General features: G+C 41.3%; 1 protein-coding gene and 1 long non-coding RNA gene across 3 annotated transcripts; both read right to left on the reverse strand.

Annotated features, from left to right (window-relative positions):
• Positions 1–2003: 2003 nt before the first annotated feature.
• Positions 2004–18899, reverse strand: LOC128079367 (uncharacterized). Its single transcript, XR_008206086.1, has 3 exons — positions 18760–18899; positions 4386–4474; positions 2004–2716 (listed from the first exon to the last, which is right to left on the reverse strand). It is a non-coding gene; the product is annotated as an uncharacterized LOC128079367 (long non-coding RNA).
• A 3370-nt stretch (positions 18900–22269) lies between these two features.
• On the reverse strand, positions 22270–73408 carry PPP1R14C (protein phosphatase 1 regulatory inhibitor subunit 14C). 2 transcript variants are annotated; one of them, XM_052680477.1, is made up of 4 exons: positions 73022–73403; positions 32733–32816; positions 31481–31513; positions 22270–23603 (listed from the first exon to the last, which is right to left on the reverse strand). In XM_052680477.1, exons 1-4 carry the CDS (start codon positions 73277–73279, stop codon positions 23529–23531), a joined length of 450 nt encoding a protein of 149 aa, XP_052536437.1. In that variant the 5' UTR covers positions 73280–73403; the 3' UTR covers positions 22270–23528. The 2 variants fall into 2 exon arrangements, with proteins under 2 accessions (XP_052536437.1, XP_052536447.1); XM_052680487.1 differs by lacking the exon at positions 31481–31513 and having other exon boundaries at positions 73022–73408.
• Positions 73409–115682: the final 42274 nt, after the last annotated feature.

Raw genomic sequence — 115682 nt, forward strand, 5'->3', positions numbered from 1 at the left:
TTTATTAGCAGCTCAGGCATCTTTTCCAAGGCTACCTTTGAGTCATTTGTATGGGGGAGTTTTTGTCTTCCTACTTGCCTGTTTACATTTGACCTGCCATGTAGGCAGGTCATGAGGGCCCCTCATTTGGACAATTTTTCCATTTTTTAATACCAAATCTCTTCTTGTGATATCCCTGACTTTTCTTCCATAAAGGAATTTTACTGGACTTACATTTTGTTTTCTTAAAAAGTTACCTAAGCTTGTAACACATCTTTTTTTTTCTAGAAGCCTCCAGTTTTCTCACTTTCTAGTTTACTGCTTTCAAGGTTGTTTTATTCTGTTGCTGCCTTTTTTTTACAAGATATTTCATTTATACTGAGTTGCCTTTCTTGAAATTTAATATCCATGTTCTGTTAATTTGTCTTGCTCTCACTAAAATTTGGATAGGTAGAGACAGATGTTACAGAGCTTACGGATGCCTCTTGAAGCAGGCACCACGCACACTTGGAACCAGTGACAGGTCAGTGTCTTACAGCTTGCTCTAGGAAACAGCCACATAACATGTCAAAATTTGTTACCTCTGCACCTTGCCCTAGCACTGTGTCAGTCCAGTCTATAGAGGGAGGTTGCAGGTACACACTTTACTGCCTGTCTTAAAACTGCAGTTCCTTTCATTTCATGGAACATTTCCTGGTCATGTCATGATCATTGGTCTTCAACCTGAGAAGGAGATCATCGGTATGATCCTATTACAAAACCTCATTATTTGGTATTCCATAGCAATCTTTTTTCCTTGGAGCATTTTTGTGCTGTTACATTCATGTTACCCTCCAAATACAGTGGCACTTCCCAGCCAATATAGCCTGTTTTATCATGCCTGCAAGATTGGTAGCATGGCAACACTATATCCCACTCCTTAACCTCCTCCCACTATGTCTTGGGATGGCTACTCCATTAGGTCAGCCCTTTGAGCCCTACCATTCTTTTGCCCCCTTCCTTTTTAGGCAAAAGGAACTGCTGTAAAACCACATGCATGCTTTGCCTGAACTCTGTTGCTCAGCACTGCTGGTCAAGGGAGACCACAACAAATCTAATTTTCCTTGTTTATTACAATTTAACTCGCCCTTTTTTTCCTTCCCAATCTTTTCAGAGGTATACAGCTTGGCTTCAAGCCATTGCACAGCCTTACAGGCTGCACAGCTCCATCTTGTTCCAGGAACTTCCTCATTTTCCAACATGTTTTAATACTGTCTCTCTGCTCCTTTGCTTCCTCTGTGCACTGGGGTTCTTTGCTTGCTTCCTAAGCCCTGTTTATGGCCCTGATAATATTTTAGACAGCACAGGACCCCAGTCTGCTGCCTCATAGAACATTCCTTTATTGGCATCAACAGTGACTACAACTGCTAGCTTCTTGTGGCGCACTGAACAGACCTCTCATGTGGTCCACTGCCTCTATGCATGACAGGCAGGTTACAATGCACTTCACACATCCACCTGTCCACTTGCCTGTTCCAGGGGGTTATCACTCACAGCACAGCTTGTGCAATTTTGCGGGGGACTCACCACTCTCCTTCTGGCCTTCTTTTCAACCTTCAGCTTAAGTTTCTCTTGGTTTTGAAACATTCTGGCACTCAAATGGCATTAGATGGCTGTTGTTTAGGCAACAGAATTGAGATCCTTAGAAATGTGAGGTTTGGCACTGAACAGTAGAGAAAGGATCCCAAGCTAGAAACACAGAGATGCTTTTGGCACAGCTAGCTACAAAATACAATAGATGCTACTTCCGCTGAGTAAAATAAGGATGAATAAAAGAGAGTTAAAAATCCTTTTTTGAAAGCAGAGTGATTTTTCTTGATCAATTTGATGCAAAGGCAGCTGCTAAAAAATATTTTACGGTAGCAAGAAAAATGGAAATGGCAACAAAAAAGCAGCCAAAGTCTCTGTGCCTGGTGCATTCTTTCAGGCTGCCACTAGTACACACCTCCTAGCAGGAATCAACTTTTGTTAGCCACACCAAAAAAGGTAGAAAAAAGTAAAAAAAAGAATCCTAGAATACTGATTTTGAAATCAGAATTTTAATTATTCCTTTCCAGCAGGTTTTATAACCTTGTCACATTATTGGTTACACACTACACACTTTGTTATAAGCCCCATTTAGCTATTAGTCTCTTTTGAATTTGTACATTGATTTAGTCATGAATGATAGGATCTCAGACAGAACATCTGTTGTGGTTTAATCCAGCAGCAGCTGACCATCACATAGTCATTCACTTACTCCCAATCCTTCCCAACCCCCCTAGGATGTGGGAAGAGAATCAGAAAAAAAAAATACAAACTAACAAAGCAGAGCTTGTGGACTGAGATAAAAAATATTTACTAAGACAGGAAAGGAAGATGAAAGGAGAATAATAACAATAAAGATATAATACATATACACACAAAACAAGTGGTGCACAAAACAATTGCTGACCAATGCTCAGCCAATCCCCAAGCAGCAGCTGCTTGCCCAACAAACTCCCCACCTTTTTTTTTTGTTTTTACATTTTTTCACATGAGGTCACATGATATGTAATATTCCTTTGGCCATTTTAGGTCAGTTGTCCTGGTTCTGTCCCCTCCTAGCTCTTTGTGACCCCTCAGTTCTCTTTACTGGCAGTTGAAGAAGTTGACACGTCTTTGGATCTGTGCAGTGCTGCTCAGCAACAACTAAAATGTCGCTGCATTATCGACATTGCTTTTCTCCCATATCCAAAATATAGCATTATATCAGGAACCATAAGGAAGAAAAAAAAAGTCACTGCTGAAACCAGGACAATATTATAGATAATTATTTCCAACCTTATAAAGGCAAATAAAAATGCCATTAAAGCCTTAATTTCTAGTACACAGTCACTAAGGTCTTCGTGAGGTAGTGTCTGTTCTTTTGGAGGCATTTAACATCTACACAAAAAAATTGAAAGGAGACAATCTTGCTGAAGAACACATAATCAAACTGCTTTGCTTCTTCATACAGCTACAGATTCTGCACGTTCTTTCCAAATACAATACAGATTTGAAAATGCATCAGTTTTCTATACAAAAATGCTCTTCCACACGGCCAAGGACATAGCATAGTGCCACAGCACATTGTACTGTACACTCACATACTGTGTCACTCATTCTCCATTAAACCTTTGTTTTTCTGTGTTTTATATTGGTTCTGTTTTTGCAGTCTGGCTCCAAGGCCAGTGAGAGCTGTGGAAAGGTCTTCCTGGGATTTCTCACAGAATTTCACAGACCATGCACTTTACATTTATGGCACTTTGGTAATTTATGCTTTTTGTGGGTGTGCCTTTACAAAGAAGCACGTACTTAGAATTTGTGAAATAGCTCCATTTTGGGATATGCAGAGCTACACATTACAAAATATAGGACAGCCAAAAGGAAAAGATGTTCTTCAAATGATGTAATCTGACAGGGCAATCCATACTTAATGCAGATTAATAAAAGTGGACTTAGTATGAACTTAATAAGTACTTCTGACTTGGGCATGACTGTGATCACAGGTTCTCTGGGGACAAAATATAAATTGCACAGCCAACTCTGGAAAGTTTGTGGAGCTAAGAAGCATTACACACTGGACATAATACTGACTCAGATTATATTCTCAGCTTTCCAGAAGGCATTTTATAATTAATACAGCAATGTGCAAGGGGACTAAGTCCTCTTTTGAACCGTTTTGCAGTGTCAGTCTTTAACTTCTGTGAAATTCTTCCTAATCAACAATTAAATAGGAACCTGGCTGAGGTTGAGGCCTGTATTATATAAGAAAAAAGTATCAGAGAAGAATTTGAACAGACAACCAAAGCCTCAGTAGGAGGCTACAGCACAAATTTGCCAACTCTAACAACATGTATTCAGGCACCAAACAGAATTAAGCTCTAATTAAAGAAGTCAAGGAAATACCATTTTTGCCCCAAGCCAGCACCCAGAGAAGTGGTTCAATGTTTTTTTCCATTAGTCTTTCATTTCACAGACATTTTTCTTTACCAAAGATGAAGAAATCTTAGGCGTTGCAGTGATACAAAAAGGTGCCACTGGATCAGCAGTGCCCATCTTTCTGCATCTGTGCTGAACTCAAACCACAGAGTAGATCTCTTGTTCATTGTCCTCAGTGCTGACAGAAGTTAACCCTCATGTCTTGGGAAAACTACACAGTGAGTTGTTAGCATTCTGCCCACACGAGTCCTTCCTGCCACTGTGCTGGGGCATTGTGCTCCTGGCACTGCATCTCACAAACCACCCTATAATGCTGCAGCACTGCGTTGGGTGCCAGCCACATATCTCCCCAAAACTATTTGATTTCATTGGTAGATGTAACAAGTATTTAATGTAAAACTTCAGAACAAAAATGTATATCTTACCCTTTTGAAGTAAAGATGCATGGGATAGCAGTAATGAAATGCAAAGGTGATGGGCTGAAACTCAGAGGGCTGAGTCTGTATCTTACTTTCTGTTAGACAAACAAAAAAAAAAACAACCCTATTTTAACACATAGGAACAATTCCTTATTTATAAATGCTGAATAGCCTTGGTTCCCATCCAAAACCTAAATAAATCCAAATTTCAACCTGATGAGAATTTTTTTTTTAATCAAAAACAGGAAGGAAAAAAAAAGAGTCACAAGCTTATTCTCAAAGTGATGTGAAATGTGGTAACCAGAAGCTGCACAATGTGAGATTAGAAAACCATACAAAATGGTGAAAGTGTGTATATCAAACTTGATTTTTCACAGCTCTACCAAGCATAAAAGTGCTACTTCAGTGAAAGATATTATTAGAATTTGTAATGCTCTTGCCATGGAAATAGCTATCATGTCACCACCAGGATTATGGCTGAGTGGACAAATAAGAAGAGCAGATGATACATGAAAGCAGTAGAGATGGGAGCATTTTTCAGAATTAGACAGCAATGACAAGGGAAATGAAAATGACATGTAAGGTCTAATTGGAATTCCTTTAGTTATTTGCAAAGGATATTAAAAAACCTTTTTTTCAAAAGCACTCTTATCAACATTTTCTTCAGGAATTAGAGTACAGCATAATTTGGTCAGAACATAAGCATATTAATTTTTCATTTCAGGAACAGGTGGCAGCAAGCTTGCATATACTGACGCCAGCCCATGAGCAGTTGGCCCAGTCACAGCTTATCAAAGCCAGGAGCAGAGGGCAAAGGTCTGGACACACAAGATCCACAGCTATAACCCTGTGGCATATACTTGCCAGCATGCTAGTGTTTACAATTAGAAGACCAGAGCACCAAGCTTCTGGAGCTGGCTCATGTTCACTCTCCCAGAAATGGTTTCCAGATTTATAGTCCCTGTAGTTCTGACACTATCAGGCAGAGAAAGTCAGACCCAGTGTTTTCAATTTTCCCCTGCTCTTATGGAGCATTGAACTGTAAATGTCAAGTGCTTCTTCAGGTGCAACAAGGAAGGATCAGCAAGTGCACTCAGCATGCAGTTTGGGTACAGCAAGAAAGTGCTCACCAGCAGAGGCTCCACAGTGGGGAGACAAGCATAATAGGTGATTCAGAGGGGGCAAAATCTGGCCTTTCCAATCTAGTAAGAAGTGTCACATACCATTCATGTTCTTAGCATCTTCTAATGGAGACAGGAAGTCTCAGAAGTTACTTCTGCTGGGGAAGACAGTTTCAAAGCAAAGAAGAAAAGCTGTTCAAGTCAATCCATCTGGATGCAATCAGAATCATCACTTCACCCAATGGATGAGCAACAATCATAACTCTCATGGACAGGATAGACTGTTAATTTTCCCTGATTCTTCAGAGTACTTGAAATCAGTCTTACCCAAATCATTTCTCAGAGGGGACAGGCCCAAATACTCAGATCACAGCATTTATTCTTCATTGATTCCTACATCACAGACAGGCAGTACAATTGCCCCTTTCTTTCTCCCACTGTTTTGCATGAATTGCCAAAATCACAGCCAACTGTGTAATATGAGTAAACATGAGGAAAAAGAAAAAAAAAATCTAACCTTGCAACATTCATGATTTCTTCACAACAAAGACTAAGACAGTGATCATTGCATTGGGATTTGCCAGGGCTGAGCCTGGAAAGAAAAATTGCGCAAGGGAGTTGATGAATGACAAATAGGCCCTGTGAAACCTGACTTAACTTTAAGTTCACTCTGCTTTCAGCAGGCAGTTGAATTAACTGACCTCCAAATACTCTTTCCAGTACAACTACTTTTAAGGATGTATCAGAACAACTGACTTATTACACTCAACCATTTCTAGTTGTCCCAACGAGCAGTATGCCCATCAGAATCTTAGTGAAGTCTCTTAGTGTCTTCTAAGAACACCCTGATCTGTATTCTCAATTCTTGTTGGACTGTTCTTACTACAACCATCAGGAATACTGAGAGTCTTTGGAATGAAATGAACTTGAGTAGGGGCTGCAGAGTTCCCCTTCACAGTGCTTACTGAAGGGCTCATGTTATTCCTTTGCACAGAGAAAAATTTATCTCTTTGGCAGAAGAACAGGACATACCAGAGAAAGAAAACCCTTCTTTACTAGCCCTCCCCATCCTTACTGCCAAACAAGGAAATGACACAAGGGCTATGAGCATTCATCATCCAGAGTACAAGGAAAAGCGTAGGAAAACAGATCCTAGTAAAGGCCAGAGGGGAAAGTGCTGTTTAACCAAGAGCAGTATTTGCAGTAAAAGCACCATATTTGCTGCCTACATAACACAGGAACAAGGGTTATTGATTCATCATTAAATGAGTTTTGGGCAGATACATGTTTTTAAGAAAATTAGGAACATTTAGACCTAAATATAACATTTCAAAATAGCAATTTAAAACATAATTTAGAATGTTTAGTATAATTCTTCAACCATTTCATCATTTTGATTGAGACAGCCATATACTCCACAGAGACAAGAAGTTCTAATAGGCCTACAGTCCTGCCCCTTGAATTGGGATCAGACACTGCTACCTGGCCCAGGAACTCCTCTCCAAGCAGTCACTGTAACCAAGTACCTAAGGAAAAGCAGAAATAAGACTAGCTTCTACAATTCTTCTCCGTAAGACAGTCCCACCTGTTCAATAGTACCAGCTGGGGTTTGTCCTGAATCAGAGTGCTACAAGGGGGGTTTTTTGGTGCCTTTTTTTTTTTTTTTTTTTTTTTTTTTTTTTTTTAAACACAAATGAGGAAGTCTTTCTCCATTGAGCTTCATTCTCTATTGAGCTTTCAGCACCCACAACATCCTGTGATAGACTTCAAGTCAGCTACCTGCAGTGCAGGGAACCTCACATTTCCTTTGGTCTGAAACTGGATTGATTACCATCATCTGATGTCTCAGTTTTTGTATTAGTTGAGTTCTGATCCTCTTTACTTTCCTCACGATTTTGTAAGCTTATGTCTTATCCACCTTTATACCCCTATTTTCTTCTCTGTTATCACCTTCTCACCCGTACAGAAGGCTTACCACACCTTGGATCATCCTTGCTATCCATTTTCTGAATCTTCTCCAGATCTACCACAACCTGTTAGAGGCAAAAGGATCAGAACTGTACAGAAAATTCAAGATGATAAATGTACACAAAAGCATTCAGTTCACTTCCTTCTCCAATACATTAATAACTCCTTGTTTTGGATATGCTTTTTTGACCATAACAGTACCAGACAGTACCTACTTTTTCAGGAACTCCTTACAACTCTAAATTAAGCTCCTGAAATACAGTGTCCAGCCCTCTCAGATCCCTCTTCTAATCTCTGGGTTATTATTTTATATGTGGATTTGGAGTTGTTCAGTTTCTCATGAGCATCACTTAACATCAACCACACTGCATTTCATTTGTCTCTTTTTTTGTCACTTATTTGCTCTGTCTCAGTCTTGTGAGGTCCTTCCTTCACGTATCCTCCTTACTAATTTGAAGGCTATCACCACATTTTGTCAGCTCAAAACTGACCACCTATTTCAGGTCAAGTATAGTTCTGCTGAACTGCACAGATCCCCAGGAACTCCCCTGGTGATCTTGCTGTACTGCGAGAACTCCACAATTTCTCCTACAGTGGTTCCTGACTTTAAACCATATAAGGATTTTCTTCCTCTGGGGTAGACACAGATGACATTCTGGGAGGTACCAAGTCTGTATCCCCTACCCTGTGCTAGGCTCCAAGTTTGGAGCTTGTTCTGCTGGGCTCAGCATCTCTCACACTGCATTCAGAGCCATATCTCTGAATTTCATTGAGTGCGTCACCAACATTGCTGCCCCACAAAGAAAACACACAAAGATACAGTGTGTGCCTGCACCCATTCCTTACATACCAGCTGCCTGCTAAATTTAAAGATGGGCTACAAATATACCAGTACAGTGTTAGCAAGATTCTCTCCTGGTGCCAGGGGCAAAGGAGAGACTGTTCTGAAAGGAGCAGCAGCACAGCCCCTTCCTGCTCAGACTTGCTTGCCCCACACTGAGCACAGCATGGAACAGGGGAGAAAATACTGGGGAAAAATACAAGTAAATCTCTTCTAGCAGTTGGTCTCATTTACTGTATGGTCTTTGTGATGCGCCCATGTCCACATCTTTTTTTCCCCCCACAAAAGAACTCTTCGTTTACTGAATGGAGGAACTGGGTTTCACTTAGCAGTTACTCACTATTTTGCTTTTCTTTATTGAGCACAATTTAATCTGTGCTCTGAAGGAAAAATTAGTCATTTCCTCCAATGTTTTCAAGGCTGTCACTCCTATCAGGTCTCTGGGCACATCAGAAACATTCAGATGTCAAAGGGGAAAAATGTGTGCAAACTTTGCCGGGGTTCAGATGTGCAGCTGTCTGCTACCACTCCAAAAAGAAGCACAACCAAGAGCTGAACCTGGTTTGTTTCTTTCATCACCTGCAGCACCAGGGAAGATGGGACATTTTGCCCGAGGCTTTCACATGTGCCTTCTGACTGGGGGAAACATTAGAAGAATCTTGGGTTTTCATTGTGTGCTATGGAGTAAAGGTTGCTTTGATGGATAGCGCTTTGGATGGATGAGCTCTGCTCATGATCCAGCACTTACACTCCTTCACCTCTCAAAGAGAAAATACAGAAGCACTAAAGCTTCTCAAATCAAAAAGTCACTTCAAAAAGCAATTTCAGAAAGTAACTGGACCTTTTTTCAGCACAGTCTCAGTAATACTTCCCACTGCAGGTCTGCAGATCCAAAGAGCTGCCAGCAGGAAAGGAGCTGCTCTCCTAGCACAGCAGGGTCCCCAGCAAAGCCAGCTCAGGACAGCCACGGCTTTGCCTGACTCAGTCTCAAAAATCTCCAGTGCTCTTCTGGCACTTATCCTGTGCTGCATCCCTCTCTGCTTCCTCGGGTCCCACCAAGCATCCCATGGTGCAGTCTGGGAGCACTACCCCTTGACACATGGGCCAGCACTAACAAGAAGGATCCAGATCCATCACATTTATGACTCTTCTAGTATTTGCGCACCTCAGCCTGTTCTGTGTCATCTGTGGCTAGATGGCCTCCCTCAATTCTGAGTTGATCTATATTTACTCTGAATTTCTTTCAGAAGCCAGCATACTTGCAGGATTCCTTCTTGCCGCCCTTAAAGTCTGCCTCAGGTCTTTGCTCCAGCTGGGCTTTCATCCTCCGGATTTTGTCCTTTAGCATGCAAGCAATACCATTAGGTCCTTCTATCACATGTCCCTGCTTCCATCTTCTGCAAGCTCCTAGTCTTGTCCCAGTCTTCTTGAAGTGCTGTTTGTCAGAGTCAGCCTGAGGCAGACACAGTTGATATGGAAAATTACAGCCCATCATAGTTTCTCAGCTATAAGTAACTGAAACCAGCATCTTACAATGAGCAGGGTCAGGAAATTCTAATCATTGGTAACTCTACCCTTCCCACCTATAATTATTTATTGTCACATATTGCAGCCATGCACTGTGCTCTGGCCAGACTTATGCAATCCTTTTAAGCAACCTTAACATGCATTTGTGTTACTCATATAAATATAGCATTGATGTATCCTAGTAAATACCCAAACTTTCTCTGAATAATGCATTACCTTCATTCTTCCTAATATGCAGCCTTAGCCATTTTTTACTTTATTTCCATGGTTTTAATCTTCTTCTCCCCCTAGTTAGAACTCATTTTATGCTTTCCAGCTCCTGCTGAGTTCTTTTATTTGGACTTTTATTACATCTAATATTACTTGTCTGTATTCTGTTCCACTTTTCCTCACCTGACCTTAAGCTGTTCCCTGTCTCCCAGGCTCATCCTTCTCCTTCTCTCCCTCATATACATGCTGCTTCCTTGCCTCTCCTTTTCACAGGTAGTCAGTTCTCATCCTCATTCCTCCTCTCAGAGGTCCCTCTTCTGGCTGGGCCCACCTCTTGCTGACACACATCTTGTTTCAGCAATGGGGATGTTTTCAGCTTTCTTTGCCATGGAGAGAGTAGGTTTGCTGTCTGCTCTCTTTGGCAACATCCACTCACACAGAAGGAACACTGTCACTCTGTCAGAGAGCTGGCTCCAACCCACAAGGACATGCCACAGTGAGATTTGCCCACAATGAATGCATATCTAGAAAGGAAGGAGGGGGGAAGTGCCCAGCTCCATGGTGGCTGGCAGAGATGGCAGCCCCCAGCCCACACCACTGTTGAACCAGCAGCACCAGGTAGGAGCCGGCCTGGAGCCCTGCACATTGCCCAGAGCAGCCAGATGGGCTCCTGTCATGGTGTGGATCACCGATTTGTTTTTAACTGTTTAAAAATTAAGTGCATCCTTACCCTTTTAGTTACTCATGTTTGTTTGCTTTGCTCTGCTAGTTAAGTACTAAATATTTTAAATGGGCTTGCAAGGTACTGCTTAACAGCAAGTGTGGTCACTGCTGTGCATTAATAATTTAAAAGCCCAGGAATAAAAATAAAACCTACAGCAATGTATTGTTTAACCTTGCTATCCTGCCTCTGCACAGGCACATGGAGGTGATAGGAGCTGACTCCTGAGGCAGTACATGAGGACAGCCCTCCTTCTCTCTCCCTCCTCCTGCCTCTCCAGACATCTATCAGACAAGCACCTGCAATACTGACAGTGGGCTGCTTTGCTCCCCCAACATTTTCACTCTGCACAGAGGGTGGCCTGCTCCTCACCACAATGGGAAGCAGGTGGTCATACCAACTCTGCAGCAGCCATGACTTATCAAGGGCCAGGCCATTCTTTCTCATTTAGACAAATTCTCACCAACGTTTCAGTTTTTACTGCAAGTAATGGCTACGCTTGCCTCTTCAGCAACTCTCCTTGCAGATGCATACTCACATTTGCTAGTGTGCACAACAAGGCCCTCACTCAGGCGATAGCAGTAGGAGAGAGCAAATGCCTGTGGGGGATGAGAGCAGGCTTGTAAAGGGGAGCTGAGTGCCTGACATCACATCACCTACCAGCCCACCCAGTGGGGCTGGCACATGGAAGCAGATGAGGAAGGTACCAAGCCATCAAACCATTTTGTGCACCCACAGCTGAGGGAGGGTGTTCCATGCCTTTGCAAGTACAACGTGGAATATCTGAGTCAGACAACAAAAACTTTGCCAAAATAAGTTTCCCATCCATAGGATTATTTGTTGTTATTATTTTAAGTACAAAAGCATGCTTGTACTTAGATACAAGGAAAGAAGGGGGAGGGGGAAGAAACAAGCAAAATACAAAAAAATTATTACAGACTCCTAAATGGAAACCCAGCATTGCCTCAGGTAACCTGGCCTGGGGAGGCACTGCTGGGTAACAATGATACAAACAATGCAGGCAGAATTTTAAAAATAGTAGCATGGCAATTATTAGCACACACATTTGCTATTCCCCTCCAGCTCTGTAACCCGAGAGAGGTCTGTTTCTGCCAAGCAAAATGTAAGGCATGTACTGTAGGTAGCATTAGCCTTGTAAGTACAGCCCTTCCCATACTGTTAAAAATAACTTTTCCTGCCTCTGCACACCAGACCTCAGGGCTGTTTTTTTTTTTCTCCATGTTAAAACATTGGCACTGTTTTGAGGCTGAGAATGTTGTGTGGCCCATTCACCATACATAAGACATTCACAACATAAAACAGCCAGGTGCCTCAACCCATTGATTCTGGCAGCACCCTCAGCACGAAGTCAGCCCTGTGTATAGCTAGGAGGGACTTGAGGCACAGAAGGTGCTCTGCAAAGCCACACCTGGACCTATGAGCTCAGCAGCAAGCTGAAAGCTCAGTGTGTGGAGCTGGTGGGATCCCTCTGCCAGCCGTGATTTCCTTCCTTCAGCCACTCCACTTACAGGAAGGCTTCAGCTGGCCTGTCTCCCAAGCTGGACCAAGCCTTGGCAAATCTGAATGGACATGCACCAAAGCACCCTAATGTATCCAGCTTTAAAAAAGAGCAATAAACAAGACTAGAACTAGAATAAGCACACAAGAAATCCTGCACATACTACTTCCTTCCCAGAGCAGATGCAGCACTTGCACTGTGCCTTTCAGGCTGCCCACTGGGCTGGAAACCTCACAGAAGAGCACGCGCTCAGGCATCTCCTTCCTCCTGGCTGGGTCAGGACACCCTGCAGTGCTCTGTACCTCCCGGCAAAGCCTAGAAACCCCTCACAGCACTCACACCTCACTTCTTTTTTTACACACGCATTACCACCCACTCACACAGAAAGGTCAACATCTACCAAGCCCTGGTGGCAGCTCTGCTGCAAAGCCTGCTATAAAAATCAGATGTCCCTTCAGAAAGCAGTGGTTTATGTAACCATGAAACTTGTTTTTTTTAATTATTATCATTTATTTACCTTTTGTGGCACTCGGCAGTCACAGCTACTGCCAAAACAGATTCCCACTGTTAATTCATGATGTTATTATCAACAGGCAGCAAGTGAGTTTGGGAGCCTTACCCTCACTGTGCCCTGGATGCAAAACATTGTGAAGACAGACTTACAGTATTTCTTTTAAAAATTAAATTAAATTGTCCATGCAGGAACACCAAGCAATCAAAGCCCTTCAAATGAGTAGTTATCACTGACCTTAATGACAGTGCAGCAGAACAAGTGGTACATGTATGAGGACATCCTTAGTTAGGCTGCACTGTTTAGACTGCAGCAGCTTGCATTTGCTCATATAGCTTTTCCCTGTGCTTCTTCTAATTCTCTGGACAGATAAAGATTATTTTCCCATTATTAATCATCAAATACCTTATTCTCATCTAAGCCTTTGAACTCTACCCAAACAACAGTGGTCCCTCAGCAGGGTTCAATTTGCTTCACCTGCCATAGCTATTCCTAACTAGCGATCTCATGCTATATAGTTCACATCGATTTTCATTTTTCAAAGGTATTTTAAGAAAATTATCAGACTATTTACGACATACATCAGTGAACAACTAAGAGGTAATGGAGGAGAGGAAGAGAGCAGAAGAGACACTAGCAAGGCACCTCAGCAGCCATCAGGTGCACACCTTGAGCAGTGAGAGCACCAACCCTCAGGATCAGGAGGAGTCAGCATGCCATCCATGCTGGGATGCATGAGGCTAAGGTGGATCCTGCTGCCAGAAGGCTGGTCCAGCCCAGTGGGAGGTGTTGGAAAGCCACTGAGCCAGCAGCAGGATCCCTCCAGCTCTGCTTTCTCTCTGCCAGGTGCTGCCAGCTTCCTGCAGTCTCCTTCTGGATATGTTTGACATGGCAGCTGCTGAAAGAACCAAAACTACTACTCTAGGAAAACAGAAAAAGGGATGAAGAATGCTGATATACTGTTAGATACTTCCAGAATTGTGTGCAGGAAACTGCTGTCCTGACAAGCCTTGCTGCCTGAGCCTGTGAAGGGTGCTGGGGGTTGAGCTCAAGGCTTCTCTTTTCCTCTCCAAAGAGAATCACCACAATCTGTTTAGACAACATGGCCTAATATTGGATGCAAGAGAGTGTGTGAGGGGTAATGCTCACAGTTCCCTCCAGGCAACAGCTTGTGCTGCACACAAAACCTTCATTCCTTCCACCATGATGACCTCCTCAGCAGGAGGTGCAGTGCTGGGCCTCATCCTGACATGGCTGCTGGTCAAGCACCAATGGCACAGCCCTCCAAGAAGCAGAACCTTGTCTGGGTTTGGGACCCTGGGACCCACTGGCATTGCTGCACGCAGTGCACGAGGTTCCATATTTTTCATCTGGGCCCTTGGAGCCCTTTCAGTGCTATTTGAGAGGGAATTCTAATCAGCAGGAAAACAAGGCATTGCTCATTTCAAACTGCTCTTGGGGCAGTCACGCACATGTTCTATAAGATAATCCATAATCGAAGCTCTGAACAGAAGGCAACCCCTGGTTGCCTATTTCATCCTTCTGCAGCACACAGGCCCAGTCAAACTATGAACAACTGTGATTATTTTTCCTTGTCTAAATGTGGCATTCCTTAAAGCAGAGAGAGAAGGATTTTGCATGACTAAAGGGAAAAGTATGCATGTATGGAAAAACACATGGCTAACTGAACTATGCACCCACCTGCCACTTGCAGAAAAAGGTTACCATGATGTGTTGTCATCTTAGTTTACTCCCTCAGCCTACAGATGTGTGGATCCATCTCCCAAATTCTTTCCTGTGGCTCTGAAATCAAGGCCAGGATGGACGGGGTCCCGGGCAACCTGATCTGAATGTGTATGTTTGGTGGCCCTGCTAGGCAGGGGGGTTGGAACTACATGATCCTTGAGGTCCCTTCCAACCCGGGTGATTCTGTGAAATCTCCTGCCAAGATTCTAACTGTCAGCTACCACTGATTTATGTGGTATGATTATTATGAGAGTTGTTTGCTTGCAATGACTCTTAACAACAGACAGGCCAGCATTTGACAGCTTTTTCCTGTCCCCAAAAGGCAAAATTTGGAAGTATAGTTGGTTGGGGCATTAGCTAGGCTCCACTGCAACACACTTTTGATCTAAACGCATTGTTCAAACTAGGTTGCTTCAATAATTTATATCTTAAAAACAAAACAAAAAACAAAAAAAACCAAGCTGCTTGTTTCCAGCATCCACCCAAGAATCATTTTGTCCAAAGTCCCAATGGAGTCCAGCAATGCACAGAAGTGAAATATGAATGCCATCAATCACTAATCAAACTTAAAGAACAGATACTATCTAGCGAATTAAACCAGTAGCTTGCATTTAACGGGGTATAGAGTAAACTACATCAACTCTAAACTCACCCAATGCCAGCATATTCCCATATTATCTAGCATGCCTCCCTCATGAGTTTTCATGCTCATGCAGACTTGGAGTCATACCAGTGCAGGGGAAACTTCCACGGGCTATGTGGAGTGCACAAAGAAGGGCACCTTTAACTATAGATGTGCTTTCTTGATTGCTCCCAACCTGAATGTTATTATCACAAGCACAACATCCTTACTAGGATTCCTGTTCCTGAAATTGCTGGAGACAGGGAAGTCTTGGTCCTCACTTAAAAGGAAGCTTCAGGCCCTCATCTGCAGACCAAAAGGTTTACAAGCAGCCCCTGAGGAAGCATGTCAAGAAACAATGACAAATCAACATACATTATAAAAGACTCAGTACCTCAGAGTGTCTCACTCACTTAACTCATGATTTTTTGAGCATTTGAGATGGGTAAGGTTCAAACAGGGAATAAACTTTCCAAGAAGTGGAAGTTGAGCATATTTCTGTGTTGTACCTGCTATGTGATCTAGGCTCCCAGTCCCAATGCCTAATTGACAGCTGCTCTCAATCTCTAATTAGCAAGAGTCAGTGGTCAGATAGAAAGTTTCTGGCCTCTTAACATTATTTTTTTCTAAAAGCCAGCCTCATACACGAGCCTAATCTTAGATTCTGAACCAACTCACTGTTTTTTCACATGTTTCCTGACTAAATAAATGAACCCATACTCCTATGGAAGATTTTGGTTTTGTAGAAAAGAAAAGATCTGAAACTCATAGCTGTGGCTGGGCATGATAGCCTAGCTTTCTTAAACAAAGAAAACAATGGAATAGCATAGGATTGACTGGCTTATTTGACCTCTCTTAAGTCCTTCTCTAGTTAACTTTACTGTTACGCAGAGGTGATAGAATTTTGAAACACTTTAATTACTGCTGCAAAAGTTACGAGAACAACAGAAAGCATTCTGAGGGAAAACATTTAGATCAGAACCAACTGTAGCCAAAAAATAAAAGCTATAAGAAATAAAGTATTAAAAGAAGGAAGCATCTAACAAGATCAAGCTGAAAAAGTCATACTAATTTCAGAAAGCACTCAGATTTTCAGATTAGAGAGGTAACCAGAGGGAAAATGATAAACAATTATCACTTCACTCAACCCTAGCAGTAAAACTCTTGCTTATATTTCATGAGCTGACATTTTTAAACACTTTGCCCTTGTAACAAGGATAGAAAATTTAGCTTTGGAGTGATTAAGTGGTGAGCTCAATGTGCAGCTACACAGACAAAAAAATAATCAATACAATATGCTAAGTGGTAGCACTTGACTAAGGCACATGGGAGAACAAGAAAGAGAGCAGGCATTTGAGGTAGACCATTAAAATCCCAAGGACATTATATAACATGCACTACTGAGGTACACTGTTGATATGGAAACAGAAACACTTTTGATAAAGAGGAGACTCTTAACGATAAGTTATAGTGTGCATAGCCTTTTTCCAACATATGACTATTTGGTGCTTGATTTAAGTCTAGCCCAGTACCAGAAAAAATTCTCCAAAGTAATACATTAAAGCCTTTCTGATGACTGAGAAAGCTGTATTAAAAGGACAGCTGGAGTGTAGGAGGCAAAAATTGTACAAGTCTAGACAAAAGAACATTAAACATCTTTATTTCCTCTCAAAATCCAGAATCTGGATCAAAATCGGGTCAGTTCATAATAGCATAAGTACAGCTAAATCTGTGTTCAAGAGACATGGTTTTTAGATTCACATATCAAAACACCTGAGTTGGCAACAAACTCTTGACCCTCACAGATGAAGGACTTATTTCTTTTTTCCTAATATCAAGGCTGAAAAGCTGTAGTATTTCTTACTGGTTGGGACAGCAGAGACTGCACGCACCACAACCACTGCAGGGTGGAAGAGGGTGATACAGCCTGCCAGTGCTCTGCCTGACACACGGCCTTATTAGCAGGCCAAGCATTGCATTCAGAGTTGAGCAGATTAGCTAGGATTTGATTACGGAAGTGTACTTCTATCTGCATTACACCCCAAGCATTTGCATTCAGCACTCTGCTGAGCCTGCTGCCTGGACCCAGCACAAGTTCAATGGAGTATGGTGGGAGGACATTTATCTTCTTTCAAAGTGTTAAGCTCAGGAGGAATGAACAGCTTTTCTCCAAAGGGTACAAAGACAGTCAACACTTGGCAAGTTTGTGCACCTGCCACTGGTTATTTCTTGTCTTTTGTGTTTCATGCTTTTTGGTTTCTATGTTCTGCTTCATCCTCAGGCTTCCAAACAGGACCATTTCTGTGGCCTCATCCAGCTGGTACTAGAGCATCTCCCAGATATTGGGGGAAGAAAACTCTACAAGCCTCAATAATCTTCTTTTTTTCCCCAGAATGTACAAGAAATCACTCAAACAGCTCCAAGACCGTTATTCTCTCCTTACTGTATGTGGCTGAGTTACATTTACACACTGAAAACTTAATTGGGAAAGTGACATAAAGAAATAAGGGAGAAAGTGAATATGTTTCATTAGCATGCGACTATAATTCAGAAGACACTTAAATTTACAGCAGCCTTTCAAGGCTTTCAGATTGATCGGCACAGGCAGCACAGCCTCCATGGCAAAAATAGCATCAGATCACACATTTCCCACTTTCACTGAATAGTAAAAGGTACTTAGGAGAAATAAGCTACTAAACTTGAAGGAATAGGGAATATTGATGCAGGTTATAAAGAAATGCATCATGACAGTACTGGAGGTGATGTGTGCTAACACTGATCTAGTAACTATTGTTTAGGTAGGCTTGGATTTAAGGCTACAGAAACAAGAGAAGACATGCAGTACATTGAAGATCATTAGTTGCAAGAACAAGGCAAGAAACTGCTTGAGGGCTCACTCTAGTACAGGATAGGTCCAACTCCACTTCTGGTTTAGTATGGCAGTCAAACCAGAAGACATGGGATCCTTTGCATTTCCATTGTTAAGGCAATACATCATCACACTCCACTCACAGAAGGTTTTTCCAGGTACTACCAAATAAAGTCTGTTACCTGCACTTCTAAAGTTACTTTCAGTCTTAAATACATATTTTAAAAGCTTAGTTTCTTTCATTTTAAAGAGAAATTTTCAGTTTCTGTTGGAAGACAGAAAAGCCTGTAAGAAGCATAAGTTAATACCTGAGCAAATTTTATCACTATACCAAAAAGATTAAGCAGAAAAAAAAATATCCCAACAACAGTAGGTAAGGTTATAACTAGCAACATCAAAACTTTATAAACACTCTGTATTTATACTGATAGCAGAGTTCACCAGTGACAAAAAGATTCTGCAAATCTAGGTGCTTTCTAAGCACATTTTCTTTGCTACAATTTGTCTCTACCTTTTGATTGCAGCATTAATTACACACCTGCACCTGTTACCATCAAGAAAAAGGAAAGAGAACACAATTCTGGAAAATATTTGAAGGAAACGTCTAGAGTTTTAAGGTCTTTGACCATTGTTACAATCATGGCAGAAGGGCAATACAGGAGCATAACAACAATGAAACTAGCACAGATTGAACAGTGTTACAAAGGAAAAGGAAAAACACTCACCCTTCTCCAAAGAAATAGGCTTGCAGGAAAGACTCCATAAAGGAGGGATCTCCAACTGGAGACCTTTCCCTAGTGGCAGTCAGCCCTTAAATGAGGTCTAAGAAAGGTGCAGCCAGGCTCCACCCCTTCAGGTCACACAGCTGAATTGCCTTCATCTGTGCTCCCAAGGCTGAGTCCTTTCCCCAAGTGCTCAATCAGTGGTTCAAGTCCTGACTCAACAGTTACTATACAACCATCTCAATTGAACTGAAGAAGAACTTATTTATAAAAGCATCCAATTTCAACTTGAGGATACCAACAAATGATGATACCATTTATCCATACAGTATCAGGCTCAGTGCTTTTCACTCTCTCTACCAAATCAGTCCATTTCTATCTACTCACAAATTTCCCTTCCTTAATCTTCCAAGCCTTCCTCTTCATTATGCTTTTCTCCAATAAATGATTATATATTCCTCATTTTCTCTCCAAATTGAAATACAAATGCTGCTCTAAAATTAATGCTTCCTATTTTATTATGTCAGCCCATGACGTCAGAGGTGGATGTTGGTGGTATGGCAGTAGAGGTTGAACCTTTCCACCAGTATTGCATTACATGTTGTTGCCATGCAACAGACAGCAGCAGAGAGACAGTCTGACAGAATGGTGTCTGACATGGAAGCACATATAAACAAAAAATGTGCTGCTGAATTCTTCAATGAGTGAAAAATTGCACCTAGTGATATTAATTGATGTTTACTGAATGTTTATAGAAACCAAACAGAGGAGGGTGGTGCATTTCAGCAGTGCAGACAGTGACTGTGGATCATCACCATTAGGGCAGATATTTACGAGTGTGGTATTTAGACTCTTGTTGGTAAAAATGCATAGCTACTGGCAGTTACTGCATTGAAAAAACAGTGTAGCTGAGAATTTGCTCTATCGTTGTCTATTGTGCTTTTTGTACCTGTTATAGTTTCTATGGAAATAAAAAGGATGCATTACTTTTGGAGTGATGCAAGACTCTTGTCAGTCTTCTTACTAGCGGAACATGTAACAGGACAAATTTCTTACTGATTTTTTGAGACTTCCAAGTACTTCAACTACTTTCTGGCTCCTCAAAATCTCAACATCCTTTATAAATGACAGAATCATTGCATGCATTTATTCAGTACCTGTTTAGCATCTGTGGAAGATGCTGGTGATGGCAAATCCTATGCAGAGTCAATTAATCCTTGTGTTATAGCACTTCACCAAGAGTTCAAGTACAACTCTTTGTTCAGAACTAGGCCTGTATACTCTTCCAGTTTCCATGCAACAGGTGCACTGTTCATACGGCCCCTCGTGCTTTTTTCCCCTGGAGCATATTTACATTAAGGCTTATATACATTAAGGCCTTAATACAGCAAATTCACTTCAGAGTTGCCAAGTAATTCAATTTCCACACATATTGCCAGAGAAAAGCGCAAAAGACTCTTCAAATGCTCACAGTGTCCAAGAGACCAAAGTGCACAAGAAGAACATATTTGAAAGAAAATATTTTGCTCCCACCTTTCTTGGTCATATTCTCCAAAAATAGAGAAAATTAAGATCCTCTCTATCCTCTGTGTTCCCCCAGATGATCCCTGCACAAACTTCAGGAGTAAAACCCACCACAGGAATAATTGCAGTAAAGGGTAAAAATCAAGACTGGAAGTAGAAGGCTCATCTTATTTCTTATGTCCTAAAGGAATCCTGTCACACCACGATGCATGCTGATTACAAGCACTTTCTCCTTCTAAGTCAACTAGAAGACATCATCACACTGTCAGCTCCTGCTGTAAAACATGCAAAGGCTAATTATGCCACAAGGCATACCCCAGGAACACACACTCTCACAGGCAACCTTGATTACTGGAGAGGCATTTCAATGCCAAAGCAAAAAAACTCAGCTTTGCTACATATTTATTTCAGGGCACATCAGTTCCTTTCATTATACCATTTAAAACCCCACAGAAGCACTCACTGCAGACTTGGCCCACATAAGGAAAGTGGCCCAGCCACAGCAGTGAAGAGTTTCGGCTAAGATTTAACTTCACATTGTTTCAGCAACAGTGTGCTATTGATATGCCCCTTGAATATTTCCCAAAGCCAAGAACACCCACACAGTATAAAGACATAAATCTCAAAGAAATCTTTGTGAATGGCTTGGTTCTTCCCCACAGCCACTGAAGCCAAGAGCATCTCTGCTCAGTAAAAAGCAATGAAAAGGAAACCCTGTAACTCTCTAGTAAAATCATGCCAGCTGCAAACTATAGTTTAGTTTTTGGTCACTGACACTTGTAAGATAGCAACACATGTAGAGCTGGAGGAGAGGAAGCCTCTCACAAAAGTAAATGTCCCATCCACATATGGCAGAAGACAGTGTGGGCTATCCCAGTGTTTGTTGTTTCCAAGTCTACCACTGATCTCCCCCAACTGCTTTCAAAAAAGTAGGCTGCTATTTTCCACAACTGCAATGCAAGAAAAAGACAACAAAAAATGTAAACAGGCAACACATACGGGCATTTTTAGCTGAGTAAGGTGAGGAAAAATTATTTACAGAGTGTCATTTTGCTACAGGATAAAAGAGATAACAGGCATAGTTGCCGTTACACAACAAGATATATTACACTAGAAGAAAAAAATGTACATATTTGAAATTGTAAGTGGAATCATACACTGTATCTCTGAATGTAGAAATGACCCTAATCTTTCTGTTCTGACTGGGGGTTGTTTCTAAATATCACCTGCAATATGTAGACAGCTGTAACTGCCTCAGATCCTCAACAAGGAGCACAGACCAAGGAGAGAATCTCCTTGTGATGAGAGGTCATCTACCATGGGCCTCTTTCTGAAGACTTCCCATTGATAACACTGACAGCAACTGCAAGAAACAGCAACATAAAAACAGCAGCAATCACAAACCACCCCTGCTGAAATTCCCAGAGCTCATTTCACATGTCATAAAAAAAAAAAATAATAAAAATTACAAGTCTCCATTAGAAACCAGTGTAGAATTGCAGCTTCACCAAGGTACAAGATTTAAACTTGACTTGCTGCAAGGCAAAACAACCAAGTCTTTTCTCAGGGCTGCTAAAATTCCTTAAGGCAAATTAAGAGAGGTATGGAAGAGAAGAAAGGTGGACAGCCCTGCTGCCAGACTTTCAATAGAGAACTGCGTGTCACCCACTGGTAAGCCCTGCTCACCTAACCTCTAGGGGAAGGCAAAAAGGAAGCAGCAGTACTTATCTGAAAACATTTCCAAGATTTCTCTTCGTTTTAATTCTTCAGGGCACAGGGAAAGCATGCCTCATCTGTAGACTTTCAAAAGGCTATTCACCAGGTCACAGAAATTTGGCTGGGTGATACTGAGCTGAGTCTTTTGTTGTACATTAAAAGCCAGTTGGGATCTACGCAGCTGGATTCCCATGTACTTACCACCTGCCAGGCTTCTCGTTCTGGTAAGAAAGTCCATTTACCAACCTATTCAGCAACAGTAAAGTGTACATGTAACAAGTCACAAGTTGTTCCATTTATTTGAGTAAATATCTGGTAAATAAAATCATCGGTAAACATTACAAAATTAAATACATTAAAAAAGCTTGCCAGTATACATAAAATTCACAAACATGTACTTCTTTTGAAAAATAAAATATGTTCAGAGCACCCTTGATATAAAATGCCTGACTAGTGTCACCTACCAGCATATGGTAGCTTATTGAACATTTCAGATAGGACATTTTCCAGGAGGGAGCAGGGATCTCTCTTCTGTTCTCGCTTTTACAAGAGATCCACATTATAAAGTCTCCCCAGGTTCTCAGAGCAGAGCCACAAACAAAGACTATAATAACCTTTGTCTACTTGAACAGGAGAGGAATCTTGATTAAGACCACATCACTAAATGCAAGACAGTGCTTTAAAGTCATTTTGGCAGCACTGCCTTTTCCTCCATTGTGAAGCAGCTTTTAAGTGGTGATGGACATTTCTCTAGATATGACTGCAGGCCCTTTTTCAGCATAGGTTTGCACAGTTCCAAGACACCGTGAGGTGGAAAGGAAATGATCTGGCAAAGCATCAAAGTTAAAATAACATTAAATCTACAAATTAAGCCCTTAGAATTCCCAATTCTCATATGCTGCAGTCTAAATAAGGAGATATGAAGAAATTTTTCACTGGGCTGCTTTAACGGTACTTAGAAAAATGGCAGCACTCATTTTAGTAATCTAAATCGGTATGTTGTGGTAGCATATTTGCAATAACCACCATTTAAATAATTTACTGTAACAAACTTTTCCTTCCATCCATGTGAAACAGTCAGTATTCACAATCCACTTTATAATTTATATACAGACAAGCACAAGAAATTTGACATCCATGAGTTAAATGTACAACCAACTTAAAAAACATTATCCAACTAGTCACAAGGAGAAGTCTCCTAGCTCTGTAAATGTACAAGATCTTCTGGTTTACCACGTAGGCTTGCTGCCTTTCATCACTAACTCTTGGATTCTTCACTTGCTTCTGTAATCCTCAAGCGAAAGTTGAGCAGCATCCAAAATGTTGATATTCTCGATTTAAAAAATAAAAATAAAAATAAAAATTGACACTTAAAAAAGAACCCTTAAAACACACAAAAGAAATTCCTTGAGTCAAAACTGAATGAAATCAAAAAAGTTGTGGAGAAAGACAGGTATTTTAATAAAGGTCTTGTATTCAAAGTCCCATTTCCCTTGCCATGTCTTTTACAGAGTGCTACTACTTCGAGTTATTTATATACTCTTCTTTTGAGGGGGACTGAGTTTTCTCATTCCTCTTATCCGAGTTAGCAGCTCTTTGATAAATTCCTAGGAAAAAAAGATTAGAAAATGAGTAATCTTTATGATCCCGTAATACCACGATTTTGAGTTTTAAAAAAATTCAAAGCAAACTGTACATTTTGCTTTAAGCTTTTACTGCTAAGCTGAAATTTCTTTAGCCTGATATCCGGGAATCTTATATGCATACTCTTGTCACATAGTGAAGGTGTGAATTAGTGATTTTTTCTCTGTGTGAGCGTGCTGCTTTAGTTGCTAGTCATCTCCCAGCCTTTTATTAGCCTTCTACCAACTGTTGAATGAGATAAAATCTATGATGGGATACCATGCAAACAGCCAAAGGAGAATGTCACAGTTTCAGCCTGCACAGAAATCAAACAAAAGAGGTGTTTGTTTCACCATTTTCCAGCCTGGCACAAGCATTTTGGCTGGCTGCTCATTCAGCTGGAAAAGAAAGCTAGTCTGGCTGAAAAATCAACTGTTTTCCTGTTGCCCTGTTAACTTCCAAACTGGTTCACCCTCTGACCAGACTCACCGCTCAGCTCTGCACCAACTAATGCCAGTCTGAGGCAGTGTAGGGGCAAGGGGCTAGAGGTAGCACCACTGGCTTATTCTGAGTGAAAGACTGGGGTAACACTGGGCAAAATGCTGGGCAAAACTTGTGATGGAGCTCAGTGATCAACATTATTGTGAAACAAAAGACGTTAATGGGCCAGATCTTTGTTTACACTGATAACTTCCTCAGCTTCAGTGGATTTCCTTTTTAAAAAAAAAAAATTGTGAAAGAGCAGAAGCTTAAAGAATTATACCATTATACACCAAAAGAATTTCAGATAATAACTGCAGGCCTGCTAAAAGCTATATCACCCCTTACTGTCACACTGGGAGAACAATGTTTATCTATGGTACTATGTATACACTCACAAAAGGGTTCTTATCTAGAAATCATTTAGCTATGAACATGGAATGTAATTATGGATTTAGTCAGTTGGGTTGATGTGAAAGGTCAAAAAAGCATGACTACCTAGCCAAGTGCTTGAGGCTAAACATGCCAGTGAGCAAGGTCACCACCTAAATGACAACACAGTACCTTTCCAAAAAGAGTCACACTGAAACACACATTATACAGGTGCTGAAGTGTGCATACAGAAAGTCTCCGTAAATGGGTATTTGAGAGGGGCAAGTGTTTTTTTTTTTTCCTGGCACACTTACTGCACTGCATATACTGTCTTATCATTACTTAAATACCCACACCAGCTGTGGTTTCAAGTATCAACAGCAAAAGCAAAGCAACAGCTATCTCAGTGTGGGTTATAAAAGCTCACCAGGAACATTATGTATCATAGTGTGGTACTCACAAACCAGCTAGATCAATACCCGCACATGAATACACTTGTGCAGATCAACAGCATACATCCCCTATGAATAGGCATATAGCTTGAAGGGATGATTGGAAAAGTGCATTGTTAAGATCCCAAATTCTCCCTCTCTATCGCTTAAAAGCTGTATTTTTTCAATATGTGCACAGGTCACTGCAACAGTATCCACTCAGATTTGTTAGAATACAACACTTAACCACTGAGAAATCAAAAAAGGAGGAAGACAGTTCTACCCTGAAAATCCACAGCATTTATTGCACTGTGCATTGATCCTGTGTTACTCTTTCATCATCCTGAAGGCCTGTAAACAACACAAAACTAACACAGCATGATGCTGTTTGAAAGAAGAAGTTCTTCATTCAGAGGGCAGCAAGGCACTGGCAAAGGCTGCCCAGAGAAGCCGTGGATGCCCCATCCCTGGATGAGTTCAAGGCCAGGTTGGATGGGATGGCATCTGCAGAGCTGACAGAGAAATCTACAGGCTGAACTCAGCTGTTTGGGAACTACCTCTTTCATTCCTTGGCCACTTCCTCCCTAGCTCAGAAAAATTGTTTCTCAGTACGTTACAGTGAAACTTCTGTATTGTTGCAGCACCCCAAGCTCTTCTTTTGCAAAGGAACATACTTGATTAAAGTTTTCCATCTTATAGGCACTAGAAACTCCTCAGTACCACCAACAGAGCATGAAAATAAACCAGGCTGAGTGGGAGTAACCTAATCAAATGGGAGGTAAATGAGGCCTTATTCTCTGGAAGGGGAAGGAAGCCATGTTCACTTGAAGAAGTACATACAATGATTACAAAAGCTTACCCCTCTGGAGTTATTCTTCTTGAACTAAGGGACAAAGCACAGAATAGTAAAACCCAACAAGAACATCTTGTACACAGCAAGCATTTCACACAGTGCTGCAGTGCAGTAGTGCAGTCCCACAGGTGTCAAGCCAAAGTACCAGTTCAGTATGTTTCTGATTTGCTCTAAGTATCATTTTGCATTGATACTTGCACTGAGCCTGCAGTTTTTGTACGTTTGTGTTCCGGTGTTTGTGCCTTTTTGCAGCACTACATTAGGGTAAGGCAGCACTGTAGAGCAGATGCACATTTTCCCTCTTGGAGACATAAAAGGCAGCTTTGCAGCATTTTAATAAGCCTTCACTTTACAGCTAACTGACTCAGCTTTATGACACACAGTAATACCCATTTATTTTCTTTAAACATCACTCAAAAATTGCAGTTTTATTCCTTATGGACATTTGAGTTGAAGCTTAATGGAAGGCTTAATATCCACATCTATCTCAACCTCATACACAAAAAATCATTTTACATGGAGCATTTTTGTGAAATCCCTTCTAAGAGTTGGGCTGACGTTTAGCATCGAGCATTTAAAAGCTAACCATGTAGCAAGATAAGGAAAAAGTAGTTCTGCAACACACGTTGAATTATCTACTTATTAATACTTCTTTAATTCTCATAGTTGAAAAACACTTAAAAATAACTCAGAGATTCAAGAACTTACAAATTATTCCTTTGAGGACTACAGCCAGAAGCACAGAGGGCATATCTGTACTTTTAATAGAACAAAAAATCCAGTACTAACAGTTTGGTCCTTCATTAACAGGGGAAAAAAAAGAAAAAAAAAAGAAAGAAAGAAAAAAAAAAAGAAAAAAAAAAAGAAAAAAAAGAAAAAAAAAGAAAAGAAAAAATGTATATAAATGTAGTTTAAATTCTTTCTACAGATTTTCTTCAAGGAGATCACCTGAATATACAGCTCTGTCACAAGCACAAAGAGTCTTGTAATTTATAATACAAAATTACTGTTTCCAGAAGACACATCTTTCTAATTCTGAAGTCAAATTCAAATGAGAGTTGGACAGAGATGAAATCTATAGTTCATTTGAACTCTTTAATTGTCAGCCCTAGGCAGTTGCCTTCTCCTTTCTCTAATGCTTTCCCTAGAATCAAAGGCATTTAGTTCAGCAAAAACATTCATCTAATGCAGAATAAAAAAAAAATAAAGAAGGCAAACAAAGGTGAAATGATAATTCAGCAAATGGGAGGAAATCACCTCTCTGCTTCGGAGGTGCGAATCACTGTTTTAATGAGGTCATTTGACAGGCAATGAATTCTGGGTTTCCTGTTCAAGTCATCCAATTAATTCTAGACACTAATTAGACTTTTTCTCTCCATTTTTCTCTCTCACAAACAGAACACATGTAATAGGACTAGGTCTTAAGCCAAAATGAAGGGTGTCTCATACTTCTGCTTCACCAGAGCATGAAATGAATCCTCAGTCAGCTTTACTCCACAGCTTTACTTCCCAGCAGCCAAGTCAAAAATCAAGATTTCCTCAATTGTTTGCCTGAGGCTATCTCCCAGAGAAAGAGCCTGATCAGTTGAATCAAAAAGTAAATCCAGCCTGGAGAGTGCTCTATGTAACTCTGTGAGGAAGAAACTCAAATATGCCATCTGAATGGGGGAGAAAAAAGAAGAGGGAACCCTATTTCCAAACCCCTTCCTTTCCCCACAGGCTCAAACCTTAAGGTGACTGCACATGAAGAAGGGAAATGAGGAGTCCCAGATGTTTCAGGAAAATGGGGCCAGAAGCTGTCTTCTGATAGCAAGAATCGGTGCAGCACCTCTGCAGCCTCTCTGCACAATCTGGAGGGACCAGTGAGGCCACAGCACTATCAATGCCCACAGAAGGACAGTACACAGCAGTTCAGCTTCTTGGTGAGCCCTGTAGAAGGCACTGACTAAATACCACAACACTTAGCTGCAGTTAAGATATACACTCTGGTTGTTCTCCAGTTCAGCAGCATGTAAATGAGCACAATTTATTCTTGTCATTTGCTCCTTCATCGTTCAATACTGTGATGAGTATTTGTAAGGTGTATTCATGAGTACTTGCAGAAATGACAACATGCAAGTTTAATTCTCTCCAACACTGTAGGGCAGACCTCAGCAGGCATATAAACCATTTAAGCTCACTGAATTCAAAGTGGTCAAACTAGATGACCTGTAAGGCCCCTTTCAACACAAACCATTCTATGATTCTAAACGGATCAATCAGAAATCACATTTTTTCGAAATACCTCTGTCTGCATTGTTTTAAATATGCATGTTTCTTAACATTTTTCCTTTACAAAATGATTTGCTATTAAGTAACATGGACATGTAATATAGTTATAGTGATTTAATTTATCACCCATCACCTGAACTACCATGACTGAGCTTCTAAGCTGTCTGAGGTACAAGGCAGTATACAGCACTGAGGCTTTAGGACACATCTTTAGTTACTATTGCTTAGAATGGTTATCTTCTGTATTGCTGCCTTGTGATTACATTAAAAACAATCAGAAACTAGTAACACAAGCACAAAGTAATTCGTAACACAGGAGGACCAAAAAACAAATGATCTTTCAAAAGTTGACAAATACCATTTCAAAAGAGTTGAGCTTTCAATTCATGTCTGTATACTAAATGTATACATTATCTAAAGACATACCTGAATTAGTTCTAGAAAACACACTGCTTGGACCACTCTTGAAGCTGCCATTGGCTCCAACTAAACTTGAGGAAATGCACAATTAAACAAATGCCCTTCTCTACCTTCTCAAATTTGTTAAAAGCTGCTGAAATAGTCCAGACATTTAAGTAACCCTAAATAGTCAATGGCGTAAATCAGTACCTGTATTGTCCAGAAAGTATGCACAGTAAATTTGGAAATCACGTTGAAAACTGTTACTAAACTGTTGAAAACTGTTACTGCTACGTCGAGCAAGGAGATTTCAGCACAAATAAAAAATGTGAGTATAAAGATGAGTCACATGCTGCAGTGACTAACACAAATAAAAATGTATACCTCAGAATGTAATAGTCACTAAATGCATCTCTTCACTGCTATTGTTTTTTGTGTGGTTTTGGTTGCTTTTTATTGGTTTGTTTTGCTTTTTAATGATTATTACATTTGAAGACACAGCCAAGCTGAAAAATTATGCCCAGATATTATTTTTACCGTTTAGCACATTTTATATAGCTGATTTCTAATAGTGAATGACACATCAGTCACAATGCATATCAATCTTGATGAGCACATCAAATTTTTGATTTAAGGATCACTAATATGAAATTAACAGTACCCCAAAAATCATAATAACTGCATGCGCTTTTCAAATTAATGTGTTTGCCTTGCTTGGGTGAATTAAACCACTACTTACAAGAAAGCTCACACATCGAGCATATTCTCATACAAATTAACACAACAGCAACAACTGCTACCTCCAGAAAGATCTTAAAATTTTAGTCCACATTCATAGTCTAGCTGTAGTTCTTTGCTATGGTTTAACTCCAGCGTGCAGATAAGTCTCCCACAAATACTTGCTTCAGAAGGTTTCAGAGCAGTTCCTCCTAAGTTAGTGTCAGATACTACCTTTAGCCAATTTATTGGTAGATTTAGAGGGTAGATTTACATTGGATATAAGGAAAAAAGCTTTTACAGTGAGAGTGTTGAAGCACTGAAGCAGGTTGCCCAGAGAGGTGGTGGATGGCCCATCCATGGAGACATTCAAGGCCTGTCTGGATGGGGCTCTGGGTAACATGATGAATCTGCAGGTGTCCCTGTTCACTGCAGGGGAGTTGGACTAGATGGCCTTCCAAATCTAAGGATTTTATGATTCTATTACAGAGGCTGAGAATGGAGATTCAAAATTCCTGCCCCTTTTCAAGTGACCTGGATAATTCCATTTCCTCTGATGAAAAATCAATCCAGAATATATGCATAAACTCCTCAGCCATCCTTTAACCTTTAGTTTCATAAAACTAAGCAAAATTGGTGTGAAGTATGATTCATTACTTTGTTTATTACAGGTGGGATAAAAGCTTCAAGTTATTGAGCTGTATTTTTTCTTGTGTTCTGAATAGTGAAGATATCATACTACATAATTTTTTACCCAGAAAGAGATTACACCTTTTTCAAACTGTACAACTATTGGTGCAAAAGCATCTGGTGCACTCAATGGGCTGTATTTGAGTGGTCAAGAGAAATTCTATCAGCTCATATTTTTTCTCCACAAGCTTCCTAGAAATCCTTTCAAAAATGAAATACCTCAGTATCTGGAAATGCAAAAGGATTGCAAATTTTCTAGAAAATGCATGGATTCTCATAAAGCAAATCTAATCCTACTTGCAGGCTTTTCTTCACTCACCAGTGACAGGTTAAAAATTACAAATTTAAAATGGCCTAAGTTAGCAGTCATGTGCTACTGGGCTCATAATGCTACAGAGAAGAAAAGCTGCTGTTGTGAAAACAGTCCTGAGAAACAACTCCCATTTTTGCAACTATCCTCACAGCAGATTGCATTATCTCAAGAGACTGACGAGGATGGGTATTTTGCCAGGTAAAGGAGCTGCCTCCATTCCACCAACGGAGGACTAGAGAGCCAAGTCAAAAACTGCAGTATTAATATTCCACATTCATCCCAGAGAGCTGAGGGCAGTTTAACAGTAATATACATGTTCATTATGTTTTTTCATGTGAAGTGCCACCTCAACTTAATTTACCTGCTCTGCACAAATTACTGTGGTTTTATAAACAAGCTTTCCAGTGGAAAACTCACTGGCACCTGTCATGTATCCTTATGAGAGCTCTGAAATTTGTCCTTGCACTAAGTGTCAAACTTCAGAGCTGGAACAGCACAGAACAAGTCATACACATTTCACCAGGTGAGTCTTTCTGGGTCAGCTCACTCTACTGTCAAAAAGTTATTTATTACCAGCAACTTCTGGACAACTTTTCCAATGTGCGACAGGAATAAATAAAATTGAAAAGTTTCCAAAGAAAGCATCCAGAGGACTGGAAGATGTATCTGTAATTGTAACAGTAGTTCTTCCTGACAGTATGACTGTCTGTAAGGCCCAGTAGTTTAAGTGGCTACAATTACAGATATTACAGGACTGTTTATCATGGTGAAAAGGAGCCATATACAGCTTTGTTTCCAAGTTGAAACCAAAACCAAGTTGAAAATTGAATACTTTATATTTTGCTAGTTCAGTTTGTCCCACCATCATCAGTCTACTCACAGAAGGAACTAGCCAAGATGCGTATCTGCATTACAGTTCCAGATTTACTACCAACATTAAAATTACATAACTTCACCTTGAAGAGCACACAGTCAATCTCTCAAGTTGAAATTCATGGAAATATAGTAGGATTGAGGTTTTTTTGAACATGTGTTGAAAATTGTGTCTAGTTCTCTTGTACCATGACAGTATATAAACATCAGTAAATTCAACCATGACATTACGTAAGACAACAACGGTACACTTCTGCTGGTAAGATCACAGTTCAGTCACAGTTCATTCCTACTACAGTCAAATGACAGGCTTCAGCATTTTCAGCAAATAAAGTCCCAAGCCCATCAACTTGCCATTAACATTCCTATGTTAACTTTAAAATAAGTGAAATAAATAGTTTCCTTAACTTGAGCATAGCCACATTGTCACAGATGAATAGTATTTAAGAAAAGTCTTTTTACCTCTGTTGGTTTGTAGCAATCTACAAGAGTTTCCTAGAAGCAAAACATGAAAACACCAATTTCAATAAAGAGAAACAATGAACATAAATAAGTATACAGTAGGAAATCTCACAAGGGAGTGGGGAAAAATGAATGGAGCAAGAACCAGGACCCACTCAATAAAGATGCTACCAAACACTCAGCGTTGTAACAAGTCAGCTTTACTCCTTCGGTGGGCCAAAATATTTTGGAGCTGGAGAAAAACGATGGCTGCTTTTTCCAAGCTGGAAATAACAAAATCCCTCCCTCAAAGACGAGCAAAGAGAGGAGAATCTAAGAATTCACTCTTCCAGTGACACACATGCGAAAGCGGCTTTACGTGAGAGCACCACACTATTTGCAAAGCAAAAATACAGACATTAGCAAGATCAGGCACTCCAGGGCAGGGCAGCTGCAAGCAGCTAGTTTAAGCAGAAAAGGCAAAGCTATTTATGAACCCTGAGTAAACAGCTTGGAGAGATGTGTTTCCGTGGCTGGGCAGCGGGCACTAACAAAGGCATGCTGACAGCCACTGCTACCAAAGAGGTGCACCTAAGCAACAAGTTAGTGATCTAGAAACAGGCTGAAGTGCAAACCACTGCTTAGGGACAAGTTTCTTTTCTTTAGCATGTCTGAAAAATTTACAAATGGAAAACCTTATACAGTTTTCACATCTTAATTCTTGTTCCTGATCATTATGCCATTCTGTTGCACTTTTAGAAAGGTTGCTCCATGAGAATTTGATGGGTTCAAATTTCTAGCTGGTATAATTAGGGAAACAAATCTTCCAGTATCCTAAGGACAAGGGAGAATTTCTAGTCTCTATATGCACACATGCACATTCCTGCTGCTGCAGTGAATCAGAGGAACTATCTGGTCATCACAAGTGACCAGATAGCCACACAGTTTCTATATTCTTTACTTTACATATTTATTTTTTAAAAAAAAAAAAAAAAAAGAGAGAGAAAAAATAGGGCTTTCTAATCTGTCTTAAAATATCTCCCTATATTTCTGGATTCTTTGAACTTCAGCTTTCTCCTGCTATCACCTACCTTCCAGAAATTTCTTATCCTAAGAGATTTTGATTACTTTTATACAGACCAGCAGATTATGCTAAACTTTGAAGTAGGAACCTCTTTGTTCTAATTCTATGCTTACAGTAGATTTGATCAGATACAAATCCAGATGCATTAATTTAACCACATTTGGATTTAAAATTAGAAAATAATATTACCTGTAATTTGAGAGCTCTCTCTTCTTCATTGGCTGCATCAAGAAGGTCATCAATGTCAATTTCTACATCTGGCATCTCTTCTTCCTGAAAAGGCAAAATTCCCACTTAGTTCATAGAGTTTAACTAACTAAAATCAGATCAAAGATAGCACACAGAACCCAATCTGCCTAGAGACAGACAAGAATAAAATCAGTAATGGATGGTAGCTTTATTCCTCACTGATGAGCCAGTGTAGGCTCAAATCCCAGCCACGTAAAAGTAATCCTTCCCTCATATCTGGCAGTTGTGTTACTGACCCGTGCCCAGCAGCACAAGTCATGCTATTGTCACAATACTGGCCAAGAGGATAAAAAAGGAAAAAGAGGTCAGGGAACGGAAAGCAGATAAAAGTTGTGGTAAGCTACCAACTGCTTTGAAAACATCCTTGACTGGACTGTTCATTTTTTCCCACTGTGGAAGATCCCTCCTACTCAAAGTTGGCCTAGAAGGATAAAGTGCACAACCCACCAGAAGAGCTCATATTTCTAGAGTCTGCACTGAAGCAAAAAGTCTAAGGCATGGAGTATCTAACAGATCTTTTAAGCCTTTATCTACACACTTCTCCTTTTGCACCACCAATACATCAGAAATGCTCCTCAAGTCTGAGTTCCTATCTCCACTTTTTGAAGGACTTCTGAGCTCTGGAAAGCCAATGAGAATTCACTGGCTACAGATATCACTGCTCATTATCTTTGCAGTTATGCAAAAAGCAAACATTCCCTTAGCCATTTTTTACATTTTTCAATGACAAGAGGCACTTCAAGCTGGTAAAGTTATGATCAAAGTAGCATAGCTTCAGCACCTTACTGCACATACAAAACACTTCGCTCTCAGCCTCTTGTTCATGCCAAGTCCCACCTCATCAACAACTCAGTGCTGCTAAAACACAGCTTTGATCAAGCCAGCACACCATCACTGCCAACCTGTCCTCTCCCACCCCTCCAAGATATTGGCTCAGCAGCACTGCATCATCTCAGCATCTCCTGGAGGAAGACAGGGACCTGGGAGCATCCAAACAGTTGGGTAGATTTGAGTAATGAGGAAGCAACAAGACTGCACCTATTTTCTTCAACTCTACAGACACCTTTACAATTCTTTAAAGGAACATTTTCACAAAGATGTGGTAGTTCCACTGATTTTCAAAATAACTTTACTAGCTGTGAAATAACAGATCCAGTAGCAATCAACACAGATAACACCAGAATTACACTTCTGCTGAACATGATTCCAAACGTTATCAAGGAAGACACCAACTAAGCTCAAGCTAATCTAATTAAAGTTAAATATCATCACCAAAGTGCCAAATAACCATATCAGAACTTTCAGCTAAAATGCCAGCTGCTCAAAGTTCATTAGGGTGGGAGGAGAAGGGATAGAAATGGATTATATAAGTTCCCTATTCCCCAGTTGGAAGGAAAGCATACAGGAACGTGACTGGGTAGATACTCAGGCTGCTAGATCTGATGAATAAGAACATATGAAGTGTGTCCTTTGTCCAATTATCAAGTTCACTCCTTTCCAGCATGCATTTTAGTCAGAAAGGAAGCGTGGGCATTTGTGGAGATGACTAGTTACTGTAAAATAACTCTAGCAATGAGGGAGTTTCTAACCTAATGCTATAAACTTGTTAGTGATTTAAATGATGGGGGTGTGGGGGGAGAGAAGAAGAAAGAAAGAAAGAAACAACCTGAATCTTCCATGGACTTCAAAGACATTCAGTAAAAGTATTCAGAAGTAGAAGGTGTAAAGACTAATTCACAACAATGCTCCACTTCAGCAGCTTACTACCAGCTCTACACCAATTCACATATCACACTAAGAACCAGAAATTCAACAAATAGAAAGTAAGCCTTCTGAACATTTTATCTAAGCAGCTTATTATAAAAACTGTTAAGATAGGGTATCTGGAGTTACCATTAATACTCTAAACACCAATCAAAATACACACCCATGGAGCTGCATAAATGCCAAGTGTGCATCTGTCACCACTCAGATGTGCTGTTTGACACATTGAATATTTTATCAGATAATGCATTTTTTACTCTTGCCTGTTGCATTCTTCCAAATGAAATGATGTAGAAAGACAACAATGAGAGGAAGTCCCTAAAAAGTATATAAAGCTTAACTGCGATCACACTCCACTGAAGATGAGAGCTCCTCAAAGACCAGTTTCATTTTGATTGGTATAAATCACATGGGAGAAATCCTTGTTTCTATCTCTCTTCACTCATACCTCTTTCAAATCAGCCTTCTACATCTTCAAGGTTCAAACTGCTCTGCAGGAGGCAAAGTGCAGGAATAGTTCACACCTTCTATAGATGTCCTATAGATAATGCCAAGCAGCCTCATTGATCTCACCTTTGGAATACTTGTAGCAGAAAAGATTGAATTCAGTCTGAGCCTCTTCTCTCTAGGCGTGTATTTTACAGCACCATCTTTAGTGACATCACCAGACGTTATTTCCCCATGGAAATGACAGCCATCCACTGCTGAGTTAGCCCTCACCCTCAGCATTTGTTGCTGTATCAGTTGGATATCAGTAATTCACAAAAACTTGTGTGTAAGAGCTAACACAGCTCTTAAGCTCCTTACATAGAGGAAAAATGCTTTAGGAATACTTCAGAAATGTGAAGATATAACTATGTGTGACATACTGGAATTGAATTAAATGACACTGTTTTAGATTACACACACCTTCACCACTTTACAGCAGATTTGAACTTTGATACCAAGTACAAATGCAGGAGAGAACTCTTGCTCCTATTTTTGGCAGAATTAACAAATGGGCACCATGAAAACATTTTTTCTCTCCTGAAACACTGTGTGTGCATGATCTCAGCTTTATGTCAAGCACGAAAAATCATACATAGCTCAGAAGCCGAGTACTCCACAACAGCTGTAATGACAGAGAAAAATAAGAAACAGTTGTGCTTTCTGTTTGCTTAATTTCACTGGTGAGATAAGTGTGACTGATCCTACTACATTTAAGCAGTTAAATCTAGATAGGTTGGGCCAGCCTAAAAAGGGTCTGCACACCTGAAGGGTTAGATATTAAGGTTCTTGTTAGCACCACGAGGCTGTGTAAGGAAACTCATGCATTCCCATCATCTGCTCCAGTGAGAGAGAAGCAAGGTATTGTAAACTGCAAATGATGGAAAAATGAAACCAGAAGAATAATGCTGGTAGGGGGCAGCTCCCAAAAAAGCTAAAATAAAAGAGGTGTGGGGACAGGGAGTGCAAACATTCACCATTTGAAACAGCTGGGGTAGAGACAGGATGGACAGGTGCTCTTTTTAAGCACCTTCTCCAGACCATTAACAATGTTGGCAGGACACAAACCAACTCCATTTGAATATTCAGAAGTCCAAAAATATAACTAAAGTTAAATTCTGCGCTATTTAATGCAACTTAATTTCAACCTTGTATTGAAAGAGAGGCTCGTGGTCACTTAAATTGCGTGAATTCTTTGCAGGCTACTGGGCAAAAGACCTTGGGGCACAGACATGCATTAATTAGTAAATAGCTGTGGCAGTTTAAGACATATAACCTCTCCAACTGTTTGCCATTCAGCCTCTGGCAGGGTTTCTTACTGCTCCAAACAGAGGATGGAACAAGAACAGGTGAACGCTCTAAAGTGAGGCCAGCAAAAATGTCTCACAGCTTCCCAAATCACCTTCTGCAGCAGTTTAAACTGTAAATTTTGCAGACACAGCTGAACAATTGCACTCCAGCCTACCCACCCTAAGAGCAGCACATTTGTCACAGCAAGAGCAGGTCTAAAAGCATTATCAGCACCGAACATTTAGCTAAGTCTTTCAAATGTAAGGGGCAATAGTAGCTATATAGTTAAACTTTTTACTGTAAACTCAACTCTAAAATCAGGCCACTATTCCACATCTTCATGGTCCATTCACTCCATGTTATCCTATCATTTGCATTGTTGGAAAACAACAGAACAGATTTGTTTGCTTTTTTACTTTGGTGTTTAAACTTGGGAGAGAAAGGAGAAAGTCAGTACAGCAAGAAAAGTTCATCCAGAGAGCTGGAGCCATCAATTGTACAGTGAATTTGGAATAGGCTCTCTAGAAAAGATGGTAGGAGGAAGATGAGGGAAACGCAGGCAGAGACCACATGTTTGAAAGTTTCAGAGCATATATAGCAGGGGATTTTTTTCAGAGACCTGGAAGATAGAGTGTTTTAAATAGTCAAAACCAAAGATAAAAACATGGTGAATTATTTTTCAGGTATCCATTTATTATGTGGAAAGTGATTTCTATTATTATTTTTTTTTAGGACATCTAATACAGTTAGCCCTAAGCTAGTTCATCTGCAGATGTGGATGGCATTGCACTAGTGCAAGGTGAGAGTTCACACAATAGGATAATAAATAAAAATGCTATAAATTACCAGGACTAGCAGTTATTGGTTGCAGGTGAAACAATGCTATCCCATAGTCACATGCATGGAATGCAAAGGAAAACCAAGTGTTTCAAAGTATTCAGTTGTCCTCAGGGACTTGTGAATTGGACAAAAATAGATAAAATCATGAAGAAAAAAATAGCCTAAGTCATCAAAAAAATGCAAATCTATAGTCAAAGAAAGCTATTTTGGACTTAGAGCTAATCCTAGTTAAATGAAGAATAATAATTAAAAAAAAAAAAAAACTAATAAAAAACAACCCAACAACATAAATGAAATGGTTTGCAACACAAAAAGGCTGCTAATGTTCACTGACTGGTGTCAAGAACAGAAGATTAGGAAGATGTTAACGACCACAAGAGGAGGGTTAGAAATATCAGGACACAAAATAGAAAGAAGCACCATAACAGTCACACAATCAAATTACTAAGGGATCACATGTTTTTTCAAATACCTAAAATACTGACTATGATGTTCTAACGTCAGGGAAAAATGTCTCTCTTATTCCTATCGGTCCAGGTGAAAAGGTGAATGCAACAGTTGCATATCTGATCACCACTGAACTCATTGCTCCCAACATGATACAATCCTGATCATGCAGTTATACGCTATTTCCTCCATCATCAGGCACTTATCTTGTTAGCAACCGGTCAGTTGAATGTGAACTCCCCAGCAGCAACACAGAATTCAAAGCCCCATATCCCTGAGCATGTATCATCCAGTCTTGGCTCCAAATAAGAGTTAGAAACGCTTGATTTTCACCAAGCTACTCTAATCAGAACAGCTGCCTCTTCCATAAACACAGGGTCTACCTTTATTCATCACCCTTGTGCACTAATCAAACATACTGCGAAGAGTAATGCCAGAAGTGTGCCCAGATGGCCAAGAAGGCCATTGGAATCCTGGCTTGTATCAGAAATGGTGCGGTGAGCAGGACTAGGGAAGTAATCCTGCCCCTGTACTTGGCCTTGGTGAGGCCTCACCTCAAGTACTGTGTTCAGTTTTGGGCACCTCAGTACAGAAAGGACATTGAAGTGCTGGAGCAGGTCCAAAGAAGGACAACAAGGCTTGTGAAGGGCTTGGAGAATATGCCCTACAAGGAGAGACCGCAAGAACTGTTTAGTCTGGGGGAAAGGAGGCTGAGGGGAGACCTTATTGCTCTCTTCCAGTATCTGAAAGGTGCTTACAGCGAGAGAGGAGTTGGTCTCTTCTTACTGCTGACAGGATGAAGGGAAATAGCCTCAAGTTGCACCAGGGCAAGTTTAGGCTGGATATCAGGAAAAACTTCTTAACAGAGAGGGTTATTAAGTACAGGAATAGGGTCCCCAGGGAGGTGGTTGAGTCACCATCCTTGGATATGTTTAAAAACTGTTTGGATGTGGTGCTCAGGGACACGATTTAGCAGAGGGTTGTTAGGGTAGTATGATTAGGTCATGGTTGTACTCGATGATCTTTAAGGTCTTTTCCAACCTGAGTGATTCTGTGATTCTATGATTAAAGGCAAAGTTACCAGACTTGCCTGCTCATTTACAGGTAAGGATCCTACAGTTTCTGAATAATCATAATTTATCTATGGCACTGTTCCTATCTTTTATCCAATATCTTGTGATGAGCCTGTCTTCAAGCATGGCCTTGTGGATCAAGTGAATGACCTAGAAGAAGAACACTGAGTGCCCACTTCACAATAATACATCTTAAGCAGGTTGGGCAGTATCTCACAGGAAATTCAAACATATCTTTATCTCCATAATATGATATCAATGGCTGGATGCAAGCTAGGGACACAATAGTTTATCTGTGTGGCCTGGATCTGACCTACCCTTGCTGCTAAAGCAAGCGGGAAGGGGCTATGCCCACAGCCTTACAGACCCACCACTAGAGGGAAGTAACACTTTACAAACACAGAAGGGCCCAGGAAGTTGCTGGTAGAGCATGGAAAAGTCTTCTGAGACCTACAGTCAGTTCTCAGGTTGGAGAACAGCAGCCTGCTTTTGCCCTCATTACCTATTTTCCTCTGCTTCTGCTCTTAAATATTTATATCTCATTTTTTATTCCCAGTTAGGTTCCTCCTCTCCTTTTTTGTCTTGGGGTACTTCCTGTGCACCTTCTTACTCCAGCTGAGGGTCGGAGAAAGGACCACTGGATTCAGAGAAAAGAGCAACTCCCTGCTCGCAGGCACTGAGACCAGGGCTTTCTGCCAACAAAAACTGCCAGGAGCCCAGCCCAGCTCCCTACATGGAAAGCTTGTCACATAAGACAATCTTTGCGGCATACTGCCAAAATTCAACAAGTTAAGGCACAGGATAAACATCTGTGAAAAAGAAGGAGAGATACTTGATTAAACTGAGAACACTTTTAGAAATCGGTTGCAGGAATCTCTGACACAAAGCAAGTCTAATCTTTTGCAAATTTCCAAGACATAGTAGAGCTTCAACTGAGCCGTTGAAAGTCCTCCCACACTGTGGAAAAACACTTTTTTTTTCTCCTCCTTATTTCAGTCTCAACATGAGCTAGCAAGGGCCAGCCATACCCTGGGGTGCAGCAGGCCCAGCACTACCATCAAACGAGGGGAAAGGCTGTCCAACTCTTGCTCCTTGCTGTGCAGCCTCACCTCCAGCACCGGGTGCGTGTTTGGGTGCCATCATGTAAAGTCATAAAACCATTAGAGGGCACCCAAAAGAGGGCTACAAAGATGGAGAAGGGTTTAGAGGTCCCTGGGTTTGTTCAGCCCAAAGCAGAGGAGCTGAGGGGAGCCCTGATAGCAGCTGCAGCTCCTCATGGGGAGCGGAGGGGCAGCACTGAGCTCTGCTCTCTGTGACCACAACAGGGCCCAAGGGAATGGCATGAAGCTGTATCAAGGGATGGGCAGCTGGGGGTTAGGGAAAGGTTCTGCACCAGAGGGCAGTGGGCACAGCCCCAAACTGCAGGAGTTCAAGGAACTTTTGGACACTGCTGTCAGACATAGGGTTTTGATTTTGAGTGCTGCTGTGGGGAGCCAGTGGTTGGACTCAATGATTCTTATGGATCTCTTCAAACTCAGTATATTCTATGATTTTGTTAACACCTTAAATAACAACTATTACCAAAAAATCTTTCCAAGATATTCCAGCTTAGGCAGGCACATACCATGAATCTCTTTAGCTCAGATTAGTTCAATTTGGGCAAGTCTGACATTTTAGAAGTGTGTTTTTCCAGTTGTTAAATCAAGGTAATGCCAAAAACAACATTCATAAGATTCTACAAGGAAGTGGAATACACACACTGCTATGAAGGAGAGAGGGAGCTTACCTAGAAGCCATTAGTGCCTGGCAATGAAGAGGATGTAACAGAAAGCTGCAGGGCAAGAATATGAGAAGGGTGCTAGATGGGAAGGATGGACAGACAGGCACAATGGCATTGTCTACACAGGCAGACACAGCTTGACCTAAGCATACTCTGCCTTGTGTGCACAAACTGCATGGTCTGCAAACTACAGCTGCATAAGAAGAGCTTTAGGACCATGAGAATAAATTGTGTTGGCAGAGTGTTTACTTTCAGGTATCATAGTATATTAATATGGAAATCAGACTTCTAGATCAAAGTTCACTCACATCCAGCTGGCTCAGAGAAAAAAGTCCTAGCTGAAGCCTGTCTGCATCTGCCGACTAATGCTACGTTGTTTAGTAGATAAGCCGGTAAATAGCCTGAAGCTTATTTTAGGAAGAGCACACCTTAACCCAAGGAACTCCCAGGTGACTGGGAGATTCACATCCAAAATCAAGGAAGAATAAGCACTCTCAGACTCTCACATCTAAAGTACACCATAACAGCATCACAGTTCCTTGTCAGAATGCAACTTAGATGCACATTGCTCCCAATCAGAGACACATGAGGAAAAGCATGGGATTACATATTAAAAAGGATACCACAATGCTCCTTGATTGGATGAGTGTGCCTGTCCTAACTCTTAGCCAGCCTTCACTGATAAAGAGTAGTTAGTAATTCTCCCTTCTCCTTCCTCTTCTCCCACATGAGCAAATGTACCCACGTAGTACATCCCTGTCAAAATACAGAGACAGATTTTCAGAAATAACCTTATCTAAATTAGGTCAGTAAATCTGGAAGGACAATACTTAGTGGGTAGTTGATATGAGTGACAAGATCCCTTTGCATTTTCCAACATGCTAGGCTGATACTTTTTTTTTTTTATAAGGCATACCTTCAATATACCGACATGTCCATACATACTGTTTTAAGCAACTGACCAACAAGTGATTCATGAAAATGTGAGTCCTGTGAGTTGAAGTTTCAAAGAACAGAACTCACTCTTGACCACTCAGCAAGAAAGAAAACAATTAAGACTAAAGCTCCTTCTGTAGCTTTAGAGCAACAATTCATTCATTACTCCCAATTACAAAGCTTTCACGGCACTGTCATCTGCAAATTAATCGAGGAGATGCATAGGATTGCAAAAATATTGACAGTCACAGTAACCTGTTGGACTAGTGCACTCCTCTACATGAACAAACTAGAGGACAAATGTTAATGGAACTAGAATGAAGATAAGAACAGGGATGAGAAGAGGCTTTTATTCACATTTCATGTCAGCAATTTGAAAGTGCTCTGGTGATAGATGCAGTTTTCTCTTATATGCCTGGTCTCACTTAACAAAAACACAAAAACCTGACAGAGGTGAAGGATGCTGTAAGAATTACTTCTTAATGGCCAAGACTCTTACTAGTTTTGAATATTATATTCAGGATTACTGATTCTTTTCCAAAAAATATGAAATGGTGTAAAGTTAGCTGAGAGCTGAAGAGGAGTACAGACACGGAGCTGAAGAAACACATCGAAGACTAAGTAGCTTGGACTCCTCCATATCCACCACCAAGTACTGTTATGCAGGTATACATAAACAAGTATATTGGTTTGAGCAATATGTCCCTCAAAGGCAAGAAAAACTTAAGATGGGATTTAACCAGCCTTGTCAATGACAAATTTAGAGATGTACTTGAGAAGAAAAATTGCTGACTTTGGAAAGTGTTTTCAGGCTATCACAACTAGATGATGGTCAAGACTGCCAGCCTTGGGGACATTATGTTTACCACTGGGGGGAAAGCAGTCTTTCTGCATCTAGAATTTCTGGATGTAAAAGGATGCAGTCATGCAACAGACTGAGTTACATTATCTGACAGCAGAATGCATCAAGTATTTTTCTGCAAGCTGCTTGGAAAGGATAAACTATGAAGGACATTGGTTTTAGGGTTCGGTTTTCAGAGCTGGGAGGTAAATAAAGATATAATCCTGGGGGATACATCCTATATATTAGTGTTACTTATTAATAGCCAAGAATAGCTCGAACTTCTTTACTTATAAATAGTTATAAAGAAAAAACAAGGTGCAAATCACATTTACTCAAGCAGTAGGGAGATCTTAATGCCCACATATATGCTAAGAATTAGGTACAGCTGTAGCTTCAGAATTTAAATATAAATGAAAGTTACAATAACAAGGCAATGGCTATACAGAATTTAGAAAACATTTAAAATTGTAGTTGTGAATCTCATTAAAGCAATTAACAGCAGCTGATATTTTCATTAAGCAGGGGAGGAACAGCCACTCAAGCTAAGTTCTTCTGTCTCATTATCCAAACTGGCTCTCTCTCTTCCCTCAGCCACTGTCAACCACAATTGTTTGTTCTGAGCTACTACTGCCACAGATTGTCTTCTCCACCCAAGTGTCAAGTGACTGCAGAGCTGACAAACTAGACAGATGCTATTCCAATTGACAGTTCTAGTCAAAGAGCCAGCCCCTCAAAAGCAGTACCCACAGCCTGCATTTTTATTATAAAACAGTGCACACGTAGACCAAAATAGCAACTCCACAATTCTGGTGTTTCAATGACACAAAAAGAAGCAAATCAGTTGTCCTCTTATTTCAGTTGCCATGCCCCTGTCAGCATGGAGGGATCAGTGTTACAGGCAGAGATAATAGTAGCAACAGTCAGTGCAATGATGATAAAAACTCCCTTTATGGAGAAGCCTTTGTGAAAGAGGATGTGGAGCAATCCACATCCAGAGCAAGGCCTCTCACCCCCATACATCTTACCTGAATATCTTCACCCTCCCCCAGAAAACAAGCCAGCTTGCACTGACACCACTCTCAGAAGCAGCTACTGCCTTCATAGATGCCTTCCCAGCTTTTCCCTGTTCTTTTTTTTTTTTGGTTTTTTTTGTTTTGTTTTGTTTTTTTCCTTTTTCCTCTCCTAATTAAAAGGTTACAGAGCAGAAAGACGATGGGAATGCATCACAGTTTCCCCTGGAGAAAGTCCTTATCTAGGCTACAAGCTGCCTCAAAGCTACATTTAAGTTAGCTACAACAAAACACAGCACACATAATATTTTACCCTATACAGTAGATGGGGAAGAGGTAAGATTGCTGCCAGTCCCCCAGCCTATGTCAAAAGTCAGCTGGCAGAGGGAAAGAGAAAGTTAAGTTGAAGCAGGTCAGATAAGCGATAGTACTGCCAAACCATTCACTGAAGTTACTCAGGGAGAAGGAAGCAGGGCCAATTTCAAAGGAGAGTTAAAAATATAGAAGCTGTGCAACTAAAGGTTTTCGGAAGCGGAGCGATGCAATGTATGCACTGCTTTCTGTGTGACTGCACTCCAGTACACCACCAGCAGATGCTGTGTGTCACATCGAATGCCCCCAGTGCTGCACAGTTATACCACCACAAGATCTGAAATAAACCATGGTACCTCTTACAGCATACAACAGAAAGTAGTTGAAAAACTGTTGACATATTTATTTGAAGGCAGCAATTTAATAGTAGTGGTAGATAATAAAATAAAACAACAATGTTCTTCAAGTCATCTTAATGTAGGTTTATCTATACCCAAGAGTGACAGCAATGGGATTTCCAAATGGAGGTCAGGGTGTGTGAGGTAGGGACTCTTTTTAATCATAAAAGGCTAACCAGCCATTAAAATCCACCGTGTGCTTTTGCATCAGTGGGACAGCTTCTGTCAGATAAAGTGTTGACACCATAGAATCATTTGATTTAGAAGGGGCCCTTAAAGATCATCTAGTTCAACTCACACTTTCTCACATGAGAGAATATTGTGGAGATCTCACTCCAACACTCTTAAACCTTGCCTGAAGAAGAAATCTTGGTCCACTCTTTTCACAGATCTCTATTCTGATTGCTAGCAGGGCCACAGATCTGCTTTTTAAAGGAATAACATATTAAGAGAGGTAAACCTCTGTTTTACCTCAGTTGAGGCTGGTCTTGTCCAGCAGACACATTGCCTGCTGTTCGTCACCAGCACACCTGTTGAGTTTCTTTGGCTGGAAAGAAGACTCACTGTTCTCCTTCAGAAGGCCATGCCTCTTTACCCACATGCCCTCACAGCCAGCATGGGCCGGCAGCCACATTTCACTGCTGCATTCTCCCATTTGCAGCAGGGTGACAGCCCTGTGTGTGCAGATGCAGCCTGCAGCTCCATAAACAGCACTGGAAGCTTGTGCAGGCACCTCAGCCAACACATTCAAAAGATATCCCCTCCTCTCAGTCCTTTTTTTTTTTTTTTTCTTCTTCTTTTTAAACTATATGAGAGCTAAGGAAGCAATCTGCAGAGAATCAACAGAAGTAACTTTTCCTGTAATGAGCTGCAAAAGGGGCTTTTGTAAAAGGAAAAAAAAATACATACAGACTACATAGCTTTTTCCAACAAATGAATTTCTTGGTATCCCATGTTTTAAGAACAAGCTCTCAAAAGAGTCTATTATGTAGGTGACTGAAAACACTTACTCTGGGCCGTGGACTGGCTATTTTTAGTTTGGCATTTATCTGTTCCTTGAACGGGTGACTGAAACACTAGTCAGGGGTCACACACTTGCAGTGTTGACTCTGGTCTGCCCATACACAGAAGTTCTTGTATGAGCAGCTGTTTAGGAAGCACTTGCTCAGATCTCCTGCCACAAACATCCAACAGAGAGAAACCAAAATAGGTTCTGATTTGGAACAGAACAGCTTATAGGAATCTGAAGCTGGCCAAAGTTTGGCAGACCTTGCTTGGCTCATCCTGGAAATGGAAGCTGAGACTCAGATACAGACAGTTATTTAATCTTATTTCATCATAACTTCTGAAAAAAACATGACAGCCCTTTAAAATCAGATATTTTAACTATGTCTGTGGAGCAGCTGCCTAGTACAACAGAAACACAGCAACTTTTCTTGAATAGGCAGAATTGTGCTTTCCTCTACTGGCTAGGAATTCTTTGCCTAGTCTACAAGGAAAAGCCAATAGAGATAACGGTAACAAGTGGCATCCCCCAGGGGTCTGTCTTGGGACCAGTGCTCTTTAACATCTTCATCAGTGACGGAATCGAGTGCACCCTCAGCAAGTTTGGTGACGACACCAAGCTGAGCGATGCAGTTGACACGGTGGAAGGAAGGAATGCCATTCAGAGGGACCTCAACAGGCTTGAGGTGAGCCTGGGTGAACCTGATGAGGTTCAACACAGCAAAGTGCAGAGTTTTGCACTTGGGCTGGAGGAATCCCAGGCATCCATACAGACTGGAAGGAGCGGTCCTTGAGAGCAGCCCTGCAGAGAATGACCTGGGGGTCTTGATGGATGAAAGCTTAACATGAGCCGGCAGTGTGCTCTTGCATCTTGGAAAGCTAATGGTGTCCTGGGCTCCATCAGATGAGGGGTGGCCAGCAGGGACAGGGAGGTGATTGTCCCTCTTTGCTCTTGTGAGGCCCCATCTGGAGTACTGTGTCCAGGTCTAGAGCCTCCAGTACAAGAAAGACAGAGAGCTGTTGGAGAGGGTCCAGAGGAGAGCCACAAAGATGATCAGGGGACTGGAGCACCTCCCCTACGAAGACAGGCTGAGGGAGCTGGGCTTGTTCAGCCTGAAGAAAAGAAGGCTGTGGGGTGACCTCATTGCAGCCTTTTAATACCTAAAGGGAGCCTACAAACAGGAGAGAAGTCAACTTTTTGAAAGGGTAGATAACAGCAGGACAAGGAGAAGTGGTTGAAGTTAAAGGAGGGAGATTTAGGTTGGATGCCAGGGGGAAGTTCTTTTACTATGAGAGTGGTGAGGTGCTGGAACAGGCTGCCCAGAGAGGTTGTGGATGCCCCATTCCTAGAGGTGTTCAAGGCCAGATTGGATGGGGCCCTGGGCAGCCTGGTCTAACATTAAATGGGGAGGTTGGTGGCCCTGCATGTGGCAGGGGGGTTGGAGATTCATGATCCTTGAGGTCCCTTCCAATCCGGGCCATTCTATGATTCTGTGATTCTGCAACATACAGCTGCTCAGTTAGAAAAAGACATTTCTCTACAGAAAGAGCACAAGGCAGTAAGAAACATGGAAGGAAAACTCAGTTTCTCTCTCACCTGACACTTTAAAAGTCTTTTGAAAATCTGATACAAAGGGAAAACAGGAACAGCAACCAAGAACTGAAAACTGAACAAAGTTCAGACTATACTCTGCCACACTGACTGAAAGGAGTGCATTAACTCTTTCCAAAATTGAGATTTTCGAAGAAAGCATTCAGTTCACTTTCTTGCAGGGAAGTGTTGTTTTCCCAGCTGGTTTGTTCACTGAGATTTCTGTCTTGGAGCACCACCACTCTTTCACACTTGCAAAAGAACCATTTCACTATTTGACATATCTGCCTATGGTCCTATAGGTCATCTCATCCCATTTTAATTAAAGTCTAATTGCCAGTATGTCTTAGCTCAGTTGTCCTTCCAAAATTCTGTCGTTACATCCAAATATAGCAAGTTTGAAAGGAAATGAAGCTTCAGACTTCAGTGTAAGATGTCTCCATTTCAAAGATCTAAGAAGTCTGACTATTCATTTTATGTCAAATATACACACTCTTTTGTGAGTCTCTGAAAAACAATTTGTGAGGAGACACTGTATTCCTACATCAGCGGCACTTGTTTGGCACCTAAGTACTGAACTCAAAAGAGCAGATCATTGCAAAACATCACTAAAAGAAAACCATCCAGAAAACCCTTCTGAGTTCCAATTCCTCCCATCTTCTTTAACACGCTTCACACCAAAGAGCACTTATCCACTTTTTTAAGGGCACATTTAAGCATTCCTAGAAAAGTGAGCTTTTGCTCATTGCTAAGCAATCATACTCTGAACAGTCAGTCTTAGAATGGGTTATGCTTTTGTCTGCCATCTTGAAAATGCAAACTGAGCAAGTATCATCTGTAAGTGTCAGCAGATGATCTGCAACAACTGTTTTAGGAGCAGGTACGAGCCTCATTGTCTTCCAAGGTAGCCTGCAGCATCATGACCTCCTGTTTCAGCTCTCACAATCCTTAACAATGCACTTTTTTAGCTCAATTTTCATTTTCCTGCAGTCAGCCTAAAAGCCTGTTCTTTTCTACTGGATCCTACTGCAAGATGTATCTTTTTTAAGCCAATAACATAAAATGTTAAAATATTTTCCTCCACTTTTCACAGAAACATTAACATGTAAAGTCAGAACTTGTCAACAATCTCTAATTTTCTGAAATGGTGGAAACGGTCAGAGACTAAATAAAAATGTGTGTTCTGCTCCCAGTGGCATTCCATGAGAATTAGATGTTATGGATGATAGGGATATCTTTTTCCTTTCTTTCTTTCTTCCTTTCTTTCTTTCTCTGAGGAATGAAGGCTTTGTGGTTCCATAACCATAGCCTAAAGTGACATTTAAGACATACTGAAAGAGAAAAGTAAAACATAGGGCAGGATATTTGTTGCTTTGGCTTGATATCAAAGTAAAAATAAAAATAAAAATGAAGTGTCTAATTTACTCACAGCTTTACTTCTTAAATGCTAAAGAGCCCATCTTCTTCCAGGACAGGCCTGCAGCAAACATGTGGCACATTTTTTCATGCTGGAAAATGAAGACTTGTGGCCGGGTACATAATCGCTACAGGGTTAGAGAACCCAAAACAAAATGCTGGCAAAGCACTGAGGTGGTGTCCCTCTGCTACTCAGATACGCAAACAAGCAACATTTTCCAGCACAACTGTAAAAATTCCAGATGCTCATGCAACAGCTGCTAGCCCATGCAAACAACAGTGGTTGAAACATGATGCAAGACAAATAGAGCAAGTCCAAGGCCAATGAGGGCCTTTGAACAAATGTATAAACTGACAGTACCAAAGAAAATACAGTCGGGTTGAGCTGAAGGGAAAGATGCCCGACAGGGTGCTGAAGGACAAACACAGACAAACATTTTTTTCTGTTAGTCGTACAACCCTCTTAGACATGCTAAAGAAAACAGTCACTTCGACTGTTTCCTGTGATAGCAGAATAGCTCTAGGCAAGGACTATTTTTAAGCAGTTCCATCAACCCTAGCCCTTCCTTACCGGCATGGTTCCTTGGCAGAAGTGCTACAATCCTCACATTTTTGAGTTAACAAAAGAATAACAGTCTACTCTTAAATGTGTTAATTAACACAGCACGTTAAAAAAAAATAGCTGGGGAGGAGAGGAAGGTTTAAAGAGAAGTGGAATTTTCACAAGTAGCCCTTAAATGCTCTACAGAGCAACCATCAATGACAGGGATTATCAAAGCTTCACTGCTTCCCAGAACAAACTGGCACACACACTCGAGATCGCTCTACTCCAAGAGCTCCCTGTACTGGCAGGACAGCACACGCCAGGGCTACCTGGAGTACGACGCATTCCGGTGTAAATCAAAGACTTCTGCAACTCCTGCAGCCCAGTACACAACCTGGGGGGTGCTTCTGGTTGGAACGGGGATCCCTGAGGCCAAAATAAGGGGGTGGGAGCAGGGGCTTTGTCTATGGCTGACTAAGCACAGCTTTTCAGATAGAATCCCAACCAGCACAGCAGCCTTTCAGCTTTCTCCTACAGCTATTTACCTACTATGCAAAGCATTTCCAACAGCTTATGTGTATTAAAAATATAGGCAGACAGTAGCTTCATTCAGTTTGATGTTATTCAGAACTGCAGTACTGTTTCACGTTGTGCCATCCAACATTACACTATACACAGTATACACACGTATACACACTAGCCCTTCTGAAGCCTATAAATAGACTACAAATATTTGCCTACATACACAGATGAATGAACAGTTACCTGTTGTTACAGAATAGAAAGAATCTGCACGCAGATTTCTGCACTGGAAATGTGGGTAGCAAGGCCTCTAAGAAGCACAGCATGCCATAGCACAGCAAAGCACACTAACACACCATCTGCTCATTATAACAAGCTAGACAGGCTTCAGCTTCTTGCTGTAGAGATGCACCCACACCACGTCCCTTGATCATGCAGACAACTGTTGGATATTGCCAAAATCTTGCCACAACTATTTTGGAGAAGATGTTATATGTCTCCAGATTCAAGAGCTGCTTTCCCAGGCAGCCGTGCCTTGGAGCAGAACTAGTTACACTAACATACAGCCCAGAGTCAGGTTCCTCCAGTTAGAGATGTGCAGACATAACCAAAGTGATTCGCTTAAAGCTCCAGACTTCTGCTTTCACCTCAGAAAAAGCACACTGAATTTCCTGCAAACGTGAACACTAAAGAACATGAAATCTGTTCTCAGGAGAGATACTAGCTCATGAAAAAGAAGCAAGGACAACATTTCTCCCCAGTCCTGCAGGCAAGATGACAAGTCTTTCAGTCCCCCTCTCGTCCCTTTGCTATGTTTCTCCCTTCAAACACAGAAATTATGGAACAGCTGTTGCTTTTGCCAGCTTTGTGAGAGGCAAAGTGCAGCAGTCAGAAGGAGCAGCAGGGAACAAAACTCCAATATACTCCAGGTCCCATCTGTTGGGACTGGGTAACAGTAGACAGCGGGCAAGGAGGAAGCAGGGACTCCAGTGTGCAGTCCAACACCTCCTTTCTTCCCACCTGCCTTACGCTCTTTGGCTTCATACTCAGTGATTACAGCAAAGGGAAGAATAAAGCTTTTCACGTCAAACATGCAATATCAATCAATTTAGTGTCCTGATAGTGTTCACAAGCAAGTCAATTAATACACTCTGCAGGCAGTATTTTGGCTTAGTTGTATTCTGCCATGTGGCAAACTAGACAAAGCAGATGGTCAGTAAGCTCTGTTAAACTGTCAGGGCCAGCTATTATAAGGAGACACAAAACAGCTCTCTGATAGTTCCAAAATTTTTAAGCTAATTCTCAGCAATCTTAGTTTAGCTACTCATCCTAGAAATGCTGGCATCAAAGGAATAAAGATTAAACTAATAACTTTTCCCAGGATTAGAGCTCCCCAGACTCCATCCTAAAAGATGCTCAAACGCATTAAAAGCGCAAAAATGCAAGAATGGCCAGAACCATCTGCAGTACACTGAGAAACCACTGATGTGTGAAAATCAGCTGTTTTGCATCTTAAAAAAAATAAAAATAAAAAAATAAGCATGGCTCTTAAGTTTGGAGAGCTAGGATTAAAATCAAACATTAGTTCCTCTGCCTTAGAATTTCAAGCAGGGAGACCAACATTTACAAGGATGAACGGGTTAACAATACAAATTTTAAATACCTTGTGTTCTTCACCAAAAAAAGTTGTCGTCACACTTGAACCCCGAAACAAACCCTGACACTTCACCTCTTGTGTACATCCAGATAGTACTTTGATCCTCCCAGCAGATGCTCTTAAGAAATAACCAAGTGGAATGAAAGCCTGGTTCAGCAACAGCAGCAGCTTTGTCAGGTGGGAGTAGAAGGGATCTGGCAGAGCGCACCGCTACACCTCACTTTGCTCAGCTAAAGCCCATCTGTTCCTGCTACAGTCCTCTCTCTGCCTGCTAGCTTAAATCCATTCATGTAGAGGCCTTATTCTGATGCTGCTTCAGAGGCAAGCATTCACATTTGATAGAAATGCACCTTCCCCTCCCCAGCACTTCCCATGACAGCAGACTTTCCTTCAAGGCCTTCAGGTGCTACAACAGTTCAGCTCCCGCTTTTCACCCAAGGCAACAAAGCATGCTGCAGTTTCAGAGCAGTGTTGTTATGACAGCCCTAATCCCAGCTGCAACAAACTCAATCAGCAAAACACAGCACATCTGCAGCCCTGGGGCTTCACAGAGCTGCCCTGATACAAAGCATCAAATCAAGGAGAATGGCACTTCTATAATGCCCAAGCAAGATGTAGTGCAGACGATCTGAATAAATGGGAAGTTCTGCTTTTTCAAATAAAAGCCAAACTTCTCTACCAGGAGTCTCATAGCAACTAGCTTTTTTAGTCTCCAGTACAAAAGATCAACACTTCAAAAAGATCCAACCAAATAATTACTGTTTGCTTAGCATAGATGAAAGTAGAGGGCTTTTAAATTATATTTTATGCAAACTTTACCACTTAGAAGCTCATGCATCTACATCAACAGACTTAGGTCCCACCTACACAGGTTACGACACTATCACAGTACCAGCACATTTTGCTCCCAGGGCCATAAAGAAATCAGGTAATGTGCACTGCGCCTTGGCCAGGTAATGGTTGAGCACAAGATATGCCTTCTGCTTTAGTACTACATCTAGTTTAACTAAGTAGAAGTCAGTATACATTTTATCTTGCTGCATTATAACATTAATATTTACAGTAACTTAAAGCCTCCCTTTTCAGGCAAGCTAGAAACATTATTCTCAAGTCCTAACAGGGGGACCAGTGAGCAGGTGACCCTGTCTCTGAGCTCATGAAAAGCAAATTATTGAAGCATCCTTCTGGAATGCATCCTTTGTTTTCACAAGAAAAAATATTATTGGTTAAACCTTTACACACAGAACCTTTTCAAGGTACAAAACATACCTCACCTTTAGCATGCTACTTTGAGGCAATCCACCTCAGTACTTCTGCATGAATCCTATACCAGCTCACCTGGGTACATTTTAGTGACTATCACCACCACATTTTTCAGAAAGGACCATTTCTCACTTGTGTTTATAACTGAGCTCCTGTCACAGCAGGGTTCTAATATTAGTTGCTCCATCTGGCAAATGCTTCTGCAACGGCCACCAAATTCATTTTAATCATTTTAAGTTTGCAATTCCTGGCATCATCCAGGAGCTGCTGGCTAGAGAAATTAAAGAGTCAAGAGGCAAATCAACTTTGTTTTTCTAAATTATGTTCATTTTAATAATATGGGCTCAACGTTTCAATGTTTTTAACTCAGACAATACAACCTATTTACAGCAAAAAGCCAGAACAGCTTGAGCGGCATCAGGTAAGACTGTAACAGCATTTCATCAACAGAATTCAACCTCCTGGACAATACTGGCTAGTGTCTAGCCTCTGGCAGACTTTCAAGGAATCATTCAAACAATCTACCTAAATTCAAATCTCAAACACTCATTCCTGTGCATTTCACTGCCTTCCATCTGTAAGCAGTTGGAGGATAGTTTTTCCTTCCTTCATCTCCCCTACATCAAAACAAACAGGCTAATCATGGGACAGGCAGAACACACACACATTAAGCCACTTAGCATGTAAACCATCATACCTGTCTCAAAGCAGAACGAGATCTTCATCTGATCAAAAAGATTGTGCAGCATTTTAAAGAAAAGCTTAAAAATGAGTTTTGTTTGTTTGTTTTTCTACCAACACCCAGGACTCATAAGCTTAGATTTCTCTCATGTCAGTGGGAGCATCAAGCAATTACAGCATAGATGACTGTCTCAGGGCAGATGAATCTTACTCCCATGTCTCTCATATACAAACACAGAAGACCAGCATCCTCCTGTAATAGCAGAAGGTGAAGTTCACTGTCACTAATTATGACCCCAACAGCAGCACACAGCACTACGCTAGTGCAGTAGAACTGGAACCAGGGCCCTTCAGATCTTCATAAAGTTAACCACTGTATGTTGATAAAGGTTGAGTCAGGCCGTAATACTATGGACAGACTGTCTCAAAGACTGTCTCATACTGTCATTGCTTGTACTGCTTAGCCAAAAGAGACATGCTACAAATCACAATGAATATCACTTCGTTTTTCCATCTGTTATGCTATATTTTAAGACTAAACTTTTTTACTAACAGCTCAAAAGAAACAAAAGCTCTAAAGATGAGCACTAGCAGCTGGCTACTTTGACCACCCAACAAACATTTTTTGTTAAAAAAAAACAAACAAAAAAAAAAAACAAAACAAAGAAAATAACAAACAGTGACAAAAAATGGTTTTCTACATCCAGACACCAAGAAAAGAAAGTAGCAGTACCTGAGCATTCTTTATGCTCTGCTTCTTAGAACAGAACTGTTTCTGCATTAGCACACCTTAGTAAAAAAAGAGTTCACTGTTACCTGTATCACATCTCTTCCATGCAATTTCATCTCTGAAAGCAAAGATGTGATTGGAAGCACTGGAGAAGATTTCAAGCAAGTAGCCATTACAATTCAAAATAAAATTTTCAAGAAGAGCAACGTTCTAAATGACACTGTACTGAACGTATACATTCTAATTCAGAAACTCTGTATACCGGTGAAGTACGCATAAGAAACATAACATCATTATCCCATAGGGCACAGATAAGGAACTATCTCCAACAAATTCAAAATAAAGTCTTTCAATAGAGCTCTTCCTCAGATGAGTTAAGCCTGCAAAACACATGCACACAAACCAAATACCTGCAGCACCTTACTGCCATTCAGGGACAAAATGATTATAGAAAGAGACCATATAGCCATAACTAATCACACACTTTCTGTGAACAGAAACCACTTTAAGTCAGATCTTACTGTCAAGGCACAGAAGTCATGCCATCAAAAAACACCCAGAAGCACTCTTGTGCACCTTAACATTTGAAGTACATAGTGCAGTCCTGTGTGAGTATGTGTTCAACAGAGAATAGCCAGTTTAAAGGAACACTGAATTCACAGCATAATACTGTGTCAAACAATGTAAAACAGCCAAGCTATTTTTAAGTAGCTACTCTTCCTACGAATGTCCAGTGTCCGAGATTTGAGGTCCTTGTAAAGACCAGCCTGGGTGCAAACACATTCAAGAGGAAGATTCCTAAAATCTTTGCTCCTTGAGATTTTCACAAGATCGCTTCCATTCCCACCTACAGATTTTTCTCAAATGGGAGATATTCCAGGGACACCAGAGAGGAAAATCAAGTATTCAGACATGAAACTGCACAAACAAGCACACAGAACCAGGTGGAAGGAAGGAAGTGAGATCAAAGCTAGGCACTCCCTTTACTTCTGTGGGAAAAAAAGATAAGAAAGGAAGCTCTTCGTTGCTTCTCTCTTGTATTTCTGATGTTTCTAGCTTAAAAGATTTCAGTTGCCAAGAGTTTTCAGCACTAGCTAAATCCAGTGCATTCTAAAGCAGCTGACTTTTGTAAGTACTTCTTCTAGATGAAACAAGAGCGTGCATCAAGCTCTCAGGGCATCATATAAGACCACAGGGGCTTGCAGGGCACTTTGGGCCAGCTCAGTTTATTCTTTTGTTTTTTACACTGCGGCACACAAGAGAAATTACTCTCTTTGCCAATGAAATGGAACATGAGCAAGGTCTCAGTGTAGCAGATTTATATCTGGTCTGTCAGAAACCACCATAGGAGCTACTCAAAGTTGGGCTATGTACTACACTTTTGAATGGATTCCTCTTGTCTGTCCTTGTAATGAGTAGAAATACTGACACGTGAGATGCAACAGAGCAAAGGAAACATGGTCTTCCTGTGAGTCATCTCTTGATTCCTAGGTGCCCAAAAATAAGCCCTTCCATTGTGAGAGGTACAGCTGCTTACCTACATGGTTTCTCTGCCATCTTCCTTTCAGTAAAGATACTCACAGTCTCTAAGTTCTCTGCAGATAGCCAGCTGAACTGCAGAGTTATCATCACAGCCAATTTCAAACCAATGTTCCATAAGTCAGCATGGCACATAGACATGTGTACACACGTGGGTTTTCTGCCAAGCTCTTGTAGCCTGCCATTTTAGCATAATAATGGAAACAAATACACTTAGTGTCCCTAAAATAAAATCACCACCTTCTAGTAACAATCCAAATCAGTACTGGACTGAGAAACAGCTTTCAGTATTTGTATTTAAATGGGTTCAGCAACTTGTTTTTGGCTTGAAAAGAATACCGATGCCCATAGAAATAATCTCCTGCTCAGCTTTTAAGCATAATGCACCACCAACTCAGGAGACTTTCCACATGGAACTGCATCTTCAAAAAGCTGGTAATGGACAGCCAGTGTTCAGGTAGCCCAAATATCTCTTTCTTACCCAAATAAAAAGACAGAGCTTCAGAGAACTTCCATGAAGCACAATTATACACAGTCTCTCTTTGTCTAATCTACGTTGTCAGATTTCTTTAAAATTCATGTGCTTCCTTTTTCTGTGTTCTAAAATACATTAACATGCTATATTAGCCAAAAGCTGCAAGCAATGCACATTTCCCTAATATTTTCTCTTATCAATGAACAAGGGGGAGAAAAAGAAAAACGAAAAAAAACAAGGAAAGAGTCAGAATAATTAAAGTGACAGGTGGATTTTGAAAACTGCTTCAGGCTACAGCTAATAATAGAATACCCTATTTCAAATTAAAAGTTTGGATGCAGAGTCTGACATGCTTGAATGCTAAAGAAACACTAATGATTCTTCATGAGCTGATCAGGGAGAATGGAAATGCCAGAATATGGGAGCAGCATGAGCAGCTTCTCATACAGCAATTGGCCTGAATCCAATTCCCTGCAAAGACCTTTTCCTCCAACATAGGGGAGCTGCACTCCATGCTGTCAACATGCATATGCAGCAACCAAGGACGAGCTTTGCTATAGCAAGCCCATCCTCAGCATCGCTCAGAAGAGGCACTGGCTGGCACAGGGTGATTGATACCAGCCAGCACAAGGGTAATTATCAGCACCATCTCATCAGCCCTCTAAGTCATTCCAATAGCCAGCAAATTTCAGGCTGTTTCCAAAATGAGCACATAAGTGGTTAAATTTCTCGTCTTCCTCAGTAAGAGTAGCAACCTCACCCCCTCTCATACGTTTCTTTACTGAACTCCAATGTCACAGCAACAGCTTATGAGTGTCTGACTCACTACTGACAGGGCTTCGACAGCTTAGGTGGTTTTTTTTTTTAATCTGCTGGCCCACAGACAGCATAAAGAAATGGAGGGCTATTTTCTAATAATAAAGAAAGATGTTTATATGCTTCTTGAGCATAGCTACAGTGGATACTCTTTGAGGACTTTACTTTCTCATTATAGCTGAAAGCCACCAAACAGCTACCATCAGCCCTCCTCAAATTCTTCCAAACACACAGCATACGGAACAACTCCCTCAAATCCATCTTTATAACTTGCAGAAGGACACTGCACCCATTTTCTTCCCATAGGCGGATAGCTTAGGCAAAGCATGAAAGGTGCACTTCTATACACATGGTGCCCAGCACAGGAATTAGGACCCTAATTAATCCTACATTCATAACGTGTTGTTACTTCTACAGAGTAAAATCTACTGAATATAGAAAGAGGGCAGCAGTCATTGCCTAGGCACTGCAGTATAGCAGAACACAGCATCCAGGAAGCACTGTATGAAAAAGGAAGGAATTTAACTTTCTATGGAAAAGAAAGTTAAACCACTGCCACTGGCTAAAATTAAGCGTATCCAATGCTCTTTTGCTCAAAACCCCCACTACCTACAGCTGTAAGTAGGTCAGCTATGCCAGGAGAGCTCACACGTACTCCACCTTAAAACTGCTGAAGATCTTCCCTATGATGCTTTTGGCAACTACTGCTGAATAAGGACAAGTCAAGACATAAAATCTTTGTAAAACAAAAATATTCAAAACTGAAATACATGCACTTGCAACACTATTTTCCAATCCAAATCTAAAGGGATGAAACAATTATGGGTTTAATTAGAAAAATTGGGACATTGGTTTCACCCTGTTTCTGCACAGGCCAAAACTCATTTCCTGCTGCGGTTTCAAAAGCAGCTCTGGATAACAACATATGCAAAGACATTTACACCACTCCATGTTGTGGTTCTTGACAAATGAATCAGCAAACAAAAATTACATGCATAGGAAAAGGAGGAACCAATTTTTAAAGATAGTCCAGGTTACACACTCAAACAGTGAATATTCATATAATAAATCCTTAAATACTTCAGATATGGCAAATGGAGAAATAATAGCTCATTGGGCTTGTTTAGCTTGGAAAAGAGAAGGCTCCAAGGGAGACCTCACTGTGGTCTTCCAATATTTGAAGGGAGCATATAAACAGGAGGGACAACAGCTGCTTATGAGGATAGACAGCGATAGGACAAGGGGAAATGGTTTTAAACTGAGAGAGGGGACTTTAGGTTAGATATAAGAGGACATTTTTCCACATAGAGTGGTGACACACTGGAACAGGTTACCCCAAGAGGTTGTGGATTCTCCATCCCTGGAGGCATTCAAACCCAGGCTGGATGTGATTCTGGGCAGCCTGGTCTAGAGGCTGGCAACTCTGCACATAACAGGGGCATTGAAATGGTGATTGCAGTCCTTTTCAACACAGACCATTCTGTGATTCTATGACTGAGTTTCCAGTCAACAAGGAAAATTCAATCTATACAGAAGAACCAGTGATGGTAAATTAAAGGTGCAGTTTACAATTACTCATCCCTTGGTAAGCACAGTATGACAGCCTGTATTACATATGGGTTCAACCTGGAAATCTGGCTCAGGTGACAGAGTTGTTTTGAACACTAGGCCAAAGTTATACAACAAAGCAATTCCACAGCAGCCAAGGCAATGGCTTTTTTTTTTTTCCTCATTAAAAAAAAAAAAAAAGGTATTCTGCCCTTCTTATATTGCTTATTATGTCAGCTTTGGCTCACAGATTGCTCCATCCTACTACACAAGAAATCCATCACGCACCCTGCTGCTCCACTCCCAGCCTCCCTGGAACTACAGGCAAAAGCCCAAGTGCTGCTTACTCGTGGGCTGGTGCTCTTCCATCTTTTGATAATTACAGCCCTTTGATTGAAGCCCTAAAGCAACTTCAGTCATTTGATGCTTTCCCACAATATCTTCCTCCCTTCCCCCTCAAAACACGCCCCAAGGACAGACAAGTTTCCACAGTTCTCTGGTACATATAGAGCCGCTCAGTTAACTGCCACAGAAAAAGCTATCAGAATAAAACACTGGCAGTCCTAGCAACAGGCACATGTGAGTGAAGTGCGTAGGAACACACAGTAATTCACACTGCCTACAGGTACTCTGGTACTAGCGATCCTGCATAGTCCATCCACCTGCTCTGCTTCCAGGTATGTTTTACCATGTATACAGAAAAAATATCCAGCTGAACACCAAACTCATCTCTGCACTGCAAGACTATCATTCAACTTGCAGAAGCTTACTATTAACAATTAAGTTTGTTCCGGCAGAGTAAAGAGCTCCACATTTTGAAAGTGGAATTACAGGTACAGAATAGAAATGTTCTTCCAATTAAACCAATGAATGAGGGCAACAACCTCTCAGTCAGATCTCACCAAGAAGTATTTATGTGACAACAGGCAAGTCATAATGTGACTGTTTCCATCTCTAATGTGAATGAACTGCTGAGTTAGCCCTTAGTTCTGATGCTTTGTTCATTTTCCTTTGAGCATTTGAGACTGCACTTCAGAATCAAAACAATGTACATATTTACCTGGGAAACAGGAAAAATAAAATACTACCAGTAAGCATTGCACTAAAGCTAACCTGTTTTAAAATCTATCTTCAGGTAACTTGACTGTCCTCAACCATTCAGCCTCGAAGTTACATTAACAGGCTTCTTCCTGTTTAATTGCAAATATTTTTTCTTGAGGTGTGTGTTTAATACTTGTAGTTAAATGGATCATTAGGACTGGAAATACTCACCTCTTAGGAAATGAATAGATTAGGGTAAGTTTCTGTTTTCAAACCTGCCTTTTGCCAGCTGATATTTTTTCTTTAAGACACAATTAACACAGCAGCAGCCAAGACTGGCTTACCCTTGCTAGAAAAACAGTATGTACTATCCAATTATTCTTCTCTCATCTGCCTGAATCTTTGCAGGTCTCTTCATACACTGGATGTTAGGAAGATGCATGTCAAAAACAAGTCTTCACAAAAAGTAAATGAGTGGTGTGACGCACATGTTCCCATTCGGGTAAAACAGACACTGACTGGTGAAACAGCTGGATCTGTATGGACACCTTCAAAACTCTCAGTCCCTGGCATGCAGACTAACTTCCACAGTAAGTCTCATCCAGAAATAGAGCTCCCCCCCATAAGGTCAAACTTCTGACACTTGAGCCAATAGCTGTAAGAAACACTCAGAAATGAAGTCTTCCACACCAATAGTCAGACTTCGTTAATGCACAGATGGCTTCCCTCCTTTTGCTTTGTCTGTGCACTTTTTCTTTGGGGGCAAGAAATTCCCCAAAAAACTTTTAATGCAACTTTCTTGACATCAATTTTGCAACTGACCGCTTGCAAAGCAGAAAAGCAGAAACCTAGATGACTGCTAAAAGAAAGAATCATACAAATTTCTGGTGAAAGAAAAACAAGCCATAGTTGGAATACAGTCAGACACACTCTAGCTTCATCGCTTTTATGCCTAACACTGCAGGTGTGAAAATCAGAAGGGAAAAAAAAAGCTGCTTTTTTCAAGGCACAGAAAGCCAGTCTGCATTTCAGAAGTACATCTCTGTTCAGCACTGTGGAAATAATTGCAAGTATAGTTCAGGTTCTGCCTTCTTATAAAGGTTAAAAAAAAAAAAAAAAAAAAAAAAAAAAAAAAAAAAAAAAAAAGTAGAAAGGATGAGGAAATGGTGAGAGTCTGGGATAAAAGTATATAGTGTAACATGGCAGTGAACAGGTCACTTTGAGACTAATGTTAAAGGATGACTACATTCTAACACTGTTTGTACCATAGCTAAAGTACTAAGCTGGGCTCAGCAAGTGGAAAATTGTTCTATTAAAAAATTTGCTTCATAACATTCCTCTCAGAGTCACAGAGTGCAGAAAATCAGCTCATGTGTCCATTACTTTGTTTTTACTACAATCTGTAACTCAGACATTTGGACCTGGTATTTGCTGTTCCATGAAACGCCAGCAGCAGTTTATCTTACTGAACACCTGTCAGCCCAGACCATTCCACCAATCCGTGGTAAGATTAGAGCAAGTCGGCAGCTGCACAAGCATCCCTGAAGACACCTGCCCAGACTCTACAGAAGAAGTTACCAAAAACATTGGACAAATTCTCTAGAAGCAATTGGACACATCATGCCTTCCAAGAAAGATGTAGAGACACCCTCATTTAATCACAGAAATGCCAGCAGCTGAGTGATAGTGTTATCTCTCCCTCTAATATGTTCCCACTGTTACTGTAGATTCTCCAATACTGGTGTTGCTTTAAACTTTATTCAAACAAGTTCTCCTAACATACAAAATTCTGTACCCGAAGCAACCTCTAGAGCAAGAGAAGCAAACTTAAAACACAGCCACTGTCAACCTCATTGTTCCTATAATCCCTGACTTCAGATGTTCCCTCTTCCTCTACACCTACAATGTGAGCATTCCTTTGAGTCTTTGAAGCCAAACAAAGAAGACAAAGATAGAAGAAGAAAAGTTGGGCCAGGGACCTAGGGGCACTAGGAGAAAGCACAGTTCTGAAAAAGTACTTTTTTTTTTTCTTTTAAAATCAAATTAACACTTTTTACTGACCATAATCCTACTGCCAGAAGCAAGCCAGCACAGTTTATGCAAGCAGACGTTTACCCACATATCTGGGCAAGAAGTACTCAGTAGGGAAAGAAACAGCGTGGAAAAATGGAAAAACAATAGGCAGTCTGCCTTAGACTTCTATATTAATTCAACCACCTCTACCTTACCTTTACTTCTCCAGGCCCACCCAGCTTCCCATTTTCTCTGATGAGCCAACAGTTTGTTCAAGGGGAGTAGATATCCTTCCACTGCTTACTACAGAGATGTACAGAAGCAAGCTCTCAAGGCTTGCTTGGCAAACACGGCAGTGGAAAAATAGGTGGAAGGAGAGTGGCAAAATCTCAGTCTTCTCCCAGCCCTATCAACAACTGTAGCATTTTCACTTTCTAGGACAAGGGTTCCCTAATGGTTCCCAAACTCTCCATTCTCTTAAGCACTTAAATTTCAGAGCAGTTCTCAAGGCAGATAGGCCCTTGTGGTATGCTTTCTAAGTGGGTAAATTACCCCACAGCCACAAGCAGTAAAAGCAGGGATGCAGCCAGCAGGTGGAGGTGTGGGCAAGACACAACAAGGAGCAGCAGGTTAGCTGGGATTCACACCATTGCTACTAAATTATGAAAAACAAGCACCATAAGAAATACAAGACCAAGTGCTTAAAGATTCTGAATTTTGAGAATTCCGCAACTCATGGTGCCCATAATTCTGGCATAAAAGTCAATCCTCTGTTACAATGACTGTAGCTTTCTATCATCTTTATCAAATGCCAAATAAAATCAATTGGTGAGAGGATGTGATTTAAGAAAAACATTTTAGTGTGCCAAAATATCACTTTGCTCACACAAAAAGAACTGCCTGTAATAACACATATCAATTATTTTACTCAGGTATAAGTTTAAAATATTAAAATTAACACTGGTATTTTACTGTTTTCATAAGGGAATTGTCAAAACCTCAACTTAAAAAAAAAAAAAAGAAAAAGAAATTTATAACATGCTGGTTAAGAAATTTTTGTCTCATTTGTGCATCTCTTAAAGAAGACTAAAGGATCCACTAACGTGCAAAATTACTAAACGAAGAAGAGGCATTGATCACAAACTACACTAAGCAGTGTAAGAGGGAAACATTCAGCACTTTTTAAACCATACCCGTGACATGGATCTGAACTCAGCAAAATATTCATTAAAAGTCAAGAGTTGTCTCCAGAGCAAATGCCTTGTGTTCTTGATTTAAAAATAGAACATGCTAAGTCTATGCATCGTTGTCACTTCTGTTAAATAAAACACTCCAAAGCAGATAGGGAGGACACGTCATGTTTTTTATCCTCATGCACTTTCACACAAGGCAGAAATAGTTTGGAATTAGCAAATACACATTGTACTCCAAATCACTGTTACACAGTCATCCTGGAGCAGTGCAGTAAGTTAAGCCATCAAGAGCTTACTAAATGGTGGCACTTTGAGGATTATGCCAGTGGAATGATTTTCCACAGAGATATCACAGGACATCCCTATCATTGCCTTATCCACAATAGCATGCCAGTATTCACCTCAGAATAATGGAAGCTGTCTTCTTCCCTGTGGTTTGTGCATAATTCTGCACATGGGAAGAATGCAATAGAGAGAAGTCAGCTAAGCCCATGTTCTGTTGTTGCACCACACAGAGGGTAATGATGAATCAGAAGCTGGAGAGAGGACTTCTCATCTAGGAAAAATAGTGCTTATAAGGGCAAGCAGTGCTACTTGGAAGCAAAGTGTGAATGTCCCTTGAGCTCCACAGCTGGACAACACAGAAGGAACATGCAGAGCATTTTCTAGTTTTCTATATACCTAATTCTCGCACCTTCGCACAAATAAGGCTTTACTTAAAAACCACACACAGTGTTTGGAACTGCTCTTCTAGCCTACATAAAGATCTGCCTCCTTTTCATAGGGGAATGAAGCTCATATAGAAGCAGCTAAAGTTCCTAAACATCAACCCAGCACTTCAGAGAAACCCCGAAATTCACCAGCAGCTTTCTCCAGAGCAATGATGTTATGCTCTCCTAGCAGAATGCCTGACAACTTCAAATTTGACAGACTGACTGCTTTTCAGAGAAGAGGTGATAAAGACCCAAGGAACACTTCAAGAAAACATTTCAACCAAACATGATCAACACCAGGCCTTTTATGCTCTGAGGATTTATGCTAAGGCAGTGCAATTAAGAAGGTTTGCCTCTTGGGACACTTCAAGGATTAATTACTCCATCAGAACTTAAGAGAGCACAAGGAAGGAGCACGTGAGATAAAATGCCTTTAAATTGTCCTCCCCAAGACAAACAGCTTCAGCAGTCCTGTCCAATTCACGTTAGCCTCCAGTCCTCTATCCTAAGAAGTTACGTACGAACTGCCTTCTACCACAAAAGTCACACTTGCGAGAGTACATCAAGTATTTGACACAACCCTTCAGTCCCCTTCCAAGCCAGTCTATGATTCTATAATTTTTGTCAACCAATCAATTAAACCATTATTGGTTGGAGTAACAGACAGTTTTCCAGCACAAACATTTCTTCGGTCAAAAGTATTAGGTCATTTCAGATTTGACAAGGGAGACAAGAAACCTGTCTTCTCTAGGGGAAAACTGTTTTATCCAGTGGCATCAAAACAAGCAACTTGCGCACACACAGGAGCAACTTCTTGTTGCAGAAATCTGATTGGTAAGAGATCTGGAGAGATTCCCATAGTCTGCAGAAAGTCATTCCTTCAAGGGGTGGTGTAGCAGTGTACCCTGCATTGTGACGACTGCTATGCCTCCTCCCAGATACCAGTTTTGAGCAGCACGCAAGCTGGGGACTTGCAGTTGATGCATTTTGGCTCTAGTCCACCAGTGTCAAGAGATGTAAGCAGGAGTTTCAACATGCTCCAAAGCCGGCACTCCTCTTCCCCAGGGGCCAGAGAAAACAGTTAACTCCCTGGGCAAGTCCCCAGACTGTTAACGATAGAGCATTGCCTAAGGTTTATTTAAAATGAGTTTTCTAAACTGCCTCAGATCAAGGGAGTAGAGAAATCTGCTGTCACCATGCGACCATTCCATCGAGGACAACAAACCCCAGGAAAAGGGAGCAAAGACAGTGGGGCCATAGCGTCATTCCATTGTTCCTTCCAACTGTAAGCTCCCTAAAATGCATTCTGGCACATATCCCTGCCTTCTGCTTTCTACATTCAAGGTGAGAGCTAAAATTGAAGTCATTACATAAATGCTTTAAATGGAAATCTGACAGGAACTTAAAAGAAACAAACAGGAAGATGTGTTCAGAGATCAAATTAAAAGAGAGGCAAAGGAGAAAGATTGTTAAGCTGTTTTTCCTTTATGGAGGTAGTCCTAGACGTCTCCACAGCAGGCAACCCAAAATAAGGCAGCCCTCAGATTTAAGTATATTTGTTGATCAAGACCCTATAGAAAATCTTTCCTATACAAGTTTACTCTTGATAAATGAATAGCAGTTGAATACCTACAAGCAAGTCAACTCCTAGTCCATTCAGATCTAGATTCAAACTAGGACCGCAGCAACAGTTTCAGTAAGAGTTGAGATGTTCCTGGCAGCCAGTGAGCAACTTCCCACCAGCTCTTCCCCACACTAGTTTCTGCAGTCAAATAAGATTCAGTTTTCAATATCAAGAGGAAGAATTCCACCACAATCCAAACTCAGTAAGTTCTGTTAATTTTCTTGTAAAGAAGACTAAGCAGTTTTGCCTCAGTGCACCTGAAGCTGGAATACAGTTTCACGAAAAGTCTAAATAAGCTCAATCACCTACCAGCAGCACAGTAAAACCAAGAATCCTAAAGAATTTATTCTATTTATTCCTTTCTGACATAAAGTGCAATACATGCTTCAGGTATTAGCCTTCAAAATAGAAAGCAATCAACTGCAAAAGTTCAAGGCATCCTTTGTGTTTGAAGTACACGGGCTGCTCTGAAAGCAATGCCTCCCATTTTACCATGTTAGCCACAGTGTAAGAGGTGGATGTTGGTGGTATGGCAGTAGAGACTAAATCTTCCCACCAATATTATATTACATTTTGTTGCCACATGGCAGATGGCAGCAGAGGGACAGTTAAATTAATTCTATAAAATATTAGTCAGTACATTTTCCCTGAAGTCTGCAGACTTCTGTTGTAAGCTAACAAGTGACCTACAGCAGAGCCCTACTGCCTTGATACTCATATCTCTCTACTGTGACCATCACTTGACCCTGATAATAATCAGTGTAGGGACAGATGATAAAATGCATTTACAATCCATTTAAACTCCATCCCAGAGTGAGAGTCCAGGCAAGACCACCCCAAGCAAGCACAGGTCTTTTATCTGTGTCTTTTTTGTAATTCAGAAAAAAAGTGAGAGAGCCTAGTTCCTTACAGGTGTAAAAGGTATATTTAATCCCATAAAATAATTCAAAAGAAATGTATAACTCAGATGACCTGTTAAAAAAAAAAAAAAAAAACTATATGAAATGTAAAGAGCTTATTTGCAAATGAGAAAGCAGGCTCTGTGAACTAGGAGATCCTTCCCAATTCTATCTTCCAGAAAGTAATCCTATTAAGACGGTCTGATACAAGGATTTTCATTAGGCATTCACTGTGCCATCACATGCATTTGTGATGTCCAATACACAGGAATGAAGCGTGCGATCTCCTTGTTAGTATCACACTCAGAACTGTTCTCCATCCAAAAGATGTGTCACTCAGTACACAAACCAAGCATTAGATCCTTGCCATTATGCCTCTTTAAACTAAAGCTCTCTTTGTGCCAGATTTGCTCCACATGCAGAACCATATTACACTGAATTAATTAAGCTATCAACAGTATAATAAATATCTATAGTACACATTTTTTTCTAGGTTCAGATCTACTAGATCTGTACTACTGATTAATATCACTCGCATTAAAAAGATACAAGATGCCTTCCAGGCCTGTGATCTGTGTGATGCCTCAAAATAGTTTAAGATATGGCGTTGAACTGGTTTCCTAGAATAGATACCATGCTCCTCAGGGGGAAAAGAGGTAACAGCTCTGCTGCTCAAATGTGAGCCTCAGAATTAAATACTTATCACTTCAAAGACCATTTGATTTGTTTCAGTGCACACCTCTGCCAAAACAGTTCCTCATTTCAAGATTTTTAACATGCTAAATTTGTTCTACCTTTGAAATGCAGTCATACTGCCACTGTATGGACTGCATCCAATTAAGATTTTTGTCCTCCCCTTCTCCAAAGTTATTAACTCTGGGAGATCTTGACTTGGATAATTCCACATGTCACAATGCTTTATGACAGGCAGCCAAAAGCTGCAGTGACACAGATGGATGGCCATGTGTAACCTACTCAATTGCTGCTGTCTAAGAGAAGTTTCTGGAGTTAGATGAAGGGAAAGAAAATAAAAAGAGAAGGGAAAAAATGAGAACTAGGACCTACACTACAGGCAAGACACAAGGCTGCTAGAAGAATGGGTTGATACTGCTGCTGCTTTATCACCTGTGGTGACAAGACACAAGGTGACCATAACTCAGACTGAAGTAGGCTAGAGATGAGACAGCATGTTTTGTCACAAGCATTTTCTGCACTCTTAAGAGAACTGCTTCAGTTTACGTGCGGAAGCAAGCACTACAAAACTGGTTGGATCTGGGCCAAGTACTGTGCCTTTTCAAGTGAATGGACATATCCTAATCAATCAAGAGTTCAGCCAGATTCTGCAAGGTATGGACCACCACAGAATTAGTAAAGTCATACGAGAACCCCAACTACCACAATACTCATGAAATTAAGTTCTATTTCAAGTAGAACATCTTTTAATATAGTTTCAACACCTACTTAGAAGCATTCACTATGCCTTTTAACAGAAGGCAGATGCACCATGAAATACATATTTTCCTCATTTAAACAGGGCTATTTTTGTTTCAGGCATCCGGTTCTGTAGCACAGTTCAGATCAACTAACGCGAAGCCCTGAGAATAACAGGAGACACCATTTTGCCCTGCCATACATTTTGCCCCTGAGTACAGGGATACAACTGTATCCCATGTCCTGCAACAAAGCTCAATGTAGCCAGCTCCCAGCTATCTGGAGATAAAGCATCCGTGCTGTAGATTACTGTGCTATCAAGTCCAAAAGGAACACAGGTTGAGTTTGTGTGACAAACCTGAGCAGGAGAAAAGGGTAGGCCAACAATTCCCCTCTCTCCGCTTCCACTGTATGTTCAGTGCATGAGCTGTAGAAGTTCACAACTGTTTTGGTTGTGCTTGTTTTAATCTACAGGTTTTCTATCTTCTCTTCACTCACTCATCATTCTGGATAATCAAGCACTGACTACATGAAGTGATTTGCCTAAAGGCAGAAGAGTCCTTGTAGCAACAACGGTTGGAAAATACTGTTTATAAGAAGCACAATTATGAAAGGTGATGTAAGCAATCAATTATTTCTTTGCTTCGTCATAAAGCAATCACACCCACACCTCCAGCAAAGAGACTGGTTCAATCTTGAATGAAGAGGGAAAGGACAAGCCTTGATATGGAATAGCTAATGGAAAATGAAGATTTGTGTTGTAAAGCTTCTAAATCAGCAGTCACAAATGTTGCTGCTACTTAAAAAAATGAATCACGACATTCAAACTACACAAAGCTCAAGTGGTTTGAAAAATAATTTTCCTGGACTCCTTAAAATCTAGTGTCAATTTTGCATTTTAAAGGGATGAAAGTAGCTGAACTGTGGTACATTTCCTACTAAATTAGGGTCTTCAGAACCTAAGATTAGAGTTTAAGGAGCACTTTTAGAGACAAAGGGCTCCAACCTCACTGCCAGCAGGTGGCTGGCACCTTAGCAGATACTTAATTCCACCCTCTCTGAAAGCAGAAGCATGAATTTCACAAGAATTGTTTTACAGCTTCAAGCATGTTATAAGCCACTTTGGGCTTCCTATTTTCCACTCTTGGGACTCTTCAAATAACTCTCCATAGCTGCTACATGACTTCTGCTATGCCAGCGTTGCTGTGTTCTTTGCAGGTCTCTGATTATAGCAACCTTTGCCCTGCTCTGGCTGCTGAGCAGGGTCTCTGCCCACAAGAGTCTCCATGCTGTGGAGACCTGACACCAGTAATAATAATCCAAAAGAAATAACTCTGAATTTAAGCAATGTGATGAACATCTAAACACTTTCCTCCAATGCATCTAAATTGTCATACTCATTTTCCTAAAGGAAGGAATCCTTCATTACACTTGTTATTGGCAGGCTTATTTTCAATGGACAAGTCTCCCTCCTCCTCTTTTCTAATTTTCAGTTTATTTCCACTTGCGATCTCTTTGGAAATGAGTTCACATACAGTTACCATTTGTAAAGCCTTTGTCCAAGTCAGAGGAAGTCTATTCAAAGAGCCATTCAGCAAGTTTGTGGTTAGGGTGTTTCATTCGGTGGATTTCCTTACAAACACCTCTGTAAGAAACAAGTCATAAATCCCAAACATTACCTCACAGTAGCCTGAGGAATAAGTAGTCCCCAGTCACACCATCACATCCACAGAACTAAGAAGCAACCACAGTTGCATGCTGAGCACACTGTTTTGGAAATACTGGTGTGCCCTTACAAAGGAAAAAAAGAAAGTATTTGTCCCTTATACACAGCATTCTTCCCAAAACAGAGCAAACTACACCACCAGCAACTCTAGCAACTGCCTCAGCTGCACAGGACTGCACAGAGTCTGATTGCTAGGAATGGGCTGAAGTAGGCAGTTCATGCCATGCAGAAGGTTGATAGCCCATCTGTATACAGTCCCAAACATCTGGGAGAGAAACAGCTGCAGCAGAGCTCATCAGGTCACAAAAGGTCTGTGTGGATGTAGCTACACAGGAACTGATACCCCAGACAGCATCTCATTGTTCTGCATAAGCAGCACTGCTCTTGGAAGACCATCAATACTCAGTCTGCAAATTGATTCAGTATTAAAAAAAATATTTTGGGAAATGTCAAGGCAGCTAATTTGTTCAAAGGCACGGTTAAGTATCTAGAGTCCATCTTGCAAAAACCCATCCTTTCCAGAAAGCCTGACAAGGCAGAGCACACACCTTTCCTGCAACTCTTTACACTGACACTTCACCATCAGCTTTACCACTGCAGCCAAAAGTGTGTGCGGTAGGAAGGGAAAGGGAGCGTCAGGGAGTTCTCACTTTTATGATCTACCTCTGCAGCCTAAATAAGGGCCTTCCTCTTGTTTTCTCCCATCTAGCACCAAACAGCTTTAAGTCAAACGTGTACAGACTGGCAGACTCTGACACTACACCAGAGACAAGCTGCTCTGTGAGCGTATCCCAGCAGCTCCACAAAGATGTCAAAATAGAGTGCTCTCTCAGAGAAAGCCCAAGGGAAGGGACATCAGTCCATGCAGGAACAGCTTAAACAGTTCCCTTCCCTCCCATTCCCACCAATACCTTTTATTTTTATTTTTAAACTAAGGGCCACAATGATTGGCCCTACCAACACGAAACCGCTCACCCAGTTGAGGGCTTTAAGCCATTCCTGTCCTTGTAGCATCAACATATGAGGGAATAGAAAAAATTCTTATGCAACATCAATCTCCAATCTGGCACAGCTCTGTGCTCTGAAATAAAGTCTTTGAGGGGCTTTAGCGGGCAGCCTTCCCAGTTGTCGTTTCTTCTAGAATTTTTAAGCAGAGAATTCCATATGTGTAAACTGCTCTGGAATGGAAAGGGTGCAAGTTGGAACATAATTCCCTGTTACTTCCACACTGAGATCATAGCCTACACTAAGCACTGGTAGCCATACATGATTATAGACTACTCTAGTAAAACAATTGATTATCCAATACACTCAGCAACAGCTTATGTTAGAAGGAACTTCTAGCACACAAAACTTAAGGGCTTCTTTGATTTGTACATCCACATCTCTGCATTAAAAAAATACTTAGCAACAAACCCATAGGTCAGCAAAAAATCTTTCTTCATTGTTTATTAATGTTGCATAAAAACTATATGTCCTCTGTGCTCTTATTCCATCAGCATTCTGCCATCTATAGCAAATGCTGTACTCATGAGTAGACAGTACCACTGGGCATAGTGATGTACTTGAAAATCTAAATGGTTTCTGGGGACAAGTCTATTTGCTTTTATAATATTTAAAGTCGTACAAGTTTGGTAGGTACACACAAGGTAGATCCATCTGGAAATCTAGGCTCTCATCTGTTACGTGCTGCCATACAAGTTACAAATCATTGCAGAACAAATAGCGATGATGAAAGTTGTTCTGTGCAGCATTATTTAGCAATTCTTAACCAATAATGAGTTTAGCCCAAAACATGAAGCATCTGGAGAAACTATTTTTAGAAACAAGATGCCTAGTAAAGAGTGACACTGAAGTCAGTTCAAGCCCTGTGGTTAAAGAACTGCATTTTCAATGCACTAATTTGAGATTGCATCCTCATCACATAAACCAAAATGAATGGGCTACAGAATTTTTTTTTTTTTTTTTTTTTTTTTTAAATGACAGCAGCTCTAAGAGCAAACAGCCAGCCCAATGTCCACCTGAAGCATTTGTCCTTAGTATGCTAGGCTGGCAGGGTCTGATGCCAATTGAGTCCTGCTGAGGAGACTCTGGTCCCACTGAAGTTTACTGCCATGGTAATCTTTCACCATTCAGAACGGTCTCTATCCATAGAAACTGCTTTGTGTAGAAGCAGCCTTATCTATGGCTGGTATTTGGATCATGCATCTGTGGCCACCATCAAAAGTCACCTTGAACACTTCCTTCTAAACAGCATTCCACGAGCATCATTACCCAATTTGGCATCTAATTTTAGAAATCAGACCTGTTAAAACCAAGATTCACTTGAAAGAGTGCACAAACAAACCTATTTCCTTAATCCCCAACCTCATCTGCTAAACTTTGTCACCAAGCCAAGACATGCTCACAAACTGATGCAACTTGCAAGAGAGAGAGAGAGTAACTTGAGAGATTATGAATACTTGTCCAGCTCTGAATAAAGGGAATCTTTCTGTAAGTGTCCATTTACCAATAAATCTTGGCATAATTCAGCAGAAAATATTATTTAAAGACCAAACAGTGGATAGGCACTACATTTACTCGGTTCCATAGACACCCAGGACTCTGGCAGAGTTGTAGTGTGGTACCCTCTGCTTTCTTATTCCTGTTCTTCCTAGCAATGGAGCTCATTGCTCCTTAGAAGCACAGCTTCAGATCAGAATAAAGGCAAAATACCAACACCCCTTGGCTCTTTCAGGATTAGTAATTTTATGGCTACTTCTGACATGCTTGAAGATTTGAGGTTATTTCAGAACTGAAGTGCCATCACAGCAAGGAAGTTGTGGTAGATACTTCACAGAAGGTGCAATTCCCACAATGCTTCCCAGTTTGCAGACGAAGTTATCAACTCCACATAGGCGATGAAGTTTCAGCATGAGAGCTAGATCCATAAGCTTAGTAAATCCGGCAGATTCCAGCAACGCATCTTCCATTAATCTTCCATTGCTATCACCTTTATTCACTATATTCATCATGCACCTTCAGCTTGATTTTGACAGCATATTAACTGCTTGACCTTTTCATACCGCCATCAGTGCTGACACCAGTCAGAGCTCCAGTGTGACAGCAAAGAGCAGAACACCTACACATTTTGCCCTCAGTCTTCAAAGCTATAAACATTGTCACCTGTTGTGTCAAACCATTTTTCCCCCCATATAAGAGACATACTAGAAAAGGAACTCTTAAAAAATAAATAAATAAATAAAACTCCTTTTAAGCAATCATATATTATTTCCACCTTACTGGAGAGCCCTCCTATTTCAGTTGGAAATAATACCAACAGCGAGGAAAAGACTCAATTGTATATTCTCCAGGCTTTTGTACACAACAAACCAGTTATTTTAATGCTGTAAAGAGCAGCAATAGCTCCCCTGGACTTTGGCTTAGTCCAACATGACACCCTTCTTTGTGAAGAACTGCCTGCACATGTTAAAAGCACATTGCCCAAACAGGCTTTGTGTTTTGAGCAACATGAGTCAAACTAGAGGCAGGAGATGCAGCAAGCCAGCTGTTGACCACATCCCCACACACTGCCACTAATTCACCGGTTGCAAACAGATGTAAGTACTTCTGACCTCAAAGAATTCTTCACAGCCTACAGGTTGCATGGCTGCAAAGGCAATTCACACCAAGATGACAGCTGCTTGTTTTTAAACCAGTTTCCATTTATATCTTCCCTTGGTTCACGGATGCAAATAGTTAAGAAGGCTTCACTTGTCACATGCACATTTTTGATGAAGGCAAATGCTTCTGACAAATTTGCTGATAAACTAGTTTCAAGATGGAAGGGAGCTTCTTTGTATGACATATGTGCTGGTTACCAAGGCCCAGTCACTTGGGCCCTTACCTCCTCACCTCAAGGCAGCCAGGCTCTCCTCTGCCTCACCTCAAGCACAGAGGTGAGATGCTGGGTCTGGGGATGTGAGCTACAAAGCACACGTTAAGCTCCAACAAATCTCCCTTCGGAAGACATTAATGAAGGTGAATTAGACCCTACAGATGAGAAAGGCACGAGTGAGCCTCAGCTCAGACTGAACGTTCCAAGCCTTTATAATATTAAGTATTGAGGAGAGAGGGCGGGGGAGAAATAGGATGCCCTGGGGAGTAGAGCTACATTTCCAATGAAGCTTTGACAAAGCTCCTTTACTTACAACTGTTATTATGCCTCTGAATAATCTTGAAAGCCCTCCCGTGCATACACTCTCTACAGAAGAAAATTCAAAGACGGCGTTGATGTTCACGACTTAAATACACTAAGTACGGCCATATCGGCGCTCGCAGTTCTCCCTCTCACGACCTTCCTTCCTTCCTTCCTTCCGTCTGCTCACCGAAGCCCACCGGCAGCGCCCACCGCATCTGCGGGCGGGGACAGGGTAGGACACGGAGCGCCGCCGGTCGCCCCCTCACGACCCTTTCCTCCCCTCCTCCCCCCACTGCCGCAGCTGCCCCCGGGTCGCCCCTCTGCGGGACGCGACTCCGTGCCGAGGACGCCGCCCGGAGCCGGCGGTGGCAGGTCCCGGTGCCCGCGGCGGGCGGGGGCTCTGCGGCAGCCGCGAGAGGCAGCCCGCGCCGCGTCCCCGCACCTGGCAGCCGTAGAGCTGCCCCAGCTGCTCCACGATCCACTCCTCCAGCACCAGCCTCTTCCGCAGCTCCTTCCGATCGTATTTCACCGTCACTTTGCCCTGCTGGTGGCGTCGCTGCTGGACCTGCACCGCCGCCGCCGACACCGCGTCCTCCCGCCCCGAGCCTCCGCCGCCGCGGGGGCTCTGGAAGAAGACGCGGCCCCCGCCGCCTCCACCGCCCGCTGCCGCCGCCTCGCTGCCCCCGGTCGCCACCGACATGCTCCGCTCCGAGCCGATAGGCGCCCGCCGCTACCGCAGATCCGCCGGTGCGTCTGGCTGGCTCCCCCGCACCTGCCGTTTAAAGGCTGGCATGGCACGGAGGCTCGGCCGGCCCCGCCGCGGGGAGGGATGTGCCGACGCGGGGCGGGGCAGGAGCTCCGCGAAGGGGCGGCACGGGCGGGGTGGGAACGGAACGGCACGGCACAGCCCGGCCCGCCCCTCCCGGCTGCCGGGCTGCCCGCTGCTGGCCCCGGAGCGGGAGCTGTGGGCTTTCGGGCGTTTTGTTCAGAGAAAATGCTCTCGCTGCCCTGCCATATGCACTGCGGTTGTCGGTGTCGCCTATCTGCACGCGATTGTTTTCTGCTCTTCGAGGCTAGGGGGCTGGGGGGAATTGGGGGTTGGGGAGGGTGGGGTCAGTGATTCCAGGACAGTGAGTCCAAATAGAAAGCAAATATTGCGAGCTCTCAGCAGTTCCTATAAGGATTAGCCATCGGAAGATGGCTGTCGTTCTAAAAGCCACCATTTAGCATCAGTGTGACAGCACCATTTAGCAGCAGTGTTTTATTTAGTGTGGCAAGGCACCTCTCAGGAGGCACCGAGTGGAGCCACGATGGCCCAGCACACGCTGAAAGACACCTGCGAGCATATTTTGCAAGTTTGCAAGTAAGCAGCTGACCTAAGGCAGGCTCTGCTTAGGGGCCCCAGGCTGGACCCGACAGCAAACAGCTGCAACAAGGGACAGGAGTTAGCTTCCCACGTGTTCAGACATGAGATTGAAATCGTCCAGTGTCTCATAACCCTATATGGCTGTGGGGAGCGTGTCCAGCACTCTCAGAGCACGTTCTGGTGAGAGTGTGAAGGCAGCACAGGGCAGAAAGTCAGCTGTAACACCTAGACATGTCACAGAATCATAGAATCACAGAATCACAGAATGCCCTGGGCTGGAAGGAACCTTAAAGCTCATGCACTTCCATCCCCCCTGTCATAGGCAGGGCTGCCACCTACCAGATCAGGCTGCCCAGGGCCCCATCCAATCTAACCCTGAACATCTCTAGGGATGGGGCACACACACAGCTTCTCTGGGCAACCTGTGCTAGAGCGTCACCATCCTCTGAGTAAAGAATTTCCACCTAGCAGCTTACTTAAATCTCCCCTCTTTTAGTTTAAAGCCATTCCCCCTGTCCCATTACTATCAGACCATGTAAAATGTCAGTTCTTCTGTTTGCAAGCTTCCCTCAAGAACAAGAAGGCCACAGTGAGGTCTTCCCAGAGCCTTTTCTTCTCCAAGGCAAGTAAGGTCAGCTCCCTCAGCCTTTTTTCATAGGTAGAGGATCTCCAGCCCTCTGATCACCTTAGTGGCCCTCCTCTGAACCTGCATCATGACTTTCTTGTTCTGGAGGACCTGGGCCTGAGTGCAGTACTCCAGATGCAACCTTGAGTACTGCATCCAGCCCTGGGGCCCTCAGCCTGCCCTAGGCAAATGCATTTGCTGCATGGCAGGCTGTGTGGTAGCGGCAACCTTTCAGCCTCTGCTGCTCTCTTTATTTGACACCACCACTGAGCCAGCCAGCACGAGGCATCCCAGCCTCATCATGGTACTTACGTGGAACCCAGCTTGTGCTGCTAAAGAGATCATAATCTAATATGGGTGGGAGATAAAATCTCATTATTGGTCTTAAATGCTGTGATAGCTTTTTAGAATTATCATCTAAAATTAAGCCTGTTCTTCAAAACAAAGCACGCAAAGTTAAGCTCCTTGTGTGTATTTAGAGACCACATGATTTTCAGAGATGGGCAATCACAGCTGGGCATTAGAGGAGGCCCTGCTGGGAGCTTGGGCAGCAGGCAGAGCTGAGTGAGCCCCATCCCACAGCTCTGACCCGGTGCCAGTAGTTCTGGCCACTGGCTCAGCCACGACACAAGCAATCCCAGACAGCAGCTGCAGCTGCACAGGACTGCCCAGCTTATAAATCTGGACTTGGGTAAATACAGTAAGAAAGCACCATTTTCTACAGTTTGTTCTTAGAGAAACCAAAAAGATGCAGAAGAGCTTTTGAAAGGGGGCAGTGGGTGCCTTTTTGTTTGGAGTAGCCTGTAATTTGGGGCTTTGGCTCTGCGTGTCATCTTGGAAGCCTGATCCTGAGGTTCTCCACCACAAAACTTGACACTTTTCCATTTAGAGCAGAAACACTTCCCTCCTTATAGACTGATTTTTTTCCAGTTACTGGAATCTACTGCAGTTCAAAGGTCTGAGAAAAAATTGATTCACATAAAAGAAGGTAAAATGAGACACTTTAAAGACAACAAGGATCATACTTGCTTTTCTGTGAGGTATAAAGCAAGAGGAGCCAACGTGTTGCCATAGTAGAATCTTTTCTGGAGCCAAAAGCACTGCAGGTGTTCCACACTGGACCTGTAGCTTGAGGCATTAGACCCAGATAGGAAATACTGAGATTTATGTTACCTGGTATAACCAGTATGGAGCACACAATCAGTAGTGTTGCTAATACCAGGCATACAGATGGGTGGCATGCTCTTATTGACTCAGTGCGAGATTCCAGAAAGCCTTAGTGGAAGCACTCTTTCAATGCTATAATTAATAAGATATTATAATCACTGCAGATGCGTGAAAGCCGGCACCCATTCTTCAAACAGCGCTTCTACAGTGCACTTAAAGTAGAAAATGAGTTGCTGGGGATGGGAAAGCAAGTCCTTAGGGTTTATCATTTAGAAATTACAGTTCTAGCATAATGCATAGTGCTTTGTAAATGTGTGTGGATGAGAAATGGGTAGAACTGCCAGCATTGTCACAAGGCAGCTTTATGTACCACTGGTTTTTCATTCAGTTTGTAAAGAAAGTGCATTCCTCAGGAAGCCAGGGCAAAAAGCACTGCCAAGAATGTTTCCTGAAACAATCTTGCTTCATTTAAAAGAAAGATCTGGTTGTTTAAAAGTCAAAGTTGAGCAAAAACGTTTAGATCTGCTAACATCCTGGGAATGAGCAATGCAACCCTGAGTGGGCACAATCTCTGTTTTACTCCTGAGTGTCTGGAGGCATTATGAGAACACTTCTTGGAGTGAGAAGTTATGGAAGTCTCCTACCAAATACGAATACCATAATACCAAATGCCATAAGAAAGATATGTGTTAATTTGGCAGAAGAAGGAATCCTTCCCAACCCTGTAGCCTCTCTGTCAGACCTACTTTGAGAAATGAATTCAGGGCATAAGAGATCAGGATTTACCTTCCGGCAGCTAGATCAGCATCCTGGTACTGCACTCCATTTGAAGCCAGTAGTTGATCAGTAAAACTGAAGGGAAGCTAAAACATGGTGCCACTGAAATATTGTGCTTTCTCCATGTGATCATGTGCAGGTCTCTCACACAAGCATTATGTTGGGTGAAATGAAGAGTCAGAGGCGTGTGGTCAGTAGCAAGCAGACCGCATGAATTAGGAAACACCGGGGCAGAGGAACACTTGCATCACCTGCACTTCCATGTTTTCCTCCTGGAGAGTGGATGTGGGAATCTCTGTGAACATAAGCAAGACGGAGTTGGATCTGCTTCCTATGCACTCGATACATGGTCCTTCCTTGTGTGTAGTCAAAGAAAATATTCAGGATTAGTCAGAGACTAATTCTTCAGGAGGCTCATGCAGGGCTCTGTTAGCTGGCTGTTCACTACAATAACTCAGATGGAGAGCAGGTGTATTACCTTCCCAAACAATTGACACTTCTGTCAGTGCTGGACAGCAAATGTATCTGTTGACCTGTTTCTGTGGTTAATATTTTCTTCCCTAGGCAAACTTTTTAGGAAACAGTGACTTTTTATTATCTTCAGTGACAGTCAGTCTAAATCCAATTTTTTTCTATGCTGTCAAATACTACTCTGGACAAAACCAAGATTACGTCTTTCTTGTGCCATCTCCACAAGTTATCCTTATAATGAAATTTCATTCTGTTTAATAGCTGTTATCTTTCTGAATCATTTGCCTCTTACAGGATTCATGTGTATGCAGCTTTGATGGTTTCTGCTTTACACGATGTGGTTAGGAAGAAATTAGAATTGAGCATGAGACTCTTAGGCTGACCATTTGTTGGAGATTTTTAGCAACACAAAACTCTTTCAGATGCAAAACACACATCAGTTGGTGATCTTATTTCCTTCTTGATACGCACATTAGCTTTTCTACATTCTTAGAATACTGGAATTTTTTCATGCTTGTACTCTTTGGCTTGCTAAAAAAATATTTGAGTTAGGAGTTGCTGGGGAATCTCCTGAGTATGTAATGTTTGACTCCGTTATTTTTGTAATGCCAGACTGTCATTGTCTATGGACTACCCTGCCATGTAAGAACTCCGCATTCCATTCTTGTCGGTGAGCTCTGACACTTTGCTCCAGGCACGCAGGCACTGTCCCATGGCTTCTCTTTTTCATAATTATTGTAAATTTCCATCAGACAGATAGTCAGCCCTGTCCACACTGGCTGCCTCTGAGAAGTACGAAGGCACAGGACAAAATTATTTAATGTTATTCCCAAGCAAGAAAAATGTTTCATCAATGATGAGCGGTGACACCCTGTCCATTTCAAAGGAGTTTTCACCTCTCCAATCTGGTACAGGGTCACACACACACATTGCCTTTCCCAGATCCTCCCCATCAATAAGCAGAAGTGGTTTGTGAATGCTGCATTGCTCACAAACAATTGCAGAACTGGGCTTTGATGTTAGCACAGCGGTAGCCCATGTGTGTCAGTCAGCTTATAACTGCCATTTCTGTGTCTCCCACTTGAATTTAGCTTGGGGCTATGTGCTGTTAATGGGCTCTGTGTCTCTAAGTGGTTTTTTTACTTTCCGTGTCCTAATTAATGTCCCTCCCTCTGATTGGCAACTTCCTTGTCTCCCCCGACACACTATGATGCTGTTTTCATTTTCAGCCACTGTTCATGAGGCTGTGATGTTGAATACTCCAAAGAAACTGTGTTTAACTGTGTTAAACTATCCCTCCCAGCACTGTGGACCTTTTCATTCTTGCAGCCATATTTTTACTCCTCACTAAAAAAAAATAAATAAATAAAACCACCTGCATTCTTAGTTTATTTTACCTTTACTAAAAACTCCTCATTCTGTTTCTTACAAATGCCATCATGAAGGGCTGCGTTTTCTTCTTCAACCTTTCTTTTAAAGTCAAGCTCATTGGCTCATTGCTCAGCCCCAAGTTGTAATACCTGTGGGCCAAAGCAGTAATTCTAATACTGTTGACAAACTAATGACATAAACATATTTTTACACTGGAGTGTTTGTTCTAGTTCCCTTTGGTTATGATATGTTTATAGCCCACAATCTGATAACAAAATTCAAGAAGACCATTGCATTTCAAGGGGAGACTCTTGGGTACTCAAGAGTTACTACACACAGGTACGAAGGTAAATGCTGTATGAGGATGGAGAAGGAGACACCTCTCTGTACCTATACGCACATTATTTCCTAGAAAGTAGGTGGGAACAGTAACAACCTCTTTCCATTTGAGAGGTGAGAGTTGAGCAGGGTGTGTGAGCAGAGCCTCCTTTCTTTCCAACACCAGCAGTGCCCATCTCAGCAGGTTGCATGGGCCCACACCCCATCTGGCTCCTGCTGCCCAAGCTGCTTTTGCAGTGACTGTGAGGAGAGAGGATACCCTCTAGGGCAAGAGCTCTCCAGTTAGCCAAGGTCTGTCTGCCTGCCTTTGGTTCTCAAGAAGCAGGCAGAAATTGGGAGCACTCCTGAATACCAAGCACAACAACTCTGAGCATGTGTGTGTGTGCTGTTAGGTCACGTTTGGGTATGCAGGCTGTACTGTCATGGTCATTAAAAAGAAGTATTTCATGCTGAGGATGGGTGGCAACTAAATGAGAAGTAGGCAACCTGTTTACTTTCACTTGCCCTCAATAACATCTGCAATTCCTGGTACAAATAATCTATGATTGATCCTCTGAACGCTACCACCCAAGCTGTCACTTTCATTTAGAAAGATTTGGACAGCTTTCCTCTTTCGTGGAAAGGATTAACAGGGTGATAGGGAATCAATAAAGGAAAGGATTTGAAAAACAAACAAACAAACAACAAAAAGAAAACAACAGTAAAACAAACCACAAAGTAGTACTGAACAACTAACATCCCACAGCATCTAGTAATATCGATTATTGTTTTGCCCTCAAGTCCCACTCTGCCTGCATGGAAGTATTAACCCTTTGGTAAAACACAAAGAGAGAAAACGAGTGACACAGATCAAGTGTTTCTATCAGTCCATGAAAAGAAACAAACAAAAATAATGAAAGAAAGTATGGGTTAGAGAGTGAAACACAATGCCTAGGTTAATGATATTCTGGATCAGAAGTCTCCCAGATTGACACGTCATCTGTCCTCCCATCCATTCTGCTCATGCTGGAGAAAAATTGAAGAATGACAATAGGTCATTCCACATAGCTTGGCCAGCCTGTAGGAGAGTGATGTAATGTGCTTTACGGTTTCAGGGATTAATAACGGATAATGGCACCAGTTCTTGGATCTGCAAGTTGACCAGAAAACAATCACCTAAAAATGCAGGTGCCAACAGTCCTGCTTTGCCCATTGTCACCCCAAAGCATTCTGTAGAAGAATGCATCAGAGCAAGCCACTAGTCTGTCCAAAAAACAGGATGGACATGCAGCTGAAACCAGGCAATGTTTTTGATCATTGTACAAGAATTATATGATGAACTTCCAAAGTCCTTGATTACTTCATTTGGGAAAGCAGGAACAATACTTATGTGCAGTCTCTCTGGCTAAAAAGAGACATCAGCAGAAAGCAAAATGAAGAGCTGAAGCTCTACTGCTCAGCTACAGTAGATTTTTTGATTTTATTTATTTCTATATATTTTATTTGTTTATTTATACAAGAAACATTCTTTTCTAATCAAAGACAGCTTTCTAACTTTGAGGGTCTTTAAAGTTGCCACTCAAAATCCAGTATGTGAAGAATGTAGAGGATACAGGCATTAAAGAGAGGAGATCAGCAGAATGTAGGTTAGCAACAAAGCTAATTAATCGTTTTGCATGTAGCATACAGTAGGATATAACTCAATAGAAGAAATGCAAACATTCTGCATTTGGCTGGTGTGATCAGTATATGTTCGGAAAGGCAAGTTTGACAGCAGTTCTACCAACAAGGGCAAAGGGGATCTGGATCACAGACTGCACGAGTCAGAACCATGCTGCGGTGAAAAAAGCTGCATCACAGAAGGGTGTATAAAGAAAAATGACTGTTAGATGAGATATGAAGTAACTTTACTCTGCTAGATTCTGTCAGTAAGATTTCTGTTAAGTGCTGGACTTCAGAAGAGATTGAACCAATTTGGCAGAAATTGAGGAAACACAGCTGGAATGATAAGATACCTAAAAGAGATGTCCTTTAATAACCTACAGGTAAAGACTAATGAAACTAAAAATATTTAGTTAAAAAAAAATGCAAGTGTCAATAAAGATGAAGGAAACATGCTCTCAATCTCATGGGGTGAGCACAGGGAATAACGAGTTTAAATTGAAGCAAAGAAGATTTTGATTTAACATGGTCAACAGTTTTCCAACAGTGGTGATAGAAAAACAACAACACTGCCTAAAGAGAGTGCAGAACATCTTCAGAGGTTTTTCAGAAAGAAAAAGGCAAGTATTGTTTATTTATTTCACAATGGGGAGGATTTATCCAGCCTGAAAGCAAGGAAATAAACCAGGAGCCATTCAAGATACTCCTATCATCATTAGCTCTGCAGAGCCAGGGGCAGGCTGAAGCTCTCATACCCAGATACCCCTTAAGGTGCCATAGGTGATCTCAGCAGGACTGAGTCCTGTTCTGGGCACTGTCCTGGGGATTGAAACTCCAAAGATCTGTCTCAGCAGTCACTATAGACAAGGCCTTTGCATCCAGGGGGAAAAGTATTCACCTACACTAGCGTTGGGGCCAAAGCACAGGCCATGGCCCTGTTGCTTGTATAGGTGGAGATTAAAAGTGCCCTCTGGTCCTAATTTCTGTGGGCATTTCTTTACCAAGCTATTTTTAAACAAGAAGAATCCAAAAGCCCTCTCAAAATATGTACAATTTAAATGAATAAGCTTTTTTGTATACCACAGCCATCCAGCCCTGGGGCATTCATGCAGTTTTGTGGCCCTTAGCAGCCATGAATAAATAACACGTGAAAGGAAATATTCCATGCATATACTCATAAATTCAAAATAGTTATAGTACTTCATTGCAATGTCACCAAGAAGAAAGTCCCATTATTCTAAATACTTCTACAAATCAGTAGCAAGAGTCACTCCCTGTCCCAAACACTGTGCAGCATGGTCTGAGACAAGAGCAGAGGGTAAGATGAAATGATTATGTAAGCCATCTGATTCCAGAAAGTTTTTTTTTTTTAAGAGCAAAAATGAGATTGTAGCTATTTTCAGTATAAGACACAATTATTTATCATTTCCTCCTTCACAGAGGCTTAAGTCAGTTTTCAGGAGGTTCAGCTCAGTAAGGTTTATGCAGTGGTACAACTGCTTCAAAATTCGGTCTTGTTCAAATAAATTTATCAGTTAATCTGTAACATGCTTGTCTAAGTTGTTTCCATTTATGAAGCTTCAAAGGGTTGGGTAGTAAGAAGATGAGTTAGGAGCTTTTACTTACAGATACTGACCTATATTTAGATTTCTCACTGTAGTGGGAGAGTGAAACATGGTCTGGTCCAACAAATACAACTTATTCTTTTTCAAGCTGTAGAAAAGTTCAAAGTGCATCTGGTCTTCCGGCCTTGCACATCTCTAAGTACCACTGAGACTTTGAGTATCAGCCCTTCACAAAACTCTTCCCTTAGGAGAAATTCAAAGAAATGTTACAAATTTGGTCCATATGTTTCCTTTGGTAAAGACAATATCGTATATATCAGGGTTATTTTCTTTTCCTTTTGAACCACCATAAAAAAACAAAAAAGCACCATAGGCATGGACATAAGCTAGTGAGTAATCTCTTAGAGCACTGACCTGTTTGCTGTTCACAAGAGGGTTGATGAATATATTAGCTTTAGATATGGTACCATTAGTAATCTATGTGCAAGTTTTATTACATAGCCTAACCCCATTTGTCCCATAGAACACAAATGCACATCTGTCACACACTACTACATAAGAAGGTGAGTTATGGAGTAAAAATAATCATTAATTCTTTTATATATTAGTCCTACACAATGTAAAAGTTGTGGTATTGAGGTGTAAGATTTCACAGTTAAAAAAGGGCAGCTACTAACTTCAAATATGTTATCCAATCTAACATTAGTTTAGCCATTCTGTTTGGGTTTTAGGACACTTCTAATGATTTCTACCATACAATCCTAATCCTCTCTGTACCAAACCTCAAAAACCTCACTAAACTCAAAAAGAACCCCTGGCATTGGAAGAAATCAGATCTAGATGTACATCAATTTCTGTAAGTACATTAGTAACTCATCTTTAAGAAACAGATAATGAAAAATCCCCACTATACTGTAAGGAGAAGACTGTAATCAGCCATGGATCTTCTTGAGAATGGGAGAAGGAGCTTAATGAATCAAAGAAATGCTACATAGAAATTGAATGTGGCAGGATACAGCTACTAAATTACATGCTTTTTGATGATGAGGCTGGATCTAAAGCAGCTCCTCTGAAAAGTATTTTCAACACCATAATATGGTGTTGAAAAAAAAAAAAAAAAAAAAACCAACACAAAACAGAGTGCCAACAATAAAGATTGGCTCTATGTTTGGTGCTATGTGAAACAGCCCTTAAAAATCAGGCATACTATCTATCCCTGTTTTTTTTTTTTTACTCTATAGATGCACTCTGCACTTGAATTTTTCCTAGCAACAGTACATTTATACTCATCTGACTTAATTATTCCCAAAAAGAAACAAAATACACTTCCATAGCACAAGGAAATGAGGCAATTATAGGTAAAGTTAAAAAAGCCACTTTGACTGCCTTCTTCTTTCAGAGCTGCATCCCAAGCCCATCGTTAAGACAGCACATTTTTGACAAAGCATGGTAGGATCCTCAGAAAAACAATCAAAAAAAGAAACTCACACTTTTGCAGAAAGTGTCAGATGCAAGTCTGATTTGGTGAGCCATTATGGCATAACCTGCTGCTGAGCAGAGGTTGGACCTGGTGACCTCCAAACATCCCTTCCTACCTCAGCCATTTTGCAATATGGTAGTGCCACACCACTGCCTTGTCTGAGTTTGAGCAAGAGCACAAAGCAGTATAGTGAAATTACTGCAGCACTTGGTTTGGATTTGTTTATGCTGCTTCTCACAGGATGACTTTGCCTCCCATGTGACACATCAGCAAGCAAAAGCACATCCCTGCATCCTGCTGGAGAAGGCAGCAAAGTGAGTTATCTCATAACTCATCTGAGTTATGTTTTCAGGAACATCTTCTTAAAAAAAATAAATAAATAAAATAATAACAGTAAAAAAAATAATACCACTAAAGCCAGAGAATCCCGAAGGGACAAGGAGAAATTGGTACTGAATTTACTCTAAACTGATGATATGCAATATTGCAATGAAAATATTAGAATGGATGATATTAATACCATAACAGATAGAATATTAACTATTAGGCAGTAGCTGCTTTACCATTAAGTAACTCAGCAATAACCAGCAATTTGTTTAATAGTGTTCTATTCAGCTGACCTCCATCTTCCTACACGTAATGCTATAATGTGATGAAAAGTACATCAGTAATAATAGAATAACAAAGCCCTAGGCTGCAGCAAGTGAGGATATGTCCAAATGCAGCACCTGCAGATACAGAAACAACAGATAGGTAGGTAAATCGGTAAATCAATCAATCAATCAATCAATCAATCAATCAATCTGCCTACCCCTAGAAAACCTGAGGTAGACAAGAATCTCCAGCAAGATAACTCTGTTGCCACTGCCAGCCCTTAAATGAGGTCTTGGATGGACCCTGGCTCCACCTCTTCAGGTCATTCAGGTACACTGCATGCACCTGAGGTCCCCTGGATTGGCCCTGCCTTTCCACCAGGTGTTCAATCACTGCTTCAGGTCTGCAACTTGGCATTTCTGCTACAGTTTTGAGATGTGTGAATCCTCAAAGTTTGTAGATGTGACAGAACACTAGTTTCTTTTTATATGAAAGCATGTTTAGTATTTTATTCAAAATTAATAGAAAACATTAAATAGGACCCTCTCGTAGTACAGCTAAGTTGCTTATTTCTATTTTTTCTTTAAGTGCTGCCATTAAATTTTGTATCTCATTCTGGGGTCTACCAGTAAAGTCAGCTGAAGTGCTATCTCCATTAGTGGTGGTATTAGCTGCGACAAATCTTTCCCTTGAAGCCCGTGCCTGCTCTGATGGCTGCTTCAACACTGACTCACAACTGAGAGATTAAGACTTTTTTTTGACAGGTTATAATCCTCTGCCTGCAGTGGGAATGCCTGCTGCCTACCGAGCAAAGCAGTGCTGATATCTCTCAACCACCAGTCACCAGTGCCCAAGGAGGCATGATGGCCCCATCTGATGTAATTCAGCTTTTCTGATTAGAAAACACACATATCTAATTGAGACAAGGGAATTATTTTATTGGATTAATAATGCACTTGGAAAATCTGCGCTGGCACTTATTTAATAAGTGTTTGGTCACGTACATAACTGGACTCTGTTCATCACACAGGATAAAGGTTGGAAACTGCATCCCGCAAAGTGGTTTGAGCTTTACTTGGTTGCTGAACAGGCAGCATTTTTCACATTCTTTCCAGACTGTCCTTATGTTTCACAACTATCTTCTCTCTTTGTCTGAAGCTGGCTTTGTATTATGACACAAATGCTAAGAGCAGCACCTCTTTTACCAAGCTTTACAGTGCTTTGGAATGCACCACAGTATGTTGCATTCATAAAAAGAAAAAGAAAAAGAAAAAAAAAAAACAACCTTGAATAAAATATAGCAATGGTTACACAAAATGTGCCTCTTTTGTATTTTCTGAGCTTAGTTTCTTACCATCTGCTTTGCATGCTGCACTCATGCTTTTGGGGCAGCTTCCAGGATTTTGGCATTTCTATTGCGGATGCCACGTTTCTTCCCTGATATAATGCCAAGGTTTTCTTTAATTTGAAAAACAGCATACACAGGTTATACGCTGGCTGACAAAACTGACATGATAAAAAATGAAAAATACTGATTTCCATAGGAACCTGCCTAAAACGTATGCTAGCTTACATCATATCAAGATGGCAATTGTTAATTCCCAGTTCACCCTTAACTGTCACTACTTGTCACACTGAGGTGATGTACCCATCCAATTTAGAAAAATGAAGTTCACCTGTAGTCTGGTGCCACACTGTGTGTCTCCCCTTTCTTAAAGCCCCATTCCAACCATGAGGTCAGTGGTAAAATTAAATGCAAATATTTGAGCAGCATGAAGCCTTAGGATCAGAAGGCAAATGAGAAAAACATTTTTCATTTCAATGTGATGCATCTTAAGGGAGAATGGGTCTAGATGGATGCATCTGAACACCTGACAGTACGTAAGGTCCACTTTCATAATTGGTTGAAGCCAAACTAAGTCCACGCTGTTCTAACAGTACAACCACCCCAAACCTCACAGCCTTTGGCTGCATATTCTCACTGCTACTATTGTGAATATGCAGCACTCCTACAGCTGCATAGTTATCCAGACCAGGGACCTGATCCACCATAGGAACAGAGAGAAGGATGTGACCACAGTACAACCAACCTGGCTGCACGAATAACCAGCATGTAGCAAAGTAGAAATGTTTGGACAGGGGGAAGGAGAAGGTGGGATAGTTCATTGTGAAGCAGCCATTGCTTAAGTCAAATGAAACTGATGGCTAACTTGTGTACATAGCTAAAGAAATGTGGGCACCCCTCGTGCTTTCAGAGCATAATGCTGGATCTCACAAAAATGCAGCTATAGATCAGACTGTGATGTATCGTTAGCCAGCACAAAATCAATTCCAGCACTCACAGATGAGATTCACTATGAAATTCATAAGAGCAATGAGGCACTTAGATAGATTGCCCCAAGTGGAGCATCTCACTTGGTGACTACTTAAAGAATGGGACAAACACAAAGCAAGTGCCACCCTGCAGCCTTCCCTTACTCACATTTCTGCGATTCCACAGGAGAAAAAACATTGCCAAGGTAGCCTAAAACAGTTTCAAAGCCCAAATGCATCCAAACATATCAACATGCATCTCAACCAAAGAAAGCCTCAAAACCATCTATTTGTTCATCAGATAGCTACAGCTTTGTCTCACTGGAGACATCCCATGTATTTGGCTTCACCAGCAATGATCACCATGTAATGAAAACATCTACCTAGTTCAAGAACCAGGAAAATTCTTTAAATCATTTTGCTTCATGCTCCCAAACATTCAGAAAGAACCAAAATCTGTAACTCAGATTCCAGTTCAGGGACAGCTTTGTAAGGTAGATACAAATTAGCAGCTATTTTCCCGCTGGAAAGCTCAGCACAACTTCTCCATTTGTGGCAGCATGGTCTCTTGGTGAAACCTTCAGTCATTCACATCACAATGTCTAACAGCTAGCAGAAACAGATATTCAAATTTTCATAATATTTCTTCATCTCTCCAGATCAAATTTAGGAGCAAATTTAGATGTTACAGCCAGCTAGGTCCTTCTCTCTGTGCCAGAGGGATGTAGCAGATCTTTATAAGTGGGGTTTTGGGATTCCTTTTTCCACTTACTTGTTTTGGAGCTGTTGCATATATGCAGGTATTTTCTTACATTTAGAGGGCATGAGAAATCAATCAGAGCAAGAGAGACCAAAATCTTGGTGGTTCATCAGTATTTCAGGCCCTATCAACAACGCATTCAATTTTGTTCCGAAACAAAATTGAACTTGTGCCCCTTTTGTGGATTTGGAGAGGAGCCAGCCCTGCCCAGGGACTTACCTTCTCTGCAAAAGTTTAATTTTCTGAAATGAAGCTCTCTTTCCATATTTTCTGTGTGACTGTTTCCTTTGCGACACAATTCTGACAGTCCAATGTGCACTGGATTGACTAATAGAATCAGCACTGTGAATCTGAAAAGCATTTCCAAAACGTGTATGTGCCTGCTCAGCTCACAGTGTTCCTCTTGGAGGGAGAGTTACTGTGCTCAGACAAACGTTGTGCACTAGTTAGTCAGGTACCCTGCTGATTACATGTAGCTCTGCAAAGGAACGCCATGCCTTTTTGTGTAGTTTTGACTTGTTTTTATGGACTTTTTTTGGCAGCTTTCCCTTTCTACTGGTTTTTTCCTTTCCCAAACTGTAATGTTATTTTCAAGAGTCTTAGAAAATTAGAAATGGATGTTTTGATTTTTCTCTTCCCGTTCAATAATTATGCACTTCCCTCTCTATTTTTGCTTTCCTCCCATTCCACTGCAATTCATATTCAGCATCACAAAAAATGAATCTTGCAATTACTGAAAGCAATGTTCAGAACTATAGATTCCTGAGATCAAAACAGGGAATAACCCACAAAGAAATGGAAGTCTGATTTTCACATTCTGTCAGACAAGGCAACAAGTTGAGCCAACCATGTACTTAGGGGATAGCTCAGATGGTAACCACAGCCTTCAGGAAGTGGTTGCGTGGACTCAGACTGCCCAGCAAAGACCAGAGAAGGATAAGCCTGGAGGTAATGATGAGCCAAAGGGAGGACACAACATGTATTTCCCCACTGGGGCTGTTTTACTGAGGTGGTGGGTTCTGCTCCTCACTTTCTCTGTCCTTGGTGTGATTTCTTTTGCCTGCAGCTGCACTGACAGCCTGGCCTCTGGTGCCTGGGAAGCTGAGGGAATCTCAGGCAGGCTGCCAGAATAGGAGGCAGGCTTGGAAAGGCAGATTAGAGCTTTGTTTTTGACACGGAAGGAAGGAAGGAAGGAAGGAAGGAAGGAAGGAAGGAAGGAAGGAAGGAAGGAAGGAAGGAAGGAAGGAAGGAAGGAAGGAAGGAAGGAAGGAAGGAAGGAAGGAAGGAAGGAAGGAAGGAAGGAAGGAAGGAAGGAAGGAAGGAAGGAAGGAAGGAAGCACTGTTTTCGTTACTCTGAAGCAAATAATGGGCATGTGATAAATTTGCAGGAGAGTATGGGCTTGGCAGTTTTACTGCAAGAAAAACTTAGTGAGGTAGAGCACTCTGCCTCTGCCTCTTCTCTCTCACCATCCTTTCATGCTAAGTTCATTTATTTTATCCTAAAGCTGCAGGATGTTAGCCACACATTGCTTCTTGGTTTTGTTTTTTTAACCTCAGGAGACTTCACTCGTGGGAAGTAATGCAAGGTATAAAAGACACCATTTTTTGTTAAAAAAAAAAAGGATAAGTTGCATGGATATGGACTGGATATTTTCATTTTAAACTCTTCCATCCTAAATTGTCCTTGTTTCCTGTGAACCCAAGGGCCAAAAAGCACTCCTTGGAGTAAGCAGTATACAAGTGCTGTGTAAGTTGGCATTTTGGGAAGAGCTAGCATGTAGCCCAGTATATTACAGGACAAGAGTGGCAGGAAGATGCTGCAAGACAGCTGGGATTCCTGTTGGTCACAGCTTCTCAAAGGCCAGCTGGGGAGTGGATTGGGCTTATCCCTTTCTCATTTGCTATAGCTCTGGGGAGAACATTGGTGGATCAAGGCAATTAAAGGAGTCTCACTAGGGAACATGGAATGAGGGTTTGAGGGTTAACTCCACACCCTAAAATTCCCTAATAACAACATTAAGTATCATATGCAGATAAAATCAGTTGTGCTGCATCATTCTTTCCATCTGCCCAGGAAAAGAGCAGGGAAGCTGTCAGGGCTAGCATCCACACAATCTGAAAGCTGTTTCTCCTTTCTGCATCCCTAGGCTCATCATGGCACACCTTCCCAATGGACTGGCTTGATTTGATCTTCACAAAAGAAGATTAAGCACAAAAACACTGAAGGTATTGTAGAGAACATCTCTCTGAATCACATTTAGCTTCCAGTCATGCCGGGAGATTATCTCCAGTTAAATCCACCCTCAGTTGAAAGGAAACATGGAACTAATTCAGCTCAGTGTATTTCAGATATCTGCAGAGCAGTAGCTACAATCAACCACTCTTTTTAAATACCCTCATTCCCATAATATCATAGGAAGCTAAATTGGATGACAACCCTCAAAAACTCATCTTCCATGTGCTGTTTCAAAAAGGACATACTTTTTTTCAGAGATCTCTCATCTGCCACAGTTTTATGTTGTCTAAACATTACTGCCTTGGGCTCAGCTGCCCATTCCATTGTTCTCCTGATTTGTTCAAGTAGATCACATAGAGATGGAAAACTGTCATATGATTATTGCATAATAGTTATATAGAGAGAAGGTCAACTCACAGTAGTTACAATTAAATTACGATTAAACTAAATTCACATAGTTGTGATGAAATTGAGATTAAAATAAATTTGCATTCAGATGTCCAATCAAATCAAATCGTAAGTGTAATATCATTTTAATCTCATGGAATTCATTGAATTCCTGCCCATTTTCATCAGCTGAGGCACTGACTACAACAGGACTCTTCTGAGCAATTTCTCCTCTCTATACATAACAAATGAGCTTTCCAAAGTGCCTTGCAAGTTTCTGTCTATTCATTTAAGTAGAGGTCCTCTTCAGTGTTTTGTGTATCTTGAGCAGGAAGTAGGGATCCCACAGCAATTCCTGCTGACTCAGGGCTCAGTGCATACACTACCAATCATTTTTCTCACAAGAGTTCTTAAAATAGCAGCTTCAGCCCAGCTTTGCTCTCTGGGGAATCTGTCAGCAAATTTCACATTTCTGATATTACAAAGACCAATTTTAGAATCAGAAATATATACATATATAAACCCTAGTGGTGATAAAGCTCAGGGTATCTTAAAAGAATCCAGGTGGAGATGGGGCAGCACTGCAAATGCGAATGCTTTCACAATGAAGTGCCAGAGTTTCAGTATGAATTCACTCTAACATATTCATATTATCTTGAGTTGGCTTTTCACAAACATTTGGGCAAATTAAATCTTGAATGACAACAGTGTTTACATTTCATTTCTTACAAAGCTGCATATGCAAGCATTCACAGTAAATGGGTTTTTCATTAGCATTAGCAATCTTGCTAGAAACACTTGCACGCTCCTGAGTTTAGGAGAGCAGGTAGGTGTCTGCTGAGATCTGTCCCTATTCTGGGCAGTATAGAAATGTGTGCTTACCTCCCAAAGACTTCCTGCAGGTGCAGTTCTAAATTCATCTATTGCCATGCAGACCCAAGAAGTGAAGCTGCAAAGAGACTGAGGGAGGTGGAGGCTGGGAAATGTATGATTTACCAAGCACTGAGTTTGAACAGATGACACCTTGCTGTTGTTCAAAAACTTTTTAAAAAATCACAAATTTTCTAATAATACAACTTGAGAGAAATCACAACTTGTAAATGTCCTATAATTAAGGAATGTCAATTAGTCATTTCTGTCAAACACCACTTTAAAATCAGACAAGTCTAGCACTTGTGTTTGTTTATTTCTTTTCATGTGATTGAGTTCTTTCAAAGCAGAATACAGGAACACTGGTTAATAACAGTAGATAAAGGAGTTCTTACATGTCCTTAAAGAGAAAAGTAGAGAAAATTCCTCAAGATCCATGAGCTCTATTTAATAGAACAAAGCTAACTCCTAATGCTAACTAGGAGTAACTCCTAATGCTTCGGCTAGTTATTCAATCAACACAGAAACATGGAATGGCTTGGGTTGGAAGGCACCTTAAAGCCCATCCAGTTCCAACCTCCTGCAAAAAGCAGGGCTGCTACCCACCAGATCAGACTGCCCACGGCCTGTCCTGTCTGGCCTTAAAATCAAAGAATCATAAAACCACCAATGTTGGAAAAGATCTCCAAGATCATTCAGTCCAACTGCCAGTACTTCCCCGCTAAACCACGTCTCTTAGAACATCTAAATCCAATCTAAATGTTGTACATCTTCAGGGACAGTGACTCCACCACCTCCCTGGGCAGCCAATTTCAGTGCCTGACTACTCTTTCAGAGAAGAAATTTTTCCTAATATCCAACCTGAATATCCCTAGGGATGGGACATCCACAGCTTTTCTGGAATTTAAATTATCAAAGGGAAAAGTCTGATTTAAATGCATGTACTCAACTCTTGGAATATTTCTATGGGCTCCATAGTCCTATTTCAATCATGTTATGGAAAGGTGTCTTAGAGTCCCTGCCTGTGCAGCACAACCCTGAGCTTGTCATAATGGTGCTGCTGGACAGGTATCATCCAGTCACTTTTGTGAGAGCAGAAGGAAAGCAGCCAGTGTCTGAGGAAAGTGACTGATTTCAGCTAGGAACTGAAGTAAAAATAGAATTATGTTCTAATTACTTGCATTTCTGTGAACTGGCAAGGCTGAGCCATGCCACTCAGATATGCCATTATGAAATATGATTCATGGTTCTTTATGGATATGTCCCTCTGGGTCCAAACAGCATAGATTGTTTCACATTTGGTTGACTTTGAGCAAACCTATAAAATCTATTACTGTTCTCATAGTCAGTGTAAGCAGTACAGAGAATGAAGAGTGTATTAGAATCCTTACTGTCCCCTTCCTTTTTCAGGCTATCAGGGCATTTATAGGCATGTGTTTGGTGTAATTTTATGTTCCTATCTCAAAGACAGGCATCAGAACATAGATTTAAATGTCTTAAATTTGGAGTACTGCTAATAAACAAGTATAAATTATTTTTAAAATGGAATAGTAATTGAGAACCTAAACACTGCATGATGTTAGAAAACAAACAGCCTGTCCTTGGCCATAAAAAATAACTTCTCTTACCCATATGCTTGTTGAAAGAAAACAGAATTTACAGTCCCTAGGTACTGCTTTGAAAAATTGATGTCAGTAGAGGTGGAGGTCTGTAGATAGGAAGGATTTAGAAGAAGAGAAAAAACAACAAATACCTAAGGTTTCTAGCTGGAATCAGAATATTCTGCTGGTAATCAAAAGAGCTGCTAGCTGGTGTTGCTGACTCGTGCTGTTCCTGCTGCATCTGCCACCATAATATTGCTATTTTGCCTCAAGCATTGCTGTGGAGCTCACTTTAGCTAATGATCATGCAACTAACAGTCTGTCAGCCTTAATATCTCTGGGAAACAAAATGGAATTTGTCCCTACATTATTAGCCATGCTTTCTAAACACACCTCCTTTGGCCATATGTATTGAACATTACATTTGATGGCTGCTGAACTACATGTCTACTGGATCTGTGCAATAAAGGCAAACATTATTGTCCAGCAGATAGAAGTCTGCACAAACTTCTTTGGCATAACCTTAAAATACAAAACCATTTAGATCATTGCTCAGATTTAGGACTATATGGGAGAAATTGGGAGCAGCAAGTTAGCAGTCTGGCTGTCAGAAAATATCCCAATTTATTGTAAGACTCCCTTTTTGCCTGAGGTCATCTGCCTAAGTGTATGGTAATCATAATGAGATGTAACACAAGGACAATGAAAACTTGCATTCTGAAAAGGTGAAAAGGTCTAATTGCTCTAAAATGTCTCACAATGAGCTGGGGGTGAATCAGACAGGATTCCAGATCTGCAAACTGTTTAAATACAGAGAGAGATTACTCTCTTCAGCAGTAGCCACCTAAACCATCACTGTGCCCTAAGCACAGATGAGTAGCAGTATGTTGGGTAAAAAGCTGGCTGCCTGCTTGGTGTCCAGAGTACGTCGAGAAGGCTCAGATAAGCATCCAAGTCCACCCTGATCTAGGGCATGTGCTGCTGTGCTACTGTGCTGACCCATTTCTTGTGGCAGTGAGCTGATCTGCAAACTGTCAGGAAAGCATGAGTGATGGGAATGGGGGAAAGCAAGCAGTGAGTTCCTTTCAGCCTTGCAACTACTGCTGCGGCAAAGTGCATCCCTGTAGACTGTATTTTTTTGTCTCATAAGTAGGTTTGCTTTAAAGAAATCCAGTAAAGCAAAATGACTACGTCTTGCTTTTAACAGATTTTCCTTCTCTGAGTGCAGTCATTGCTTTCATTCTCTGGTCAGTTTTTCATTCCTCAAGTTTCAGTTCCTTGACTAAGAGGAGAAATACCTGTAATGTACTGGTTCTTTCCAAGTATCCAGTGACAGAAACAGGAATTTGCCCTCCTGACTTGGACTCAGGAAAGCTTGAGTACTGTCTGGACCTCATAGCACATATCCAAGTGAAGTGCAAAAGCCATTTGATCCCACAGTGGTCTCCATTTCTTCTAAATCAAGGAGCCAAGTAGTGTATAGTTGTTGGAAGGCAATGTAAGGTTTATTCTCCACACTTAATCTCTGCTATTCTCCAGCAATCAAGGTTGTGTTCATGAGCCTGTAGGTACTCCTGCTTTGAAGAAGTGACTAAAAACACAACCAATGCGCTGATATCTGGCTTAGTTTTGTTTAGAGTAAGAGTAAAGGATTTAATTATTTATGCTGTTGGTTAGTTTAGAAAGGTAGTATGCAGGAAGGTTTCAATATCTAAAAAAGTTATTGCAGAATAACCCAAATGAATTAATTTCTTTGTGACTGGGGATGGGGGGCAGAGGGCTGCAGCAGGAGGGATTTAAGATGGCCCTTAGGAAAACCTTTCTAATGGTCAGTGGCAGTTAAACACTGCAGTATCCGCTGGAGGGGGAGTGGGGTTTCTAAATGAAGTAATAAGGGATAAGCCCACTGATTGCTCTTGACATAAAATGATTACAGGTTCAAATGTGTCTCTCCAGAATGTCCGGCTTTTGCCACTCAAAAGACAAGTGGCTGTAGATGGCAACTTTCTAAACAGAAGCAGGAGAATACCTTCAGTGTGGCAAATTGTTGCTGTTGCAGTCTGCTTTGTAGCAACACCACTGCTTTGTTGGCTTTCGCTGCCATTTACTGATTGTAGATACATCCTGCCAACAAGTCCGTGGACCCTTCACACCTTCTTTTAAGTGATTAAATCAGTCCAGTATTCAGGTGGTAAGTGACTTGTTCAGCTGATTAGCATACACTGCCGATTAGGGTGGGGTTTTGAATTCTGGAAATCATACATGCACACTACTACATTTGAGACACCACAACAGAAGTTTGAGGAAAGTAAAGCAAAAATGAAAAGCAAGATTTTGCAAGATTTGTAAATCGTACGCAAAATCATTAGAGCCTTCAGAAACTCCTTTGGGTTTTTGGAGGAGTTATCTCTAGCTAGATATTTGTTTTCAAGTGTTTCATAAGAAGTGAAGTTAGAAAAATATTTAATGTAATGAAGGACAGAGCGTCACGGTGAACTTACCCAAGAACTCTCCTCTGGGTACTCCCATCTGCGTTAACTTCATAGCAAACTGGAGTGTTATACACTATGGCCTTTTATTCACTGAAAAGGTCCTTTAATTTAAGTCACATATTAGGTCGCAGGTGTTGCCTGGAGATAAAAACATTCAGTTTCTCTACGTGATAAATCTCAGAATAGCAAAGGCACGTGCCCCAACCCCATTCCAACCTGGGGCGATGTTTTAATCAATGAGTGAAGGTCCAGTTGAAAGCTTTATCATGTACACACTTTATGAAGCGTGGGAGATACTCATTTTAAATGACAAACTGATGACAAACTAAATACGAAGTTAAATATGAGATTTCATAAATAACTACATTTGCAATCTTTTTTTTTAAACGCAGTATAAATAATAATATTACTAAATTATGTTCATTTTTATTAACTGTGCAGATTTCAGGGAACAACTCAATACCAGCACAGGTGCTGAGGAGCCCCCACACCCACCTTCATTCTAATGAGAATTGCTGGGTTTGTTTCCATCAATTTATGGGATTATGAATGTCTGCATTTACTGCATTCTTTTCTCCAGAAAATTAGCTGGATGTGACAGACAAACACATTTTGACACTAAATGAAATCTGCTTATGCTTAGCAAGGCATCTCCACTGTATAGGAAACAGTAATTATTTGCACATTAGGAATGACTAATATGGAGAAATCCATTTGCATTTTATGCGGTGTGTATTGTTTAGGAAAAAGAGGAAGTTTGGCTCTGCCCACTATTTTCATCTTTGTGGTAACTGTACCATAGATATTTTCTTCCTAGAATAAAAACAAAGTGGGCCTCTACTGGAAAAGGGCACTTAGGGCATGAAAGAACATTAGAATCTTGTCCTCTATTTCAAATAAATAAATATATATATGTATAATATATTTTAAAAAATGTTATTCAAATATTATTCAAATATTATATATATATATAAGATAAAGAATCTCTAGCTGAAATTTCAAATTTAAAGCAAAAATCACTTAAGAGGTCATGTAGGTGGATGCATGTAGCAATACTGAAAGAGTTAAATCTTCTGCTCAGAAGTAAGTAGGTGTATTCCTTCTGACACCCTCTAGCCATCACACTGGTCCCTGCTATGCTCTGACTTATAATCAGTAAAATTTATGGAGCAATCAATACTGCCATTTTTATGCCAAAATAACATCTTGTGTCCAAATGAGACCTCTCAAAGCATCTGTATTAGCATGGCAGTAATCAAATTGCTGCTCTATATCACACGTAGAGAACACAGCAGAATAAAAGAGGGATGGTAACACACGATTGTAATCCTCCACCCAGGGAACAGCCATGGTAACAAGCCTATACACATGGTTCAATTTTCAGCTTCTGGGGACCTAGTTAGTTCAGTGTACAAAGATGTTCAGCATCTCTGCTTGTCAGTCAAGCCACCATCTGCTCTCACTCACTGTGACCCCTTCCAGGCTGCCTATTCACTACTACATATCTTCAAACACTCCCTACCTCAAAGTGCTTGAGACAACTTCTAATCCTTTCCCCCCCACCCCCCCATTTTCAGCACACCCCAGCCCCATGTCATGAAGACTAAGTTCTGCCCTACTGTATGACCACACAGTATTTTGAAGGTAGATGTAAGTTTGCTTCAAGGTGGTAGGAAGTGAGCCAGTTTGAAAGCAGAAGGCACGTGACTGCATTATCAGCACAACGCTAAGCTTGATGCAATAAGCCTGACGGAGAAGTAGAATACATTAACTGAGCTTCAGTCAGTGCAGAACACTGGTAAAGCAAGCTTACATCTGTCTGCAATCTGTCAGGAAGCTTCACGTTGTGCCTGAATTGCACAATTCCCCCTTGAGTCTTACTAGCCCACACACAGACGAAGCAGGGGCAGAAAGTGATTCTGTTTGCCTTCTGTGGACAAATTTGCTGATACTGGGCTTCTGTCAGAGAAAGAACACCTGCATGGACAGAGTTCAGCTTTGTCCTGCTGTTCCACTGTATCTATCCAAAAGCAGTAGAGACTTTCAAAGGAGCATCTTTCTTTTGGTATGATTTGTGTTCCAGTATCATTTAGGATAAAACCCAGTTACTCATTTTGAAGCATGTAAATGTTACTAGACAATAAAGAGGCCTTGTGGCCATACACTCCTGGGAGTTTTTACATGCAAACTTCCCCAGATCCCATTTTCAGTGCTACATCTAATGAACATAAGTGTAGCATATTACATACATACTTACTCTGTCTGAGGCCAGCTGCTAGGTGCATTGGCCTTTTTTTTAATAAAACGCTGAAGACCTGTCAGGTTCAGCTGGAACACAATTGTTTTTCTTCAGAACATCTGCTTTCATGCTATGTTTTGGTTTTAGGAGAAAATCAATGCTGATAACAAACTGCTGTTTCTAATTGTTGCTGAGTAGTTTTGTAAGAACCAAGGATATTTCAGCCCCTCAATTTCTGTTGCCCAGCCAGGGAGGCACAAGGAGCTGAGAGAGGACAGAATCAGGACAGCTGACCTATACTGACCAAGGGAATATTCCATATCATATAACATCATAAAGAAGGAAAGTTTGAAAAACAGGGCAAAATCTGGGGGTTTTCTTCCACTGCTCAGGAAGTAACTGTGCTTCAGTCACAGTGGAGGTTAGCAATTGCTTGTGCATCACTCGTTCTTATATACATACATATATTATATATAATTGTCATAACTATTACCCTTTTTTTCTCTCTTCCTTTTTTCTACCTTAGTAAGTAGTTTTTATCTCAACCTAGAAGTTCTACATCATTTGGTTCCTATTCTCACCCCCTCCCATTGGGAACAGGGGAGGAAGCAAGCAAACAACTGCACAGTGCTTAGCTATCTGCGAGGTTAAACCACAACACTTCTGAGAACAAAATCACCAGACACACTAATCACAGCAACATCTCCTCAGAAAGTGCATTAGGATCAAGCTCATAATAGGAATAGGCAGGATACATCACCAGCAGATGCAGCCCCACTTATAGTTTGTGGGGATCAGGCACTGACACATCCGTGAGCACTCCCTGTACATTCCATAGATCCAAAGGTCCACCACTTGGCTAACATGTCTGTAAAAACATAATGGGAGCAGATATTAGGACAAGCAATCCTGCCAGCAGGGACATTCCATCCTACTGACAGAGCCTGCATCTAGGCATGCTTTACATAGGACGCAGGGTCAGACTGGGGGAAGAGCCTGGACCTAGCTGCCAGTACTTTGCACCAACAAAAAGCAATCAAAATCTGCAGGTGCAGTAAGACTTGGACACTCCTTTTCTCCTCCTAGAAGAGGGAAATGGGTGGCTGACCAAGTTTCCTGTTGGAAATCAGCTGCTTTTGTGCACTTCACTCACTTGCAAAATACATTATTTGCAGGAGGGTAGATGGAGAGTTAGTCGTCATTTGAACACTGATGTGCAGAAAGTTTTTGTTATGACAGGTACTGTGTGGCTTTAGTGAGCTACCAAGCCTTATGCACTACTTGGAAACAAATGAGCAAATGAAACAGAAGGCAGTTCAAGCAGTAGCCCTTGGGCCAGTTTGAACAGGACAAGAAGTAAGAAGCACGTTCTACACTGCAGCCATTATCCTATTTGGAGTCTCCGGCAGAAAGCCCCAGGGGAGACTTGAGGTCAACCCCTAGAGTTTGGGAGTCAAGGACACAGAGGATCTGGGGCCCACTGTACTCCAACTGAAAAAGAGATGTTGGCAGCATATAACAGCATTCAAACTGCTTTGGAAGTGGTTGGTCCTGAAACACAGCTCCTATTGGCACCCCAACTGCCTGTGCTGGGCTGCATATTCAAGGGGAGGGTCCCCTCCACACATCAGGCTTGAACGCAGAATCACAGACATCCAGGAATCTTAGACATGATTATGAACTGGTCTGAAGGCAAAAATTTCAGAATATTGGCAGAAGAGGGGATGACACAACGCTAAAAAGCCTCCACCATATAATAAATTGCCAGAAAATGAGAAAAAAAGTATGCTCTGTTTGCTGGTGGGTCCTGTTGCACTGTGGGAAAGCATCAGAGATGGAATATTGCTTTGTATGGAGTCCTAGGATTGACAGGATCCAGTCTGGATTATTCCTGCTTTGGGCAAAGGACCTGAGTGCACATGGTGGGTAACGTGGAAGGATGAGGCTGTCCATTGTGTACCTCAGGAGGATTTGATGCTGGGTGAGAACAGACAATAATTTGAACTGTATGATGTTAAATTGCTATGTAACACTCCATGTCATCATTATCACAGTTGTTATATGTCAACTCCCTGAAACAGCTGCCTACTGCTCATGTTACAACACTGAAGACAAAGCAGCCTTGATCCCTTTTTACATATAGTTCAGCTTTCAAAAGGGCAATAGAGATTATTAACTCTAAGAGACATACAAATTCAGTGAAATGAAAAATATGAGAAAATTTGAACAGACTTCCAAGAAAAAGTACCTGTAGCAAAATCTAGCATAAAGGTCCCCCCTACTTCTTCCCTAGCAACAGCAGTGGCAGTCAGTACAGGCTAGTACAAGCAGTACTGGCAAATCCTAAGCCCACCTCCAGGCTAAAGCAGAGGTTGACAAGAACAGCATGCCCATGGTGCAGCAGTACTCTGTTCTCTTCTGTGACTCCTGACCTCATTTCTCCCTGCAGCACAGGATTCATCACCTGTCTCACAGGTGAATACATCTGCCTTGACTGAATTTCCACTGTGTCAATCTGCTTCTGAATTTTTTTCAAACAGCAAGGAACATTACTGATGCCCAAGCAGAAACAGACAAAGCAGACAAAAAGTGCTTAGGGCCATTTTGAAATGGGGAGCTCTTTCACATTGAGTTTTACTCAAAAAGTCTACCCCAAGAAACTTCTCTGCCTGCTGGCTTACACAAATTTCTCTTGAAATGTAGTCCTGTAAGTGTACTTCAGTACCTCCAGTAAAGCTCCCTAGGCTGGAGCACCGTGCCCAAAGCACAGTCTCCAATGCTTTATCTGCACAACATACTGATACCAGGAATGGCTGCAAAACCTCTTTGATCTCCCACTTGAGAAATGTGATACAGGCAGAGAATCAGCATTACCATAATCACAATAACCCGACACTGCAAAATCAATCTCTCATCACTGACTGGACTATGCTGAATAACTCACTGGACCAAGACTTAACCCTGCTTCAGCAAACTCCTGTGTGCTGCACCCTTTGGCAGTACTTAAAAGCAGGCTGTAAAAGCACAGTTTTCCACTGAGGGTGAAGCGCCTTTCTGGCACAGTAGCTTCTGCTCTCCTGTGTAGGTTACCTCCATCCAAATTGAGATCATTCATAAGATGACATAGTTAGCAACTGTACCAATTGAAATTAGGAAGAGGCATCTTGCCGGCTCCTAAGGAGAGATTGCTGGAAAATATGAGGCTGAACAGAGGTCTTAAATGCCCACGGCACAGGATTAAGGCCCAAAAGGTCTGGCTGCTAGCAGGCAGCAGAACTATTTCCCGGATAGCATTACTCCAGTTGGAGCTGAAAAACACAGAAGAGGCAGAGGAATGAACATTAGTTTCCCTCTAAAGCAGAGCCAGAAAGCTGAAGATTAGAGGATGAAAGATGCTGACACACGCAGAGGGCAGAGAACAAGTGGTGTAGGAAGACCTGGAGTGCTCTTGAAGGAGAAATGCAGAGCATACTTGAAGAGCCTGCCACACCACACATACTCCACAGGGAAGATGGATGGCCCTCTCTGCTGGACTTCAGGTGTTCAGTGTGTTGTCCTAGGCACATTCTTTATGTGCAATAAACACCAATCCCCCTCCACCTCTGTCTCAGGATTGCCATAGCTCTAGCCACCCTTAGTAAGCTTTCCTCCTGGGGAAAATAACTGGAGTTCACAGCTGCACTCCACCTCAGTGCACCAAGTCCTTGAGTGTCATTCACACCCTGGCTGCTCTGCTGCTGGAGGGGAAGGTATTTTCAGGGCACAGGAGTGGGCAGAGGCCAGGCTGTAGTGTGAGCACCACCTCCTGCAGTGGGTCAGAGTTGTGGGGAGCTGCCTCCCAGCCCTGCTGCAGCCATGGGAGTCATGGGGATTCCCTACCCCCTTCTCACATGGATTTCCAAGCTTCCTCTGACTAAAGCCCCTGTCACCAGAGCCCCTTTTCTTAGTCTGAGTTACTTCTCTGACTCTCAAAGTTGAACCCAAGGAGTCATTTCAATGCTCACCTCTGCTATTAGTTTGACCACCCCTACATTAAATCTCTGCTTCTCTGGCACTCAGTGCAGAGTTGCCTTGTGCTTTGTGTCACTCTGTTGTTGTCTCATTGGCCTTCCTTCCCAGGGCGGCTGTCACTGCTTTCCTCACAGGTCCACAAAGAAGCCAGTAGTGCACACAGCTGTCTCTCAGCTCCACTTTGCAGTGACCTCCTCTCTGGGGACCATGGTCTTTCTCACACTTAACATCAACTGAGATCAATGAATCCACTCCCCAATTACGCTTCTCTACTGTCAAGTAGCTCTGGCATATCCTGTTGACTCTCAAATTAAATGTAGAATAAACATAAGTCTTAGCAAATAATTACACTCTACTGTAGGTGTCTTTGTGCATCTTCAATTTGAGTACAGCCATCCTTGGAGTGTGCTCATGCAACACCTGTTTGTCTCAGGCATTCTCTCATGTTCACTGGGAGAGATAGCATATTTTGAATTGCAGCAAAAAAGAGTTAGTGACCACAACTATCTCAAAGCCATCAAGCTGCATTTTCAGTGGGCTGAAGCTCAACTGAAGCTAAAGAAGTTAAGCTGTGATGAAATAAAAATAAGATACTGTCATGGAGTAATCAATGATTTTTAAAAATGATTAAAAGACAGGACACAAAGCACAGAAGTCCCATTGCTCAGTGGAGGAAGATCACCAGGGAAGTCCCTCAGGAAGACTTACTGATGGATCTTGCTGTAAGTGACCTGGAAAATCAGACAAGGAGTAACAGTTTGCTGACAATAAGAAGTTATTCAAAGTATTTTGAAGTACTGCTAAGAGCTGCAGGAGGATATCATAATACACAATGACTTGCAAAAAAAAAAAAAAAACAAAAAACAAAAAGGCAGCTATATTCAGTATTGATAAATGTAAAGTAATGCACGGGAAAGAAAATGCCCAACTAAGCATATGCAGTGATAGCCTCCAAAATAGATGCTTCCTGTGTGGAAAGCAATCTTGAGGTTATCATAGATAGATCTATGAAAATGTCAGCACAGTGTTCAGCAGCATTTAACAAAACAAATGAAATATTAGGAAAAAAAACGAAAACCAAACCAGAAAGTATCATATCATCATAAAGTGACTTGATCTGAAAAATGTGTGCTATTCTGTTCCTGTTCTCCCAGCTCAAATCTGAGAGAGAAGAAAAAAAAAAAAGGAAGAAATATGCTCAGAAGTCTGGAATGGTTTCCACGTGAGAACTGAATAACCAGAGCAGGAGCCCTTTTCTTTGAGAACAGAATGCAGCAAAGAGACATGATCAAATCTGAACTGTCTTAGGTGACTAGATGGATGCAAACAGTGAATAACTACTCACCATCTTCTAATACAAGAATATAAAAAGAAATCTATAGTGAGATGTTCAGAGAACACAAAAGGAGATAATTCTTCAGTCAGCTGCAATTCAGCATTGTAACTCATTGCCCTCAAGAAAAAGTCTCTGTAGGCTTGGAAGGTTCATGGAACTTGGACCCATTTGAGGATTTCTGGATAGAAAATCCCAGTTTCCCTAAGATGCACATCTCAGGACTGTGGGAGATGTCCCTGTTCCCTTCTTGCATCCCATTTCCCTTTAGGCATCTGCTGATAAGTTGTGGTGGGAGTCACTACAACGGTTCCCATGTTTTTAGGTTGTCTCCTCTAGAGATCAGTCAATGCCAAAGCTCATGCTTTCTTCTCAGAAGTGAAAAGGCAAACTTAGCTCTGATATCTATTTTATGCTGAAATGAAGTACAGTTTGGTCAAAATCAGAAGGGAGGTGTAAGCGGTGTGACTTGGATTAATTTGGCATTCAGTGGGTGTGCGAATGATGACATACCCACCAATGGAACAGATGGTCTGGGCAGCAGAAAAAAATAACTAGATAGCTACAAAAGAAAGCTCCCCCCAGGCAAGTTCTGATCTTCATTTCACCGGGATGAACCTGTAGCAATTTCATTGAAAGGACCAAGCTGTTTACCTGTTCTACCCAAGGTCTATCTTAGCTCTTTGCTTATTTTGACCTCTTCCTGGAATGTACTTGCTGGAAATTCATCTCCTTCCTCCAGGATGAATTTGGGTACTTATGTTATTAACTCTGCATTGTTGAATCTTTTACATGGTGTCTGTGGAGTAGCATGTAGTCTGATCTCTGGAAGGTGCAGCCAGTCTTACATACACCTCTTCTCAATTCTCAAGGCCAATGGGCAACAACTCCATTGCTCAGCACAGTGATGCATGCAGAAACACCCTGAAATCCCTTTCACTTAGATTCTAAGAGTCTTGGAAATCTACAACCCTAGACTGCAGTAGAAATATAAAACTAACAGTTGCATCCACCGTCTCTCTTCTTCTTCTCTGGCCCTGTCCACCTACTCCAGAATTGCTGTGGCCACGATGGTGTCAGGGCCACGTCCCTCCTGCAGGACAGTGACACAGCACACAAGTAACTGCTAGTATTGCCCAAAAAGTGTATCACATGGGCCCCAAAGCAAAAGGCTTTTTACATGTCCTAAAATGATATCAAGATAAATAATGACGTGCTAAGCAAAAATATTTAGGTTTTAAACATAATACTGTAATGGAAAGCTTGGTGACAGAGCTTTATTCTAATGTTTTCCACACTGCAGAATTCAGTTTTCTATAGTTTTGTGAAATCTGTTAAATATAGTTTCTGTTATCGTAAGCATGAATGTTTGTCAATACCAACTTTAAATAATGAGAGGGCGATTTGATTGCAGGAAAAAAAAAAAGGAATGACTCATCTGACTGCACATAGAACACTGAATTCTTGCAAATGTGTTTTGTATATCTGAGGACTTAAACAAGTCTAAAATATGAGGATGCAATATTGTTTCCAAGTAGAAACAGCATCCAGATCTCTGTGTGGGTGGATCGGCAGTGGGTGGGTATAATAAAAGCTTCTGTGATGTATTGTACATATCCCTCTGTTGTTTTCAAATATGGTTCTGAATTATTAATACCTAAAAATGGAATTGTCCAGCTCTGCTCCTATGCATCATTGTTTACATCAATAATACTAAATATAGCAGGAAATATTGAATATTTAATTCTGCAGCATAAATAAAGACAGCTCCCAACCATTTTGGAAAGACCTTGTTTCAGAGATGGCAGCAGTCTTGAAGTCCTTATTTGATTTTATTTTTTTAATTGCTGCTGAGGTCTGCTGATTTATGACTCAGTCATTTGATACACTGTGATGAACTCCTCACTTTCACAAAGCAGAGGGAGAAAAACTGAGGGGTCTCTGACTTCATCCTTTGCATCCAGGACATCGCTTACAAAGCAGATGTGAGCAAACATATCTGCACCAGGCATTTAACATTGGCTTAGCTCTTTCTCTTTGAGACCCACTAGCAGGAGATGCTAACTCTTCTGCAGCTTCCTTGTAAACACCCATTCCAAGCATACAAACCCCCACGTGTAGGTGCTCTCCTCTGAGAGGGCAGGAGAGAGCAATTTCCCTCAGCACCTACTTCCTCTTGTGTCACCTCAAAGCCGGTCACAAAGCACCTGGGGGAGTTGCACAACAGGACCTGCCCAGCTCCTGGTGACAGATACAACTGGAGGTGCACTGACAAAATGTTGATCTACTTCAGTCAGTAGTTTTTTTCCTCTGTTTTGACACTGGCACATGTCTATGCCTCTCCATCACTACCTTTGATCCACACCCAAGTGTTTTGCAGTTATGAAAATTCTGTGGCTGAGGCATCATTGTGATATTTCCTTACCCCAGGTCTCCAGGAAGTCTGTGGCCTCTTCAGAAATACATTTGGGATTCTTAAGACTAGATAACTCAAGAGCAGCTTACAAATCGGGTGCATCTTGCTATGGGCCAGCACATGAGTGCACAGCTGCATGCAGTGGGGCTGTGCCAGGGGCAAGAACATTTGTTAAAATCAGACACTCCCTGTAAAGATGTTAAGCACTTATCACAAGCTCTGCTCCTCCCTGCCTCACAGCAGTACTGCCAGCCCCTAACAGCAGGCTTTCTGCCTCTTTTTTGGGCACACCGGAGGATTCATGCCCATAAGATCCTTGTGCCTCACATCCACAGCACACCTCAAGGAAGCTCCTTTTCCTGCCGATGCAGATATGGTTGCACAGCCACTGCCTCTCCCCACAAGCATTCCCCAAACCATCAGGATTCCTTGCCACCTGCACATAGCCAAAAAAAATCCTCTGCACACTCTGGATCTGATCTTCTATACAGGCTCTTGCCTGGTGCAGCAGTGACACCTAAGCTGTCCCACAAAGGCACAGCCACATATATAAATACAACACAAGGATTCCGCTGAACACCAGGCAGCATTTCTCTACTGTGAGAGTGACGGAGCACTGGACATGCTGCCCAGACAGGCTGTGGGATCTCCTCCTTGGAAATCTCCAAACCCTGCCTGGACACGGCCCTGGGCACCCTGCTCTGGGTGTCCCTGCTTGAGCAGGGATTGGACCAGATGGATCCTGAGGTCCCTGCCAAACTCAGCCAATCTGTGGTTCTGTGATACAACAGGAAGCTGAAGCCACCTCAAGACCCTAGTGCACCACTGCCCAGCATGGAATGCTAAAGCATAGTCCTAACTTTGGATAGAGATTCATCCAGCTGTGCCAAAGGGCTTTAGATCTCATCTACCCTCTTATGCTACCCGTTGTGTATGAGTGCTTTAGCCTTTTTTTTTTTGTTTACCAGCATACAGGACTGGATAGGTAGAGCCAGAGAAAACAACATATTTAATTGTTTGTTTGTTTTACAAAATGATGGCTTTGTCATCTTAGGGGTTATCTGTGAGCTCTAGGTGCAACCTCCCTTGCCTGAAACATACCAGAAATGGAGGAGTGCTTATTTTGATAACACATTCACATGGAGTTCATGAGTGCAGGTTGGGGTTTCAAAGACGTCATTTTAGGAAAAGGATTCTACAGAAGGTTAAATAACTGGAGACAAAGGCACACTGTGTGCTTTTTATGCTGCAGATTGTATCTCAATTCCTATCAAGACTGAGTATCTAGGCAATGGTGAAACTTCACCAGGCTATCAGAGCTTTCTGCATATCATTTCTCTCTAGAACTTCAGAGATGCACAAATGCTCCCTTTTAATTTTCATACATTTGTCCAAAACATGGGAGATAATAGCTTACCTAAAAATATGTTTCTAAAGCATATTTCTTCAGCATAAAAGAGAAAAGCCTATTGATCATTACTCCAACATCCTCCTTATACAATCCTCCAATGTAACACAAATTAGGAAGCCTGTATTTTCACATTTCCATATGTAGATAACGACAAGCAATTTCAATATCATAGTGCACATAATCTGGGTCAGAGCGTCAGCTTCATCTCTGGTGAAGACCAAGTTTCACATATACATATTTGTATCACATAGCCATATGCAAACAATATGTAACTCTCAAAGAGAGTGGATGGGAAGCAGTACCCAAGTCAGGAGTTGTGAAAAGGTCTCTCAGCGTAAGTGTAAAGCTGGAGACTGACAGAGAAAAAAAAGGAGGGGGAGGGAAATGAATAAGGCACATTAATAACACTGCAAAGCTGGGGCCTATGACACATCATGGAAGGTGCTCTCTAGGACCTGTGCAGTACTTTCTAAAGGAAGACAGGGAGCAGGGTGTGCTTGTTAGCCTGGTAGCAAGGCAGGTTCCTGCAGTAGAGTGTGAAGCAACAGTAAACAAAGCTGCTTCAAATTGTTCTTTCAGAGACCACTAGGAATGAACAGTCACAAAGGTAATACAGAGCACAGTAAAGATAATTTACAGCAGCATATTACAAATGCAGTCCACTCAGCTATTGCTTAAAATGAAGGGCTCTAAGATCCTGGAAATGTTACACCAGGTGCTATCTGACTGCTTATAAAATAGGTAAGTTGTCCAATCCATGGAGAGGTTGGATGCTTTCCACTCATTTCTAATACACAGTTCTGGCTTCATACAGGATAATTAGAATGGCTGAGAGCAGATAGGGAACAACTCTTACCATATTGCATCTATCAGGTAGTCTATATCTCACAGGCAAACAAGCTTTATTTTTTTTAGGATCTTTGTTCAAGCAGTGTTGAAATCAGAAGTCAGACTAGCAGTGGAACTAGCTGACATCTTTGTGACTACTTCAAGCACCCAGCTGATGATGGTTACCAAGGGCCCACTAACACTAACTTTTAACAATTATTTTGTAGTGCTTTAATAGCACTGAGAAGGGAAGCCATTATTTCTTATGCATCACATGAGCACTGTAGTTAACAGTTCCATTCCTGAGACAAGGTGACAGTTTCCACTGCAAGGATAAAGCCCACTGATGAGCGTCATTTTCAGAGCCTAAGGCTAAAGGACAAACTCCTGCAGCCACCAAGAACTACCTCATCATTCTCCACCTCTCAAAAAAACGTTCCTCTTGAGCTTTTTCTTCTCTAAAAAAAGAATATGTATACTTACATATATTTTATGTAAATACAAAACAAACAAGACCCAATTAAAGAAAAAACTAAACCCTATTAAAACAAAGCATTACTCCAAACACAACGTTTCCCAAGAGAGTGATGAGGATGAGCTGTTAGTGGCAAGCAGCAGGTCCATCACTTCCTATACTTGGCTTGCACTCAGATATTACTGCATAGGAAGTGCAATGAAAAGCCACGCTGAGCATGATGGAGCACTCTCTGTGTGCCAGAACCACCGGCTGTGGAAGAGGATACCCTTGTATGAAGGATGAGGTTGGCAAAACTTTCAGTGAGACTTCCAGACTGCCTGGAAGTGTGACATGACCTATGCACTGCAGTAACAATTATGTTTGTGCGTTTTAATTGAAATTAAACCCAGATGACATTTACCTAGGAGAAAGGTACAGACTTGAAAGTAGGGGTAGTCTGTTTGGAAGAGGTGGTATGAATATGCAGGGAATAGTGGAAGAAAGGGGCAGTGGCACTGTACTGTTTGGGAGAGGTAACATGATATTGCCTGGGGCATTAAAGAAGAGAAGATGCAGAAAGGTTGTGTTGTAAGAGAGGGTGTACAGCTAGGGAGGGGGAAAGAGCATAAGGACTATGCAATATGCAGATTTGGGGCATGAGGACTGCAAATTTATTTCAAGTGCAAATGAAAAGCCACATTTGTAAGAGCAGGGTCAGACTCTTTGGATTAACTAGGCTCCACTGTATGGACCCTACTGGGTGGGGCAATCTGTTGCAAGTATTTGGTGGCTTAATTACAGAAGAGAATTATATTGGCAATATGCTGGCTGTTGCTAAATTGAACTGAGCAATGCACAGATTAACAAATAATTAAAATTAGCATAAAGGAACATAAATTCGTTGTAACCAAGTAACAAATTATGCAAACCATGGCAGGATCCCAAACTCGATTAAGAATAGGTGTGTAACAAAGTGGTAACTTGACCAAATGCAATGCCAGCCTATGAATAGTCATGTTATTTTCACTGAACAGCCTACAGATGCCTAAGCAATATTTAAACTTATAATACACTTGCCATTCCTTCTGTGTCAGGCCATGGGAGGCACAAAAGAGTAAATACCAAGAGCCTCACAGGAGACTGTGAAGGACCCAGGCATCATGGAATCAAATACCAGATTTTAGAAAGTATTACCTTGAGATGATATTCCTCTTCAAGACATTATGAATAGCAAATAATATCGTCAAATTATCCTCAGACTTGGAATTTCAGCTACAGCTCAAGAAGAGTGAATGAGCAAAGCAGAAATGCCCTATTAATATCACAGCTAATAAAACAGCAGCAAGCTTCTTCACTCTTTGTCGTTTTATGGTGTAATTGGGGCACATGCATGCTGTAACTAACATGTGAAACAGCTAACGGCATGGTTCTCAAAAAAATATTAAATTAGGTTATCAAAAACCTGAGGAATGAGAGGATAGACTTTTTTTTTTAACATTAAACAAAGCACGAGCATTGCTGAGAGCTGCTCAAAGGCTCCAGAAAACCCTATAGCTGGTAGCATTATCTCTTGAATCTACCTTTCAGCTGTCAATACCATATGCTAGCCAAACTTTTCATAGCATCTGGCAGGAAGTTTACACAAAACCTGAGAAAATTCCTCTGATTCCAGCCTGGACAGACATAACATTATGACTTGTGAGGGTGACCTGACTAAGCAATGCGTTTAGACACTTGTCCCAAGCACAGCCAAATCTTCTTGAAGAAGATATTCAGTTTCTATTGAGAGAATAGAGATGAAAAAAACATATCTATTCAAGTACTTACTCATGTGTAGGGAAGCTGAATACCTGTAGACCGCATATCAACAAAGAGCAAGAGGCTCTCTGGCTCTCTCAGACAGACCCAGCAAGACATTTTCTGAAGATCTAATTACATCAGAAAAATAAATGAACTTTTATCAAAATGAGCTATGAAATGACCAGCCACACATATCTTACTCAGATTATTGCACTGATACAGTCTTGGGATTAGCCTTTTGGTTGGAGTTGTATAAAAACACGGGCTGAATTCTCCAGAGTTGCCAAGCATGTACTACACTCAATCCTGATCATTCAGGAAAAGCTTTTTAAAATGGCTTCATGATGCAAATAAAATGCACATTCACAGTGTGAATTGCATTTCTTTTAATCATAGTTTCCAAATTTCACACATAAATAACCTTTATGCACTATTAACAAGAAGAAAACCTCCTGAATGAAACGTATATTATGCAACGCATATAAACAGCACTGATTCACGATGCATATACTGGCAGAAGCAGTTTGGTTAAGTAGGAATATAGAGCCTTAATCCAGTATATACAGAAAGTCAGCGCTGCTCAAGTGTAAGCATTTCCTTTTTCTCTAAATAAATATGAAGGGACAAACCAGTTTGGTCAAAATATGAACTTGATGGAATTTTCACCTCTTTTGAGGACAAAATTCCAGTTTCTTCTGAGGATCCGAAATAGTTTTCTACACTGCTAGTTTGCAGATAAGAAGCACAAAAACATGAGGAAAATGGTCATTGTCATAGTATGTCCAGGCCACATTTGAATCAAGAAAGCAGTAATTATCACTTCAAAGGAAATCTTCATATTCTGAAAATTCATAATGGACAATTAGTACAGATATGCATTCAAGCTCTAGATGCTTACTAAATAACAAAAAACACAGAGCATTGGGAAATGTTGAAAACTCACATTCTCTCAAACTGTGTCTGTACTGTATTTATGATTTTTTTTCTGCTGATGTAAGCAGTACATCTTCATTGCGCAGCAACCCTTTGATATCTGTACTGGAATCTAATCAAAACACAAATGTTCTCCAATACAGTATTTATAGGTGAACGAGACGTGACTGTTTTTGGCTGTTTTTTTTTATGTTGACAACCTCTATAGTATTTTCTTAGCCAGGTTTGTCACCTGTGAGGAAATTTTAGCTCATGGGGAAGAGCACTGAGAAGAAAGTTTGAAGATTAGCTGCATTCAAGATGTTTTGTCTCATGCTTCATTATAAACCATGTGATTTGCAATCCAATTTAAAGAAAATCCCACTCTCATTCACCAAGTTAATTTAACAACCCTCCTGCTTTGAAGTCTAAGAAGACAGAAGTTAAATGCCTGGGAAAAAAAAAAAAAACAACTCATATAAGAGCTCCAATTAAGAGGCCAGTTACAACACACCTAAAAATCCAATTTTCTACCATTACCAAAGTAGGAACATCATTCAGGCATTACACTGACTTCACCTGGCGAGATTTGTGTGTGCAACCTGCAATGCAATAGCGACAGCAGTTCTGACATGACGGTGGACTGAAATACAAGGAAATTGCTAAAATTGCACAGAGCTTAAAAAAAAAAATTCAAATGCAAATAAAGTAATTGAGGACAAACACATTCAACACAACATGCAAAAGAGGAGTTTGATCGTAGCAAGCAAAAAACAGACAAGAATATTTTTAATTACATTGTTCAATTATTAAATGCAATGACCTCAGAGTGTGTTATTAGCATTAATTACTTTTACTACTGCAGCTCTCCTTATGCAGATACCTGCTAATATTTCCAATTTGTAAACAAGAGATGCAGATCATTAATCCAGCCCAGAGCCTCCTGAAGTCAGCAGAAGTCTTTCCTCAGAGCTGTAAGGGCAAGCTGTGTGATCTGCCCTGCAACAGCCACAGAGGATCTCCTGCTTTTGTTCAAACAGCTTCAGACTAAGAAAAACATGTTGTCCTTCCAGATCTCATGAGCTCACTTTTTATGTCAGTAACAGGAAAATACATCAGGCCATATTTCTTCAACAAAATAATGGCCAGGAAACCAAGCATGATAAGGCCAAAAGCTACCATTTTTTTATTAAAAAAAAAACAACAGGAGAAGACCTAAGGACAGCTTTTGGCTATACTTGAACTGCAAAGTGTTCAAAATTAAAGCAATTATTTACCTGAAATTGACAGTCTTTCCATCTAATTAGATGGACCCTATTGCTGTACTCCCTTAAGACAGTAGGAGAACGTGAAAGCAGAAACTCAGGCTGCTGAGCAGAACCGTTCACATTTTCACTAAGCCAGATAACTTATGAAATCCTAGCTGATGTATTTCCAGCACTAAAAGACCTTTCCAAGAAACTGCTGTAGGAAAATCACTTGGAGAGCAATCAGCTGTAACACAATGGGTTAAAATGACAAATTTGGTTGCTATATTCATTCCCTGTTGTTTAATATCCACAGGGGAAAAAAAAAGCAGCAACAAACAAAATTGTCTGGGAAAAAAAACCTCAAGTACATTTGATTTTAAAATGTCTTTTGCATTTTGTGATGGAGGTTAGAAAGAAGCCTCACTGGAGTAAAGAACACCATATTCCACAGCAGATCAAGATGCCCTGCCAGTACTTCTACTGCAGCTAGTAAGTCAAATTACTAGCATAATCGTATTTCTATTTTTCAGTAGTATAAGTAAAGATGTGAAGGTCTACTTCATTGACTCACTTTTCATGATCTTATAACCCAACTGATTTTTATCAATATACAATTCAGCACAAGAATACATGGCTGAAATAGCAATCAGTAGTTTTTTTTTTCAACTATGTACTTTCCTTCTGAGAAATGATCCTTTGTAGTTCTGTGCAAATATAAAAGCTTTGTGTATTTGAAAAAAAATCCAGGCTGCCAGTTTTGGACTTTCAGACAGTACATGAAATAGTTTTATGAGTTTTCAATGCACAGAGGGAAATTTTTTATTGACTGTTGGACATACTATACAAATATTTGCTTAACTAACAGCTTGGAGCACAAGTTGTTCTCCAGCACAAATAAAGGCAGAGGCTGTGATTTAAAAGGTTAAAATATGCTAACTGCAAAAATGCATTTCATTGACCTGTCTTCTTTCTTTCAACCACTCCCATGCTGATAGTGCTGTTTACAAACAAAATGAATTTTTCTACTGTTAGATTAAGCTGGGCTCTGGATATTAAATTAGGCTTTTACTGCCTGTTAATAAGTTTTAACTCATCTCTCCAGAACTAGCTGAAATTTTGCTCTCATCTCTCCTTTCCAAGAGAAAATTTTTCATTGCATCTCTTTTTTAAATAGGATCACAACTGTCCTTCACCTCCCAGATTGTAATTTTACAGACCTCCTTCCAAAGAAGCAGTTGACAGCACTATTGCACTGACCAGAAGGTTACTGAAGGAGTGTTTGGTGGATTTCAAATTGAAAGGTATCCTGCATTTTTTCAGGATACAGCCAAGAAATGTGGCAAGAGCAGTTTCCAGTCAACTGGAAGCTGGCATATTTTGTACCAGTTTTAAAGAAGGGCCAGGAGACCCTAATAGTTACAGAGCTGTCAGTCTCACTTTGGCTCTTGGCAAAATTACAGAGAAAAAATACCTCTGAGAAGTATTGAAAAACACCTGAAAGACAACGAAGTTATTGGTCACAGACAAGATGGGTTCATGAGGGGAAAGCTCTGTTTAACAAACTTAATTTCCTTCTATGACAAGCTTACCCAAGGAAAGTCTGTTAATGTGTGTTTTGTTGTTTTTTTTTTTAATTTTAGCATAGCTTTTGATACTGCTTCTCATGGTATCCTTTTGGATGACAAAACATCCAGCTTACAGATAGACAAATACATAATGTGATTGGCCTGCAGGTCCAGCTCAAAGGGTTGTAGTTAGAGGAGTTACATCAAGCTGACAGCCAGTCACTAGCAGGGTTCTGCAGGGCTCCATTTTAGGACCAGTTCTCTTTAGTGTTTTCATAAATTACTCAGATAAAGGACTCGACAGTCTCCTGTGTCTGCAGAGGACACTAAATTGGGAGGAACAGTTGATTCCTTTAAGAGTGGAAGGCTTTGCAGAGAGATCTTGGCAAAATAAAAGGGTGGGCAATCACCAATTGCATGAAATTTAACGAGGGCAAGTGTCAGATTCTCACCCTGGAACAGAGCAGCGCTGTATCTCTGTTTAGGCTAGGGGACAAGAGGCTGGAGAGCAGCACAGTGGAAAGGGATCTGGGGGTTGTGGCTGAAGGTGAGTTGAACATGAGCAAGCAGTGAGCACTAGAAGTGAGAAGGGCCAACTGTACCCTGGAGCATGTCAGGCCCAGTGCTGCCACAGGGCAAAGGAAGAGGTTATCCTCTGCACTGTGTGGCCTTCCCTCAAGCATTGGGTGCAGGTTTGGGAGCCACAGTGTAAGAAGGACATAAAACCATTATGAGTATGTCCAAAGAAGGTCTACAAAGGTGGGGAAGGGCAACAATGGAGGGCTTTCACAAGGGTTGTGAAAACCAGTGGAAGTCCTTTGGTTGGTTCAGCCTGGAGAACAGGAGGCTGAGGGGAGGTCTCACAGCAGCCTACAGCCCCTCATACAGGATCAGTGATGAGCTCTGCTCTCTGGCAATCATGACAGGATCCAGGGATTTCCCCTGTATCAGGGGAAAGTCAAACTGGGGGGTTGGGAAAAGGTTCTTCTCCAGAGTGCAGTGGGCATGGTTCCAAACTGGTGGGTTTCAAGGAACTTTTGGACACCACCTTCAGACACTGGGTTTGATTTTGAGTGGTGCTGTGCAGACTGAGATATCGGACTTTATCCTTGTGGGACAACTCAGGACTGTCACTGATTCTAGGGTGTTATTCTGTCAGCAATATTAGGATTTCTTTGCTGGGCTCCACTCCACCCCTCTTTTTTCCCTGATTACTTTCATGCTTCATTTTAATTAAGCCATCTGTTCACTCCAGTAGCATCCATACCTTAGCAGCAATAATAACAGCCATTATGTGACCTCTCCTCCCACAACAAATTTCAGCTTAAACCAGGTTAGAAAGAACAGTTAAGAAATTCCTTTACAGAAACGCAGTCTACGCAGTCTCCTTCCTCTCTCCATTCCCCATCTTTCTTCAAAAGGTTGTTCAGAAAACAACTACACAGTCTCAAGCGCTCAAACTCGGTACCAGATCCTGAGTGGCTTTTTTTTTTTTTTTTTTTTTGTTAGAGTACGTGTTGCCATACCACGTGATGCCTGGCTAATGCTGTGCAGTCAATTATGCAGTATCTGGGCAGAGAAGTAAGCACAGCACATAAGAATGTAATGTTAAACAAATCACCTGATGCCTTTCTTAGCCCAATCCTTACCACTTCTGCTAGTGGGAAAGGGTCTCTAAGATAATTCAAGCCTTCTTTCTTTCTCTGCCTCCTTCCCTGTTTTAGGGAAATACCTTTTTTTAGGTACAATTACAGTCAGGCATACAGAAAGGAAAGGTTTTTGTTGGTACTATCCCAATCTGTCAACAAGAGAGCTCTACTTCTTGTGCACTGATATTTAATGTACCAGTAAAAGGACAAGAAAAATTATACCCACCCACAAGGCCAGGATTGTGGTATTTTTCTGTTTCTGAAGAAGGAAAGGAAAACTACTTACCATACCCAGACTAAAACCATCTTAATTGGAACTGGACTTATCTCTTTAACTCGCATCACTGTGGGATATACATATAATCACAAAAGTGCTCCATACTATGTCGATTACACTATTTTTTTTTCTTCATTTAGATCCCTCCTGTTGTTTTCATAACACCAGTTCTGCAGCATCAAAGAATGTAGCTTAGAAGGAATGGGAAGTATTAAAAAAAAAAAAGACAAAACACAAAAGATAAATTATATACCTGTAATTCTTCTGCTCCCACCGCTAACATTTGCCACCCTCCCCTCTGTAAATTCTGCTGAATGCCTCAGCTCTCACTCTCACAGACAGAAATGTGAATCTCCTTGCTGCAAAGAAAAGGTTATCACTCCAATTCATTCATGGGCAAATTGCTCAAACTCAGCTTCAATCAGCAGTCCACTCAAGCATCCAAGCAGATCTGTATCTATCATAGGTGTTTGCCTGACGGATTCTCACAAGCAAGCTGGAGCAGAGAAAATATGCTTAATGGCAGCATCATGCTGATGACATACTTTCTGCAGATAACATTTGCATTACGTGTTTACTGTTTACAGAGTATCAGGAAGACATCAAATGGAAAAGACTGCATTTCGGGTTTTAAGCACATATTCCATCAAAAATGAAAATGCTGGTTGTAGGAAACCACTTCAGATAGAAAAGTCTGTAACCAGTTTTCCTTTTCCTTCTGGTCCCTTTCTACCTTCTCTGTTTTGTTCCATCTTACTCCATTTCCCTTTCATCCCCCAGCTTTTCTTTCTCCCTGTTCTCTCACTTTGGAAAAGGTACACGTGAAGAAAGAAAAACAGATACACTCATATCCTATTCCTATACTTCCAGTGATTTATGGATTTGAACATAAATAGAGAT

Source organism: Tympanuchus pallidicinctus, unplaced genomic scaffold (assembly GCF_026119805.1).
Source record: "Tympanuchus pallidicinctus isolate F22 unplaced genomic scaffold, pur_lepc_1.0 scaffold1, whole genome shotgun sequence".
NCBI lineage: Eukaryota > Metazoa > Chordata > Aves > Galliformes > Phasianidae > Tympanuchus > Tympanuchus pallidicinctus.

Bases quoted from the DNA above. Each gene is read 5' to 3' on its own strand.
- PPP1R14C (XM_052680477.1), bottom strand. From the start codon at position 73,279: ATGTCGGTGGCGACCGGGGGCAGCGAGGCGGCGGCAGCGGGCGGTGGA. The intron at 32,817-73,021 runs GTGCGGGGACGC...TTGCCTTTTCAG, and splicing joins GGCAGCTCTACGGCTGCCAG to GAAGAAGAGATGCCAGATGT. The intron at 31,514-32,732 runs GTAATATTATTT...TTTTGCTTCTAG, and splicing joins AGAGAGCTCTCAAATTACAG to GAAACTCTTGTAGATTGCTA.